This window comes from Pleuronectes platessa, chromosome 2 (genome assembly GCF_947347685.1).
Source record: "Pleuronectes platessa chromosome 2, fPlePla1.1, whole genome shotgun sequence".
Taxonomy (NCBI): Eukaryota; Metazoa; Chordata; class Actinopteri; order Pleuronectiformes; family Pleuronectidae; genus Pleuronectes; species Pleuronectes platessa.
The window spans coordinates 26,882,847-27,004,754 of record NC_070627.1 but is presented as its reverse complement, the minus strand read 5'-3'; the positions used below and the strand labels follow the sequence as shown (position 1 = coordinate 27,004,754).

The following is a 121,908-nucleotide window of genomic DNA, read 5'->3' as shown; positions in this document are numbered from 1 at the left end:
ACAGGGGGTGTCTCACATTACCTGATGGCCAACATTACCCCGCTACTATGGAATGTATTAATTTATGATATACTTTATAAGTTCCCTGTAACCGATGCAGAGATGTGATGCGCAGGTACAGTTTAGCCTGAATGACATTCACACTATTTGATTCATTTTCATAATACAGCCGACATGTTTTGTTTGTAATGATTCATCACAATCAGCATTATACCATAATACTCTGAAGGTATATAGATTTATTCATTTATGTTTATTTAAGCTACAGGAATTGGGACTCTGGAGGTGGTAGGCTGAATGAATAGATTATATTTCCTGAGAATAGTGTATATGATATATTGCACTGATAGACTAATAATCTGCAACAACTGACAATAATAAAAAATATAAAACAATAACTCATACACATTATTTATTGGGAACCGACTCTTCAAATACATTTTCAAAAGTAACCCCACGAAGAAAGCAAAAGCCTTTTACCAAACATCTACGAAGACAAATAAAGCGGAAGGAGAAATGTCTGTATGTGCAATAAACTTTGAGAGAGACCTGGATAATTTATGGGCCATGTGTTCAGTTTAGATGAACATCACATTCAGAAGCTAGTGGTGAAGACAAACAAGCTCACAGGTTGTATTCAGTCACAGCGGGAAACCACAGGTGTAAATAGTAAAATGAATGGTGGCTGGATTCCATTTAGCTGCTTCAGTTTCAGGGTCCTGGTATTTTCCATGCTGCCTCACGCTCACCGGGACACGTGTACTGAACAGAGCCATTGTTAGTGGCACCTGTGCTTTTCCATTTGCTTAAAAGTTCTGCTGTGAATGTTACATCAGGGACAAAGCAAGTTGCGTAATGTGTGAAAAGGCATTTTACTCCTTCATACACACTCTTGGGTAAAACGTCCAGAGACACAAAGCTGCAAAGCCTATTAGGCTCTTGGGCATCAGGTCAAACCCCAGTGAATGACAACAGTTTGTACACCTGGTTGTAGTTATACTCAGGCAGCAAGGGGCCGTTACATGGTGTGTGTGTGTGTGTGTTACTGACTCAGTGGGACCCCTGCTTTTGGATTTTGGGGGCAGTGCAACATTCAAATGTGCTTTAACACACGCCTCCTCCGTTCAGCCCCAGCAGTGTGCAGACTGGGAGCTGCAGCAGAGAGGAGTAGGACGCACACTCGGGATGCCCTGACAACTGACGCTCCTGGAGGTTTGTGGAAATATGATGTTGCCCGGTGGAAATGATGGATGCAACAGACTCCAGTGACCCGTACAGCCGCCCGGCGCGCAGGACGCAATGGATAGTCAGCACCCTGGCTTACCATTACGGACTGGACCGGGGAGTGGAGAACGAGATCATAGTGCTGGCCACCGGCCTGGATCAGTACCTGCAGGAGATCTTCCATCATATGGACTATCAGGGGGGAGGCAGGATCCCCGTGGAGGACTTCAACATCCTGTGTGAGCTCCTGGGACTGAACAAAGACTCGGAGGACTCGGAGTGCGCCGGAGTTTTGAACAGTTTACCCAACGAGCTCACCTTCAGGCACTTCCACGCCAAACTGTGCGGACACTTCAGCACCAAGGCGGGGTGTCACTACGAGAACGGCCGGCTGCTGGTCGGGAAGGACAGCGAGCATATCGAGACTCAGATCCGCCTCAGGAGCCCCCTGAAGCGGCAAAAGAAGCTGCTGTGTGTGGGTGCGAGCGGCGGCTCCTGTCCCTCCGAGGAGGGGCGGCACGCCTCCGGCTGCAGGGTCGGCTCCTGCACCAAGGAGTGCTACGAGGAGATAGTAGCTCTGGAGGAGGCCGAGGACCGGATTAGCAAACTGGAGGATGAGAATGCAAGTTTGAGGGAGCTGATCGAGGACATGAGAGCTGCACTTCAGAGCAGTGATGCCCGCTGCTTGGCCCTGCAGGTGAGACAGTGCTGCAGCAGGGGGCGAAAAGGGGAATAAGAAGTTTACTCTGTATCCATATCTAAGAAGAGGAGGGTTAAAATCACAAAAACCTATTTAAATGTTCTCCTCTTAATTTGGGTCATACAAGCCACCTACAAAACGTTAGTCTACATCATTAAGCGTAATAGTAGTCCTTATATCTGGCAACATGGCTCCCTATGGCCAACCTACTCTGATAGGCATACTCTGGCCTTGGGTCCCACGACAACCTGTCACCAACTGCCTGAGAGTGTTATTAAAGGGTTATAACTAAGCTATAAAGCGTAAGTGAATGATTTACAACTATTAACATAGTAATTAGTTACCAGTTATAAACCCTTTGTAACTGGTGCCTCATTAATAAGATGTAGCTACCAAGGTTTCTCAGTGTCTAACAAGGCCAAGAGTAAAACGACTTTCGTGATTGTAAACGCTCATCACTCAATTATGGAATCTCAATAAAAAAGTGAATCTGGTAATAAGATAAATTGTTGTTTGTCTGGATGCCCTGCTGCCCTTGACAGGAGCCTAAGTGGCCCAATGGTCCATTTGAAGAGCCCACTAAATGAAAGGAAAAGTCATTCAATAGAATCTTGATATGGAACCTTTCATTTTTGTACTTAATTGTGACTAAGATTGATAGATAGCAGGACATTTTACCATGTACAGATCAACTTGTCAGTGCTCTGTTGGGGACAAACTGCTGTCTTTAATAGAGACACCTTTTCATAAATGAACCCGTAACTAGCTGGTATTTCTGTATTGGCCGGTCATTCAGTCAATATGATTCTGGAGGAAGGTAAACACCAGCTACATGGATTTGAGCAACTTACCAACCCATGGCTTCTAACTCATCAAGGGATGTATTAATCTTTAACTAAAGCCTGGGATAGAAGCATTTGTTGCCACTCATAAACCCTGCAAGAGGGGTGAGAAACCTGCTGGCCTTTATTAATAACTCAATACATTTTCTGATTAAGACCTGATTCATTAGAGAGTGAGAATCTCATGATCTGTTATTGACTAACCAGCAAAGCCATTTTTAGAAGCTATATTATACACATAGCTCAAGTTAGGACATCAATTAAATTATTCATTAACCATTATTAAATCATCTGTTACAACAAGTACTTCCAAAAACAATTTGATAATATTACATTTGATAATTATACATATAACATATTACAGCTGCAGAATCAATGGTCTAGGAGAAAGTGAGACACATGCAATACAATATATTCGACAACAATAGATATTTAGCACTTGGCTTGTCAAGCATGCATTAATTAAGCCTTTTTTTTACAATTTATAAAACTTTAACAGTGGAGGTGCCACTGTTGCTACAGCTTAGTCATATTTGATTAATTTCAGGAAATATTTTGATCTAGTTTCTTCAGGTCACCTGTTCCTCTTCTCCTCAGGTAGGACTATGGAAGAGTCACTCCAAACACAAACCAGAGGACGGCTGTTTTGTGGCCAGCCAGAAACAAGTTTCCCTTGCGAGCAACGGCAACCTGAAAAGTAGCACCTACAGCAACCTTAAGAGCCTGCAGAACATCATCCACGAGATCGAACTGCTGCAGAACTCCAGAGACCGACAGGCTGAGGAAGCCCTGTTGTGCAATGACAGACTGGAGCAGGAGCTGTGGAGCTCCAAAGAGACTGTAGCCGCTCTGGAGGACTGCAACCGATCTCTGAAGAGGGAGCAGGTGGGCATGAGGCGGAAGGTCGAGGAGGCCAGGCAGGCGCTTCTCAGTGGACTGGGTAAAGTGAAGGAACTGGAGGCCAAGGCCAATCACGTGCCAGTGCTGCAGAGACACATCCTCCAGCTGGAGTCAGAGCTCCTCTACTACAGGTAAAAACTGTGGAAACTCTGTATCATGTAGTATTTACTTCCAACAAAACACTATAAGCTACTGCATACATTGATTAGCCACAGCATTAACTGGTTTCAGATGACACAATACCAGACCAATCTGAATCCCTTAACAAGTCAGAGATCTGGTTTTGGATTCAGATCCGAAAACCAGATTAATGCTTTAGCCACAGCATAACCATGAAGCATTAGGTTGACCTCAAAGAAAGCATTTTTGGCTGTGTGTGACATATTATCTTTTTAACTTCGAGAAACATACACTATACAGGGACTGGCCAAGTGTTTGGATGTGTGAAATTGAGAAATGTTTCACCACCAATGTTTCTTTTAAATTTTTCTCACTGATCCTTTCATCACTTCTAGTGTGTAGGAGTTCAGCTCCAGTAACAGCACCAGTTTCTTATAGTCCAAATGTCTGCTCTGCTATTTCCATTTCTTCTCTTATTCAATTCAAGACAACAGAGAAATAAAATTCTTGTGGTTTGATCAAGGAAGCAGTTTGTTCTGGGAGTGTTCCTTTCAAAGTAGAATTAACACTTTTGCATTTGTTTTGCATTTGCATTAGTTTTGTGAAACATACTGAAGTCTTAACTGGAGGACTGTAAGATCACATCCTCTGTATATGATCTGGGTATTATAGGACATCATTGTAGAGATAACACATAGCAATTGATCAGGAATTTTAAAATCCAAACAACAAGAAAACGTTTTGACATATCTAGTGTTTGCGGTCATCTTTGCAAATATAGAAGTAATCTCAGATGCTTAACTTATTTCAAAGGCTTGGTAGCGTACTTGGAAGTTGTATCCAAGGTAAATGGTCACATTTCACTGTTCCAGTGTTAGTAATGCAGCAAACTATCTCCACAGTGTAAAATGTCATTGTCTGAGAATAACTATTTCATCAGATATTAGAAATTTTAGTGTTATTGGATGTATTCTAAAGATAATGATAATAGCATTAGAATACTGATTTAGATGCTGATAAGCATGGCACTGGTAGAAGCTTCGAGGCATAATATTATCTTGGCAACATGTTGATGCATCAAAAGAAATACTGGCCCAAGGGTCACACACAGAGGGCATAGACGAGACGTAGACTTTTTTCCAAAGCTCTCCATTAGGTCCAGTCCGCTGTCTAAACTCTGAGCTAAACAATGTCTGGCTGTTCATTATGTCATGAAGAAGAAGGACTTGCTTTGGCAGGTTACTGCATGAGGGAGGCCTTTGTGGCCAGATGAACCATAATGAATTATAATTCTTCCTAGAATAAAATGGCTCTGTTTACCTCTGGCTTCATGCCTGGAAAACTCTGCTATGCTTTTTATGATGCCTTGATGTGGTGTACTATTCCAATTTTCAACCTTGTTGTGTTTTAGTTTATTTAACAGGCATCGTGTGTGGCAGGTCGGTGCTGCCTGAGCACCGCTACCGTTGGGAACTATTCATTTTGGTGGAAGTAGGGTGTAATTGGACTTTTAAATGTTTAATGTTTATCTCTGTGTCTGTTGTCCCTGTTCCAACCGTATAATCACTGTCTGCAGGTCTGGTTTTCTTAGATAGCAGATGTCTTTAAATGGTGAACATAATGCTCAGACACAGTCACATGCAACCGGACCTACATGATTAAAGTCCCCAGTAGTACCTGCTTTTAGGTGGTTCAAAATAAGAAATCTAGCAGCCACAATACCCCCTCCTTTTACCCTAAACTCCACTAATCTATGCAGACTGCGTACCAAAGTCTTTTCACTGCCCTTCCATTGATGCCCTAATGGTAAATAATTCCACACTAGAAAGGCTCGGACGTGTCAAGAGAGAGCTCCATTGAGTGAGAAGCTCAACAGACTGGCCATTCCCATCAATCTCCGCTCACTTCTTTCACTCCGCACCCCAATGAACAATACCACATAGGCACCCCCGTCCTATGGATCTTAGCAACTGAGCTCCATGTATATAAAGCCTCAATGCTTGCTCAGTCACAACTCACTCTGTGGCACAGGAGAGAGAGAGAGGTGCCGGTTTAACCCTTTTTGAGGAGATTAATTTCTGTCTTCTTTTCATATTTTACTTCTCGCTCCTCATATGTTGAATTATCATTACCTTTTTCTTGCTGTCTCTATGTCAGATGTCTCATATCATTCGTGGCGAGTTTAGAGATGCAGCACTCTGTCTGGGGGACTGTTGAAATGAGTGGCCGTAACATTATCTCTTTGGCTTATTCTTAAACTGCTGTGTAATGAGTAATAAAGTAATGAGATTAGCTCTCTGTGGTAGAGAATTACAGGGCCGGGGGGGTTGATATGTGGCACTGCTTCTGTTCTGTGGATTCCACATGAGATCAAAATAATGGAGAAAGGTCAGTGCTGATGCATCCATATGATGTCAAAAGCACAAAAAGTTCTTGAACAGAAACAATAGGTTGTCTCCCCCTACTGAAAAAGATGTGTGGCCGAGTTTCGTCCCCATGGTTACAATAATAGGCAAGCAGAGTAAACCAGTGGCTGTGTACCAGTAGCCGCATACCAGTCAGTGGTGGTGTACCGGACCATCGTCATCATGGTAATGATAATAAAAACATGGTTTTCAATTATGGAATTCTTACAGTTTGGTTGGGTTTCAGCAAAAAAACTACTTGGTTAGGTTTCAGGAAAGGTCAGGGTTTGGGTTAGAGTAAATACTTCTCTGAAGTTAAGGGAGGTTGTCATGGTTATAATAATAAATAACTCATCCAGGTATGGTCATGGTCATGAAAAAAACAGACGACACTGACTCGACCTCTTCACTACCTGGACTTTGTCGCTCAATATAAAATGTCACCTGACATTCTCCTTTCCTCACGTCATAATTAGTATGGCCACTAGAGGTCACATAACAAAAAACTTAAATTTGTAATCTCTTGACGCACTAAAATTGAGCCCTAACAACATTTGCCAACCATGGCATTGGCTGATTATAACGGTATGTGTAATAAAAAAAAAATATTTATATGGAACCTTTAATTTTTGTTCTTAATTGTGACTAAGATTGATAGATAGCTGGACCTTCTACCATATACAGATCAACTTGTCAGTGCTCTCTTGGAGACAAACTGCCGTGTATAATAGGGACACCTTTTCTGAATTAACCCATAAAAGTTTAGTATTTCTGTAATGCCATTTCTTACTTATCACCTTGAAATACACCAATTCCAATACCCTCACAAAGCTAATAATGGTTAATAGCCTGATTGATGTCTTGGATAAAAGTTATTAGCTGTCTCCTATTAGCTTATTTTAAGACTGGACATAATGCCTGGCTCGTTCCAAAAGTAGCAAAATCCATCTCTTGCACATTTACAGCTCTCAAATAAAGGCTGTATGTCTTGTTTTTTAAATATGAAGTGCTGATTAATAAGTTGAAGAGATAGTGTTTTGCAGATTTAGTTAGTTTTGCACATAGGCAGGCTAAGAGTGTCCAATACAGTCTCTGTGATATACTAAGGTAACAATTTTATATAGATCTATGCTGAGCTATTAGATGGGCTCTCATCTCAAGTAGAATAATACAAAAAATACATTTTTTCCCCTGAAATGTGGAACTGTTCCTATAACATGTCATTTGCATCTTAATTTCGTTTCCTTCCCTTCCCTCTGTATTTTTTTGTGGAAGTTCATTGCTCTCATCTAGAAAATCCCCTTTCCACTTTCCATCAACATCCCAGCAGACGCTTAAAAAATGTGGTCATCAGTATGAAACTTAAGATGTGTGGGTGTTGTTGCATAACGTCTGTGATTTCTTTGGATTGCATGAGAACCGAGTGCAAGCTCAAGCTCCGATGGGAGCTGTACCTTGTAGTGGAGTTGATTGGCACAGAAAGTTTGTCTCAAGTGTGATCTTCTTAAAGTGTCATTTGTAGCTCTGGTGTTTTCAAGTTCCAGAAGGTAAAAGGGAGTAGAAATGGTTTCCGGTAACCTTCAGAGCTCGGTGATGGCCAGAGGGATTAGACAATAGGAAACACTGCATGAGGAACAAAAAGAAAAGAGGGGGAGGACAGCATACCATCTGGAGGAAGAAGCAAACACTCAACTGTTTGTTCATGAAATGACATCCATGCTTCACATGGACCACAAGAAATGAATGGCTTCATTCAGTTTTCTATCTTTTTTTTTGCCCCCAAAAAAACATATAGAGTAGAGATACAGAATCTCCCACTGAAATGAAGTTTAGTCATCTTTCATCCAAACTTTCTTCAGTTTGATGATCCTCTTGAGTCCTGGTGTCTCAGTGTATAGTCCAAGAATTTCTAGAGAGCGTACCTAAGCACATGTGTCCACAGTGTGCAATTTTAAAGCTCACTTTTTTGTTTTAGTGTTACGCCTGCAGACTTCTTCTCTGTATGCCTCTAACCCCTGGCCCTCTGAAGACAGGCCCCAGGGGAGGCATAATCTCCCAGCCTTTTCATGCTCTCTGCATGGCGCCTGAGAGTGAAGGCAAGAGGAGGGTCTAGCAGATCATTTATCTGCCTCTGCACAAGGGCTGCGGCATTGTGTGGAGCAGGTGCTGCATCGGCATTCCTGCCCATTAAATAATGTGGAAAGGACACACTCTTGGGATGTGTGGGACCCGTGGCGTTGTGCTGCTGCCGCCTTACTGTTGTTCTTGAATGGCCTTCAAAAACTCCAACTGCCAAGTGGATTCATTTTCACATTGGACCACTGCCCCACTCTCCCTCCCTCTGGTTAAGAGGTTTGCTGACATCAGCAGAAATACATCACACACAAAATATCTTATAAACTTATACCACCCACCTTTGTTGGACTTTTCTCCGTTTATTTCCCTCTACCTTTAATACCCTCATGTGTTTGACTTTGGGGGGGATCTTTGCACTGCATTGCTTGCTTAGGGAAAGCTTTACCACCCTCTGTAAATGTTACAGGCATTGGTTTCTGGCTCAAGTCTAATGCTAAACCGTAATCACATCCCTGAAGCTGCTTTATTTGTATCCCAGAAACCAGCTCATTGTACGAGTGCGACTACAGAAGACTTGATTAATAACCATCAGCTATGTAAACACAACCCCTCACCCATCTCCGTCATGCTGCAGGGCACCAACAAGCGCTGCACTTTAAGTTCAACCTCAAGTTCACAGCAGCCCCTCGTTTTTAACCTCTGCAGAGAAAGGAGACTGTCAGTGACCGATGACACCTGAAGAGGAAACTGCTCTTCGGGGATCGGAGGTGGGGGGAGCACTGACGGGGGGTATGTTGATGGAAAGTTCACTTCAGTGTTGCACTGAGATAAACACAGGGAGGACTCTGGGTGTCCTGGCTGTAACAACAAACAGCTGGAGTAAGCCCCCTCCCCCCTCCCCAACCGGCCAAAAGAACATCTTTAGACTTTTGCTAATAGGGTAGAAAACAGGATCCTATTAATTAGCAATGCCCTGACGTAGCACAATAGAGCTTTTCATGTACACTTCTCCTCCTACTGTGTGCCTTTAGGGAGGTTGTAAAAATTAGGCCTCCATTATATCGACTACAAAATGCATCCACATATTTAACTATGCCACTAGTGCACTTTCTTTGCCAAGAGCTTAAATCTCAAGCTTGTTATGTACGTAGCTAATTATTAGATGTTTCTTTCCGTCATTGCAAAGAATATTGTAATATGCAGTCACAGTAACAGTGAGATATATGCTATAATAGAATTTCCCTGTATAGTGTTAGGATTTGCTTCAGACTTTTTATGTTATTCTGAGCTGGTTCCATGTCCCAATTCAATTTTGGCCAAGGATAAGTCAAGAGGTGCCTTTGATACATGTGATATGAAGAAACCAGAGGGGAAAGCCATATATTCTGTTCAGGAAATGTTAAATTGATTAACTGTCTGATCCACTTGTTCAGTACTTACTCGAAAGCTATAAGGTCTGTTTCAAGTTTCCAGCAAGATTTGTGTGGCCAAAGTCTGCCTTCATTCTATTACTGCTTTCAAGTACACCTTAGACTATAACTTTACTGTTCTCTATTCTATAAATGGGACGAAGGGCAAACAGCCAAATGTTCCGAATTTTTTTTTTTTTGGGGCCAATTCAGGCCAGAAGATCTACATCAAGTTTGTATGGCTCATGTGTGAGTAATTGATCACCCACCAATCCAATATACACAGAGTAACATTGTAATTCTGTTGAAGTTATCCACCTACGGTATATATAAGTGCAGTTATAACTTTTTCTTTGGCTTTAGGTCCAAAAGAACGGCTGAGAAAAATATTGTAGCTGCCAACTTTCTTCTTAAACTAGTCTCTAACTTATAGTTAACTCTGTTGACTGGGGGGTGCCTTTTATCATGATTTTCACTCTCTGAAAAGATCTGCTTCTCTGCTGCAACAAATACATTTTGAGGCTGTGACCTAACCATAGTCCTTTAAACATGCTTTAAAACCCAAACAATGATCTAAAATAGGCGAAACAACTCATGGTAGAATTCACCTAGATTAATTTGTTGTTTCCACTCTCCTTTTCGATTCGTTTTGGTCTTTGTCAACTCTTCAGAATAAATGTTTTGCTGCTAAATGCTACATTAGCTAGTTGCTAAATATATCTAGCTGTAATTTGATGCTCGCCCGAGACTTTACATTATTTTTATCAGAGCTTTTTGAGTGGAAACACCTGACTTCAGGTTCATAATATTACTTCCTGTTTGACTATTTCTCCACAAAGTAAAAGCGCAATGTGATTTTTTTTGCAGCAATGCTTTACAGCAAGCTACATTACAGAGCTTTTATTTTGAAAAGTGGTGAACATCTGAAGTCTGAACATTGTGTCATTTGATTAACAGAACTCTGAACTAGCCGACACGAATATATGAAAAGTTACAGCATTTCAGTAAATCATTCAAACTTAATATAAGTCACACACATGAACAGTAATAGTGACTGTAAAAGCTTCATTCCAGATGAACCAGGTAGGATGAACACAAAGTTTTCTAACTTCACTCTGCACCATTGACTGTTTATAAAAAGCTCTGCACACAACGTCCAGCTTACAAACATTAAAAAGTGTGTTCAGTATATATTTGAAGAGAACTCATTATTGACAACTTGGGAATAATGAAGTAGCTGTGGAGCATTAACACCGGACAAGAGAGCAACCCATTCTTAAGAGGCAGCTTTAAAACGGACAATACAATAGTTAGATCACATTTTAATAAAAAAAAACATTTGTTGATCTCAGCCATCTAATACAACTAGCTACTAGTTGTTAAAAGGTTAACCATTTTAACTGGTGCATAGACTATACAAACAAAATTTAACATAATAGTTTATTCTGGCACAAAATCTGACATGACTCCCTAATTGTTACCCACTGAAATGCAGAAGCATCTATGTTTACACTCATATGACACTGTGAAGTCTGCAGTCTAGAATACTTTCTCTCTGCCTCAGCAAAATAAGCAAATTAATCAATATTTTTATTTTGGCAGGTCAAACTCATCCCATGCTGTTTTGTCATTTACTGCATTGGCAAGAACTATGGTCCCTGTCTAATGAAAAGCTGATCAAATTGTGTCTATGCCTGCTGCATCCCACAATCCAACCACTACCCAGGATGTCTGGCTGGACTTCTTTCAGTAGTCTCTGCTCATCCAGTCACAATTCCCATACTCAGCACCACCGCCCAACACTCCAGTGTAGCTCATCACTGTCAAACCATGTAATTGGAAACCCACTTTAAACAGTTTAAATCTCGACCACAGTCAAATACTAAGTCGAACAAATTTTTGGGTGATAGCTAGTAGGTCATTCGTTTGACTCTGACAAACCGCCTCAAAAGTGAGACGGTTTGTCGGAGTCTTTTCTTTTTGTTTTTAAAGACACAAAGTTGTTTTTACATGTCAAAAGCCTGAGCGAGAAGCTGCAGCCTTGCTACAGTATTCGCCGGACACAGGCTGCAGCCTCCCTGCAGCCACTGTCAATTAAAGTGCAATTAGTCACACAAAAAGCCTGCGTTTGAAAAAGCCCTCAACCAGTTCATTCCAGAGTCTGAGCGTTTCCTCAGCAACCAGCAAAGTTGTGTGTGTTCATGCCCATACATTAGTTTCATGTTGGCCCAACTGCAGCTGCTGGCCGACATGAACTAACTCTGTCTCTCCTCCACCCCGGCCCCCACTAATTTAAACATGACTCTCTCTGATTGATTGCCTGAAATCATGCGGCAATTATTGACCGTCAGTGTGGTCAGTCGTTTCTCCCCACACAGTAAAGTAGTACACAGACGCACCGTATATAATGTTGTCTTACGGCGTAGTCTGCCTCGTGCCAACAGGATATAAGCATGAGCGCTCCTCGACTTTTTTTTCTCTTTTTCAGCGAGTCAGGCTGTTGAAAACCTTTTCAAGATTTTCTCTCTCTTTTTTTTTTCTTCGGCAAGACATCATCATCTGGAAACACTTAGTCTGTGATTTACCAAGGCCCCCTATCGGATTTCCCCGCAACACAAAGGAGCAGACAGCAGGAGAAACCTAGAAAATCCAAACCATTGCAGAACGATTGATCCGAACAAACTATAGTCTCTGACTTGTTTTAGGCACAAATAAGACACATGACATTTAGATACATGGTACACATCTTTTCATCTGCAGATTAAAACAGTTGCAACAGAGCTTAGAAAACTGTTCATGCATAAAAAAATAGTTTCACTCTAACTTTTGTTCCATCCAGTGTTTTAACCTCACATCTTTTGCTCTAACTCCTGCACATTGAGAGCGCCTTTCTACCACTGACCCACTTTACTGTAAAATGCCTCAAAGATACAATGTCTGGCTTCAATTACCCCACCCAGATTTGGCATACAACATCAGAGGCCTCTATAAAATTATCATGGTGGTTGTAGATGTGGCTTAATACATGCTGCCTTGTGTTACTTGATATGTTCTCTCTGATGTTGGAAATTGGTTTGGACTGAACTTTTCTCATCTGTGCAAATTTGAAGAGCAGTTTTAGCCCCTTGGTCAGTGCCAGTTTATTTAGCAGAGGGATTTGCAGAAGCCCAGGCGGGGTCATGTATTTACAGAGAACCTGCAGCAAACAGCCATGTTGAACAGACACTGCTCCCTTTCAGGTCAGAGGTGTCAAAACTACAACTCCCAGGCTGCACCATGGCAGAGCAGCAGCTGACCGTTGGCAGCAGCAGGCCGGGCCAGAGATGCTGCCCGGATTCGCAACACGACCGCTGTTCCCCGACAGGGCGCGCTGTGACCACGCCTGACAAAAGTAAGATGTCTTTTTGCTAAAGACATAGCAGTGACGCTGATGTCCCTTTAGATTAATGCATATGGAAGATTATTAGAAAGTCCATGATAAGCATCCTTGCACTTTACCAGCTAATCCCATTCACTCAAACTCCTGATAACTTTCCCAGCTTTCAGAGCAACAGGCCTACAGGTGTGGCTATGGGGGTTAAGTGCATTACATTATGAAGCAGAAAGTTAATTTCCCTCCATTTTGTAACCATTCTTAGATCTGTATGAATAAACGTATAGTCACTTGTCCTTCGGATCCAGTGCTACTATAATGGTGATTATTTTCTTGATGGTGTCTAGTGGAGGAGCAGCTGTTTCGATCGGTGGAGGGCCAGGCCGCCTCTGACGAGGAAGAGGACAAGTGGAGCAGGGATCAGCAGAAGCAGGTGGACGAGGTGAAGCGGATCTTGACCAGGCTGTCCTGCTGTGGAGACAGGTACAACACATCTGTCTCCTCACTCTACCTTAAAGCATGGCACCAGCTCACTGCAACCTTCTATGGTCTATAGACAGCTGGCACACTATCATTTCAAGATGACATTTTGTAATTAAATTGTGAAAAAACATAAAAGATATTTTTAAAGCTACGTTAGTCTTGAAGGCAGAGGAAAACGAGCTAATGTTGCTATAGCCAAGATGCTATGGCTGTTTTGTTTCCAAAACAATTGACTCACGGCAGGAGATCCACTAATATTGAACACATGTAGGAGTAAAGTTACAGCAGCAAAGGATAGAGCCATAGAGCAAAACTTGTAGAAAGTTCTGGTTCAGAAAGTAAGTTTCCCATTTATTTTCTCCATTGATGTTTCAGAAAATCCTTATAAAAAGAGTTTTAAGTCTGGAGAGCGAGATGGATCGTGAGAGGTACAAGACTGTATATACAATACTTTGAGAATGAAGGAACTACGGATCCCATAAACCATTGCAAATGATGCCTGTTGCTGCAGCAGATTTGAAAGGGAAACATTTTTGCTCTGTGGTAAATGTAACGCTGATTAGCGGTCATTATTTTGTATGTTTTGGTAAACATTTCCACGGTAACATGGAGCTCCACAAATCAAACGTTAGACCTGAGGATCATGGGTAGTGTAATACTTTGACTCTATGCTACTCCCCGTCAGCTTTTGGTGATGAAACAGAGTCCAAATCACACTTAACCCTAACCCAGCCATCTGTTGTCAGTCTACTGGACCCGCAATTGAAGAACCGCCCCTCCCTACGTAATCCTTAATTCTCCCTCACACCCTTCCTTGACCTCGTGTTGTTTTTCATGGAGGTCAAGAAAAAGTGTTTAGGAAGGTTTCATCATCTTATTTCAAGTAAAGCTGAAACCACGCCTCTGTCCCTCTGGATTAACTTTATTTATACATAGATTTACTTATCCAGCAGACGTTCAGCAACACTAGTGTTCACTGGGTGACCCTGTCTCTGGCTAATTGACAGATGTAAATCTATTCATTATTGGTCGTTAACGACTCCTGGAATATCATACAATAGATGTTAGACTCCTTTCAGCCGCCAGTTAAACACAGCAATAAGTTATCCCAGGGCACATTTTATATAGAAGAAGTCTATACAGTCCTCTTTGTAATGGTTGAAACAACACAGTGGTTTTGTCAGACATTTCTTTGTGAAAGTGAAAAAGAACAGTTACCCTCTGCTGCTGAAAACAAGGCTGATGAAAGCGAACCACATAGTAAATGTTCCATAAAACCAAAGCAGTACAGTAAAAAGCTCCAGAGGACTGCAGCAGAGGGTGATAAATCTCTGTCTCTTTAAGCATTCACCTTCATGTTGCACACATTTATTAGATTTATTGTTGATAATAAGGACCATTGAGCTTTATCAAATTTATGCAGGCTCCTGTGTGCCAACATGTATTTAAATGTTGTCTGTCACCAGTCATGGAAAACAGCAATACACTGATGAAATAAATTTACCAAATAACAATGACAGAAAGTGTTTACCCATTAAAATGCTTTCTATAACTGTATATGCCATGTTGTTAGGTGACGAGGGGTTGAAGCCTATTAAAATTCTATCATAGGTTAGCACATATAGACAATCAACCACATTCACACTCAGATTCACTCCCACAATAAAATAAAGTATCAGATATTGTGTTTTTATGTGAAAGTCCGAAGCATTAACATCCAAAGCCAGGACTTGTGTTGATGTTTCATCCACAACACGTAAAACATTTCACAGTAAAGCAAGAGACAAACAGCCATTTCAATAAGAACTAAATCCACCATAAAACGCTGGCATTATTTTGTTGCTCAGACATTTGTCCAGTCGAGCCTGATGGTCTGTCTGTCTTCTGTCACGTGATGTCAAGTAGGTGCGACGACAAGGCATTCAAGAAGCTGCTGTCCAACTTCGGGAGGTCGAGGAGCGAGGAGAGCTGCAGTGCTGTGCTGGAGCTGCTGGAGAGAGTGACCAGGCTGCACAAGCAGCTGGAGCAGAAGGAGAGCCAGGCAGAGATAGACATGGACCAGGTACAGACCACCGCTGACCCCCATCTCACCAGGGTGGGCCACTGCTGCACGCTCTGCCCTGTTTTGCTGGATCTGAACTGTTCTGTGTTTTGCCTTGCTCTGCATCATAAGGCGTTCTGCGGCTGTGTGTATGGTGTTAAACTAGATTAGAGACGACTGGGGGCGGTTGTTATGAAAGTGGAGGCTTCAAAAGCTAAACCACAGCTCGTGGCTTGATCTTGCAGCTTCCACCTAACCAAACCACCAGCAGTGACTACAGAGCCTCCCTCTGTGTGTGTGTGTGTGTGTGTGTGTGTGTGTGTGTGTGAGTGAGTTAGCAGCTGTGTCTCACTGGAGCTGACCACGGGAACACCCTTGCCCCCTCCTTGTCCTCCATGACACTGAAGAACATCATAAATTCAAGCTCTCTTGTTACAGTCGAGTAGAATTTCACAACACAGGAAGACAGGCGGAGGTTGACGTGATGTGTTTCCAGGACGTCTCAACAATCAGAGAGGAAAAGTTGAAACTAAACAAAGTCGTGACTGTGAGGCTTTGTTTATGTGCAGGAAGTGTGGGGTGAGACATTTGTCCTTCAATGTGCTATGACGTAAAGGTGCACCGCGGGAATTTCCATCATCTACATTGGATGTATTTACATCGTATTGAGATGTTTAGCAGACCTGCAAGGCAAAGAGGCTACATTTCCAAGAGTGACATATCCACCTGCTCTTAATCTGCATTTAGTCTGAAAGGATACATTTGAAGATTTTAACTTTTTACAACAAATCCCCTAAAAATACAAAACCATCACTTTACACTGTCTTTCATTATTGGATGTGTGTATCTTATGCCTCTGTGCCATTGAATGCAAATTGAGCCACACCATTGCACTGTGTGGTACCTTGCTTCAATACTCTGATTACACTCTCTGTAGATGATTTTGACTCAATACAAATGTGTATTAATCTGCCAATGAAAAAAGTCCTAAACAGTATATATACACATGTATGTACACACACCACACACACATACATACAGTTGTGTTGTCTCGATGACATGAGAAGATATTACATTGACTTAAATTGATTCCATACTTGCCTAACTGTAACCCTTACGCTAACATAAACCTAAAGTTAACCTAACCTTAAAAGATGTTGTCATTTTAAATTGTAATGAAATGACTTTTGACAAACATGAGTAATATCTGGCACACACACACACACACACACACACACACACACACACACACACAATACATATTATTTTAAACATACCTGTAACAATTTATTATAAAGACTATTATTCCAATCCCATTCAAATTAGTTTTTTAACTAATGCACTCATACATGGAGTTTTCGTTGTTACTGAACTATGGAAATGTTTCAAATGAATCTTTCAAGCTTGTAGTTAACATTTCAGTTAACAATGATACACTATCAATTTAAATGGTCAATTCCTTCAATCAATCAAATTATATTTGTATCGCCCATATTTACAAATCACTTTTTATCTCATAGGGCTTTAAAAAGGTGTGACATTCTCTGCCCTTAATCCTCAACAAGAGTAAGGAAAAACTACAACAACAAAAAACTTTAACATGGTAAAAATAACGTAGAAACCTGAGAGAGAGCCACATGTGAGGGATCCCTCTCCCAGGAGGGACAGAAGTGCAATAGATGCTACATGTAATAGAGAACATCAGAAAGATAAGGGTATTAACAGCATTGATCAGAATAAACAATTTGTAAGATAATGGAAGGTCTAGGATTATTGTTAGTAATGTTCGAGTATCTGAGTAGACATATTGTACATCAAGCAGTCTTGTTGTAATCATAGTCCATGGTCAGCAGCCAGCAAGGTCCGGATCCATCCTCACGATCGGATGCCACCATAGTCCACAGTCATTGTCCACTGCTGCCATCAGGATCCATCATCAGCTGCCAGCTCGATCCTGGTCCACCACCATTATCAGATGCCAAAACGATACAGGATCCCCTATTACTGTCACGCTCAGCCAGCTACAGTGCCTTGCATAAGTATTCACCCCCCTTGGACTTTTTCCCATTATGTACTGTTACTAACTGGAATTCAGATAGACTTAAATAAACTTTTTCCCGTTTGATCAACAAAACATGCATAGTACTTTGGAGGTGCAAAATAAATTTTATTGTGACACAAACAATAATGAGAACAAAAAAGTTGACATCTGTTGGGCGCATAAGTATTCACCCCCCTGTGTCAATACTTGGTAGAACCCCCTTTCGCTGCAATTACAGCTGCAAGTCTTTTGGGGTATGTCTCTACCAGCTTTGCACATCTAGAGATGGAAAGGTTTGTCCATTCTTCTTGGCAAAAAAGATGAAGCTCAGTCAGATTGGATGGAGACCGTCTGTGAACCGCAATCTTCAAGTCTTGCCATAGATTCTCTATTGGATTGAGGTCTGGGCTTTGACTGGGCCATTTTAAGACATTAACATTCTTTAATCCAAACCATTCCTTTGTAGCTCTGGCTGTATGTTTAGGGTCATTGTCCTGCTGGAAGATGAACCTCCGCCCCAGTCTCAAGTCTTTTGCAGACTGCATCAGATTTTCTTCAAGGATTTCCCTGTATTTGGCTCCATCCATCTTTCCCTCTATTCTGACCAGTTTCCCTGTACCTGCTGAAGAGAAGCATCCCCACAGCATGATGCTACCACCACCATGTTTCACTGTTGGGATGGTGTGCTCAGGGTGATGGGCAGTGTTGGGTTTTCGCCACACATAGCGTTTTGCATTGAGGCCAAAAAGTTCAATTTTGGTCTCATCTGACCAGAGCACCTTCTTCCACATGTTTGCTATGTCTCCCACATGGCTTCTGGCAAACTCCAAACGGGATTTTTTATGGATCCCTTTCAACAATGGCTTTCTTCTTGCCACTCTTCCATAAAGGCCAGATTTATGGAGTAGACGACTAATAGTTGTCCTGTGGACAGATTCTCCCACCTCAGCTGTGGATCTCTGCAACTCCTCCAGAGTAACCATGGGCCTCCTGGTTGCTTCTCTGATTAATTTTCTCCTTGTCCGACTCTTCAGTTTGGGTGGACGGCCTCCTCTTGGTAGGTTTGCGGTTGTGCCATATTCTTTCCATTTTCTTATGATGGATTTTATGGTGCTCAGAGAGATGTTCAAAGCTCTGGATATTTTTTTATAACCTGACCCTGCTTCATATTTCTCCACAACTTTATCCCTGACCTGTTTGGTGAGCTCCTTGGTCTTCATGATGCTGTTTGTTCAGTAATGATCTCCAACCAACTCTGAGTCCGTCACAGAACAGGTGTATTAATACTGAGATTAAATTGCAGACAGGTGGACCCTATTTACTAATTATGTGACTTGCAAATGTGACTTGTGAATGCAATTGGTCGCACCAGATCTTTGTTAGGGGTTTCACAGTAAAGGGGGTGAATACATATGCACTCAACACTTTTCAGATTTTTATTTGTAAATAATTGTGAAATCCATGTAATATTTCCCCCCACTTCCACATGATGCACTATTTTGTGTTGGTCCATTACATAAACTCACGATGAAATAAATTTTAATCTGTGGTTATACCATGACAAAATGTAGAAAAGTCCAAAGGGGGTGAATACTTATGCAAGACACTGTAGATACAGGATCCGCCATTACTATCCCTCTGATGTTGTCTTGTCAGATAAACCATAGTATGATACCTCCCCTTAATCCATGCAGAAGGATTTTATGTTCCCTGTGTTAGACGTGCTTGTGTTGTGTGTTTCAGATGAAGGATTCTTTGGTCCAGGAGCTCCAGCAGAAGGCCGAGGAGACCGAGCTGCTTCAGATGGAGCTGCAAATGTTGGAGACAGAGAGGGTTCGTCTGTCACTGGTGGAGGAGAAACTCGTGGACATTCTGCAGCTCCTCCAGCAGCTCAGAGACCTGGTTAGTCTGAGTAAATGAGTTCTTACAAATTGATTCTGAAATTATTGTTGAGCTGAAACCAAGGCTTTGTAATCTTCTGTACGTTTGGACCATACTAAGGTCTAAACATATTGTTTAGATTGTTAGCACAATGAAAAGTCTTGTTAACAGGAGGGAGAACATGATGTGAACTAAATCTCCTCGCTGAAACTCACAGTAATGAAAATCATTTTGCAGAGTTGGTAGCTGAGGGAATCCACCCACAATGCACTGGAGTTATTTTTCTGGTCAGTCAGATTGAAAGTATTCACCAGAACTGTTAAGATCCTTCTTTTAAGTGGACCCAAAAAGAGTGCAGACCAGGAACACGGCAGATTGAAGGCAGAAAAAAGGTTTATTTGGGAAGTCCAAAAAGTTAGGCAGGCAGGAAGGCAGGTAAACAGGCAGGCAGGCAGAACTCAGTGGTAGGAGACAAACCAGGAAGGTGAGAACGGACGATCTGGCAAAGACAGGGTGAATGAGCTGAGGCTTTATGGAGTGGAGGTGGAATTGATGAGATGAGTGTCAGCTGTGAAGGTCTCCCATAGGAGGCCCCTCCCAGCTCCAGCCTGAGCCATCTGTGGGAGGAGCACAGTGGGGGAAGGGAAGACAAGAGGTGGAGAGCCTGGTCCTGACAGTACCCCCCCCTTAACGGACGCCTCCAGGCGACCCCCCCCGGTTTGTCAGGATGGGCACGATGGAAGGCCCTGATCATTGGGGGGTCCAGAATGAATGACCGGGGCACCCAGGAGCGCTCTTCGGGACAATGACCCTCCCAGTCGACCGCAACGGACGTCCAGAAGGCGGCGCACGGAGAAAGCTGGGTGATCGTCAATTAGCTTCAATCTGACCGCAGAGGGATTGATTACCCTTTCAATTACAAAAGGTCCTAAGAAACGAGGGGCTAACTTCTTTGATACTGACTTTAATGGAATGTTTCTGGAAGAAAGCCACACGGACTGACCTGGTTTATAAGCTGGAGCAGGAATCCTGTGTTTGTCAGCGATGCGTTTGTTGGTCTCCACAGAGCGAAGGAGCGCTGAGCGAGTGTCGTTCCAGACCTTCCTACAGCGACGAAGGTGATGCTGAACGGAGGGGCCTGCCAAATCGCTCTCCTGGGAGGGAAACAGAGGGGACATACCTGTGGCCGCGTTGGTTAATGAGTTATGGGCATATTCGATCCAGGTTGAATGATTGAGTTCAGAGATGCAGCGCAGGGCAGAGCCCAGGTCCTGATTAGCCCTTTCTGCTTGTCCATTGGTCTGTGGGTGGAATCCAGACGATAGGCTGACCTTGGCGCCAAGTGCTTGGCAAAAAGCCTTCCACACATGAGAGGTGAACTGGGGGCCCCTGTCAGAAACGATGTCAACTGGTATGCCGTGTAGCCGGAAAACATGGTCAGTTAATAGTTTCGCAGTCTCCTGAGCAGATGGTAACTTGGGTAGGGCAAGAAAATGAACAGTCTTTGAAAATCTATCCACAATGGTGAGAATAACTGTGTTACCTTGTGAGGGCGGCAACCCAGTAACGAAGTCCAAGGCAATGTGTGACCAGGGACGGTTAGGAACAGAAAGTGGATGCAGAAGGCCGGCTGGAGGATGATGGGACGCCTTGCTCCTCGCACACACAGAACAGGCATCAACATAAGAGTGTGTATCAGCATCCATTGTGGACCACCAGAAGTGTCTCTTCAGGAGAGAGAGAGTGCGGCTAATTCCAGGGTGGCATGCAAACCTCGAGGTGTGAGCCCACTGTAGGACCTGGGAACGAACAGAATCTGGAACGAAAAGACGGTTAGGTGGGCCTGTACCTGGATCAGGATGGTTCTGTTGTGCCCATCTTATCTCCTCTTCAATCTCCCATGTGACTGCTGCCACAACGCAGGAGGGAGGCAAGATGGTTTCAGAACTTGTATCGGACATCTCACCCATATGCTGCCGGGAGAGGGCATCCGGCTTGATGTTACGCTTACCTGGGCGGTAAGTTAATACAAAATTGAAACGACAGAAAAACAAAGCCCACCGTGCTTGTCTGGAATTTAGCCTTTTAGCTGACTGAATGTTCTTGTGATCAGTCCAGACTACGAAAGGTTGCTCCGCCCCCTCCAACCAATGTCTCCACTCTTCTAAAGCTAACTTAACCGCTAATAACTCCCTGTTCCCAACATCGTAATTCCTCTCAGCAGGTGACAAGCGACGTGAATAATAAGCACATGGGTGAAGCTTTTGATCTGGACCAGAACATTGAGATAGGACTGCTCCTACACCAGTATCCGAGGCATCCACCTCTACTACAAACTGCAGAGAGGGATCTGGTTGAATTAACACCGGAGCTGAGATGAAGAGATTCTTGAGCTTGCAAAATGCTGCCTCTGCCTCCGGTGTCCAGAAAAACTGAATAGAGGAAGAGGTAAGTTTACAGAGGGGAGCTGCCACTTGACTGAAGCCTTTGATGAAATGGCGATAGAAGTTAGCAAAACCAAGAAAACTCTGCAATCTCTTGCGAGTAGTGGGTGTGGGCCATTCCGATACAGCTTTAATCTTTTCAGGGTCCGTCTTCACCTGCCCACCCTCGATGATGTACCCCAGGAAACTGACAGAGCTGGTGTGAAACTCGCACTTCTCCGCTTTGACAAAAAGCTTATTCTCTAGTAGTCTCTGGAGAACTAGCCGGACATGGGACACATGTTCACTGAGGTCCTTGGAAAAAAATCAGGATGTCATCTAAGTAAACAAAAACAAAACGGTTAAGGAAGTCACGAAGGACATCATTCACCAGTCCCTGAAAAACTGCTGGAGCGTTGGTCAACCCAAAAGGCATAACGAGATATTCAAAATGACCTAGGGGTGTGTTAAAAGCCGTCTTCCATTCATCCCCATCCCGAATCCGCCCAAGATGGTAGGCATTGCGGAGGTCCAGTTTGGAGAAGACAGAGGCTCCCTGAAGAGGTTCAAAAGCAGAGCTGATTAGCGGAAGGGGGTATCTGTTCTTGATAGTGATGTTATTTAGACCACGGTAGTCAATACAGGGTCGGAGAGTCTTATCCTTCTTCCCAACAAAGAAAAACCCAGCACCAAGAGGGGAAGAGGATGGGCGGATTATCCCAGCAGCTAAGGATTCTTTAATATAATTCTCCATGGACTCTCGTTCAGGGCGGGAGATATTATATAACCGGCTTGCAGGCATTGTTGAACCAAAGAGCAGGTCAATAGCACAATCATAGGGTCTATGGGGGGGTAGTGAAAGTGCTCGTTCCTTGCTAAAAACCTCTCCTAAATCATGGTACTCCTGAGGAATGGCTGACAAGTCTGGTGGTTTAGGCTGAGGGCCACCTGATGCGTCGGCTCCATCTGCTGGGGACAAAGCTGACTGCAGGCATGTAGAGTGACAAAAACTGCTCCAACCTACGATTCTCCCCCCTGCCCAATCTATGTGGGGGTTGTGTCTACTCAACCGAGGGTGACCAAGAACCAGAGGTGAATTTGGAGATGACATTATTTTGAGGCAAATGGTCTCACGGTGGTTCCCAGAGAGGACGAGGGTGAGGGGAGTAGTCTGATGGGTGATCTTGGCTAAAAACCTCCCATCCAGAGCGTTAGCATTCAAGGGAGTCTTTAAAGGCTCGAGGACTAAAGCTAGCTGTTTAGCTACATTGTAGTCAAGGAAATTATCCTCTGCACCCGAGTCGAAAAGAGCTAGGAGGGGCAGAGACAACTGATTGGAGCAAATCGTAGCTGAAACTTGTAACTGGGATCTAGGTGGGGGAATGTGGTTGGCTTGGCTCATCAGTACCCCCACCTTTACGGACGAGCCCGGTCTTTTGGTAGAATAGGACAAGTCACAAGGAAATGACCCACTTGTCCACAATATATGCACTCACCGGCCCGGATGCAACGTAGACGCTCCGCCGGAGATAGTCGGGCCCTGCCAAGTTGCATGGGTTCGTCCTCAGGAGAAGCAGTGGCCAAGCTGGGCGGAAGAGTGTGGGTTAGTTGTGGAACAACTGTGGTGAGAGTCTTGGGGACAAAGGGAGGGCTGGTGACTGACTGCGAACGAGAAGACTTCTCCAGGCGGCGCTCACGCAGGCGATTGTCCAAACTGATAGTTAGAGAAATCAGGGAGTTGAGACTCTCAGGTTCATCCCTGGAAGCAAGTTCGTCTTTAAGCAGTTAATTTAATCCCTTTACAAAAACCCCTCTTAAGGCACGCTCATCCCATTGAGCATCGGCTGCCAAGGTCAAGAATTCGACAGCGTAGTCTGCTGCGCTCCTAAATCCCTGACAGAGACTTAATAAACGTCTAGATGCAGAGCCATGACAATCCGGATGGTCAAAAATTCTTCTAAAATTAGAAACAAAATCCTCATAGGTCACAGTATTAAGAGAAAAAGGTGTATAAACTGCTTCGGCCCATGCCAACGCTCTCCCTCTCAGCAATCCCAAAACGTAATAAATCTTAGCTTGGTCAGATGGAAAAAATGAAGAACGTTGTTGAAACACCATACCACATTGGAGCAGGAAACCCCGACATGTCTTCAGATCTCCATTAAAGGGCTCTGGGTTGGTAGCCAGGGAATCTAGATTAGCCGTGGGAGCAGGTGGTATTGGGGCTGGGGGAGCAGGATTAGGTGGAGAAGCAGCAGCTGGAGATGAGGCCCAACGAGAGGTAAGCAATGAGACTTGTCCAGTTAATTCAGAAACTTGATTTACCAGAGAGCGGTTATTGTCTGCGAGGGCCTGGAGAAGTTGTTCATGCTGTCCAAGAAGAGATCCTTGACTGGTTAGAGCATGAAGTAATTGGCTGGAATCCGGTGTTGTGTCTGCTGGGTCCATGTTGGCCAGATCGTTCTGTTAAGATCCTTCTTTTAAGTGGACCCAAAAAGAGTGCAGACCAGGAACACGGCAGATTGAAGGCAGAAAAAAGGTTTATTTGGGAAGTCCAAAAAGTTAGGCAGGCAGGAAGGCAAGTAAACAGGCAGGCAGGCAGAACTCAGTGGTAGGAGACAAACCAGGAAGGTGTGCAGCATAATCACACTGGTGAACGGACGATCTGGCAAAGACAGGGTGAATGAGCTGAGGCTTTATGGAGTGGAGGTGGAATTGATGAGATGAGTCTCAGCTGTGAAGGTCTCCCACAGGAGGCCCCTCCCAGCTCCAGGTTGAGCCATCTGTGGGAGGAGCACAGTGGGGGAAGGGAAGACAAGAGGTGGAGAGCCTGGTCCTGACAAGAACAAACCTCCGTACAGACATGAGTCTCTCCACATTGACCATGTTTGAGTTAAGGAACACACGTCTTAGACATCACAATGGGGGATTTAACCATGTTTCTGTGATCTAACACTAACAGTGGGACATTGATTATAGATGTGAGAGTAGTTCTGTTGTTGTAAGCGTCAGACTATCTGTTAATTGTCTGACAACCGTCTGAGAGTAGCTCTCTCTCGTTTCAGAACGTCTCGCGAAGGTCCCTCGGGAAAATCTTGCTCAGCACTTTGGAGTCTTGCAGCGACCCACAACACGGTTAGTTGAGCCCACATGCCTAATAAAATCAATGTGAAATGTGATAATGAAAACTTACAGTGACTCGGGGCAGGGAATTAAATTATGTTCTCGTCTGTAACATGATTTTACACAGCGGTCACCATCTGCTGTTTTTATTGCACAGGGAAAGCCCACATTCTGGAGGTGCTCAACGCTCTCTACCATGAACTTGCTGCCTGTGAGATTCTGTCCACTGGTGGACCTCTGCAGCGAACACAGAGTCAGCAGTCCCTGAACGCTCTCATCGTCTCCTGCTAGACAACACCGCCTCCTGCTGGGCCAGTCTGCTGCCAACAGCTTTCCTTCAGGATACCAGAAGCTTAATCAGTGGTCAAAAAACAGGCTGATTGATGTGTACAGTGTATTATTAGTGTATTATATTGTAGCTTATACTCCTGTCATCTATAAAGGGAAATTAGTCTAGAGAGGGCTTTATTACTGTTAAAGTAAATTTTTGCTTTTATTTCTTTCCTAATCCATAAAGATGTCTTTATTTTTCCACAAATAGTTTTGAATGTGAAAATGTTGAAATAAGCTAAACATTAAATAGGCATGAAGTTGTATCAACCACCTGGAATGATAACATGTCAGATAACTTAAGGAAGCTGCAGCTCAATGTATGTGCTTCATTCATCTGCATATTAAGATTAAATATATCACAACACCTTTAAAATGCTTTGTCATAACAAAAACACAATGACAAAACATACCGAGTCATGCAGCCTATGTCTGGCCAAATTTTGAAAAACTATTGGTTTCAACCACTGGGAAGCCTCAGCGTTGTTTGATACTACATGTACATGAGTGATGTTGGGAATTACGTCTCCAGGATACTTTGTACATGCACAGCACATATGATATAATAAAACAGCTTTAGCTTGAAATCTTTCTGAAACATGAATCTTATGAGTTGGATCAGTTACATTGTCATTGCTGTCATGCCTTGCAAACAAAACCACTCACTGATGTCACTGACTCATGTCATTAAAGCCTTTCAGTTCTGCAGAACTTTTAGTCATTTATTGATGTCTTTGAAGATGAATTGTGGAAGAGAAGAGGTGGTTGGAAAAGAGGGATGAGAGAGTGAGAAGCTACAATTTGTGTAACTGTCATGGATGTAATGGAAATAATAAGATAAATGTAATGATGTTGTTAATGATAGCAGCGCCAGTTAATAATAATAATTAATTTTTTAGAGAGAGATTAAAGTTAGTGACATGTAGTAGAATAAAATGTTTTATTATTATACAGCAGTTATGTCAGTTATTTATACATAGATGATGATAATAGATAATATATTGATAGACTTATAGTTTGTAAGTAGTATCGCTCTCAAATGAAGAGTCAAATCTTAGTATAAGTGATGATATTTGATAATACTCACTCGGGCAATAACTACAGACCTTCAGTAAATACATTTAATATTTAATAGCAACCAGAGGATCCTGGTCATTAGTTAGAGATCAGCCACATCGATGATCGATGAAGAGTTGCGTCGCTAGGTAACCCCTGAAGTCCCGCGAGACTGAGCGGTGAGTAAGTAACAGGCATCACGAATCAGCAGGTACAAATAGTTATTAGTTACTTTGAGATAGAACCTGTGGTGTAAATATAGAAGAAATGAAATCGGCATATTATGCAAACAGGTAGAGAAGAAACTTCAAACGAGTTATCCAGCTCTCGCGAGATTTCTTGGGTTGCCTAGCGACGTGACGCTTTAGTGGCACCAGCATACCTGTGTTTACTTTGTGACTTTAACTCTAAACTTGTGTGTTGGTGAAGAAGCCTTCAGAGCGTCTGTAGTTTTCTAATTCGTCTTCGAGAAGAAAAGCTGACACATGTCCGCTGTGGTTGCTCAGTCCCACTTCATCTTCGGTCTGCGGAGAGGGGTGGACAACAATGTGTGTTTCTTCGACGAGCAGACCGTGGTGTTCCCCTGTGGAAACAACTGTGTGTGCTACAACACGGTCCACAGGCACCAGAGGTTCATTCCAGGTAGGCTCACCGATGCTAAGCTAATGTGGTCTCCTGTTAACAGCACTGAAAAAGACTGTGCACGTGTAAACCTCCTGAATGGACTGAGTCTGGTTCAGGTAGTTCAGATAAAAGATCTCCTCGCCTGTGTGCACATTTTAACACATGGATCCCACATCCAATAGGTGGATAGATGGAGGAATAGATGATTGGATGGATTTTCTGGATTATAAACATAACACAAATTAACTAAATAACACTGGTACCATTACTAAAAATAATAATGAAATGAATCAAATATATATTAAGTTTTTTTTTCATAAATCCTGTCATGCATCCATTGACCATAAGAGCATCTGGAATCTTCATCAGGAACACACATTTCTCTCATATCACCACCAGACGTAAGGGGATATTAGGAACTAACATCAGAAGCATAAAGTGAGTAAGGGTGTATAATAGATGGACATGATACAAAGGATAGAAAATACATTCTCTAAAATATAATCCAACGTACTGGTGCATGGTCTCAAATAAAGGGATTTGACTGGATTCACCCAGACCTTAAAGGTTCAGTGTGTAGAATTTAGTGACATCTAGTTTTGAAGTTGCATGTTGCAGCTGAATACCCCTCACTTCACCCTCTCCTTCCAAACATGAAAGAGAACCTGTGGTAGCCTTCAGTTGTCATAAAAACTCAAAAGGTGTTTAGTTTGTCCAGCCTGGACTACTGTAAGAAACATGGCGGCCTCGAAAGAGATGACCCGCTCCTGTTGTAAATATAACATATCTAAATATAACATATCTTAATATAAAGGGCTCATTCTAGGGTAAAGAAAACAACAATTAGTACAATTTAGATGAAAACATCACTAGGATTATTTTATATAAAATGTTTGCCAATAGATCCCTTTCCCCTTAATCTTTAAACACTGAACCTTAAAATAAACTCCCCCTTAAATCTCATCCACTTTCACAGAATGGATTTCATAAAATGGGTCTTGATTCTGGCTTGACATTCTTTAAAAATCATGCAGCATTAGAGACTACTTGTATTTCACTCCTATTGGTGTTTCCGTGTGTCTCTACAGGCTCAGAGAAAAGCCAGGGTATGCGTGCTTTGGCCATCAGCTCCAACCGGCGTTACCTGGCAGTGTCGGAGTGTGGCGAGAAGGCCACCATCACAGTGTTCGACCTGCAGCATGAGCAGGGCAGAAAGAGGAAGGTTCTGACTGCAGGGGATGTGCCTGTTCAAGAGTTTGTGTGCATGGCGTTTTCCCCTGATTCCAAGTATCTCATTGGCCAGACAGGCGGTCCGGAGTGGATGTTGATCTTCTGGCTTTGGGAAAAGCAGAAAGTTCTGGCTTCCGTGAAGACCAGCAACGCAAATAACCCGATCACCCAGGTGAGTCATTCCCACTGTAGCAGAGCAGCCTCCATCTGATACTAACACAATATCAAACCATATTATTGTGGCGTTTCCCTCAGGTCAGCTTCAACCCTTACAACAACATGCAGCTGTGTGTGAGTGGGACTGGTGTGTTCAAGCTGTTCCGCTACTCAGAGGGAGCCCTGAAGCAGAGCAGCTTCCCAAAGGTGGAGAGCATCAACTTTCTGTGTCACACGTGGATGACAGCGGAGCGGGTGATCGCTGGGACGGACACGGGCAGGCTGCTGGTGTTTGAGTCTGGTGACCTGCGAAGAGAGATCAACACATCATCCAAGGGTGTGCAGGAGCAGCCTGACAGGTCACGAGCTGGTCCACTTTAACACAGTGTCAACATCTGGTCATCCACACATTATTTTATCATTGGTCACATACACTGCAGGGTTATTTGTGTTAAGGTTTCCAGAGTCCGAATTTGTTGTTATGTAACTGATGTAACCATGAGCAAATGAAATGATCCTTCTACCAACCAATGGTATAATAGAGTCATGATTCTGATGATATACAACCCAACATTAGTAACTCATTGCCAACTCAGGAGATACAGAAGGCCGTCGACTCACCAACAGGTTGGTGGTTTGACCCCCGGCTCCTCCATTCCATGTGCAGCAGTGTCCTTGAGCAAGACGCTGAACCCGAAATTTCCCCCTAACAACTACAGTGTGTGAGTGATGTGTGATGGAGAAAGTTCTCCACACAGAATGCATGTATCACTGTGTTTGTGAACGGGTGAATGACAAATCTGAAGTGCAAAGTGCCTTCAGTGGCAGTCAAGACTAGAAAAGAGCAATATAAACACAGACTATCTACTATTCTCATGGACTCTAGCTTTCTGACCTGGAATGATTCATCAATTCTGAAGTTTAGACGATATGTAACAAATCTATTCATACATTATATTTACATTTACGTTATAATTGTATTTTAAATCAATCTGACACCAGCCAATCACTGTGGTGCTGCTTACCATTGGACAGGAATCTGCTGTGTCTGTGTAGATGATGATTACTTTTGAGAAAAATTTACTTCAAATTGCTAATAATAACTTTCAGATTCCCTCTTATTCCACTTCTGCCAACAAGTTATCTTATTTCTCATTGTTAGCTATAAGCACAATGAGCTTCTGTGTTGGACTGGCTGCCATGTCTCTTCATTTCCATTATCACACATGTAGTTAATCTCGACTCAATCCCACCAACACCGCCCTGCTGCTGTAAATACTCACCAGAGCACAAAATTAGTGTTAATGCCCAGCTGCAAATTGTCCCCAGCATCGTGAGGTTAGAGCACCAGAAAATAAATCCACCAATAATTTCACTTGCAATATTCCTTGCAACAAAGTGTTTGTTTAAATCTGCAGAGACCAGCTGTTAAGGGAAATGTAGAAGCTGCCTCTGATACATTTTATTCAAATTGTGCAGGCAAGTGGGGACAAGGATGATCAGAGATACTGACGTAGATGAAACCTCGACGGTTTCTCGCATCACAGCCATCTTGTCCTATTCCAAGGGCTTTGTGTGCTCCATGGGTCCAGGCACTGTTTGTCTCTTTGAAAAGACAGACGACGACAGCTACAGGAAGAGCAGGGGGATAAAGGTAAGGGTTTATTCTCAGAGGCCCCAGTGACTCTGTAAGCTTAGTGTATGTCTCTAAGCTATAGTGTTTGTGTTGGCTTTTCTTCAGATTCTGCCAGACCCACACAGCAATGAGATGACCCAGGCTGACTGTCAGGAGATTGACACCATGTGCATCAGCCCAGCAGAGGAGACCCTGGCCATCAGCACAGACCAAGGACAGCTGTACAGCGTCAGCCTGTCCTCTGTGGACATCCACAAGGTAGCACTGTCACCTCCACCAGCTTCACCGCTGACTCTAGCGCTGCATTGATAAAAATGGCAATTGGATCTTCTTTACATGGTGCTTCTCTATTCATATCGACTTCCAGCAACATTTACACAATCACAACGTCCTACTCTTACCTCCTCTACCCACATTATCAGCCAATCACTAAAGTATTTTTTAACTCCGGTGGTTTCAGTTGTTTTTTACACTTCCTGTAGTTTTTCTTAAAAACTTTTAGTAAACTCACTTGTGTCCTAATATCAGTGTGTTTCTTCATCCCTTTCCATTTATTCTACTGTCGACTCCAGCTGACTTTCTTTGCCAACATTCCGTTCATTTGTTAATAGGAGAGACCCTGAGATGTTAACTCTATCTAACTTTGTCCTTTTAGGATGAAAGGGTGCATTTTGAGTTCCTGTCTCAGTCCTTCCACTCAAAGTCCATCACTGGTTTATCCGTCTGCCTGCGGAAGCCCCTCGCAGCCACCAGCTCTCTGGACCGCTCTGTCCGCATCTGGAACTACGAGACAAAGTAAAGAGACAAAATCACATCCAAGCACTTTGTTATTGTGTCTGTGTCAATAGTTTATCTAATTTCTCCATTGTGGGTTACTGTATTTTGCATCGATGTGTGGATGAGTCCAAACAATCAAACACTGCTGATGGAAAAAGTCAAGTCCTGTGTTCAGTGAAATTGATCCTGGTTTTTGCAGCGTTCGCCAAATTATATTCAAGACCTTCTAGGCCCTTCTAAATACAATTCAATTCCTTTATTCAAAGGGGTACTGTTCAAAGAATTGTTGTTATTAATTACATGTACCTATATTTCTATCTTATATGGTCAGTACATCATATAAGGCAGCAGACAAGTAATGGACAGCTTAACCATTAAAGTAAATAATAAAGAAGAATAAAGAAAAAATAATTTGTTCATTTTTAGTTTTTGCTAAAATCGACAGTCTCCTGACAGTCCAGTTATGGTTGGGTCCGAAAAATATTCACGTCAAGATCTTTTGAATTAAATTAAACTGTAGATGACTGAATTTCAGTACACAGAACCCATGTGATAGCAGACTCCGCTCCTCAGTATGACGGAGTTGAGACATGCTTCACTGCTGCTGTCTGTGAATTGTCTGTAGAGCGTTGGAGCTGTACAAGGAGTTCCAGGAGGAGGCGTACAGCGTGGCTCTGCACCCCACTGGCCTCTTCATCCTGGTGGGCTTCTCAGACAAACTCAGGCTCATGAACCTGGTTATCGATGACATCCGCACCTTCAAGGAGTTCACTGTGCGCAGCTGCAGAGAGGTGGGGTGTGTGTGTGTGTGTATGTGTGTTTGTGCAGGGTGAATCTGAAGTATCTTTTGGTGCAGCTACACAATGCCCTCTGAAGCTCTGACTGTCCCTCTCCCCTCCTCCCTCCACTCCTCAGTGCGCTTTCAGCCATGGTGGCCACATGTTTGCAGCGGTCAATGGAAATGTCATTCACATCTACTCCGTCACCTCTTTTGAGAATATCCTAAATCTGAAGGGTCACAATGGGAAGGTGAGTCAGGCGTGAGGATGTATTCCACAGCGGACTCATGGTCATATTTCAAATGGACATCTTTTGATTTTCTTTTGACATCTTTAGATCCGTGGCATTGAATGGAGCCTGGACGACAGCCGGCTGGTGTCATGTGGGATTGATGGTGCGGTGTATGAGTGGAACACACAAAGTGGCAAGCGCGAATCCGAGAGCGTCCTCAAGTCCTGCAGCTACACAGATGTGGCCTTCTCCTCAGACTGTAAGAGCATTCTGGCTGTGGGAAGCGACCTCATGCTGAAGGAGATCCAAGATTGTCAAGTAGGAACAGCACACCAATCTGTCTCACACTGAGTTTCCATAAATGATAGTGAGTGGAATAGTGCAGTTAGTGGAATACATTGTTCATTTACTTGGCCAGTGCCTGTTCGAAACCTACCAGTTTGGAATGGGCTATTTTCTTGTCAGATGAGAGCAGTGAGAAATAACTAAATTATTCAAGTTGTGGCCTGAGGGCTAAACATTGACCTGAAAGTTTATGGTCATTTTCTATAGATTTTGTCATTACACATAATCATCAGCCATAAAAAAAATATACTCTGTATGCCTGTGTGTGTCTGTAATGCCACAACATCACATATTAAATGCAGATATCACAATCCAAATGATTCAGGTCATATGACGCAGGAAGGAACAAGGATTATATTTCATTACTCCTTCAGTTAATTCAAATGGTTTCAAACATTTAAAGGGCATTGGGCTTCTTCTTGAAATAGCATATCCAACCAACAAGATGATTATTTTCAAATTCTCTGCACTAAATATGAAATATGAAATCAAGAAAAGTTGTGTGACAGTGAAGCTTTTATTATAAATGTGCAGGATGATAATCTCTTGGCTCCACAGGTGCTGAGGGAGGTTCCTGCTGATGAGGTGGCTCACACGGCCATCGCAGTCTCTCACTCTGGTCGGGTGGTCTTCACCGGAGCCGCCAGTGGAACCATCAGGGCCATTAAATACCCATTACCCATCCAGAAGGACTGGATCATGTACCAGGCTCACTGTGGTCCAGTTACCAAGGTGGGTCTAAATGCTTGGCGTGCACATACGATACCGACAAAATCCATCACCACTGAACCTGATTTGAACAATGGGATGTTTTCAGAGACGGAAATGTCAATGTCTCTGTCATGTCAACACCACATAACTCAGAAAGACAGTCCACTCACCTTGTGCGTCCTCAGATGGTGATCACCTACGATGATCAGTTCCTGCTGACAGCGTCTGAAGACGGCTGTCTGTCGATGTGGAAGATCATTGATAAGGAGGGCCGAGGACTGAAGAGCAACAGGCAGATCGTCCACACCGAAGAGATTCTTGTCACCAAGTCAGACCTGGAGGAAAAGGTCTGTGTGTGTGATGGCATCTGGTCATTTTGCCAGGACTGCATCCTCCTTTACTTCCTAATACTAGCTGCAGTGTCTGGAAGTGTTATTATGTCAGTAGGATAATATGCTGGTTTAGTATTTTAAACAAAACATTTTAATTTATTTTCCCAGATTTGTGTCAACATCCTAAAAATGATCTTGTGTGTGTTTTATAAATATATACTGTAATGTACAGGATAATGTTTTTTTTTAAACAGCTCAATGTATGACTGAGAAACAGATAATATTCATATGTGATAATACTGTACAGTGACAATGACACAATCATCCACTTCTGTGTTGGCATCTGTCCGTGTTGCAGACGCAGAATATGCTGGAGCTGAAGATGCGTCTGGAGGAGCTGCAGATGGAGAACGAGTACCAGCTCCGCCTGAAGGACATGAACTACAACGAGAAGATGAAGGAGATTTCAGACAAGTTTACGCAGCAAATAAAATCTCTGCAAACTGCACAACAGGTCTGCTGGACATGTACCGCACAGATCCATATCATACGTTACCCAGTCTGCGTGAATCTTTCTTTATACGTCACAATTCAAGGTCAAAATGACACTCAACAACCATTCCTTGTATGTAATTACTAATGACTTATTTAGATGCCTATTTAAGCACCTTTGTTTATAGAATGACTTCAGGCCTTTATTATCTTGTCATTATATACTGTCCCTATAGACCATGAAGACAGAGATGGAAAAAAATGATTGTGAGCACCAGGAGAGCTCTGCAGAGGTCAGAGTGAAACATTCCAGAGAACTCAAGGATCTGGGTAAGAATCAGTGATCAGTGTCAGTGTCAGTGATCAGTGATCAGTGTCAGCACGATCCAGTCATAGCGTTTCCTTCTTTTTACAAGGTTCACTTTGTCTGTCTGTCTTTGATACACAGAGACATCCTACAGCCAGAAGCTGATTGTGGAGCATGAGAAGCACCAGGATCTTCAGCATCAGTATCAGAGAATGAAGGAGGACTTTGAGATACAGCGGAAGTCTGCAGAGGAGCATAACATCCAAGCCCTGGAGGAGCTGACACAGTCATACGAGGCCAAGCTGCAGGAGAAGACTCAGCAACTGGCTCAGGTCAGGAGGAGAAGGAAGAAGTGGCAGAGCGTTGGTGGAGTCAGAACTTGTCCAGGGCTCTTTGATCTTGTCATTCTTTTATGTTTCTGCAGTATCAGGAGGAGGCAGAGCAGGAGATCTGTGGGTTTAAAGAGATCATAAAGCAGGTAGAGGAGGACGAGGAGAGGAAGATCCACGACATCCAAATCAAGTATGAGAAGAAGCTGCACACAGTAAAAGAGACCAACACAAATCTGAAGGGAGAAACTGGCATCATGGCTCAAAAGGTGACTAAATGTCTTTTGATCATCATGGTTTTGCTTTTCAATTAGTACGTTTTTTTGAGCACATATTTGTGCTCATCTGTTGCTGTGTGTTTGCCTCTCGCTCAGTCTCACAGTCTCCAGAGGCAGATTGAGGACAGGGGCACTGACATTAACAAGTTGAAGCAGGAGCGTCAGCGACTGCTTGGTTTGATCCGCTCTCTGGAGAGTGACATCGAGGACCTGAAGAGACAGATCGCTGGACACGAAAAGACCAACCAGGACAAGGTGTTTTTTTTCTAACTTACACAGACTTATATCTTGCTGTACTCTAAACTTTCCATTCATACTTCCCTAGTTTAAACCCTGATTGTGAATGTACAGGTTTATTACAACTAACAACAAGACTAGAGTGGCACTCGAATGTATCAACTCACATTTGATACCTGCAAGTCACAGGGCGGCTGTGGCTGAGGGGTAGAGTGGTTGTCCTCCAACCTGAAGGTTGGCAGTTCGATCACCAGTTCGATCACCAGTCTTCTCCATCTGAATGCCTGTCCTTGGGAAAGATGCTGAACCCCGAATTTCCCCTCATAGAACAATAAAGTGCTCTTAATAGATCACTGTATGAATGTTTGTGTGAATGTAAATCTGTACTGTTAAGAGCTTTGAGTGGTCATCAAGACTAGTAAAGCGCTATATAAATACAAAACCATTTAAACTCCCTAGATCCGGATTTTTGTTTCGATCCGCATAAAATTTCAGACGCACTTAATATCAGCCCCCATAATAGGCCTGGTATTTTTCATCAAGATCACAGAGTTATTCTCCATGAAATCAAGAAAATGGTGAAAAATCCTACCAATATTTAGTTGATTCTTTCCTGATCCATACAATATCCTTCCACCAAATTTCATGTTAATCTGTCCAGGGATTATTGTTTAATCTTTTTTACAAACAATCAAATAAATGGACAGGGGTGTAAACACAACCCCTCGGCGGAGTTTATAAGTTTAAGGAAGAAACATATCAGTTAGATGTGTGGTTATTTAGGTGTCTCCTAATAAGATATAATTGAATTGAAAGATGATGTAATATTGCACTTGCACATTACAACACATTTTATTATGATTGGCATGACACAGATAAAAAACTTAGACAAATTCTAAGAAGCAGGAGCAGAAAAACCAAAGAATGAACCATGTCGTTCTTCAGAACCCCTGGAAACTACACTTCCCACAATTCAACTTGGCTTCATCAATTTCTAGTCTAGACCAAGCTAATTATCAGGGTTATTCTCTCAGACTTGACAAAGCCAAGTCATTAGACATGTTACAGCCAATTTCATTGGCTCTGTAGTGCTTAATGCAGAAAGTGTTCCCCTCAAAGTTGTAGGGATTATTCTACTAAAAATAGAGAAAAGGAGAAAGGAAAGAAGTATATTCACAACTGAGAGTGTGTACTTCAACATTCATAGTATAAAATATCAGGTCTTGTTTAAACTCTCCTGAGGACGACATGTTTTCATCCACTGACATTTGCGTCAGATAAAAAAATAGCTACTTGTGTTTAAAACCCTCCACACATTCATGTTCACGCAGGATAAGACGATCTCCGGCTTGAAGAAGAAGAACCAGGAACTGGAGAAGTTGAGGTTTGTTCTCGATTTCCAGTTGAGCGAGTTGAAGAAGCAGACCGAGCCTCAACAAGACGAGATCAGTGAGAAGCAGGAGAGGATCCGTCAGGTGTGTGCGTCTGTCTCTGTGTGTGTGCATCTGTCTGTGTGTGTGTGTGTCTGAAAGAAGGCCGAGCCCTCTAGACTAGAGAAATACCATGTTGAATGAAACAGGAAAGAGAGCAGCTGTAACTGTGATAGTTTCAAGCTGTAGAAGCAGGTAAATGTATTAACTGTCTCTGCAGTGTTGACTGTGGTGTGTTGGTTCTGCTCTCTCACAGCTGCAGGAGGAGCTGCTACAAACTGACCAGAGCAACACTCAGCTGAAACTCACCGTCTCCGACCTGAGGCTCAAACTGAGGACCAGAGACAAGGAGATGCACAAGGAGATGCAGAAAGTCAGGACACACACTTCACACTCTGGCCTTACACTGCAGCAACGTTTCAGTTTTATTATTTGTTTTTAATCGACCAGGAAGTTATTGATGGGGCAGTGATTGTCTCCTTTCCGAAAAGCAGACGTGAGGCGGATGTTCATGTTGAAACTCTGAAAACTTTCTTTCTTAAAAACCACAATGGCAGTAGAGTGCATACTTCCGTCAACAGTGGCCTTGATTTCAATCAAGCTGCACCAAATTACATATTCATAGATTTCAGTTTCCCAAAAAGTGAAACTGCTTCATGGAAATCTGTTGTTTGGATAGGGTGAAAACATAACCACCTATGTGGAGGTATGAACAATTCAGCTATGATCATTGAAAGGATCATTTACGGCTTTAATATTTCTTCCTGTTCAGAATTTTTATTAAAGAACGAAATTCCCTTTTTTTGGGCTTCCACTGTCACTGTAACAAATGAAGAGGACATTGTAGGCAACAGACTGTAACTGTAGAGGAACTCTACCACACTCCTTAATCACACTTCTGAGGCCTTATACCAGCTTTACTTCTTGTTGGAATTAATTAATGTACAAATCAAGGAGTCTAAATTTTGTTTAAATGCCTGTATGGCAAGACAGACTTAAAAAAAATAAAACATTGTATTCAACAATATCTTGTTTTTTAGAATGAAACAGTTTAACATCTGATTTGTGTCCAGCTGAAAGATCTGGAGATACACCTGCAGCGGCTCATGTCAGACCTCCATAACTGTGTTGGCTTCATCCAAGACCCGAGGAAACTGAAGGAGAGCGTGCAGATGATCTACACTCGCTACGTACCGCAGACTGAAGGGGTGGGTACTTCATGCCGCAGCTCTCCTCTAGGGCTGGATGCAGGAATTTATTCTAGTAGAAACAATTCTTCTTCTACTCGTCGGCTCTACAGTCTCACATTCACTGTACGAATGGCAGGGAATAAGCAAACCATGTGCATTGTTTCCAAGGTGGAGAAAAGCGGCGTAGACCAAGATGTTCAGAGGGCGTTCGGTCGCCAGCGCGATCACCAGGAGAGGACCGTTAATAGTCTCAAGATGAGGGCTGCTAAATCTGCTGAGGAACATGAGGAAACCTACTTCAGGATCATGAAGGTGAGTAATGACACTGATGGTAGAATGTATTCACTGCAAAGATGATCCCTCTAGTTGCTTATTAAGGTTTTAAAAATCTTCTATCTACAGCATGGTGAAAGTAAAGGATCTAATCATGATGGTGCAGTGTTTTGTTGGATGAATGATTTTCTAACAGTAATTGTCGTCCCTGCAGGAGAATGTTTCTCTGATTACTGAAATCAATGATCTGCGTAAGGAGTTGTGTTTGGTGAGAACTCAGGTTGGAGATTACAAAGCTCAGCTGACCTCGTACAAGAGGTCCCACCAGTTACGTCCCAACTCAGGGGAAGGACCCAAAAAGGAGCCCACACATGAGGACGTCAGTTAACTGATCTTCCTCAACCACCTCCTCAATCTGCAGGAACCTCCACAGAGATGAATACTGAGGATTTCTGGAAGGATTTGAAAAGGGCTACAAGCTTGTTTTTTTTAAACATTAGTAATGAAGATATTTGTATTACAATTATGGTTGAACATTTCATATAAATTGAACATGTGCAGTCTCTAGTTCGAGATCAAATAAAATGTATTGTGTTTGTGGATCGTGCTGTGGATTCATTACATTTATCCAGATTCACTTTCATTACTACTCAACAGATCATTTGTGCTACAGACCACTGTCATGGATTTATAGCTATGGTTGATTTGTTTCAATGGGTATAACAATGTAAAGATATTTCGGTAAATGAAAAATATTTGACATTTACATTTTAACAGTAATTAAGACTTGTGAAAACTCTTCATCTTCCTTAAACATATACTGTATATTTAAAATTAGAATATGCGTTAGCTCTTTGATACTGGAATTTCCCCATGGGATGAATAAAGTATCTATTTATCTAATAATTTATTTAATTTGTGAATACAATTTTTATAAATTAATATAAATTAACACTCAATTGTATCAATATTTTTCTTCCATCAACCACTTTAGAAACAGTAGATTTTGCTTACACATTGAACACAAGAACCAGCAACTTTGGATTTGGGGTCTTTATTCTTTTGTTTTTTATGTGAAACATTTTAAATGTTACATCGTTTCACCTTAAAAGAAAGTTGGTTATGAGTGATAATATGTACAACACTTCAGATGAACAAACCCAAGACCACACTAGTGCAACAACGTCAACACAGGTCAAGTGTCTTGCAAATCTTCAATATAATACGTTTTAGGTTATATCTGGAATTCATTAGCTAATAAAAAGAAAAGATGACCGGGATTATATTATAACATTTAAATAATAACAGTCAAAAAGGCAACACAAAGTGGGCACAGAAAAAACCTGACATAGAAGAAGTAACACAGTAATAGAAATAATGAAAATGAAAAAGGAATCATCTAAAAGTTAGTAGAATTCTTGATGAAATCTTGTTTCAGGTCCACGATCTGCGTCTCGATTCTTTTGTGTAAATCATCCATTGACGCTGACAAGGCGTCATACAGAGCCTGGACAGAGAGAAAGGGAACATGTTAGCCTGACGCCATGACAGGAAGAAAGATGCACAGTGAAGCAAACTGTCGTCCTGAGTTTACCTGAGCTTTCTCCGTCTCTTTGCTGCACACGTCTCTCAGACTCTGGATCTTGGTCTTCAGCTGTAGCGTCTCTCTGCTGATCTCATGGATTTTGTCGGCCATATCCTCGCGCTTCTGATGGATTTGGTTACATTGCCTGGTGAACAGGTAGGTTTAGGTCATTTAATACTTTATTTAACAGAGCAGGGTTCTCAAATTGTTTTGATTTACTATCGTGTCAAAATTGTGTTACCCCAGAATGTCTTCAACGTGATTCTCCTTCATCTCTTTCTTCATCTGTCTCCGGATGTTCTGCTTGGACTCTTTGTCCAGCTTCATGCCCTGAGCTCTCTTCAACTGGGCCTCCTCCGCACACAGGTTCTTTATCTCCTTCTGCTTCTTCTCATACTGAGCAGTCAGCTCCTGGTACTGCACAAGCACACAGATGCAAGACAGAATCATGTCAACTGGAAACATGCATTCACACTGGATGAATTACACGGACAAATGCTTTAGATAAAGTTAACTCGTCAATGGAGTGGGGTGTGGTGAGTGAGCTGATACAGTAGCTAAGAAGCTGAAACTTCATCCAAAAGGAGAATTGGTGAAAGAGCCTTATTGCTGATGTGGAGCTGATGGAACAAAAAATGTCAAATTGTTGGTCTTGAAGATCCGCCATAGAGCAGATTGCAGATTACTGATACAAGAAATATTTAAACAAATAACTGAAGGAACCAGCAAAACAGTTTTTCTTACAGTCTTTACAAGCCATGGAACGGCCAAAAGTAAAGATCTGTTAGAGCAAGCTGTTGGCTAAAACCAGCTGTAAGTAGCATCATAATAATCATCATCATCATCATCACCACTACCATCAGATGACTTACCAAAGCAGCACTCTAAATGGCGTCATTTATTTCATATTTTTTGCCTAAATGTCCTCTACAGGAAGTAGCGATGCTACTGTGCGTACCCTTGAGCGACAGCTTGATGTGTCTGTTTGCGATGCGAGTCCTACTCTAGAGGAGGCCCGCAGGACGTTCAGGCTAGAAACTTGTAAATGACCTTGTTTCTAGTCCAATATGAATGTCGGGGCTTGCGGACCCTTGGATGACACCACGTATGGAGTCATGTGTTTTTTTCTGTCGTTTTCTTTACATTTGAAGAAGTGGTAACCATTTATTTCAATTGTATTGGATTTGGCTACAACACAGTTCAACCCTAAAACTCCAAAAGTGTTTTGAGGACTCAAACACTGAATAAATTAAACAGGACTGTTCCCCCAGTGAAGACCCGCCCCATTGCTGCTGTGACTCAGCATAGATAAGTGAATTTTCATTTTTCAGTGAACTATCCCTTTAATATTGGTGATATACTGCTAATACACAAACCTTACCTCTACAACATACATCTAATGGTCTGCCCAGAGGCTGGGGATTTTTTAACACCAAGAATCTCATTTAGAAGAATTTAATTCAGACCCTGTTGTTTTGTTTTTAACAAAGGTAAAAGTTCCTGAGTTTTTGCAGTAGATACAGGCACAATGTTGCTCTGAACTTTATCCAGAACATTGTGTTTGAATAGACTTATATATTTATTTCGATGCTGCAACAGGATACAAGTGACATTTTCTCCTCTATGATGTATTTGCTGATGGTGAAAGTTACTCATCCAGTGTTTTTTTGCAAAATTGGATATAAATACAGAACTCTTGTACACATACCATCTCCTGCCTCTGCTTGGCGTTGTTCATGCTGCTCTCCAGGTCCTGCAGCAGGTTGTACATCTGCTGGATCTCAGCCTCAGTGTGAGTCACATTCTGCACCATGTTCTGCAGCTCCACCGCTCGCTCATCCGCTTCCGTCTGAAATCATAACATCACACACTCATCACTCCCGGTTACACATGTCAGTCTGACCTCCTTTCAACACTGATCTCCCTGGTTTCTCTCTCACTTACGATGGAGTTCTTGATGCTCTTGACATTCTCCCTCATCCTCTCCATCTGAGTCCTCAGCTCCTCAGGAGACTCCACGATCTGAGACTTGAGTTTGCCGATGTCTTCTTTCAGGTTGCTGACGTCCACTTTCATATGGGCCTGTCTCACACACAGACACACACCTCTTTAATAGAAGGCCTGTGCTCTTACTGTATATCGGTAGATTTTTAGCTATCTCTCTGAGGATGTTTTGGGAAACCACCCCAAATTCATATTGGGAATTGTTTCATATTTAAGTCACAGTCACATACCAGTTTCTGAGACTTCTCTGCGATATTGGTTTTCCACTCAGCGATGCAGTCGTTTTTTACATTCTGAAAGAAAATTAGGTGATTTCACAACTCACACAGCAAAGGGCTATACTACTGAATATATATATATACACACACACACAACAGCTTTATTTATGTTACTTCAATTATGTATTTTTATGACTGTTTCATCATCACCTACCACTTCCTGGCATTCATGCATGGTGGTGGCCTGAAGTTCAGACACAGCGGCCGCCAGCTCGTCTGCCTCGGCCTGCTGCTCCGGCGGGATGGTGCTGAACAAGGAAAAAGTATTTCTTTACAAATCTCACTGCAAAATGAAATACGACTTTCATCCTTCATGTCGGTGTAGAAGACGTTCTCATATTAATAAATTATTGGGATAATGTTACCATATTTATCAATAAATAATCAGCAAGACTTAATCTGTAAAATAGTTTTTTCAAAATAAATAAAAAAATCACTTTGATTTGAATGTTTGACTAACAATCTTTTTTTCATGCTAAATGTCAAACATTTCCATGTTGCAGCTTCTCAGAGGTCAGAATTAGCTGTTTCTGTTTGTGCTCTCTGATGAATGAGTCGTTAAGTTGCCTTTAATTCAGGACATTGTAATAGACATTTTACACATTTTAGAGGAAATGTTTCATTAAGAAAATAATGAATAATAAATCTATAATAGAACTCACTTTCGGCAACATGTGTAATTATTTTCATTGTTACAAAATATCAACAAAAAAATCTACACTCTGCATGTTTAATCTATGAGTAAAACATGTCCAATGAGAGTTCAGGCTGGTGTCTAGAAATGTGCTTCTTTTATCCAGCCACTTTCAAAGTTCCCAAAACATCACATTGAAGGAAAATGTGAAACTGAACTGAACTGGAGCATCACATGCCAGTTAATGTTGAATTTTCTTAATTTTTCTTAATTAAGATTAATTGATTATCATCTGTAAAATAACAGTAGATTTTTGGAGTCATCAATAAATAAATAAAAATTAAAACATGATCAGAAGATAACAAATCCTCAACTATGTCCTATTGTCCTCCCTCTCTGAAGCTTATTGAGACCTTTTTGGCAACATCTTAACAAAGATAGTTTTATAGTCATATAGAAACTAAAGAACTAGGACTTACGTCAGCATCTCGATCTTTTTCTCTGCTTCTCGATTGCTTCTGATGCAAGTCTGCAGTCTGTCCATGTCTGCCCTCTGACAACAGAGAAATGAACTGTTACAACATGTGAAACTCTAGACACAAAGCAGGGTAATGGTTACTAACTTGTCAGTAGCAAAATAAAGAAGATTGTTGTCGAAAAAATGTCCTTATCAAGTTATATGGTGACTGAAGTGCCCATTAATTAAAAAAGATCAAGATTAAAACATGATTGCAGTCAACAGATCTATCTATTATATAGTCCTAACTCTGTATTAATCATTAATCACATCAGAACTATTTGCCAGGGTATTATCAATTAATGGAGTTTGATTTAATCTTGGTAAGTTACCCCAAACTGCTGATCAGTGGAATAGGGTGAGACTATTTACAAAACTGTGTTTTGCTTCAACAGTGTATATGTGTGGGAATCTTTAAACAGTTTACTCTTGAGATACTATTTCACTGGTGGTGGGTGTTAGCACTAGGCTAAAAGCTAGCCTTTGTTCCTGTTCTGACCAGTGTAACATACAAATTTGGCCTGCTTCTCCAAGACAAAGTCCATCCTCTGCTTCCTGAAGTGAAGGAAGTTCATGATTGCACTAAGAACTGTCAGAGTCTTCTGTTTCTCTGGAAAGGAACGGAAAGCCCATTGTCAGAGGACTGGTTACAAGTACATGTTCAGTAGCCAGTGTCATATGTGGGGATTTTGTTGGAATAAACTTCAGAAAGATGAAATTAGAAACATGTTCTTACTTGGGGCTAGAAGGTCATTCAAAGAAAAATCATACACCAGGCACATGGGCAGAAACTGCCTCCTAAAAAAGATTTACAGATTAAATTACAACACACTTTTAAAAACAGTGACACTGTATAATATGTGAAAGAATTTTTTGATTAGAAAAGGAGAGCTCAGATTTTTCTGAGTGGTTGTATTAATTGATGAATAATCAGCCATATAGAAAAGTAAGTAATTTAGCATATTGAGGACATGATCAATTGAGATTCATCGAGCATCAAATCGTTAACAGGTGAATAACAACCCACTACAAGCTGGTGCACACTGTTGACCTGTATATGCAGGAGATATGGTAAGAAAACTCACATGCGCAGGTAGACGCTCATGATAGCAGTTGCTCCCTCATGATAAACTGGATACTGAATGTTCTCCAGAAGTGGAACCTGTTGGGAAACAAAGACAAATCAAATGAAAAGCAAATGCAGATGTATGAGGTGATGAGACTGTGACATTCACTACATCATATCTTATACAAAGTGGTGAAAGTGACATTTATAATATGGGATTAGACGAGACTGCCACATGATCAATAAGGAGCGGCTCTTACCATGGAGTGACACTCGGGTCTGAAACGATACAGGAGATGCAGCACTCTCATGTACAGTGTTTGAACTGCCTCTGGCTGTAAGAGAGAATAGCAAATGTTATATTAATGGTCTAGAGATTATATGATCATATAAGACTGGTAACTGCAAACCAAACAGCATCTTCAACACAACAACCTTTAAGTGCAGCCACATAAATGTTCACAGTTGGTTAGACACCCAGTCTCAAAGGTGTGAACATAATGAAAGGACGTTTTTGGATCTTTTCCTCACATTTAATTTGAAACACATTGTTTTGAATAGTAGTTCCTGCTGTTTACACTGGTTGAGTAATGATCCCGTTTTAGCAAGATCCCAGTGTAAGGTATGAGGGACAAAATCCTGAGTTATTATTCTGTGGAAAAGCATTACTCTGAATTTAGGGGGCAGCTACCTAATATTTTCTTTTATCAGTTCATCTGCAGATTGCTCTCTCACTCTCAATTACATGTTTTGTTGATAAAATGTTGGACAGCCTGAGCCGATACGTCTAAAAGTAGAGAATTAGTATGCAGCTAGTTAAATAATATAATTCTTGTTTTTCATGCATTACAGTTTTATTGCTGTGTTCAGGTAGTATTGAGTTGGGTACATGTATGGTGAACTAAGAGTCACAAGCGTTGTGATTTACTGTAATACAGTGGCTCATATTATCCATGTTCACAGTTAATTTTTTAAAGTTTGAGATATATATATATATATATATATATATATATATACATATTCACAATTTGATGAAGCACAGTTAACTTTTTGAATCATAAATCATACATTTTCACTCCAAAATGGGATCTATTGCATTTTTTGTTTAAAATTGCATAATAAATAAACTAAAAACCTTTGTTCGTACATGCTATTCTTGCTATTCCTTACAGGCATTTAAACCTACAACACACAGTGTGGATAGTGAGTGATGTGAACCGTTCAGTTGTTTACTGCTGATGGCTCCTGGAGTGACAGCAGGAACACAAACCAGCGGCCGGACGTTACCTTGGGAGCAGGAGTCAGGTCGGCCTTCGTGAAGTGTTTCGCTTCTTGACCGGTGAGAACCTCTGTTCTGTAAAAATTCACTATCGCATCCGCCGTGTAGACGGGGAACGTGTTTTCAGCCATGTCCGCACCGTCGAACCCAAAAAATCAAAACACCCCGAAACTCTTTCGACCTCAACAGTCAAACAAAATTGGCGCCTTTAAAAGACTTCCTTGTTGATTGACGGCGCGTCTGATTGGTACATTTTTTCTTCTTCGTTTTTGAGTGACATACATTACTCGCCAGTGCCCCCTGTCGTGCGAGCACTGCAAGCGATAGTACTTCCCCAAATGAGAGAAAATGTATAATCAGAGTATTAACATTTATAATCCTAAAAACTACTTCGGGTGACTTTGGCCGAGGGGTAGAGCGGTCCACCTCCAAACTGTAGGTCGGCAGCTCGATCCCCAGTCTGACCCATCTATCTGCATGCCGAAGTGTGCAAGATGCTTAACCCTGAATGGCCCCCCATAGAATAACACATTTCTGCGAATAGATGCACTGTATGAATGTGTGTGGGTGAATGTAAAACTGTACTGTAAAGCACTTTGAGTGGTCATAAAGACTAGAAAAGCGCTATATAAATACAAAAACATTTACCAAACCATTTACTTTATGTATATGTAGGTAAGAACGAGCAAAATACATATATACAGAATACAAATACATATATGCATGAACGAAATGCAAATGCATATCTATTTTGGTCTTTTATCTCTAAAAGTATTTTTATCTTAACTATTCAACTACTTCCTTCTGTATTGCAACCATTTGTTTTCTCGTTTTGCATTCGTTTGTACTTTATGTTGAAAAGGGCTCTATGGATAAAGTTATTATTACACCCATTTTATTTATTTGTACATAGGATGAAATCAGTCAAGTAAAGTTCCTCCTGGTCAATTTTGTTAAAAAATTATTATTAAACACATTTCCCTTTTTTTTTTAAATAATAGAGTTTATGGATGTTACAGAAACAGACAGATGCTTCAAATAAAAACCTCTCCCCTGCAGTTCCACAGGTTTTCATATTATTTAATGCATATCTGATTTTGTGAAATTAAACATTATTTAGTCGGAGGTGTCAACCTCCCCTGTATATTATTATAAACCAAAAAACTAGTCTGCAGTTCCCACTCCAGAGCAGTAGAAGGCGCTAATTTGTCACCGCCGGTCCTAATTATGCACGTGACACGACACGTACTGGAGGCGAAGCCCATCGCCTTGGACGCTTGATGTTTGTGGCAAGAAATATGTGTTTCACTTTAAAGTAAACAGAAAACCGGGTGTGCGATGACTTAGTGGCGAGCTGAAGCTTCTGCATCTGAGTGATAATGGCGGTGAACTGGGCCGACAGGGTCTCCGCTTTCTCCCGCAGCCCCTCTCACTTCCTCTCGGGGACAACAGCTGAAGCTTTCCTGGCTGAGCTGCTCCGAGAGCTCCGAGATGACAGAGCAGGTTATAATGTGAAGGTAAAATACATTTTAATACAATTCACAACTCTGGAGAACCATGATTCACATTAAATGTCTTGTTTTATTCTACGACACAAGCCAATACTGCCAGAAGTTTGGCCCATTACGTTCTAAACACAATCATGAGCAAATGGTGTTGTTTAGTCATTTAAAATGAATAAATGTCAATAATCCGCAGGTTCCAGCTTCTCATGTGTTTGGATTGTTTGCCTCGTCGTCTTCATTTATAGTAAAATGAACCTCTTTGGGTTTAGTCCATTGAAGTTGTCAGCTTCATGGGCTTTGGGGAAGTAAAGGGACATTTTCAGATGCCTCTCTCAGGACGGACAGAAGTGCAGTATATGTCAGTATAAGCAGCAACCACAATTGAAATGACAGTGGTGTTGCCAGTAATGGTATCATATATGAGTTGGCAAATTGTCTATCTCAGCAATGTCTTAATCATAATGCACAATCTCCAATTATGGTTCAGCCCCGATCCCGGATCTGCCAACGATAAAGCACATGGACTCTGGGGAAGAAGTCAAGTCAGTCACATGTATAGATGAGACATTAATGTGATGAGAAGACAAGCTCATTGTGTCATGTGTCCCCTGACATTCTAGTGTCTACTTGTTTCACTCTTTAATTCTCATCTTTGACCTCCTCCTCAGGTCCTCCTGTTGTCTCCACTATGTGAGCACCCGACTCTGCTGTGTCCCTCAGACTCTGTGGGTGAGGAGACAGCCTTGGAGCTCATGTCGGTGTTCGCCCAGTGCCCCCCCAAATCCGTCCAGTTCCGTTGTCATCTCCTGCTGGCCCTCACCTCTGTGCTCGTGTGCACCTCCTGTGTGAGCAGCCGTTCCCCTGTATCTCAAGATTTCCTGGACCTGCTCCTCCAGTTGTCCCAGGACCCCGGTGACCTACATGGCGACGGCGCTCTTCATTCCCTCCGAGCCACAGCTTGCGACTGTTTGCGGGAGCTAGAGGCTTGTTCTCCCGGTTATCTCTCCCAGCACATTGAGCTCCTGGGCGGGCTCAGGCAGAGAGAAACCTCCAGGTTCCACCAGGCTTACACAGGACTTCACACTCTGGTCCTGAGGAATGCTGTGTATCAGCTCACTCAGGAAACTGGAGCTGGTGCTGAGCAACTCAAAGTTCTTCTGGGAGGGAACACATCAGTTGCATGGGAAGCGGATCAGGACTCAGGCCGGACAAATAACACAGACTCCGGCGTACTGTTCTCTCTCATCCTGGGGCCCATGGGTTCAGTGCCCACCCTCCAGACTGGGCTTGACTGCAAGGAGTTGCGTTCAATCCTGTCTTCCCTCCTGGAGGAGTCCTACCTCCTCACCCCTTTGTGTCAGGCTGCGCTGCTTCATAGACTGACAGAGCTGGTTGCCATGGTCCCTGGGGTCCCTCCAGCCATATTCAGGGCTCAGCTGCTGCGACTGCTGGGCACGAGCAAGGTTTGTGTCAATGGAATGAAATGACAAAGACTTCACAGTTTTGTTTCTATTTAAATCTTGGTGTATTAAGTAAATTAAGCTGTTTTTGGACATGAACTCCAGAGGATGTCCTCACAATTGGGTCTGGACTTTCTCCAGAGTTTCCCTTTCACACATGAACAACACAGCAGGAGATTCTCCATTCAGGGCGAACACAACATCAGAAATCTCTGGAGCGTTCAGATGAGGGGTGGCACAGCAGGCAGAGGCTGGATGTAACGTATTAATTCCCCTGCAGAGATCACATGTTTTTGTTTACAGCACATCAACACTGACGTCAGCTATCTTGCTATCTTTGAGTCTTCTATGTGTGCAGCTCTGCATTTTCATCCTGAGGCCTGGACTACGAAACAAGATTTGTGGTTATCAGGGAAACTTCAGATTTACTTGAGGGTCTTCAGTCCTAGGAAGATTTTAAATATTTTATCGTAGTAGGTTTATCCTATAAAAACACAAATGTATTTGGAATGGAGGATGGATAGTTTACAGATTTACCTTGTGACAGCTGCCATGCCTCCCTCCTCCCTCTCTCTCTCTCTCACTCACAAGAGTGAGTGACTGTGGGAAGTTCACCAGGATATCCAAAAGATGTCCTGGGTATGTTCAAATCAATTCGTAGTACAGGCCCCTGGTGCATCTGTATTGTTATAGTTTTTTTTCAGCTTTGCGTCTGTGGTGTGTTAGAAACGTCATCAACATGCCCACTCGCCCTCAGTGAATCCTCCAGAGGATATCTTGCTCACAGCTGTCAGCTCACTCAGACATTTTGCAGAGTTTTTACTCAGGGGCTTGCAGGAGAAACTCTGCATCCAGTCCTTCTGGAGAATTGAGTTCAGTGCATGTATGAAAGCAGCTATATGAAAATTAAAAAACATTCAAAATGTGCCAGTAAATGTTTTGGAAATCTAAGTCCAGACCAGTTCTGAACTGTTAATTTCTAACTGTTGAGTTATTGTTTTATGGCCCTTTGGAGTGAGAACTTTGCTGTACTGACGACTCAAAGTAAATCTTTGCTCTTCCAGGTTTGTCTCCTCCACACCACCCTGCTGATGAAGTGTGCGTTCACAGACAGCCTGTTCAGCGCCGAGGACGAAGCGTTCATCCTCAAGCGGCTGGTCGTGCTCTCCCAGCACCCACTGCTTAGTACGCCTGAGAAGCTCTTCTACATGGACTGCATCCTGCACTTTCCTGAGAACCGTCCAATCAGCTGCAGCGACAGAGACGAGACGCTACCTGTGCTGCTGACTCCCCGGCTGGCCTCGGCTCTCATGCCCACTGTGTTCAACGACAGTGCAACCATGCTGGCCCGCCTCAACCTGCTGTCCCTGGTCTACCTGGAGGAGGGAGAGGAAGGGGAGGGCGGAGAGGGCAGGGGGGTGGCCAACCTCTACGACCACCTCATGTCACTGCTACACATTGTGGACAGCGGAGGCAGCAGAGAGATTGTAGTCACCTTCTTCAGGGCCGCCTTCCTCTTCCTTTTGTACTTCTACCACATGGAGCGCTACTCGAGCAGCCTGGTTGAGAAGCTGTGTGAGCTCTACCTCCGCCACACCCAGCTCGCCCCGCACCTCATCAGCCTGGCCGACCACACACAGGACAGTCTGTCTGAGTCGGACTGGGCTGAGGAGCTCTTGAAAGCACTGCAGCGAGTCATCACTGAGGCCCCGCTGGCCAAGCTCAACTTACAGGACCTCCGCTGTCACCTCAAGATGCTTGCACGAGTGGCGGAAGAAGGAAAAATCCCCCAGTGCAGCACCCTCAGGTTTCTGTCCAGCATCATCGCTCCATTGCCCTCCTCGCTGTGCGTAAGTGGCGACTGGCGTCTGGGGACCAGCGTGCTGGGAGTTTGCCGCCGGCTGCTCGTCCACCCGAGCCTGGACTCGCTGCTCGTCCCTCTGGCCGACATCCTGCAGGATCTCACCTGCTGCTATGGAGACACAGACATTCAGGACCATGCCCGTCTTTACTATGCCCTCCTCACCACGCTGTCCCGGGAGAAGCTGACAGGGGTGTTGGCGCAGGGTGCGACCGAGGGAGGGCGGCAGATCAAGAAGCGATCAATGTCGAGCATCGTGGCTGAGAGCGAGGGGCTGAGAAGCGCGCTTACCATTCACCAGACGAAGAAAGTAATATTCAGTGTGGTTGAGGTGAATTCTGAGACACGACAAGAAACACAAACAGAGAAAGAAGGTGACTTAAGCCATGGTGAGACAGACGAATGCCCAGGTGAGGGAAAGGCAGCACTGGAAGCCTACAGACGTCAGTTCACTGACCCTGACTTTGCCTCAGAAATAACCTTGAGCTACCAACTGGCTCACACTCTGCCTTATGACCCTCGCTTTGATCAGGTCTTCAGCATTCGCCTGCACTTCAACCTCACAGATGAGCACTATGAAGAACTGAGCGACATCAGTGTCCCTTGCCTCTTCAGAGAGAGGTCGTCACCAATGGTGAAGCTGAGGCTGAAGCCTCTGCACCCCTACCCCACCACCCTTCAAGCCAGCGCCATCTTTACCACACAGGACGGGCTCTCGTGGCACACCATCCTGCCTGACATCCATGTGGCGTTCCAGCAGGTCTTCACGCCCCTGCCTGCTCCCTCTGCCTGGGGTCGTGGCGGCAAACTTGACCTGTTTGAGGGATTATGGGATGAGTTGTGCTCCGAGGGCGGGGACTGTGCTACCAGTCTGTTCTGCTGTCAGCTAAAGGAGGGAGCTCTGATGTCCTTGGTGGAGAAACACTTCCTCCACTACCTTATTTCTGACTGGTCCCATAAAGAAGAGTGTAAAGTGCTTTTCTTCCTCCCCCCACAGTCTCATGTGTTGCTGAAAATCACCACAGAGGAAGACGCCGTGCACTTCGACATAGCCACAGATAACTGGCAGCTTCTGCCACACATAACTTCTTATCTACTGACAATCACATCCTCACAGGACGACACTCACAGCTGACTGTGATGCGTCTTTTAATTCAAAACTTAATGAGCTTTTAACAAAATCCTTTAGTGTTTGTCAGCACTTTAATAATTTCAATTGTACTAACCGAAGACAGATGATTTCAAATAAAGTTATTGCACTTTTGTTTTCTTGACCTAAGATGATTTTATTCACTGAATGAAGTCCCAACTGTTGACATCTTATTGGCAACATCTACAAAATGAATAATTTATTTTGAGTTGCACATGGTAATAATGAGAAATGGATCAACAAAGATGAACCCCACCCCTATGAGATAAGGCTCTGAAATGTATGATGCCGGTTTTATAAGTAAAAAAAAAAAAAGGAAGGTGTGGATCCACATTTACATAGAATCCATTTACACACTCACATGTACACGTTTTATTTTGGTGAGGAGCAGAGTGTAAGCTCAACTTTGTTTCCAAAAAAGAGCCCATGCACAGCTTTGCCATCACAGCCCTGTATGATACTGAGGTTGTGGCTGTATACAAACAAAACGTGTAGTAGTGCATATCCGTGTTCACTTAAGGCAGTCCATGAAAGTCACTGAAACACTGTCCAACTTTTTGATATCATTGATTCCAGTCCACACCTGGATTTATAAGATTTAAAAGTAGAATAAGTCTCAAGTGTGTGTTCTTGATCAGTCCCTTGTTCAGTCCAGCTTCAGCAGTGCTTTACTCAGAAAGGCCTTTGAAGTTGGGTTCTGTGCATGGTGGTAGAGCGGTCTGCTGGCTGATGAGCTTGTTCATGATGGCAATCTCTGCATCCCTCTTCTCCACTTGGTCCACAGGGGTCCAGGACATGTCATGTTGGAGTTTGAACGCACTGACAAATGAGTGAGGGCAACTCGGGCCCCATTCCTTCAGAGGAGCAAACAAAGGAGGTGATATTAGGATGAGATTTGACATTTCCACTACTGTCACCATTCCTTCAATAAATCCTGTCATTACCAGTTTAAACACCCGGGGGCTTCCACAAAGTCTTAAGTCTCTTTCTGACCTACGCTGTTACATGTTCATGACATAAGTTCTATCTATCTATGCACACAAATAAAATAAAAATAAAAAATCCCCCACAGAAGCAGTAACACCCTTTCTCTGTTATGTACCTCTATGACATAATCTCTCCCTCCCCCATATCAGTTACAACCGTCCACATTCAATTCAGTGTAGCTGTTCTGTAACTGGCCAAATTCAACCCAAGCAGCCTGTGTCTTGGCCGCCTGCTCACTATCAGCTGCCTCCCGTGTTAAATGACCTTTGAACACCAAACCCCCCAAACATGTATTAGGTGACAGGGTCTGTGCTGACATTTTGTAACTCCGGTCCACACAGGGTGACACAACATCTAAGAAGGGTTAACAACCTGGTATTAGTATGTATCTTTACAATGCAGACCTTAGGGGAGATGATGGAGAAGTACTTCTGTCCAGATGGCCGCTCATAGAGGTAGTACATGGTGCCCGGCTTCTTCACTATGTTACAGGCAGCGTGGTGGAGGTCAGCATCTCTTTTAGCCTCTTCCAAGACCTAGAAATAAAAAGAAAAACATATCTGCTTTTATAATAGCTGTCACACTTAAAAAATAATACTACCACTTTGTTCAAATGTGCTGTAACTACATAGATCTGAGTAAATTTCCCTCATTATGGTCACATGAGCTCATGTGGGATCTGGTGTTCTTTGACTGATCAGATCTACAAAAATCTATATAAAAATCATTGAATTTTAACCAGTGTGTGCATTTTGACATGATCAGCTGCAAAATATCTAATGTAGAATTTCAAAAAACAAGACTGAAAGCAGGATTTGTCCACTGTTCTAACGCACTTACCTTTCTCGCCTGCTCCTGTAGGTATCTGATCTGGTCAGCGATGACTGTCAGCTTATTGGAGGCGTTGGCTTTAATGAAATCGTCTCCCTAACAAACACAGTTAAATATTGTCACAATATATATGCACATTCATAGTCTGGATCCAAATTCAACCTAAAAACCTCAGTCCTCACCCTTTGTACTTGTGTTGCCAGGGCCACCAGGTCCATGGGGTCTCCCACTCTGTTGGTCTGGTAGGAGCTGACCAGTTCCAGGCCGCCGGGGGCGCTGCTGCTCTCAACCAGAGCCACTGCAAAAACACACACAGTTACATCACACTAACATGTAACTAGAAGGAGCATGCTAACTGCTGATACCAATGTATCTGATATAATATAATACAATCTAATCTCTCTCTGCCACTGGTGCTAACACTTATTTTACATTCTGCAGTATAACAACAGCTTCAGTCTCCATGTTTCATTTATGACACAGTAGTACAACACATGTTTTTACATTCTTGTACACATTAAGCTCTTCACTAGAATTAGACGAGCTCTCGCCTCCGTGGAAATGAATTGATTTCATGTCAAAAGCATCAGTTGTTCAGTTTATTCTGTTTCCTAATTCTTAGACCACATTGGACTCCAGTGTTCAGGTCTGTCACACACACACAGCTGCTGCTTTCAATTCGGTACCTGCGGGAGTGCTGTTGGGAGTTTTGAGGCTGACCGTCCTGTCCATGGTTTCTTCTCCCACTTCTTCTTCTCAATTGGTTTCTGAGCTGTTGTTCACTCTGGCCACAGCAGCTGCTTTTGTAACCAGCTAATGTTTGACCATACCGGAGGATGCACGGGGTCCGAAATCTCCCCCATTTAGCCACACGGGCAGTGGCGCTAGTGCCTGTGTAAAGACTTTTAATTAAACTACGTTTTTACTGATTATATGAGCTAACCATTTTTTTTGACCTTTTTTTTTTTTTTTTTTGTTAAAGTAACTTATGTAAAATTGTAGACGTTCTGATGATGAATTTTATCATTACGACAACTTGGGATTTATTTCAGGCACGCCACGCGAAGCCCCGTCCTGCCTCAGAACATTTACACAGACAAGATGTGCCACTGCTGAGAAAACCGCTCCCCAACGAACATATTTTACCCATGATCCTTTGCAGGTGTATTTACATCACACGTGTGGTTTATTATATAATATGAATTACACATATTTAGTTTGAAAGAGTAGTATAAAGTGGTTTCCTTATCACTTATCACAAGTATTTCTGAAAATATTTGTAGTAACATTTATTATTTATATTTTCTCACCGCGAAGAAACGTATACAACATGCCAACGTATTAAAGGTGCAGTGTGTACGATTTAGGTGAAAGGGGTCTGTTAGCAGAAATTGATTATAAGACAATCCTAGTGTGTTTTATCAAAATTGCAAAAAAAATGTTTACCCTAGAATTGACCCTTTGCATATTTAAATACTTAATGTTTACAGCAGGAGTGGGTCCTATCTAGGAAAAGGGGCATTTCTTCTTAGATCAGTGGTTTTAAATAGACAAAGATTACTAAAATAGTAGACATAAGAGAAATTCAAAGTGACTTACTATCTTTTTTTTTTTTTTTAGAATTAGAGTGGGTAGAGTCAAAGGGGTGCTCCAACATTAAAATTGCATATCAATATGTGGAAATTATTTGACTTCATAGAATGATGAAGGCCAATGTATGCTTCTGCGTTTTGACGGACACGGACAGATAGGACCGCCCTCTCCAACGTGGAACGCCCTCTCCGTGCCTCTCCGGGGCTCCTCGGAGAGCTTTTCGTGCCGCGCTCATTTTTCTATACGTCGAAATGACGGACAGCCCACGGATAGCACTTGGCTGTGATTGGTCCGCTAACGCCAGCATTTCGGAATGGAAACTTCCTGTTCCATTCCCTACATCACAATAAACCAAAATCACAACTACGACTCTATGATTAATGTGACAAGTGTGTTAAGCCAGCGGCATTGTCCGGCTGACGGTGGCTGGTTAGAGCACTTACGGCATGTGTGTACGGTCACATGAGGTTATAACGAACTTTGATAACGGGGGTAGCGGGCTAGCCACCATGCTAACTGCGGTGGGAACAGCGCAAAAACCCGCTGACTTTAATCCCACGGCTCTCATGACAATGTTTCTCAAACACCGTCAGGTTAGAAGCAAACACTTGGTAGTAGCTAGTATCGGGTGTCCGTGCTGACTGTGTGTGGAAGCTGGGGGGAGCTAGCTGCCTCCGTGTAGCTTCAAGCTGTTGCAGCTGTTGAATTAGCAACGCAGTTTGGAAACAAGACCGGGGAACCGCTGCGCTAAGACACGATAACATAAGCATTTTGACCCGCTGGGTGTCACTTTATTCAGCAAAAACTGTCGCGTCATCAACATCCTTTTTCTGTTAGTTGCCATCTTTCACTGTGTGTGAGGAGCCGGGAGGACGTAAATAAACCAGCGTGGACTTCTTCTATATACCTCATGAGGTAGGCTTGTCTAAGCTCGACTTCCGTTTCGCCATCTACTGTTCTGGCGGTGAATTGTTTTCACAACAAAAAGGCTCGTAGAACTATAAATCAAAAAGGGTCCGTCCGATCCGTCCGTCCGTCATTCCGAAACGGACTCGGAGAAGCATACTGAGGCCTTAGAAAGGATTGTTGTTATATCTTTTTTAATTTCTTCTATTATAAGATACATTTGTGTTTCAACAAGATGTTGGTTTGTTGTAAAACTGAGTTGAAATAATAATACAAGCATGAGCAGAATGTGCTCTCACATTTTCCCCTGTTGTGTTTATAGACTTTGAGCATTTGAAAGCACAAACAGATTGTGCCTGTGTTATTTTGCAAACTATGTCTATTGCAAGGGAAAGCCATGGCAATTATAGTGGGCAGGTTCTAACAGGTCCGTGTCTCTTCCATGTTAAACCCATGCAAGGTAGTTTGAGCTGCCCTGAGGTTGATATGTGTGGTGAACAAACTGCGTGAATAGTTCAGAGAAAAACTGTTCAAAGCTGGTGTCATCATCGGCTCTGTCGACTAAAATGACCAGACAACCCTGTCACAATTTATTTATTACAATCTAGTTTTATCATCAATTACCTTATTTCATCTACAGCTTTCTTGTATCTGGGAGTCCGTATGTACAGAAAGTGATGATAAAGGTGATGGCACTGATCTAGATGATTTCCCTACATGAGGAGATTTGTTTTTTAATTTGATTTAATTTAAAATGTCATCATTACATGTAGATGATTAAGGTCAGTCCTCACTTTGCCTTTCTTGTACAAACCTTTTGTACCAACTTGAACATAAACATTTCATGTGCTTGACACAGAATATAACCATCTTACGTGACAGTATAAACAGACACATAGATAATAGATGCTACAAAAAATAAAGCAGTACATACATACCGCATGTAAAAATAAGATAAATAGCGTCAATGTAAGGAAAGAAAAGAAAAGAAAGAGTGGGAAACAGTTTCTAATTGTTCATTGAAAATGTCATTATGTATTCGGACAGTTGTGTTACTTTTTGAAGGTGTCTATTAGTTTTAGAGTCTGGATATAGTCTTATAGAAATCCTGTGAAATTAGGGTTACTGTTTGTCATACATTTAGGAATGTGGGATTTACCAGACGGAATTATTCGTTTTACAGTTAAAGCATTGCTATAATTCTCACCTTTAAAATGTTTCACATCATTTTGACAGTCAAATGTCACACTTAGTTTACAAAATATAAACTCCTGACTGTTTCCTTTGGCAGTGTCATACTGTGTGGGGGGCTGAGGGGGTGTTCCTTGAGATCAAACCCCACCTCCAGACCACTTCCAGCCGGAGGAAGCAGTGAGTCTGTCCCCCTCTCTGCACCGGGCTGTGGTTCCTGTCTGTCCGCTGCTGAGCTGAGACTATTCAGCATCATGGAGCTCCGTTACTCCCTCATGTTTCTGAGCTTTATTCTGCCTCTGTGCACACCGGACAACAACCCGGGCAGCCCCTGGGTTCTGGAGCCGTATGATATCCTCTTCGACACGGCCGTGGACGCCTACAACAAGCAGGACTGGCTGACGGTCATCCTGAACATGGAGAGGGCGATCAGGAACAAGGCTACGGTCCGCAATGTGAAGGTTCAGTGCCGCCTCAGCTGCGCCAACAACACCGCGTTCGGCGACCCTGTGGCCGGCCTGGATGTCTCCGTGCCCGGGGCCGGCTCTGTGGCCGACCTGGGCTTCTTCCAGAAGATCCTAAAGCGGGCGGACTGTGTGAACTCCTGCGAGACGGAGAAGCTCGGCTCACGAACTTTTCACCTCGTCAGTGAAGAAGTGAAGCTGGAGTTTAGGAAGAGGACTCCCTACAATTACCTCCAAGTCGCTTATTTCAAGGTACACAGCGAAATGCACGGAGAGCTAAAGTAGGATTGGGTCTCACTCTGCAAAGGGACCTGGTTTGTTTGGTGCATCTGTACAGTAAAGATGCAGGGAATCAGAAACTCAGCACATTGTAGGTCTCATTCAAACTTTGAGTCGGAGCTGGATACTGTAAGCACCCCAACCCCCCAGCACCCAGACTGCCGTGCCACGTCTCAAGGTGGAGTCTCCTTCTGAGCAGTCTGACGTGGGGACGTAGACTGTGGAGATCCAGCGGTTTAAAGGCCTAAACTGCTGCTTTCAAATGCTCCGTGTAAACTCACAGCAGTACTGCTTTGTTGGCACCAAAGAGTGACTGTAAAGTAGTGGTTCACTTTGACTTCTGAGATACAAATTATCATAAGATTGAACTTTAACTTCTCCCTGCAGCTCTCATAATCACAGTTTTCTTGGATTATTATATCTACACTGGGAAATACAGACTCTCAGACAGAACTTGAAAGCAGCAAAATTATTGAAAAAAGCTGCTGCAGAGTCTAATGTGTTTAATATCTGATAAAGCCTTTGTTTATTTCTTAGAGCTAGGAGATAAAACAATAACAGTTATGGAGATTTAATGTTCTTAAGTAGCAATATAACAACAGTTCATCCATATTGTATGTATAAATAGTATAATAAATGTGAAAAATATAAATACATTATATTAAATAAAATGTGTCATGATGCTTATTCATAAGCACTGTCAGACTTATTGTTGTTTTCTCAGATGTGTCTATCTATCTAATATCGGTCTGGATTCACCGACATTCACTCAGGAGAAAATAAATTCTGTCTTTAAACCCAAAGTAAAAAAGTATTTGACATTTATTGTGATAATAATCAATGTCGACTGATAGGAAAATCTGTCGTGGTCACAAATAGGGTCATAGCCATAGTGTTTCTATAATAACTGCCCTCAGCAGTTGGTTTGAGAGGCACATAGAAGTGAACACTTTAGAAATAATTCTGCACTGCTGTGTAACAGATTATTAGATACTGTAGGTTTCTTTTCCAGCTGTTTTCACAAAGTTGCAGTCAGAGAGGATTTGATGAACACCTGTGTGGGTTTTTTTTCAGATCAATAAGCTGGACAAGGCAGTAGCAGCAGCCCACACCTTCTTCCTGGCCAACCCGGACCACATGGAGATGAGGCAGAACCTGGAGTACTACAGGATGATGGCAGGGGTACAGCAGGAGGACTTCAAAGATCTGGAGGCCAGACCATACATGGTGAGAGAAAACTCCTTCGTTATTGACTCCTATGGCTGCTTTGGCCTCTCAACCTCCTGCACAGGGTGGGCTTCTTGTCTGACACTTTTCTTTTTATATATTTGTTGACATGTTATGATTTATCTTTTTTTTTTTTTTTACATACACCTGTGGTTGCTGCAACTACAGAGAACTGTCAGATAGTTTCATGGAGCTTTGGGGAATAATGGCTGTAAAGAAATAGAGAATTTAGTTCATGCTCTTTCTCTTTTATCAAAACAAAACGCCTTCAGAGTGAATCACATGTCAAAGAGAACTCGATCAGAGAAGTGCACCTTTCTCTGAGTAACCTGATACAAATGAACCCTGTCAAATTCTGACTGTTAAAAAAAACTTTTAAAAGTTCTCGTAACAAACGTTTTCTCCTCAGGCCAAGTTCCTGGATGGGAAGAGTTACTACAGCCACGACTCTTTCGGTCTGGCGGCTGAAAACTTCGAAGGGGGCCTAGACGAGTACTTCACAGCCGATAAGGAGTGCAGAGCTCTGTGCGAAGGAGCCTACGACTACGACGGATACAACTACATGGAGTACAGTGCCGACCTGTTCCAGACCATGACGGGTGAGTACATCTTTAATGCATCTTTGTGCAGAAATCATTTGGTATGAAAGCTGATCCTTTGGCGACTCATTTGTCTTTGTGTTAATGTGAATGTGTGTGTGTGTGTCAGACCACTACATGCAGGTACTGAGCTGTAAGCAGCACTGCTCTGTGGAGCTGGCCTCTACAGCCGGCAGGGACAAGCCCTTTGAGGACTTCCTCGCCTCTCAATACAACTACCTGCAGTTCTCCTACTATAACAGTGAGTGTCACACCTTCCTCCTCCTCAGGCTTCAGCTAGTGACATTGAATGTGATGTGAAGTGGAAATCTTCAGCAGAGATGGCGTGTATTTGCATATTTGTTTTATGACCACCTGGCCTTTTAACATGGGAAGAAAAAGCAGGAATTTGCAACTGCTTTCACTGGCTGAGTAATACTAATGTGGTGAGTAAACTCATCTTGACATGTGAAATCAGCGGAGTGCCCCTTTACACAGCTCAGTGCTTCCTTGATTTGCAAACCCAATATTTGTTCTATTGTAATATCTTTTTCTTCAATTAATCAAAAATCCTATGGCACTTCTATGGAATAACTCTTGCTCCTGTCTCCAGGTGAGAAGTATGAGAAGGCCATAGAGTGTGCCAGGACCTTCCTATTGTTCCATCCCAACGATGTGGTGATGAACCAGAACCTGGCGTATTACTCTGTGGTGGTGGGCGAGGACAAGGCAGCAACCATAACAGCCAGACAGGTACGGTAGCTCTAATGTAACATTATACTGAGCAGAGGCTTTCCTTTGCAGCAGCGTGCTATGAGTGTGTGTTATATTAGTCCATACTGATCAGCAGCAAATTAGCCCTGCACAACATGTACAGGAAGAATAATGGCCTCCATTAGCTCTCAAATGTACTCAAGGGCACTGAAGAGACATTAAAAAGGACTGATGGGAATCTAAAGCACATAAACGTTTGCTTCTCCTTTTTAAGTAGCAATAACTAAGATTTCTTACAACCTACAGGCACTAAATGTCCATGTTTTACAGTATTTATATTAGCTTAATAGGACTGCTGATTAAATACTAATGACTTAGTGATCATTTCTGAGGCTGCTGAGATTCTGGCTTTTACTGCCTCACTCCCAGGTTTGGAACAGAGACACTCGGAGGGTGTCAATGACAAATGATGTGCAGGTTGAACCTAAACCCCCAAACAACCAGACTGAAAACAAATTCTAATATGACTGAGAATAATTGTATACCCCAGCAGTGACATAGAGTGTAGTTATATACAAGTTCAATGCTATGTTTGTATGCATCATAAGTGATAGAATTACTCTCTGAAGTTCCTTGTGTGTTGTGATCTCATCGATATTGCCCTCTGACCATGGTTAAGTTTTAATTTTTTTACTTCAACCCCTGAAAATGTTTAGGTTAAGACAATTTTTCAACTTGTTTTCATTGTCAAAATATTTGAGCATATATCCAAGGCATTTGGTAATTCCCTCTTTACATTTTCTTAATTCAAATGAGACAAATGCTATTAGTGAGTATGGGCTAAACAAATCAAATTTGATTGGTTGATTTGATTGATACCCTCAGAAGATATTTTGACATGTCACACAGGTGTAATCATAGAGGAAAGACAGCTAACTCCATTTGGTTATCTCAGTGTCAAAGTCTTGGCTCTGTGCATGCTGGCTTACTGTCACATTTTGATGGCTACTGGGACAAACAATAACTGTATAACGATTGCAGCATGACAGCTCCCAAAAGTAAAGCCAAATAATCTTGATCGCCCCCTAGTGTCTGTTTAGGTACATCCTATCACATCAATGTATGCTCAAGGGTAAATGTTTCTGATAAGTTTGTTTTTAATTTGTTATTAATGATATACAAACAGGCTGATCCATCACGACTGTAAGCTGACAGAGACTAATGATTAGTTGAGTGTGTGTATCGGCAGGACTTCTATACTGCAGCTCTCCACCACGATCACTACTGCGCACACTCTGGCTCCAAATGACATCACTACAACAAGATGGCAGCTTGCGTATAAAAATATTTTGGTTTCACTTTTGTACAATGCCGGGGAAAGAGGCATCATCTATCTTTACATATAGTCACTGGGGACACCCTAAGAGAAATGATCCATTGTTTATAATATGAGTAAGACCAGTGCTTTTCCTCCTTTTGCACGTCCCTAGTTAGAGATTAACATCTCTAGACCATGTTTGCGTCTGGTTAAGTTTCTTCTTCACCATGTGATTCTCCCTCTCTCTGTCTTCTTGATTCTTCCCATCTCTCCTTTGCTTTTCCTAAAGCTTATTCATCTGAGAACATGATAACCTTAGTCAACCCACTCAGCATTCATCATTTATCATTAATAAACCATACAGTGGTGTTTTGTGGTAGTTTTCAACAGATGTTTTCATAGTCCAATTTATTTTTTCCTCAGGTGGTGAAAGAGTACATTCAGAATTCCTTACTGGAGAAAGAGCTGCTCTACTTTGGATATGAAGCATTTGGAATCACCTTTGTAGATCCAGTGAGTGAGTTCATCAATATCAATAATTTCATGCTGTGCTGAACTGTGATATTGGACATTATACCATTCCTTGTTGTCCCTCTGTGTTCAGGACTCATGGACACCTGAAGAAGTCATGCCTAAGAAACTGAGAGACAAGCAAAAGTAAGATTTAAGACACAAACACATGGATGTGGGTCAGCTGTCATTTTGCAGTCAGTGTGATGTCATGGCTGTTCTCTCCCCTTGTGTGTCGCAGGGCTGACAAGGAGACAGCGGCGAGGATCACAGAGGAAATAGGAAACCTGATGAAGGAGATTGAGACTATGGTGGAGGAGAAGAAGAAGGATTCTTCAGATTTGAGCAAGATCATTGTGCCGGAAGAAGGTCAACCAACAAATTATATCTGAATTTTTAACTACTCCCCTGCAGCCAGAAGTTTCTACCATGCATAACTTGTGATGTGTGTTTGACCCCTTGCCTGTGACCTACCTCCTCTAGATGGCGCTCTGTTGTCCGATGGCATCAAGATAACCATGACGTCCAACCAGCTGAACGGCACACAGCGGGTGCTTCTGGATGGAGTGATCAGTGACGTCGAGTGCATGGAGCTGCAGCGCCTTTCCAACGTGAGTTATCGTTAGAATGAAGTCGCTCACGTCTCACTGAGCTGAGGTGACCTTACAGCCGATCACAACCGTAAATACAGAAATACACGAAATACTAGTTTGTAATGAGCACTGTTACTCCTGGTGTGTGTTGCATTATTTTGAAGCATCAAGGTAAAAATATTCCATTGTGTGTGTCAACCCATCATGCCATGAGTGTTGAATATTGAATATTTTCCAGGCAGCTGCTCTGAAAGGTGATGGCAACAGGGGGAGCACCTCCCCCCACTCCCCCAGTGAGATGTTTCAGGGAGTCACCGTCCTGAACGCTGTCAAGGTCGGTAGCTCTGCTGCTGCTGAAGCATTAAACACAACCTGACGTTATTAAAAAACAGCCACCCAGACACACTTTCTGCACGTCAGTGAGTGCAGCTTTTCATTAACGCAGGTAAATTAAAAAGCGTTGGTGTCCTCTTTGCTTCCCACAGCTCGGACAGGAGGGCAAGGTTCCCCTGAAGAGTGCTCGTCTCTTCTTCGATCTCAGTGAGAGGGTGAGGAAGGTGTTGGAGTCGTACTTCCAACTTGACAGTCCGCTCTACTTCGCCTATTCCCACTTGGTCTGTCGCTCTGCCATTGACGGTGAGTGAGAAAGTCATAACACTGTATGCTACTGCTGTGTGTGTGTGTGTGTGTGTGTGTGTGTGTGTGTGTGTGTGTGTGTGTGTGTGTGTGTGTGTGTGTGTGTGTGTGTGTGTGTGTGTGTGTGTGTGTGTGTGTGTGTGTGTGTGTGTGTGTGTGTTGGTTTATTCTTAAAAGATGAGTCATTTGTGTTAGATCTTTCCTCACAACATGAGAAATGCCCTAGTTCTCTTCAGCCCTGCACCACCCACCAAAATAAATTTACCTAAAAGCAGGACATGGGTAAAACTAGTAAAAGTTATAAGAAGAACTATAAAATATAGGCAATGGTGTTAAAAACAACCCAGAAACAACAGAAAGCTGCTTCCCCAAACCTTTTGTAGTTCATTTTTGGGATATTGAGCAAGCCTGCGGTAGAAGACCTGAGGGAACGGTTTGGAACAAAATACATGTGACTATTGACTCAGAGAACAGCAGGTCTGTGGTGGTAGTACATCCTTGCTGCAAACCAGGTTGTATGATTTTCACTTTGCTGCCAAAACAGATGCTTATCTGGTATTGTAAGCATCTGTATTGTATCTCATTGTATTGTAAAGTTAATTTACAATATATGAGTTCAAAATACATATTTATGTTTCTAATGTATATCTCATTTGACAAAGCAAAAAAAAAGTGGTATTATACACGATGCATCCACCTCAGCTCTGGGATGGTGCTAAAAATCTCAAACTCTAAAAAGTTAAATCGTTATTAATTGATTTAGAGCCTCTAGGGGGCAGCACAACACTGAACACAGACGTGTTATCGTCTAATGAAGATGCCGTGGTGAAGGTTGTTGTCAAACAAACAGTGGGCCATTTACACATTCAACAGACACTGAACATGAGCAATTAAGCGTTTACACTAGGGGCGACTATGGCTCAGGAGGCAGAACGGGTCAGCCAGGTCACTGGTTCCAACCCCTGCTCCTGTAGCTCCCTATCTGCGTTCTGACGTGTCCCTGGGCAAGATACTGAGCCCTGTAAGGATGTGGGTTTGAATAGGTGAATGTGGCATGTAGTCCAAAGTGGTCGATAAAACTAGATGAATATAAGTTTTTTTTCTGGAGCTTTTATCTGTTTTTGTCCACGGTGATTGCAAACTCTTTTTGTAATTTGGATAATATACTTTAGTAATTTGCAAATTTCATAGTGCGAATTGTAAAAGTAGAAAATACGAATTAGTACAGCTTTAGGAAATAAAATCCACGTTGACTAAAGGGGGTCCAGGTTTGCTCCTGGCAGACAGAGGACGCTGTGTGATTATGACCTGAAATGTCTCACTTCTTTTTTCTGTGCTATTGTTATTCAGAGAAGCAGGGGGAGCGTGAGGACCTGAGTCACGCTGTTCATGTGGACAACTGTCTGCTGGTGTCTGAGATCAACGAGTGTATAAAGGAGCCTCCTGCATACACACACAGAGACTACAGGTGAGCACATGCACCCAAACACAATGTGACAGCCCCGATGATGAGCACCCACATAACATCCCTCTGTCCCCCCTCGCAGCGCCATTCTTTATTTAAACCATGACTTTGAAGGAGGAGACTTCATTTTCACTGAGCTGGATGCCAAAACTGTCACGGTAAATATTCACCTTTTATTTCCACCTGTTATTTACAATATAAGATTGTAATACTTGACAATATGTGTGAATTAAGGCTATAAATGTCAAGTTTGATTGGTTTTTATGTCACATGCTCATTGTTGTCGTACTCCCCCAGGCTGAGGTGCGCCCGCAGTGTGGACGTGTGGTTGGTTTCGGTGCAGGGAAAGAAAATCCCCACGGAGTCAAAGCTGTGACGCAGGGTCAGAGGTGTGCTGTAGCGCTGTGGTTCACCCTGGATCCTGCTCACGAGGATAAGGTACGTTCTCTGCAGACGAACATCATGATAATAACAGTTCAATTTGCAGTTAAATTCTTTACCAACAGCATATACAATATTTCTGTCCATCTATACTTGTAGAGTAAGACAATTGGGATCTATTTGTTTGTTATTTTTCAGTGAACTCTGATTCAAATTTACCAGTGATGTAAAAATATATCATAATAGTAAGAGAAATGCACAAACTGAAATCTGAGACTTGTCACATCAGAAATTGTTTGTGCAATTTGGTTGATCATTAACAACTAAAAGCGGCAAAACATGCAGATGTGCCCTTGTTAAACCTTTTACATCTTAATGGAACAATCCTTTTCACATTATTTGCCGATAAGCAGATGAGATGTGGAATTAGCAAAATCTAAAAGGTCAAATATAATGAGCTTACAGGCCCGGTTCACATTAGGTCAAATGATGCAACATCTTTATTTGTAGGACACCAGATAACTGTCCGCCATAATCAAATAACCACATGTTACATGGCTGGACTGCAGCCATGTACGAATAGTTTTGTTGCACAAAAGAGAAATGTTACAATACACTCCACCCCTCTGACCCACTGCTAACCCCAAAATGTCCATACATTCCCTAAGTAATTTATTTTGTAAGTAGCCTCTGTGTTTAAACTAAAAGCCCATTTACACTGTGTGATTTGAGGCTGGAGGTTGACAGTCATGAGAGAAAGGCTGTACAATTATTGTCACTCCTCAACAGTGATCTGTGGCTTGGTCTAGAACTTTGTGACCAAAGACAGACTGCATGTGTCAGAAGTTTAGGATAAAATTCTGAGAGCGTGACTGTTGACACAAACCCACATCTATGAACCAGTAATCAGAATAAAGTGTTGCAGGATACAATTGACAATTTTGTGCAGTTTTTTTTTTTTTTTTTACTTATTTTTTATTTGGTTTTCAACAAAACAATATGCATATCAAGACAGTTACTTTCTTTGTCCATTTTTCAACTGTATACAATACTGTTATACATGGTATTCAAGTATAGCGTGCAATGCATAGAAAAAACAACAAACATCAAACAGTGCTCACTCCAAGAGATAAAAAGGGGGGATAAGAATAGATGATTGATTACATACATTATATATTAAATTAAACAACGAAAGAGAAAAAAAAAAAAAAAGTAAATGAAAATAAAACCAGGGATAAAGTAATAGTTATTGTCCACTCCAGAATTTAGTATCATAGGTGCTATTTATGCTTTTCCGAGAGGATGGTTTATGATGTACATAAGTAGGCAAAGGTGACAGATAGCCGCACGATCGGAGGCCTAGAGCGATATTAATTTGTAACCCTCATTGTATTAATAACGCAGAGACAGGACCCCATCGTTTAGTAAAGATAGACTTTTGGAGCCTTAATGAATATGTGATTTGCTCCATTTGGTAGATGTCCCATACTTTTTGGGTCCATATATTATATGTAGGTGGGTCTGGTTTTAATTTTGTGCAGTTTAAAAAGAAAATATGGGTCGATTTCAAAACCGACCCATTTTTCCGTAGTTGCAACGAGGTCAACTCACTCCTCTCTTGTCTCTTCTCGAGACGTGCCGACCTTTTGGGAAAGCATCCTCCTTGCTTTGCTGCATTTTCAAAAGGATGTGGCGGCTGATGAATGATATGTTGATGTTAAATTCTAAAACCAGCATTTATCCCTCACAATGTAACTCATGTAAACTAAATCAGTCTTTTGCATTTGCACAGTTTGAAGGTACCTTAAATCTTGAATTGTACTTAACAAACACAATGAGTCATGGTATCTGCAATGAAATGGTGTGGCTCATAAAATAAACAATTTCTGGAAATATTTTTTGAATATCAGCAGAAGGTTAAAGGAAAGCAGCAGGAGAAATAGTCTATTCTTTTGTGTTTGCCTCTTCTTCTGGTATTTTGATTAATAACTGGGTTGTTGTTTGTTCTGCTTCTCCTCAAATGGTTCTGTAGGAGAGAATCCAAGCTCAGGATTTGCTAAAGATGTTTTCCACACCTCTGAATACCGAGTTCAGCAAGAAGGAAGCGGCGGAGAGCTCAGAGCCCCAACAAGCGACACCAGAGCCTCCTCCTGCACAGGCTGCCCAGGAGACAGCAGATGGAAAACAAGATGACAAAGCAGCTGAGCAGAAGGTGGAGGCGCAGGCCGACAAACCAGCCGAGCAGAAGGTGGAGGTGCAGGCCGACAACCCAACCGAGCAGAAGGTGGAGGTGCAGACCGACAAACCAGCCGACACGCTGAAGGACAAATCAGAGACGAAACCAGTCAGCAAAACGACAACAGGCACTAAAGCTAAAGCTGCTCCGAAAGCAAAGGCCAAAGCTGGAGAGCAGGTGAAGGACAAGAAGACAGTTAAAGGCAAAACTGCAGCCAAGACAGATGGAAAACAGACGGTTAAAACACAAACCAAGCAGTCCGACAAAAAAGACACAAAACCAGCTGTGAAAAAGACGGTAAAAGTTGTCGCCAAGAAGGACTCCAAAAAAGCTAATGCTCCCAGCACATCAGCCTCGGCCTCTCAGGATGGCAGGGTAGAGCTGTGATGTAAGAGCACCTGTGACTGTTAATGTGATGTTGTTTTTAAGGTGTTCTCTGTGGGTTTTAATAAAATGTTACTTGCCTTTAAATTAACTTTTTCGGTGCCGTTCCACTGCAGATGTCACTCGAATTATTACTAGAGTATTTTTTACATTCGGGTTTTCATCTCAGTTTTCTACCTGAATTCTCTTTATTTTCTTTTATTTGTGACGTCATGTTGTGGAACTAACCACAGCTGTGTTAAACAGGGAGAGGTTAATATGAGCAGCGCTGTTCTGCTGAGGAAACCCAAATCAACTGTGTGAGTCAAACTAAATAAAAGTGATGTTTCTAAATTGCGGCGAGTTTTAATGCTGAAGTACAAATATCCTGTGATGCCCTGAACTTGACACTGGGTGGCAGCGTCGAAGCACCAGTCTGTCATTTGCCATAAACTCACTGCTCAGTTAACAAACAAGCACATGTTCACTTCTCAGAGGAATCCTCAGGGTGTGAAGATTTGGGAAATCCTGCTGCTGTGATTTGTTTTAAACTGAAGTACTCATAGTTTCTCACATCCCTCTAGTTGAATGTCAGCACATTTCACTGCTGTCTTTTTATGAATCTTGGTGCCAGCAGGGAAAACCTGTTGTGTTGGTGTGCAGTCCTACACAACTTACCTGCTTTCTCTTTAAACAATGCTGTTGAATGATAATTATTTACAAATAATTATTTACTTTACAATTCTGAATGTCCCCTGACCCTCAGATAATAATAGATAGATAGATACTGTATGGATGGATGGATTATTACTCTGTGTGTGTGTGTGTGTTAATATATTCACACACACACACACAAATACGTATGTACATGGGTTTATTTATATGGAACTTCTGTCTTGTTGAAGAGAGAGTTTTAACAATTTTGGAAGCATTTCTTTTAAGATAGGTCAGAAGATAGAAGGTAGACAGCACTCAGTATGTCCATAGTGAAAGCTCCTCCTTCCAGTCTTTGTGCTAAGCTAAGCTAATGTTTGTTGGTTTTAGCTTCATATTTAGTGTTGAGACATGAGCGTGGCTTTGATCTTATCTTCAAACTCTCCGAGACAGCAAATGAGCAGATATACCAAAATCGAAAAACTATTCCTTTTTTGTGGGGTGAGGGTTAAGGACAGAGGATGTCACACCCTGTTAAAGCCCTATGAGATGAATTGTAATTTGTGAATATGGGCTATACAAATAAAATTTGATTGATTGATTGATTGATTGGGGGAAAAGGATGTTATATTATAAACAGTAGATCAGTTGACTCCAACTATATTTGTGTTTAAGTCGCTTTTTATTTGAAATTGGTCAACTCATTCACAGGTGGAGGGAAAGTATTATATTCAAACTGTAATGACCGATTTCATAATATACATTCTAGAAGTGATGGTCTGATGCAGTTTGCCTCATGTTAAGTAAATAACGTTAATGAAATGGAGGAGGCTTCCAATCAAAGTCGTCCTGAGCAGACAATCAAGACTACACTGTAGACAGCAAAGCAGCAAACACAAGTAAGGCTGTTTGTTGACTTTGTACAATGCAATCTGTGGGTTCACCTGTTATGGACATTCATTTAAATATGGAGCAGTAATAGTAAAGAAATCAATTTATCTTCTGGCCCCTTGACAGTCGCAGCCCTCAGCTGAGAACCAATGGCCAAAATGGAAAGTGCTAAAAGCTTCAATCATCATTTCAATTTCTTTAGTAATTGAAAGAACAACTACATATGACCTGTTTGGTGTAATCTATCAGACTATAATTTTCACGTACAGGAACCACATGCTAATCTTTCTGTTTACTTGTGGCGATACAGTGCATGGTCCCTCTGTGGATATCAGTTCTATCTGCTGAGCTTCTGTGGTGCGCAGTGTGTAGGCAGCTCTGACTCTGGGATATGTGATGTGATGTCTGTGTAGGTTTAGCATGTGGATGAAGTCATGCCAGCACAGAGAGGCCATCTGGACACACACACACATTCTTCTACTTCTGTCTTAATGAGGACAATAATATGAGGCTCATTGGCATAATATATGTGCCAGCCCCTCACCCTAACCTTAACCATCACAACTAAATGCCTAACACTGACTTTACCCTGACCCTAACATAAACCTAATTATAATCCCAATCACAAGCCTTTCAAAAAGTGGGGACCAGTGAAAATGTCCTAACGCCCCAAAATCTCCTCACTCCCTAAGGTCCAGGCTCAAGATGGTCCTCACGTACATATAAGTGCAAGTACACACGCACGCACGCACGCACACATATACAGACACAGACAGACACATAGAGTCAGGATTAGGGTAGCCCAAGTTATAAATGCACAATTCTGACGTCTGACTCATTCAGAGAGCAGGATAGAGGAGATGTGTGACTGCTCCACTGCTTCCTATCATATGAAGCCTATGCACTGTGTGTGTGTGAGTCAAATGTTATGTGAAACATTCCTTCAACTCTGTTCAAACACTGCAGTCAAAGTTGACCCACAACCCTTGCCTCTGAAACGTGTGCAATTCAAATCTACGCCCGACACCCACCCATCCACCAACACAAGTCAGCACACATTTTTTTAGTATGTGAATACATACACACACATTAATTTTAATTGTGACTGAGCTTGTGTGATTAATGTGAAGGGGAGATTCAAAATTTTAATGCATAAATCAAAATCATGACCTCCTACAATACAGAATGCACAAACAGGACCTCTCTGCTTTGCTGCAGTGTGTGTGTGTGTGTGTGTGTGTGCGTGTGTGTGTTCGGAGTACTGTCAGTGCTTTCTTTGTATCCTTCTTACGCTTGTTCAATGGAGAGAGGGAGAGACACACACAGGCCACATTGTTTTTCTGTGCATGTGTGGCCTATGGATTTGACCATTGTTTCTCCAGAAGAGAGTGGGAGAAGAAAGAGAGAGAGGGGGGGGGGGGGGTGCAGAATTAGAGAGTACAGTAGACAACGGGGGTCCAGTCAGTGATTGGTACAGCCGTCACTGACTGTTTTGTCAATGCAGACACAAAACATTTTCACTACACGTCAGAAGGTTTTTCTTTTTTAAAACACCCAAATCGCCGTGTGTGTATCTACGTGTATTCCACATGGCTGGTCCTTGTTGCCATGGGGATATGGCTGGCATGGAGACGGAGGTGGCAGGTTGGGGTCGGGCACAGTGGGGGGGATGGCTGAGATTAACTGTGGCTGCGACTCTGGAGAGAGGAGAATAAAACAGCGGGCGATGGAGGACTGACATGACCCCGGTCTCTCCACTCCTCTGCCCACTGGCGGCACATCCAAAGGAAAAATCTCATTGTCCAACACTTTGGCTGCAAGTATCAAAATCAGACTTTCACTTATCTCTGCAAACCCTTGCTCAGCGCTCTGAAACACGTGTATGTGTGTGATATTTTCAGAGAAACTGGGGTTTCTCTTTGCAGAAATCTGGGTTTATTGATTCAGAACAACACAGTTTCAGTCGGTTTGTTAAACGTGTCTGTGGAGACACTCATCACTCTCACTTTAGGTGTATGTGGTGTGTGTTACAGTACACAACGAGGTAAAACTGTATCTGTCAGTTCCATAGCTGCTGCCGGTCCATCTCAGTGCTCTCCGGACTCTTGTCCAAAACCAACCTTGTGTTAGCAGGACAGTGGGGTCTATTGTTTTGGTGGCTGTTCTGACGGATGCTTGTCCGATGACTTCAGCTCCACCATGAACTATCTCCTTATTCTCCTATAGGACTGGGATCACAGCCGTGCCGGCCTGGGCATGGAACCACAGCTGAGAGGTTAGCAGAGGAGGGTCCAGTGAGATGCTGGGCATGTATAGCTGTGGAGGAAACCAGATCTGCAGTATACTGGATATATGTTTAAAAAAAATGTCGCACCCCACACATGGGATATGGGGTGGTATGTTTTTCTCAAGCTCGGGTCCTCTACCAGAGGCCTAGAAGTTTGAAGGTTCTTGGCAGTATTTTAGCTGTTCCTAGGACTGCGCCTTTTAGAACAGAGGCTTCAGATGTTGAACCTAGGGTCAGCTGGAGCCACTCTCCCAGTTTGGGGGTTACAGCCCCTAATGTTCCTACTACCGCAGGGATCACAATGCATTTCACCTTCCACATCTCTTCTAGCTGTTCTTTCAGCCCTTGGTACTTCTCAATCTTCTCATGCTCCTTTTTCCTGATGTGACTGTCTGCTGGGATTGGAAAAATATCACTAATACCATTTTTTGTTCTTTTTCCATCACTAGTATGTCCGGTTGGTTTGCCAGCAGCTGTTTGTCAGACTGGAATCTGAAGTTCTCTACCACCTTTGGAGGTTTGTCTCATCAGGACTTGGGCACCTCTAATCCATCCTCAGCACATTACTCCTGCACACTATCCCAGCCACTTGGTTAGGCCTCTCAGTGTGCGCTGTCACGGCCTGCATCTTACACCCTGCTACTCTGTGCTGGACTGGCTCCGGGGCATATTTGAAAAGCCTGCACCTTAGGTCTTGTCTGGTGTGGTAGACCCTAGCCTCTATGGATCCTGTGCTTAGGGCCTATTGTGCTGCCATGACTTTTGTCTCTGTGTTGTCTGTTAGACCAGCCTTTTCCAACCACTGGTAGGATCTCCTGATATCAGCCACTTCCCCTATTTGTCAGTGGTAGATGCTGTGCAGGGGCTTGTCCTTCCATGATGGTTGCTCTTCCTCCTTCTCCTCCTCCTCCTCCTTATCATCACCAGGTTTCTTTTGTCTGAGGAATTCACTTAGCAGCCCGTCACTTGGAGCAATCTTTCTGATGTAGTCCTGGATTTTCATTGCCTCATCCTGGATAGTGGCTTTGACGCTCACTGGTCCTTGGCCTCCCTCCTCACTCCAGGGTGCTGGACTTTGGGTGAAACCCTCAATGCATAATGAGGAGCTTCCTTGTCTTGATATCAGTGGTCTCTATCTCCTCCTTTGGCCAGGTTATTACACCAGCTGATGACTGGCAGGGCATATGTATTGATGGCTCGAACATTATTCTTTCCAATTAGCTGACTTTTCAGGACTTTCCTTACTATGCGTAGGGTATTTGACTGTGGCTGATTTCCTTGTGGCCTCCTCATGGTTTCCATTTGCCTGTTGGATCCCACGGTATTCGTAGCTGTCGAGATCATCTGTTATTTTGCCTTCTGGTAGGTCAAACCCTTCAGTTCTGATCATCTTGCCTCTTTTTGATACATTCCAATGTTGTTGCTATAGATTCTGCTGGTATGGACCAGTGAGTCGATGTCTTGCTCATTCTTAGCATACAGCTTGATGTCATCCATGTAGAGGTGGCTGGTCTTTGCTCCGCTTCAAAATCTGTATCCGTAGCCAATCTTTTTGATGATCTGGCTCCGGGGGTTCCGGCCTATGCAGCTGAGAAGAGGGGATAGAGCATCTCCTTGGTATATGCCACACTTGATGGTTTAATATATAATTATACAATATATATATTTATGCTGTATATATATGGTGTCTGTTTGGGGCTGGAGGAAAATAAATAATTGTATTCTTCTGTCTGTCTAAGACTGGACTGTCAGTTCTGTCAGTGTTTGAAGATTTATTATAGTATTCTCATACATTACTGTCAACCATTTTCTAAAGCACGACAAAGCTTTTCAGAATCACCACCTGTCAGCAACCTGCTTTTTTACTCGTAGCAACAACTATCCCGGTAGTTGACACTTTTACCCTACATGTGAACTACTTCACATTACAATGACAGTATAAAAACGGAATGAAACTATATGACTGACAAGTGAGACTGACTCATGTTTGGTCGAGTGTGTGTTAATGCGCAATCTGGATACCACAGCTGCATTACCTTATCGCTACTGTGCATAGTCTGGGTCCAAATGCGCAAGATGGCAGCATTTGTATACAGGATATTTTGTCCTTATTTCTGGATACTGGGAGGAAGTGGAGACGCGCCGTCCATCTTTAGTTATGGTGTATGTTGGGGTTTAGTCTGACATTTTGTGTAGCATTGTATGGAGGAGCTAATGGGCCTGAGCACACTACAGCGCTAACAACCCAATCACATTTAATCGGGCCTCATTAAACAGGATGTAAAAATAATGATTCTTTATGAATCAAATGAACTCCACATAATTTCATTGAGGTTCACTGTGATTGAAAGCAGAGGTCCTGCAATCAGTATGTGTGGAGGGTTCATATGCTAAGTAGCAGTATAGGAAGTGTTTGCATTAGCTGCTCTTTTACAATGCTAAGGGGGTTAAACACCACATTGATATATACACTCCTGATCAAAATCTTAAGACCAGTTTAAAAATTGCATGAATTTGCATTTTGCACTGTTGGATCTTAGGAAGGTTCTAAGTAGAGCTTCAAAATGCAAAAAGAAGAAATGGGAACAAGAGCCCAAAAGTTGTGAGCAGGCAATTTATTGAAAACAACAATTTAACTCAAATAGGCTGTTCATCAGCTGATCAAAAGTTTAAGACCACAGCCTTTAAAAGCCAAAATCTGTGCAAAAATTTGGATTCCATGTCATTTCCTGTCAAATAATCACACTGTGAAGATCTCTTGATGGCAAAGGCAAAAAAGCTCACCGTCTTTGAACGTGGTAGGATTGTTGAACTGCATAAAAAGGCCTCTCACAACGTGCCATCGCTGCTGAGGTTGGACGCAGTAAGACAGTCATTTTGCATTTCTTAAAAGATCCTCAGGGTTATGGAACAAAAAAATCAAGTGGTAGACCCAAAAAAATCTCACCGGCGCTGAGCCGGAGGATCCGAATGGCTGTCCGTCAAGACACGGGACGATCCTCGTCCCAAATTAAGGCCATTACTGGTGCTGACTGCAGCCCAATAACCATCAGACGGCATCTGCGAAGGAAGGGCTTCAAAAACAAGAAACGTCTTCAAAGGCCACGTCTCCTTCAACGCCACAAAATTGCCCGTTTAGACTTTGCAAGGGAGCACCAAACATGGGACATTCAAAGGTGGAAGAAAGTTTTATTCTCTGACGAGAAAAAATGTAACCTTGATGGTCCTGATGGCTTCCAACGTTACTGGCATGACAAGGAGATGCCACCTGAGATGTTTTCTACGCGGCACAGTGGAGGGAGCGCCATCATGATCTGGGGTGCTTTTTCCTTCAATGGAACAATGGAGCTCCAGGTTGTGCAGGGGCGTCTAACAGCAGCTGGCTATGTGGAGATGTTGCAGCGGGCATCCCTCATGACTGAGGGCCCTCGTCTGTGTGGTAACGACTGGGTTTTTCAGCAGGACAACGCTCCAATTCACAATGCCCGTCTGACCAAGACTTTTTTCCAGGAGAATAACATCACTCTTTTGGACCATCCTGCGTGTTCCCCTGATCTTAATCCAATTGAGAACATTTGGGGATGGATGGCAAGGGAAGTTTACAAAAATGGACTTCAGTTCCAGACAGTGGATGCCCTTCGTGAAGCCATCTTCACCACTTGGCGCAACATTCGCACTAGCCTTTTGGAAACACTTGCATCATGCATGCCAAAACGAATTTTTGAAGTGATCAACAATAATTGTGGAGCTACTCATTACTGAGTCAGTTTTTGACACTTTAATTTCTGTTTTAGGAGTTTTTTTTTTTTTTTTTAGCTGTGGTCTTAAACTTTTGATCAGCTGATGAACAGGCTACTTCAGTTAAATTGTTGTTTTCAATAAATTGCCTGCTCACAACTTTTGGGCTCTTGTTCCCATTTCTTCTTTTTGCATTTTGAAACTCTACTTAGAACCTTCCTAAGATTCAACAGTCCAAAATGCAAATTCATGCAATTTTTTAACTGGTCTTAAGATTTTGATCAGGAGTGTATATATATTACTTCCAGGAACCTCCACCTTTCTTTTCTTCCTACCTATACCCTTATCTCCGTAGGCAGATGGCCAGCAAGCACAAGCTCCTGGGGGAACAGCAGTGATTCTCGGAGGCCCTTTTGTCCCATCAAATGAAGACCTCTCCACTGGTTGTTATGGTGAGGGCAGGCCTACCGATGTTTGGCTCAGTGCCATCTACTTACCGAGAGACAGATGGGAGAATCGACTTGGCGGGAGTGAAAGGAAAGGAGAGGATCCGGAGAGATGAAAATAACACAGGGACAGATAGACAGACACTACGCAGCACTAGAGCAGGAGATATTTTTTACATGTGAAAAAGGTGAATGAGAAGAATCGATAAGGGGAAGTGTCAGAGACGGAGAGTCGGAGTTCCTCCTTCACAAGACAGCAGGTACATGACACATTTTTGGAATAGCATCCAATAAAAAGGTGTCAGAGAGTGTGAGAAAGGTTTTGTTGACACTGGTAGCTAAATAGTAACAACTTGTCACTCACAGGAGATGCCTCACATTTACGCAAAAGTAGAGTTTCTTTCAAGTAAGCTGTTTTAATTAGATTTTTTTAGTAGTTCTTCATTTTTATCTGGTAAAATGTATTTACCTTATTCTTCCCAGTACATTTCTTTCTTTCTTTGCAAAGGGCATTTTGACCATCCTGCAGGGTTAATTAGTTGTAAAAGCCAGATACCAAATTTAATGCACTGGTTGCATTTTTTCTTACCCTATTCGGTCTCCAAATCAATAGGAGCTATTAACTCACTTTTCCTTGTTTCATCTCCTTAAACTCCTCATTACTCAATGTAATCCTCTCTGGCAGTATTTGCCATCTAACAAACAAGATATGGAACTATATTACATTATTGCCAGGTTAAATGTGAGAAGGTTTCACTCTGCAACTGATATTTGTACTGTGTCCCGGTTGTGGCCATCCCACTCAACTGTTAACCCTTGACAGTTTATATTCATCTGATCACATAGAGCCCCTGAACAATAGTTGGATGAGGAAAAAAAGGTATTAGACCAACGTCAATTTTGTTTTTCTTTGAATACTTCTATTATATATTTTGTATATCAACCAAGGTGATTTGTTACACATACCCAAGCTTGAATGTATTTCTATATTGTGCTACACTCTGCAAGTACTTTTACTTTGAATACTTAGAGCACATTTAAATGCAAGTCCTCACTTACTTTTACTCAGTTTGATCTATTTAATGGTACCTAAGTAAAATGTTTGAGTACTTCCCCCACCACTGGTAACAATACAGTGCTTGGAGCAGAGCTTTGGAGTGTGGTCTGAAGAGGAGGAAGCTGAGGATCGTTAGGTGAAGATGGAGAGTGTATGACGGTGGTAGAGGTTAAAGGAACGAAGGGGCAGGAGAGTTGAGGGGCTGTTCAGTGTTTGGTTAAGGCCAGATGGCAGGAGAATGGCGCTTGTAGGCCCTGGTCGGTGTGCTGCGTAGCAGGAGCTGGGAGGAATGCTCGTCTTTTCTCAACTCTCTCTCAGTGAGTGGAGACTCGGACGACTGCGATATAACAGTGGATTAAGACCCACATTCCCTCTGTAATCTCTCTATAGTCGCCCTCAGCTGTTCACCCTCAGGCCTCTGCTCCTCTACATCCTAGCCTCCCTGTCTGTTGATGTAGGGCAGACACACACACACACACACACACACACACACACACACACACACACACACACACACACACACACACACACACACACACACACACACACACACACACACACACACACACACACACACACACACACACACACACACACACACACACACACACACCATCACTCAGGTGAAACTCTCATCTCAATAAAACATGCCTTTCTTGGTTATGGCTGGATGTTACTGCTCAGCTCATGGCCAGGTAGCTAAATGGAAAATCGCCATCAGTTGAGTGCATACCGCTGTCAACAGTTTCCTTAACTACAATCAGGCTGCACCAAATTTCACACACTCACAAATATTAGTCCTGCAAATATGCCATATTTTTTCATCAAAATCCATAAATTAGGAAACTGGTGAAAACATTTAAGGAAGTGAAATGAAGTTACTTGCTCTGCTCCTTCATCAAATCTGCTCCCAAAGGTGCAGGTAGGATTGGTTAGTTGTTTCTCAATCAATCAATCAATGCTTATTTGTAAAGCCCATATCCACAAACCACAATTTGTCTCATAGGGCTTAACAAGGTGTGACATCCTCTGCCCTTATCCCTCAACAACATAGAAACCTCAAAGAAAGCCACATGTGAGGGATTCCTCTCCCAGGACAGACAGGGTGGCAAGTGCAGTATATGCCACGTCAAACTGTGTACATCAGCAAATTAACAGTATTTACTCCAAGAGAGTTGTCTGTCTGCTCTCACTGCACATGACCGCAGTCTTCACAAGCTGGATACGACAGTCAGGAGGAAGCGTGCGGTAGGCTTCTGGCATTTGTCAGGCAGTGCATGGTCATTTGGACGTATCTTTGACGAGAGCGCCAATCAGAGGGGGTAGGATGTTTCGTTTTCATTTCTTTTAACAGTTAGCTTCCTTGGCCCATACCCCACACTTCACACAGCAATGAACATTGGTGGAGGTAGTAATGGGATGTGTAGCGACTGTGATAGTGTATTATGATTGGAGCAACTAATGTCACTCAGCTAAAGCAATAGCAGCACTGAGCTCTGCACTAAGGCTATGTTTAATTTGTGTGCTTAGTCGTTTAAGTTTAAATCATCTGGTTTAAATGAAGTTTGTTTATCTGGTTGCGTGTGTTTCATTAATAAGTAGTGTTGAACTCAATAAAACAGATGTATGAACTGATATTCAGATCAACCAAGTGATGACTGAGCCTGTTTAATAATTTAATGTATCAAACCATTTCTTTATGTAACAGATTCAATATTTTCACCTCAGGTGGACAGTAAATAGTGCTACAAAGAGTACTCAGAGGCAATATCCGTTAACAGTTTTTCTGATTTGATACGTGGCATTAAACTTCACCCATGAGAATGAAATCCAGCATATACCCAGGTTGACCTGTTCCATGCAAGAGCTGTTGTAGAGAAAGAGGGTTCTCAGGAGGCCCCACTCCAGAACAGAAAGGCTTTTTCTGGGGCCCCCAGTGAAAAACAGTTACTGTCCAGAGCCCTGGCTAAACCCTGTGGTACAATGAAGCTCTTTCCGGCTCCAGATAAATGCACACCCATAAGAGGAGTCCTCCACACTGCCACCATCTCTGGAGCACCACTAAAAGGATTTCCTGCCCTCCTCTCCATCCCCCCCCCCGCCCCGTGATTTTCTTCAAGGGTCAGAGCAACACAGTGCTTTCAGGAATTCAGGGAACTGGATCGAGCCTGGTTATGCAGGTGCAGGAGATTTGGTTCCAGCGAGTGTATGGTACAGTGGGTGAGTAACAAGGCTCCAAGAGGCAAAGGGCAGGCAGGGAATGACGGGAGAAGACAAAGACTTGAGGAACCTTTCATTTGTATTTCGGCAAAAGGGCAGCAGAGAACAAGAGAGAATGGGCAAAGATTGGATAAAGATGATGAACTAACATTTATCATTGAAACACAAACCTGATCAACAATCCTCACTCGCCACAACATGGAAGTAAACAGTTTTTTAAAAGAGCAGTATGTTCTTTATTTTGAATCTCACCTCAAGCTCCTGGCAATTCAGTCAAGACAACACTGCTGATCTAAATCGGTCTCTCTGTCTGTATGTGGGCAGTGTTCCTGCAGTCTGCGTGCTAAGTTGAGAATGTCTTCCTCTTTGTTCTCGGATAAACAACAGCAGCATCAAATTGGACTGACACAGACCTTGTTCTCCCTCATGAAACAACATTCATAAAATGACTTCCTGTTTGGCAATTTGTCCTTGATTGATTTACAGACCTCTGAAATGGCCGACATACAATGTATAAAAAATACAATTATTAACAGCAGTTAAGTAAATCCTTCAAACTTATTTATAAACCACATGTGAACAGTAATAGTTCACTCACACTCCCGCTCTCCTCCACTCCCTTCACTGGTTACCAGTGGCTGCCCGCATCTGCTTCAAAACACTCATACTTGGGTACCTTGCTGCGAAAGGATCGGGCCCAGCCTACATCCAGGACATTGTCAAACCTTTCAGCCTGTCCACTCAGCTCTGCATCCACCAATCAGCTTGCTGCTCCCTCACTCCTTCCCCCTAACCCTGTCCTGGCTCCTAAAACACATCTCTTCCGACTATACCTTGGATAAAAAAGAACAAAAAGAAAAAGAAAAAAAACATTCAGTTTAGTTGCACTTATGTGGCACTACATGTAACACTTGTAGTTTGGCTTTCTTGAGGAAAATTGTCCTTGCTTGATTCTTTTTGTTCTGGGTTTGTACCCTCATGGTGGAATACACTTATTGTAAGTCTCTGGATAAAAGCGTCAGGTGAAGGAAATGTAATTTAATGTAATAAAGCTAATTCGTTTTCTGAAAATCATTGACTTTTAACTAATCACTGCAGATATACCAGGTAGGATGAACCCAAAGTTGTTTTACTTCACTCTGCACACAATGCCCAGCAAACAAACAATATAAAGGTCAGTATATTGTAGAACTGTTTAAGGGTGCCTCACTAATGATTAGGAATCATTCTGAAGTAGCTCCAGAGCTTTAACACAGGACAAGCAAACAGTCCATTCCAAACAGTCAGGTTTAGAATGGGCACTGCACAAGTATCCTTAGTGTTGTGACTTGTCTTTCTCTTTGCTCTTTACCTCAAGGTTGACAGAATGATGATGTTCTCTTTCCTTTAAGTCAAACAAATATATTTATTTATTTAATTAAAAAACTCAAACAGGTATCATGGTGACAGATTGTATTTAAATATCATGCAAATATATGACATAAAACTAATTCAACAAGAGGGAATGAATTGGCCAATATTCAGCAGGATAAGCTACTTACTGAGACTAGTCAACTAATCCAATAATAACTAATTACTTACTTACTTCATCTAACTTATTGTAAGGAAGTTGTGAATGACAGAAGATAGCAAACAGCGCTACCTTAAACACTCACAATTAATGTGATGGGTATTGTTTTTATACTGCTCCCGAGCAAAGAGAACTATAACACCCTAGTTCACTGACAACAAATCAGAAACTTAATAAGGATTAACAAATCTCATAGACACACTGAAAGTGCGGATCATCATTTTGTGTGGTTTAATTCCTACTGGGAGTATCCAGTGGTCTGTAGCAAGCCTACAGTTAGCACTGTAAAATACATATGAAGGAAAAAAGAGAAAAAAGGTCGTGGAGGACAAAAGAAGAAAGGGTGAACAAAGGAAGGAGGAAGAGGGAAAACCTGCTAAGGCTAATTAGAGCAATAAGAAGAGTGCCAGAGCATGTAGGGGCAGATGGAAAGGGCTGATGTGACAAGGAGAGTGGTAGATGGAAAAGAAGGAGGGGATGGTTGGGGTGGGAGAGAAGAGAGTGGTGGGAAAAAAGACCTGAGCCTTTCCTACACATCGGGGATGCTGGGTAACTGGAGGGTTTCGCTCTGTGTAGACTTAAAATTGGCAAAATAATCCCATGCTCCTGAGATCGGCCGCCACAAGAAAACATTATGTTTTCTCAGGAAAACAGATAACCATCTGTGTACATCTATCAGCCGGCTGCTCATGCAGTCATACAGACAGTTTGTATAAATCTGCTTCCGTCCGTCCACGTCCATTCTAGTTACAGTAGGTCTGTGACGATGGAAACCACTGGGAGGTCCTGTGTCGTTGGGAACTCTCGCCTCTTGTTAGCCACTACATGGCTACGGTCTTTGATCAGCTCAGCTGACTCTTAAGCTCAGCTTAGTGCGGAAGGGGTCTGGAAAATATGGGGAGAGGGAGAGAGGTGAGAGGTAGGGAGAGTCGATGGAGAGAGGGAGTAACTGATGGCACCCAATGAACCATGCATCCTCTGGTGAGAGGCTGTAAGGAAGACAAGGAATGAAAAGATGGATAGGTAGTGGGGGATAAACAGGTTGCAGGGTTGCTGGGTGGAGAGGAAGGAGAAGGAAAGGGCCTCCTCCCACCCCTCCCAAGGCAATTGCACGCTTCACGACCACCATCACCAGAAGGCGCTGACCCAACAGCTGAACTGAAGTCGGGCATGAAAGCAATTCCGACCACAGTGAGTTTAGCAAACAGCGGATAAGAAGAATTCGTAGAATGTGCTGCGTCTGTGTGTAATTAAATATTCACCACTTAGGAACATTTGTGAAAACTTCTCACAGTAGTTTTGGGACTGAAGTGTCCAAAATGACATAATCAAAGCAATTAGGACATCGGTCAACAACAATAGCCTTGCCAAACATTTAACTCTCAAACTGTTTTCTCCTCCACACTGTTGTTTTTTCTATGTCACGGCACTTGATACTTCTGTCTACTCTGGGGAAAAGACGTCCTGTTCAGCTCCATAATGAGCAGAGCCAACAGTCTCTTCAGAGCCACTTGAGCTGGACCAGAGGAGCTCTCTTCAGCCCGCAGCCATACATTATTCATTCCTGTGCTTAGTTAGCATTCATTCAGACAGCACCTTCTCATGTGGAAAACATTAACAGGAAAGGCTTAACCTACTGTAAGTATAGTTTGCTGGAGAGCACCAGGTCTCTTGGAATAGTGCTAACTTCCATCCCGAGTCAAATCAATTATACAGTATCTTCCAGATGTATGACTATTTACAAATGTGCTTCATGTGACATCAAAGTGAGGCAGCTTCACTGAATAATCCCAATGTTCCTTCAAAAAGACTAATCCACAACCTGCCTGTTGTGTTACATAATTCCCCCCAATACTGTTTACATGTCCACATGTGTCTCACAGTAACCCTGACAACACTGGCTAATCTGATAGGCCCCTGATGCCTTAATTGTGCGTGCATGGGTATGAGGCTGGTTTCCTGTCAGGGGAGCGTTGCATCAGAGAGATAAGGGCAGTGAAAAGATGGATCCACATAGGTAATGGTGGTGGAGCCCACACTGACAATGCAGGGGGTCAGAGTCAGACAACATGATTGACTATTTGAATTGTAATGTTTACACCAACATCAATCTTAGTTCACTTCTAGTAAGTTGTTCCTAAAGAATTATAGTCAAAGCAACTTGTCAGTCATCTGAATAAGTAAAGTCAAAGCAACATAATGATGCAGAGAACTGTTTCACTGAGAGTTGAGTTTTAGTATCAACTAAAAAGGGAATGGTTTACCCAAATCCTAACAAAACCTACTTACTATAGTTCCTATAATATAAACATATTCGTATGTATGTATGAATATTCAGAATATGCAGGGAAGGGGCAAGACTCTGGGGCCAGAAGCCTTCTGGTTACCATTTCTCAGTCGACCAATCACGTTTGAGCATGCTTTGGTTACCCACAGGTAAACATTTTGTGTGAAGAGCAAAAGAGACAGAACCCATTGACTAAAATGCATTGGCTGTTGGCTTTTTAATTTATTAGCATTCATATGCATTTAACTGTAAATAAAAATTAGCCAAAATGTTGTCTGGACCTAAAACACCTACAAAAAGAACCATTGTAAACGTAGTCTCTCGACTCCACGTTGCTGGTTGCACTGTAAACATTGTACGGCAGACACAGACTATAGTCTTGACCGGGATATCTACCGTCTACACTGGAAGCCTCAAAATATTTGCTTTGCCAGAGGTTTATTTGTCATCAGACGATAGCAGATGAGCTCCAAGATTACTACCTATGCAAACTGTTAACAATGACAGTCTGGATTACCCAGAGTGACAGTCACACACCAGATTTACTCTTGAATTTTAGAATTGTAAAATGTTAACAATTTGAGCACGGCAACAAAATATCTCATGAAACAAGACATAGAAATAGCAACCTGCGTCATATATAAAGTATGAAAACAAACAGCCACACCAAAATCCATCTTATTCAAACTATCAGGTTTAAGTTTAAGTTAAAATTGTGTCTAGAAGAGCCAAGGGAAGTCAGAAAGACTCTACACTTCAGATACATGGCGGACAGTGTTCAGTGTAGGCATCAAGTGAGCAACTTATGAGGCACCACCATTAAACACATTGGCCAGTTCTCCTTAATATAGCACATTGTCAGCACTGTCAACATGACTTACTCTCTCAATGGCAGAGATTCCATTGGAAGGAAGTTTGAATTCCTGTTGTTGCCAGGAAATGTTCATACAGTCCTCATCTGAAATTTCTCTGTTGACTGTTAAATTGGATAAAGAAATTGTATTCAGTTGAAAACAAATATGTTGTCTCTGAGAAGCAAAGGCAGAAGCAATCTGATGTAACCTTTACACATGATGGACTGTGACTCACATCCTGTCCCAAAGCTGGTGATGCGGCAAAGCCAGGCTCGTCAAGCTGTGATGTCGAGAGAAGAACTGGGGCTTCTTCTATATGACTTTTTTGCCGATGGGTTACCCAGTTTGAGCAGCCAGGTCGCAGCTTGACAGACTGTTCTGTGTGAGCATTCACTGTAAATCATGGCTTTACCTTTTAGACTATTTGTAGACTCATACAGTGTAAGTTACATTTCTAAACTTGTTTGCCCAGTTTGACCGTTTTCTTTTATTTTAACTTTACCAAAGTTCTTAACATTATGAATTATTGTAATCACCTAAACTTAAACATACTGTATAGATCTGAAAATATAAATGAATGAATGATTTTTTTAGCAACAATCGCAATATCAAATACCCCACCTGGAAAATTTTAAGGCAATAACTAAACCATGTGTTGCTGTAAGGCCCATGGGCAGTGAATCTTTGACACTCATAATGTTGTTCATTGAGTTTTTTCACTCGAACTTGTGCTGCTTTAAACCCACCAATGGCAGATTGTTGTTATGATTCAAAATCAGAAAGAAACTCCATAAGCCATGTTGAAGCCCCCACCCCAGTCCTCCGTCCACCAGACTGGACCGGAGCACTTGTTTTCTCTCTCTTTCATCTCCTCTCGCCTCCCGCGCTCAGCTGACCTCCACGATCAGACCACAACTCACCCCATACGTGAAGCCCCTCATTAGACACTGCAAAGCTCAATGCATAACAGCTATGCTCACCGAGCACACCCTTAATATTCAAACCTATGAGAGGAGTGAGGCTGAGAATAAAAATAGTTTGAACCATGATTAGACCACTATGTACCATGTCTATATGTGTGTGTGTGTGTGTGTGTGTGTGTGTGTGTGTGTGTGTGTGTGTGTGTGTAGCTTGGTACTGGATTAGTGAGGTCACATGTATGTTCACATGGTGTTTTCCTGATATTGTTGGAGATCAAGTTGAAGTTGTTCAGGTTCAAGCTTGAATCGGTAAGAGGAAAAAAAAGGAAAACAAATGAGGAAAAAACACGGAAGTGGAAAGAAACAGATGGTAGTGAAGGCAGAACAGTTCAGAAAACCACCAACAACGCACTGAGTCTGCCAAGGACAGCCGCAAGACTAAGGGCAAGAACATGATTGCAATGTAGACAGGCCGTGTGTGTGTGAGTGTGTGTGTGTAAGGTGTGGGTGAGACATGTCTCTTACAGATGTGATAAAACGGCAGCGTCTCTGGCAGTGTGCGCGTCGACGGTGTAAATGGCAGAATAGAACTATTGAGTTAGTCGGCTGTGAATCAAAGGTAATTTAATGAGCTGAGTCGAAGGAGCACCGATAGAGTGCGCAACTATGGGAAAACCGGTCTCTGCCCTGTCCACAGACTCCAAAGACATGGAGTGTGTCTGCGTTTACAGCTGGTGAGGATGTACAGACGGCTGAACTCTCGCTGGCTCTCTCGTTCTCCCTCTTCATTTGCCTGGGGTTGCCATGGAAATGGGGGAGGCTTGCCTGGGCGGCCCATAACTTCTGGAGGGCCTGTCTGGATGTGACACTTCCCTTTCAGACGGCATTGTTTGGACACTGATTTACGTGTGTTTGTTGCACTTTACCACCATCTCGTCCACACCTCCAGTGGAGAGGCCAGCTTTTAAAGGATCAATGCATCCAATACCTGACAAAACATGGCGCTGAAGTTTTTTTAATGTGTTTGATAGAATGATGAAGAAAGTCCTCATTTAGACCAGAGCAATCTTTTGGTATTTATCATTGTGTTTATGTTTGTTTCTTTCCTTCCCTGTTTGAAACAGTGCTCATTTTCCCAACCAGGCCATCCCTCTTCCCTCCTAGTGGGCGGTCCCACAACTCAGAGGAGTCCAATCAGTGGCCAGCATTTTCCCTATCTCTCTATGGTCAGCCTGTTAAGGACTTTTTGTTTTCACTTTTAACTTTTTTTCCTGCTACCCCTGATTGAGCCACTTGAGCCTGGAGCAGATGGAAAGACTGTAGTGGGGGGAAAGTAAGCGAGTAGCAGAGAGAGAGAGAGAGAGAGAGAGAGAGAGAGAGAGAGAGAGAATTGGTAGAAGCCATGCAGTCAGTGAGGCAGACCAGCGACAATGCTTGACAAACTTAACCAGTGATCATCATAAAGCCTTTCTTTCACTTTGACTGAGCTCCTGAGGGTACAAGAAATCTGACAGGACAGCCCAGAGGGGAAACATCGACTCATCGATAAAGCAGAGACGGGCTAAACGATCCCAGGACGTGGGGATAGAAAGAAAGAAAGAGTTAGAAACAAAGAGAGGGAGTTCTACAGATGAGAGCTGAAGCAGAGGGGTAGAAGGAGATGCTCAGTGGGAAAGGACAGTGAAGAGAAGAGTGAAACAAGTAACAGGATTACTGCAAGTGGGTCCATCTAAGCCAAAGCTACTGCAAGTAAAGCAGAGACAGACATCGATCAGACAGAGTTAGAAAGACAGAACTAGACAAGGATGGCCAACTCAGGTCTCCAGTTGTTGGGTTATTTCCTGGCGCTGGGCGGCTGGATCGGCATCATCTCCACCACCGCCTTACCCCAGTGGAAGCAATCGTCATACGCTGGCGACGCCATCATCACGGCCGTGGGTCTGTACGAGGGGCTGTGGATGAGCTGCGCCTCGCAGAGTACAGGACAGGTGCAGTGCAAGATCTTTGACTCCATGCTCTCGTTGGACAGTGAGTACAATGTTTGATTCTGGGTCTCTCCAACTTGTTGTGCCTTGTTCTCTCTCCTCTCTCACTGATCCCCCCCTTTGCCTGAATTAATCTATTTTAAGTGTTTTAAAAGGATTATATGCTCGTTATCAGAATTTTATAAATTGTTCATTATTATCACATTTGAAACTAAGAAGATGTGCAGGGTTGAATACCTAACGGGGAATTCGTGCAGTAATTGTAACAGTTATATTCACATGATAATTTGTCAGATGATGAATAGCACAATTAAAATTCAAGCCAATAATCCTCTCCTAATGAAAGGTTCCTCTAATCACTCTTTTTTCCACTCAGTATCTCTGATTCTCAAAATGCTTTATCTTTTTTGGTTGCCCTCATTTTATTTTCTTTTACAGTCTCTTTTTGGTGAGGCAGTTTTTTCATTAGCCAAATATTCTCCTTTGCCGTCACTCTGTCTTCCCAAGTTTCGCCCATAAGTATATGTGGCGCTGTGTTACAAATCACATTTATTGTATCCAGCCCATTCATTTGGCCATACGTATTAATCAGCAGCAAAAACAGAAGGAAAACAAATCCCCAGGCCCCCCCTTTCTGGGACGCATTACATTCACAGGCTGTAAATCTCACTTAGAGTGTTGCTGTTCACATCTTTAATAGAGCTCAGCTCTGTCTTAAAACTTCAGAACATCATGAAACGTAATGTGTGAAGAGTGGGAGGGGGTCAGGAATGTGGTGTTCGGACATAAATTAGCTCCGAATATGAGCCTCTTGTCATCTCCAATCTGTAAGTGGGAGCCAGTGACTCATAATTAATGGTACCCAGATTAAATGAATCCATCCATCTCCTGCCTGCTTCAATCATCCTTTTATTCGTTCATTAGAGATTCTAATGAGAGGCTACGCGGGGGGGTGGGCTCGGTCAGAAGCCGTTTTCACTGAGCAACTGAATGCGCTGAACGAGTTTGCCTGTTTTTCCTCTGGGGTTTGGGACTGATTCTTGCTGCGGCACACTTTCCCTGGGAAAACAAATGAGGCTCTTAGTGAGTCATTATATCAAAACATTTTCTCTGGCGTTCTGTGTGCCGAACTGATCTCCCATCTCCCTTTGGTTCACGGCAGCAGCAATAAGAACAGCGTATTGTCCTGGCTGGATGAATAGGGGCTGTTAGGAGAAGAAAAGGCCAGTGTTGAGCCAAACACCAGAGATATTCCCAGAATGTGCTCTGTCTTCCCCACACGCGCACATTGTTCCATTTGTCCATTAACACGCCCAGTGATTACAAGATACACTGCAGACAAACACTGAAGAAAAACCTTTCCGAAGAGTTAAACTACATGTTGCTAGGAATAACCATCCAACTGAAAAGTTGTGACCAGGCATTCTTGATCAATCACCGGTTTATTCAGGCGTCTCCTGAAGACAGACACATTATGAAACGGAGCAGATCAGCATTCAGTCATGTGTCTGCAGGGTTCGAAGAAAGCGCTGCACCTCTGAATCCTGATTGAAAACCCCTGTTGTGTTATTTTTGATCCGGCGGTAACTCTTGATTTGAGTTCTGAAGGAAGTCTCCTCCCTGGCTACATTCACAGCAGGAGCAGCATGTGATAATGGGTGTAATTGTTCACCAGACTGTGCTGAACTCGCCTGATGCAGCCAGGGCAACTGTAGTGGAAGGAGCTGCCCCATGTTCGTTTGAAAAAAGAGGAATAATGATCAGTACATATAAAGTTGAGGAGGATGGCTGTTATTGTGGATGGTAGTTCTGAAGGACTGTTCTTTAAAACCACAAACAAGTAATAACAAAGACACATTGACCTGCCTCACCTGACAGTCTGCCCTGCCACATTAAATAATCACTTTACATTCCCTTTAATGTTGAAGCCATAGGTTATCATCAAGTCAAATCATACCACATTTATATAGCATATGAATACACTGTAATATGTGTAATTATGCTAGCTGAATGCAGCTTTACATTCACTAAATAAGGAAACTGTTACAGTTAATAAATGTTTTGGTTTATGCTCCTTGAAGATAATCCAACAGTGCAGATACCGTGAATCAGTTGTCTAAAAGGACAAATCCATTCAATCAATGGACGAAGAACCATCACATCAACAATTCTATTCCCATAAAATGTCCAAAATCAACAATTTATTAGTACGATTCACAATACTTCCCTATATCCAGTCTTTGGGTTCGGTTTCTAACGGGTCCATCCATCCATTATCTATAACGCTAATTCTCTTGAGGGTCACGGGGGGAGCTGTAGCCAAACCCAGCTGACATTGGGCCTGACGGAGCGTACACCCTGGACAGGTCGTCACCGCTTCGCAGGGCCAGAAAACAAACAACAATACTCGCTCACATTCACACCTGAAATCAATGTAGCGTCTCCAATCAACCTTACCCCAGTCTGCATGTCTTTGGAATGTGGGAGGAAGCTTGTGCACCCAGAGAAAACCCACACAGACATGAGGAGAGCAGAACCTTCTTGCTGTGAGGGTACAGTCCAAACCGCTCAGTCTCTAAAAGTATCAAACTTAAAATATCACAATTTCTTTGTAAACAAGATGGACACTGTCGTTAAAGTAGATTACTAAAAGATGAGTAAAAAGTAATGTGTGTGAGCATTTTAGTAAAAATGGTCATGTTCAATATGAGTTTTTAATAGTTTGTGGAAGACAACTAATCTCTACCCACACAGAGGAAAATGTATTTATATTGACACTTGTTAAGACAAATTGATTATTGATTTCATGAGCTTTGTGGATAATGATATATAGATAATCAACATACTTGTCCTTTAAGACTGGATACTTAATATGATGGGGCTCAGTTTCAGTCATGATAGATAGACCTGAACCAAAATGGCAAATATAAAGTGGAGTCCCTGTCTTTCTATCTAAAGAGAAAATGGGCTGTGATGTGCGTACGTCAACACAGTGAGCAACAACAGCATCTCCTCCGGTCTCAGTGGAGACATGCTTTCTCTCAGCTCACACTAAAACCCAACTCACTAAAAAGGGAAATTGGTTGGGGCAGATTTAATTTCAACTAAATAAAGGGTGGTACAACAGAGAACATCATACTTGGGTTTCTCTGCTTTGAGTTTTTGGTAAAACTCAATTGGAGCTGTTAAATAACAATGTTGGAGATGTAGTTTTATGGTTGAAGTAGTGAGTGGGCTAACATTATGTGCAAAAGAGTCACCAGTGACCTCACAATGGGACCGTACAACTCCCACACACACAAACACACACACACACACACACACTAGCAAGGGTGCACACACTCAATGAAAGCTTGTGGCTGGCACTGCCAACCTTGGCACTGGGAAGAGATAGAGCCCAGTGGGTGAGCCAGTCCATCTCCCTCCTCCATCCTTCCTTTTAATCTCTGCTTCACCCCTTGTAGTTGGTCAGGGACTGAAACTGCTCCGAGTAGTGTCATTTAACAAGGTCCTAAACCCCTACACGCCCTCAGAAGAAAGGAAGAATGCCCAGAATGGATGAAAGAAAAAGGAAGAAATCAAACCAGTCTCTGTGTAAGACCATTCAGATTCTCCATCAAAAGGAGCTCTGGAGCAATAAATCACACTTCAAAGATTGTTCCGTCCTCTTGCCCCATCATAAGTTCCCTCAGGTCAGCCTCTGAACTGCTACATCACTGCTGGGCCTTGTGTGTATTTCTGTCACAATGACAAATGATGACTTCAGGTTCCTGCTCAAACTGTTCCACAACAGGAAGTGAATTTTCTGTTCTTTTCAGTTTTTGAAAACGAAAAACACCTAAATGAAAAAAACAAAATAAGTCATGTTTTTTCCAGGGCTCTGAGGACTATGAGGTTGGCCTGAAATCTGCAAGAAAACCAAATTGATTCTGTCCTGCGATATTACATTTTTCTAGAACTACAAGATATGTTTCACAGGTCCACAAAAAATAAAGCTCTTGAGTGAACATAAATATTTTTGGGGCAAATCATTTTGCTTTATTTTAGTCTGGCAATAGTTTGATCAAACTCAGCGCCTATAATGTGAAATGCAGTTAAAAGCTCCAGAAACAGAGCAAGTATTAGTGAACCTGGGAGTAACAATATGTAAGATTTTTTCTGTTATTCCATTCTAGTTAAACTATTGACAATTTGAACGTAATAGCTCAATCTAATCCTTGAAAACCACAATATATGGTTGAAAACTCACTGCTCTGTTCTAGACTAGACCATTTTAGCGTAAAAGTAAATTCTTGACTTCTTAAACCATGATTAAAAGTAGACTTTTTTTACTACTCTATTCTAGCTCCTCTCCTCTGATGTGTAAACAGTGTTACACTTAAGTCATGGTTATTTGAAGCTAATATCTGTGTCCCTGGCTGTTAAACTAGGATGAAACCCTGTTACATTTACTTTAATCACCGTGTTTGTCAGCTCTGTTAGTTATCTGAATCATGATGTTGGAATTTGCATGTTTTCTCCCCGCTGCTGGGATTTCTTCAATCCCCCTGGCTTGTTGTAAATAAGACACACTCTATCAGTATTTTTGACAGTTTCATTAAGTGCTTAGCGTTGCTTTCGCGCCGACACGTTTGTGTGTTGCAGCGTTTGAGGCAGCGGCGTCTGATCGCTGTGGCGACAGCCCCATGAAAACAATCTTGCTTTGTAACTAAACAGCCACACTAATCCCACTGTGTGAAACATGTAAAGCAGGCCCTCCTACAGCTGCTGTGTGTGAGAGAGCGCTGTGTGTTTCAACCGTGTCTATCCCACCAGTAATGGTGCGGGTGCACATACTCTGATGTGATGAGTGCGTGTAAGTATGTGTAAATACGTTCTTCCCACTATGTTATGTGTTCCGAGGCCTATGTGGGCAGTGCATTCGGTTTTTGAGAAGACAAAACCACAGTGGAATGATGGGGAGAAGATTTGGAGGATCAGTTAAGGTCCCGGGCCTCGGCCAAGCCCGTCACCTCTGGATAATAAACAGATGGATTCACCCTGCTCTGGAAAATAGGACAGTGGTGGACTTTAACTAATGAGCTTTCTGTCAAAAATGCATGTGGTTTTCTACCAATGCTGCATAGCGTGTGTAGCTTCTTCTCACTATAATTATCACTGCTATGTCCAGCAATGCTTTATTCTAATTGATGGAGTAGAAACTATTTGTTTTCTCTTCTCCTCGTCATTTTCCTCATTCTTTCTTGCCCTTCTTTCTTATCTTATTATTGTATCACTCTCATTCACCTCTTTGTGCCCCCTCTCCGTGCTCCCTGCCTCCACCTTTTCCTCTTCTTTATCTAGTCCACATCCAGACATGTCGGGCCCTCATGGTGGTGTCAGTGCTGCTGGGCTTTATCGGCATCATCGTCAGTGTGGTGGGCATGAAGTGCACCAAGGTGGGAGATAACAACCCAGCCACCAAGACTCGCATCGCAGTGACCGGAGGCGCCCTCTTCCTGCTCGCAGGTGGGATTCCTGCTGTGTTATGTTCTAGTTGTTTTTTTTCACTTGAGTTTCCAACCTAAGATATGCTGCAAAACGTCCTGCAATTACTGCATTTAGCCAGAATGGTTAGGTATTTTTCTGGCCTGAATCTATCACGGGGAGTCTTCTGGGTAATTAGAGTCCCTGCTGTAAACAGGAAGTGGTCGTTTTAGAGGCATTAGCCGCTGATCTCAGAGATAAACCATAAGCCCAGGGGAGACAATCAACTGAACAAGGATTCTCCACTTCATTTTTGTGTCGTTGTTATGTGCAGCACTGAACGTTTGCTTGCTTATTTGACACACATATTCAGTTGTATTAAACCTTGCTCCCTCCACAGGTCTATGTACTCTGGTGTCTGTGTCCTGGTATGCCACTCAGGTGTCCTATCTGTTCTTCAACCCAAATACACCGCCCAACGCCAGGTATGTGGCTCATCTCGTGCCAAACTCTGTTCTCCATCAGCTGTATCTCTTAATCACAACAGATAAGAGGTTATATTTATAATCTTTACTTTTTCCTGACACCAAACTATTGTTTTTTTTCTTAAAATTATGTCAGCAATAAAGTTATTAAGTTATATTTTTAAATGAAAACCCAATTTTCTTCTGGCATGGACATCAGTATTCTGTGCATCTGTCATCAATATTAGCAATAACATTAAACATACATCAAATCCATAGCTGGAGGTTTTGTCATTAAACAAACTGAAAAGATACTTTTGTAGAGTTCTAATTAGCGAAACATACTCTTTCATCCATTATGCCATTAAAACGTTCCACAGAGACTATAAACACATCACAAACACAATGTTGCAACTGCTAAAATAGTGGCCACTGTGGCTCAAAAGATAGAGTGAGTCGATCGCCATCTCCTTCAGCCTTCATGCTGAGGAGTTCTGAAGAATAGTGTGAAGTGCTTTAAAGGGTAGATGTGACTAGATAAATGCACATCCATTAAAAAATAAACCCTGTATCAGGCATTTTAAATACAAATACAGAGTTCTGCTTCATTAGAGTTGCATGTGAGAGGACAACAAAGAGTCTTGTGACTGTGTGATATCATTGTTAAAGAAGACGCGTGGAGGTGGGAATTGGACACGGACAGCAAAAGGCAAAGACACCAGTCATCAAATCAATGATGATGTCAGTTTTTACATAACACCAGGGAAACAGTTAAGAATGTACTGCAGAAGCTTTCTTCAAGTTCCTTTCACTCTCTACTACTTTCGCTTTGACTGTTCAAGTCTTTGCATCTTGTCCATCAAAATATTTAACAACTGCAGCCTGTTCTCAGATGCTGGATGTGCACCATTTATTGTACATAAACAGAAATTACCATCACTCACTTGGATGTTTATAGAGACAGCCAGTCATAGCTCAGGGTCTAACTGAATAAAGCTTTTTCTACAGTTCAACAGTTATTGATGGTCAGTACCACAGACTGCACATCAAAGCCACTTTAGGGTGATTAAGTTAACATTAAGGTCAGAAGCCTGGCAGACTAATAGTTAACATGGATCATTTTAACCTCAAACTGCTTAGGAGCAAGGCTAATGTTTGTACCACCACTTGTTGAGAAATGACGAGGACCAGTACCTAACAAAGAGAGATAAAAAAAAAAATAAAATAAAATAAATAAAAGGCAGTCGTGGCATTGTATTAGTTTATAACTGTTGTTGCTTTTGAGTTTGACCTTATAATAAATTAGCAAGGAAGGTACCAACAGCATTGCCTGAACATGTCGATTTCCTTTTTGTTTCCTGCACAGGTATGAGTTCGGCTCAGCCCTGTTTGTGGGCTGGGCGGCGGCCAGTCTGACGGCACTGGGCGGCTCCTTGCTGTGCTGCTCCTGCTCCAAAGACATGCGAGGACAGCAATATTACCGCCAATCACAGCCCTCCACAGCCAGGGAGTACGTGTAAACCCCACCCACTTCCAGTAGCCACCCAAACAGAGAGCAGAGGACAAACTTGCAACAGCCCCCTTTTAATCAGATTGTGCGGCCAAAACCAAACCAAAAGACTATCATGCATTCATGGCTGCGATCATTTACTACTCACACACTGGGATTCATTAACAGAAACAGGCACTTCTACTTACAACATACAGTATTACACACAAGCACATTGCCTCAATGTATTCTTCTGACTTAGAAAACGTATCCAGTTAACATATTGTGAATAATGATCAGCTTGTTTCATGAACAGAAACTTTGTTTGCTTTCATGTCATTACTCGAGCTGATTAAATCTGACCCCCCACAAAATAGAAAAAAATTTACTGACTCAAAATGTTTTATCTTGATACAGGAAAGCTACATTTAAAGGTCCCATATTTTACATGTATAGCCATAAGAAGATATTGGTATATTTATTTAAACCACATCGAAATATTTTTTTATTATCTCTCTCATATTTCTCAAGCGGTTTAGCGAGACCAGGGGCCAAAGGCAAACCACAGGGAACAGACTGTAGCCTCCTGCTGACGCTTGGCCAGTCTGACTAAATGCAAATAGCGATAGTCAGTTAGTGCTGAAATGAGCCGAAGATAGCAACAGGTCAAATTCTGACAAAAAATGTCAGGAGAGTAAAACAGTAGCTACTGGTCTCTAATAATATGGTCCTTCGGAAGGCTGTGCTATGATATACTGGATTATTCACATCCGATGATTGTGCAGCATTTCCTCCTCATTTGGCTGATTTGTATCAGCTAGCTCAATGACAGATTGACTACTTGTGTTGTTAACAACAACAAAAGTTTGACGTTTGCTAAGGGCAGTGACTGTTTAAAATTAATTAAATTAAAGAAGTCCTAACGGCTCATTTTAAGGCAGTTTCTGAATACAGGCTGTGTACATTTTTCTGCAGATTTAATGTCATGATACTTTCACACTATTTATAAGGCATCTAGAGCTGCTCAATTATAAGAAAATATATGAAAATCTCACTTTCTACTATATGGGACCTTTAAAGTGAATCCAAAAGTTATCTAAAAGCTGTATCACATCAGACATACCTAGAGGGAATGGACACGGAGAAATAGAAGTACTGTAAAACACTCTGAACCTTTATCAGCATGTCCGATGCTTCCTGGTTGGAGCTGCATCTGTGTTTGCCTGCATATAGCTTTGCTTGTTAACACTCCACTGTTGCAGGTAGGTTGTGTTAGGAGCGTCAAATCACTGAGCAGAAACTTAGAAAAGATACTGTGCAGCTCCTCTGTTGGGAGAAAAATAACAGAGGTTACCTTGTTTCATCGCAGCTGGAAAAACAGGACAGTTCCCACCATGATGAAGAAAGTTTACACTAGACTACGTGTGATAAACCAAAAATAAGCGTCAATAAATAATGTGTGCATTGTCCTACATTATGTAGTTAAGGCCTCAGGCAGCCATTTCATATAGCAGCTGAGCAACTTAATTAATTGAAAGGTAGTTTTTTTTGTCAGGCACAAAAGGCACTTGGTGTGAGCTACAGGAGACACAATCTGAACTGCAGCAGTGGTGATTGTTAGTGAAAAGGCGTCTGCTTAGAGCGTACCAAGTATGAATGTTGTTAATATTATTTCAACATTTTACAACACTAAATCATTGACACATATCATCCAGCTCCATGAACTAACAGTATTATTCCAGATCAACACACTCCTTTATTTTATAATCTCATGTATAACCAAATTTACCATCTAAGCTGTTTCATAGACTTCTCATTTTACCAGGGATCATAAGCTAAAGCCCTAGTATAGTATAACACATTACTTTACAGTACACCATAAGCTAATGTGACACTGAAAACACAGTAAATAAATATCATGTCATATTTAACTTACAAACCACTGACTGCTCCATGGGAATAAATTACAATCGATAACTGCAGCAATTTTTAAATCTGCCTCACATAAAAGCCTGTAAAACTTAACAACAGTCTAAAATGGCCCTTGAGCTCCCCATTGATGCTCCCACATCACATTGCCCCCATTTGTGTTTCTAAAAGAGCTGCTACATCACTGTTCCAGATAATAAAGCCAATTACTTTTCTTAGAACAGGTCCCAGTCCCCCCGTTTCCCATTCATATGGCCTCTCTTCTTGGTAGACACTTGTTTGTCGAGTGCTCTATTATGGTCAGATTGGCGGGGGGTGGGTAGGTCTATAGGAAATTCCTTTTGCCCTTTAAATAAAAGGGGATGCCAGGGGTCACTGTTCTGTCAGGAGCAGCTGTGTTTGAATGGGGATTGCTCAAAAACAAGTCTGATTGAACTTCCTCTAATGATGTGTCCATAGACAAAAAAAACTATAAGTTACATCTAAAAGAATATTTTGACATTTTGGGAATGCACTTATTCAAATTATTGAAGACAGGTACATGAATAGTTGGATATTACGACAGAGTACTAGGGTCATGTTGAAAACAAAATAAATTATGAGATGTTGAGAATTAAGTCGTAATACTACAAGAACAAAATCGTAGTATTACAATAATAAAATCATAATTTTGTGAGACTAAGTGTTCATTTATGAGAAAAAAAGAAAAAAAAAATTCAGGAAATAAGCAGCAACAACTTTATTCACTTAAAATTATGACTTTTTATTGTAAAATTACAACACCTTTCTTGTAAAATTGCAACTTTATTCTCATAATAGGTTAAAGGTAAAATACAAGCAAGATATAAATTGTTATTTATAACTAAATAAATTAGTATCCTGAAGTGTTGTTAGTATGTAGATTTTGTTACTTTGTAACCAAACTAATTTCACACTGCTACAACATTTATGCTAAGCTAAGCTTAACTCAACTCGCAGTAAGAGGTAGAGTGTGACAAACTGTATTTTTCCCAAAAATGTTAACTCTTGCTAAAAATAAATGATGAGCTAGCAGCTAACTTAAGTTCACCCATTGAAAAGTGGGTTGATGTGTTCTGTTTACCTTCATCAGTCCATCAGTGAACATTGAACCATTTGGTAGCCTACATGTAGCGCGTCTCTTAACGAATAGATGCAAGCCAGCTGATATGTAGCATCACCTCCCATGCTCCTCCTCATTGACTTGCCCTCCTTTTGCCAACATCTTTATTGTCATCAAGCATCTCACTTTCGTCTTTCTAACACTTCATACCTTTTGTGAGAATCTGAGAGATCTTGATGTGTCTCCTATTCCCCTCCTGTCCTCTAATCCTGTTCTTCTCCTACTGTCTTCTTCTCTCCTCTAATTCAGGGCAGACTTGTTGAGTGAAACTAGTTTCCCTGACTGATCAGCCCCCGCCTTTTTATCCAGGACTGTCCGACTGTACAAGCACTGTCTTCCCTTTTTTATCCCGTTACCTCTTAGACCCAATTTGGACCTCTTGTAGAAGAATATTTCCCTTTCCTCTGTGCTATAATCAGTTTGAATGGGAACTCAGATGAACTGCCTTCTCCCGTTTTCTCTTACCTTCTGAGCCTTTTCTGTAAATATGGACTCTCATCTGATCAGATCTTTTCTTTAAGAAATGTGTTGGCCTCCTCCTTCATCTCAGCTTATAAACGCCTCCCCCGCCCCCCTCTGCCCCTTTATCAGCTGAAAGTTAACAATGAGGGTTTGAATGATGATCGCTGATGGATGATTTCGCTGATATCCTATGACCTCTGGGTGTTTTTGTAAATGTGTTAGGGTTGATTTTGTTTTCTCTGTGACTGTACTTTGACTGAAATGTGTCTTTTTTTTCCCTTTTGAATTGCAGACCAAATGTTAAAAGTACCCCACCAGAGAAAAGGGAGCAGTACTTGTAGTTTGGGAGAGTCTTCTGGCATTTCCATGGTTTAGATACTGTCAACAGACAAAGCCCTCTCACTGAGGTATTCAAAACAGACAACACTCAAGTATATTCAAGTATATTGTGGCAACATTAACTTTAGTCTTTGTTCAAGTAAAATAAATTGTTTTTGAGAGGTTTAAATGAAATAGTCATTTCAGAGGGAATAAAAAAGATGATATCCTTGTTTTGTCTGTTTTGCTGACTTTGGGAGAGAGAGCATTCAGGGTATGTTTTCTATAATATGTTAAAATGCCCAGGTGTATATACCACCTATTCTATTCTTCCTTTTTTTTTTTTTTACTACATATATAATGTTTACTACAGTGCCTTATAACACATGTTTGTGCACTTGTATGTTTGGATTCTTCCTAGTCTCCCATCCCATCTGAGGGATGTGTATCCATAGCTCCTCTGCCAACAGATCTGTACACTTTTTTTTCTGTTGTTGGATTTCTGAAAATGAATGTGAAGCTACCATAAAATACCACTGATGAAACAACAATGACATACATTGCTATAGATAAGGCCGTGTGCACTGTTTGTAAGAAGCTTTGTGCCTGTTTCCAAGTAGCCTGGATTGAGGATATATCAAGCACATTCATTTTGTTTTGTTAAGTGCCAATATGATTTTGTGTGACTGGCGGAGTCGTTGTATTATTGTCTCAAGAGGATATACTGTACTGTGTGCTGTCTCCTGTACTAAGGAACGCCAGTTTGCTGAGTGTTCAAATACCCTTCTGATGCCTGCATTTATTTACCATGCCATTCCTGTCTCTAATATTTACCTCCTCTATGTTGTGTATTATCTCATTTACAGTATTCCCCTGTCTGTTTCTTTTAGAATAAAGCAAACAGCGATTAAAAAAAAGGGATTTGGCTGAGTCAGTGCTTCGTCAGTTGTTTCCTAGCTTTTCACACATGCCTTACTTTTTAGCCCGCTCGTTCCTCCTTCCCAGCTCAAATGCTTGTTTTGCACCCCGTTGTTCAATAATTACAGACGTGGAATTCCACATCTGCTCCACTGGACTCTGGCCCATTCTTAGAGGTGAACTCACAAAGTTAACTTGTACCATTGCTACAACTGACATCAACACTTGAATTTTCTTCTTGTTTTTTTTTTTCTTTTGTTTTGACGATTCTTAACTAATGACCTTGTAATTCAGGGTTAACTATTATCTGTATGAACACAGCGTTGTGAGTTTAAAAGATTCCCTCAAGTACAAAGTCTAACTAAAATAAATAACCCTTTGAGTGTTGTCTGGTGCAAAGTTCAGCACACATCTAGTCTGTAAATCACTTGTCCTGTGCTCCCCTTTGAAAAAAATAATCTAAATCAAAATGAAAACTATTCATTCCATTACCACATGATTTCATGATGGTGTCCTGTGGCTTCTAAGTCGAAACAATACTGTTAGGTATGTGTAGATGTCGATCGAGACCTCATTTCACAAGCCCTAATGTCACACAGCCAGTCACTGTATCAGGAAATCCATAAATTTGCTTGACCACTCACAGGAGAGCTTTAGATGCTGACGTCGGGCGAGAGGTTTGGCCCACCCTGAACAGGTCAAAAATATGGATACAGGCGAGCCTTCTGTCCGTACTCTGCATTAATTTGGTACATATTTTGAGAGACGACCTAAACGGTGCAGTACCACTGAAAATTGTTGGGTTGCCAATAGTTGAAGTTAGAGACACAACTGGATGTCTGTAGACACATAGAAGAACCTTTAAAAATGGCAGACATTTTTGAAGTGAGATTATATGAGTTGGTACGTAAGTTTAAACATCTACAGAATGTCACTTCACCTGGGCACAGGGACAAACAAAAGGTTCACAACGGTTGGGAGGATATCGGATGGGAGTTAGTAACGAGTTGGACGGTGAAGAAGGAGAAGTGCAAGGCTGTGCAAGACTGCTGCGTTCAGGCGCACAACAAGGCTGTCAGCAAGTGGAGTGGGGATGGTGCTGAGGAAGTGGATCCACAAATCCTTCGGCATCTGGGGTGGCTCAACGTGTACATTAATCATAGACCAAATGCGACCAACAACAATGACATGGTTAGTATCTAACTCAACACAGTTTATCTACCCTCACCTTCACTTGACTTTTGGCGCACCATAAATTAGCCTTCAGTTGTCAAGATGATTTGATCTCAAGGTTCAAAGTGTTTTATTTGTCATATCTACAGTCCTGTACAATGACATTTAGGGGTGCAACGATTAATCGACGTCGTCGATAAAAATCGATGACAAAAACAGTCGACGCCGAATTTACTCTTCGATGATTCGTTGGTTACGTCATAGCGCGTGTTTTTCGTGCCGCGCAGCTGAACTAAACGTCTGTTGCGATAGAATCGCAACGGACGTCGCCATTTTTTTGTTTTATTAGCACTTTGCCTGTCCTTGGTTTTAAATGGACAAAAACTAGATTTTTCTTTGCTTTTGTGTCAACAGTTCCCTTATATGCAGCAAAGTTTATAAAAAAAATTTTTTGGATGAAGTATCGATCTTTATTGTCTTTATTTTCAGTCATCACATGCCTCGAACAACCTCTAGCTAAATTTAAAAGCTGTTGGCTAAATAAGAGCAATTGAGAATTTGTGTCATTCATAATCAGATTAGTCGATTAATTGTTTCAATAATCGATGACTAATTGACTATCAGAATAGTCGTTAGTTGCAGCCCTAATGAAATTCGTACTTTGCCTTCTGCTACAAATAACGTGTGTTGATAAATAAATAAGAATATAATAATAACAAAAAATCAGACTAACCTCACCCCGATGTCCAACAAATCAAATTAAAATGTTTTCGTAACCTTCCAGTAAAACCTGGCTGGCATGTAAAACAGTAGCACCAGGGGGAAAACACAACCGATTTTTGTTGGCAGATATGATTGCATTTGTTACATTTGAAACTTTATCTAAATAAAGTTACTTTCATGCTCCCACACTTTTTGTGTCATGAAACCGTTGCACATTTACTGCACTTAACTCAGAGTACAACAGTAGCATACAAGCTAACAAGCTAACACAACATGCAAGTAGCTAACGCAGTTATCCTGTCTGAACATAATGTGTATCAAATCATATCGATATTATCTGGCTTACTTGCTAAACCTATCGACATTTGTTTACCTGGCTTCTGATGATAATCCAGCAAGTCTTTCAAGCAGAAAAGCAAAAGACATGACCAAGCTTATGTTATGACTGTCCAATAACAACAAAGCCAGGTCGGCTACCCTCTGTATCCTTTGGCCTCTTTAACCTTTCGCTAAAGAGTGAGATATGCTGCGATATTCACTTCTGTTCAGTTTCTAATTTGGTCACTTTTTCATTTCTTCTTTGTTTCTTCTGACAATGTTCAGTTTCTTTGGTGGCTCTGCTATAATGTCCACCCGGAGAATGGTGAATTAGTTGTCTCTTATTGCTGCTGGCTCTGACTCTGGTTGTTGGATGCATAGAGTTACATAGTGCTATTCCAGGCATCCAGGGTGCACTGTGGCCATGACAGACATGCCATTCACCATCATTATTAATTTTGTGCACAATCCCAATGATTTTGAAGCTGCTATTTTAAGGTATAAAAAAGACTTAAGAGTTGCTCTACGAAAAACTGCATACACAAATTCATTAAATAACTTTCAAAGGTTTTTACCATGTGGACGATATGAGTTACAATACTCGTCACATTAATTCAAATCAGCTCAAGCAGATCCTCAGTTTACTGAAACCTTCTTTCAGCAGAAATGAACTGTCAGTCTCAAAGCTGCTGTAGTAGAAGATGTTTTTAGAAGAGAGACAGTCTGTCCATGAGTTTGCAAACACAGTAAAAATGAGACAGAAATGCAAACTGAAGACACCAGTGGTGGGAACAGAGCACAGACGTGAAGTCTCACATACACCTGACATGTGCACATGCACCTACACAGCATGTCTATATGGTCTATTCCACCAGCTGTAAATACTAAGACTGTCATGTTAAAAAAACATCACCCACAGGGAAATTAGCCCCAACTGTTTATATGTACATAAACAGAGGCCCTGCACAAACAACTCTGATTGATAGCACAATGATAAAGCTCTCATCCAAATCAAACACATTTATCAGTGTCTGTCAGTTGAGTTTTCCTGATCATCAAAAGCCATGTAAGAGATCTTTCTGTGCTTTCTATCAAAAGAAAATGAATGTGACATTTTCAGTCACTCACATAAGTGAGCATGCTTTTATGAAGTGACAAAACTAATCATTCACAATCAAAATAAGACACACAATACATAACATAACCACTACAATGCATCCCACCAACACCAAATTGAATACTCTCATACACATTATAGAAGTACGTCAAACTGAGACAATAAATCTCACTAATAAACATGTCTTCAAGGACATTAAGTATTTTTTGCGTAAACAACTACAATTTGAACTTTATACTTTCTGATCTGAGCCTTGATTCCATGACTTCATTGCTCCATATTTACTAGTTATCTGTATTAATGTAGTTGTATAAGGCAACAATGATAGATTGCTGTGAAGGTTTTAAGCATAGTCAGAAATAAAGATGGCCGACATGTCTCCACTTCCTCCAACTGTTCCAAAATGAAGCTAAAATATCCTGGAAATGAATACTGTCATCTTGCAGACTGGTGATTGCAGACACACGTGTCTGACCAATTGCAAGTCAGTCTTATCTATGAATCATCATGCTTCTAGCTGTCATGTCACTTTTGTATATAGTCTGTCTATAGATAAACGATGGCACCGGGTTTAAAATGTTTAAAAAACAAGAAGAAAATAGTACAAAAACCTTGAATGGGATTTGAAACAGCGAGCCGAAGCACTATTAGCTTCTGGCCTGATGACGATCTCATTACTCCACCGAGCCGATGAGATGTTCATCATAAATGTCTTGTTCTTTGCTTTGTCAGCTGTATAACACCAGATGTGCTTTGAGGTAACACCCATGTAATCTGGTGATAGTCCGAACACAGAATAAACGCATGTATACTTAATACCAGGCTTCACAATCTGATGCTCCTCTTCATGGGAGACACAGGGAGTTATGAAGAATACACACGCGTGACCAGCTCCACTCAAAGTGCTTTTGTTTGACGCTGGTGATCATTACAATGTGCACACACCCAACATGTGGCACATGAAAACATCCCTCACATCAACAAGGCGGAAGCTCGAGCTGTGTTTTTATGAGTAAAGTTGGTGAACATGCTTCTAATGGACGTGTGGAGCTTCATGTGTCCCCCTGTCGCTGCTGGTTAAAGTCAGCGGACGTGATTTTAAAAGATGTTCTTGATGATCAGGTTCATTCATCGGAGAATGAAAACAACCCAAACACTCATCAGAAAATGGGTGTGTTGGTTTTTCGTAGTTTCTTTCATGCAAGTGTTGTTTATCTGTGTGAAATCAACAGATGATCTGTCCGAAGTTTGTCGAGTGTGTTGTCAACATGACACGTGTGTCTAGGCAAATCTGGAAAACTAACATAACATCTCCATTGTCGAACAACGTGTTGTGTATTTCTTCTCTCCTGTCAGATTGCTGCGTGCTTTGCTGGAGCTGTGTCAGTCGAAGGAGCAAATAAGGTTCCCTGTGTAACTAGGACAACTCTGGCAAATTATAATAGTGATGAATAATAATAATAAAACTATTTATATATTTTTTTATTTTCACAAACAATGTGGTGTGGTGATACAGGCAAATGTGGACACTTCAGAAAACATCATTAAAAATAAGGTGCCATCTGTGTCAGGATCATCTTCAGACTAAATATAAAAGTGAAAGAAATCCAACCACAGGAATCGATGCGCTGCGGTCCACATAAAAATAAACGTAGTGACAATGGCACTGACCACTACGCCACAGATCGGAGTGGTTATTAGAGTCACTTCTATCTTGCGCTGACTGTGAAGCCTGTGCACATCTTACCATTTGTTATTGTTTCAGGGAACACGCCCAGGTTAACTTGTGACAGTCACAATTTAACCGTAAACTCAGAGTTATCGGTCACACGTTACACATTTGAACACCGCTGCACCCGTACACTGACCACACGCACGACATCATGAAAAACTGCTATATCCTGCGCTCAAACAAAGCAGAAGCCACAAAAGAGTTTGCGTGCTTACTATTAGTCTGCGTATCGTGTGCTCGTTGATATCATGGTTGGTATGAAGCAAGTATACAAAGACGAGTAATGAGAGGCTCGTAAGAGCTTGTAGTCGTAAAAAAAATAATAGTATCATGGTTTGGTGTAAGGTCTTTTATTTAGTGTCTAAATGCAACACATATGCACATCTGCGCACTCATCTTCACGAAGTTCAATCTACCATGGCACTTCAAAAGTCACTGTAGAGACCCATGTATGTCCAGATAACCTTTATGGTTCACCAATAGCCACACCTTTGAAGATTTGTTTGGGTCATCTGTTTGTTATCTCCGACTCCTCATCAGACACAGGTGGAAATTCCAACACAATACAAATACTATATAATTAAATTGTAACTAAGGCATACATGGCCCAGAGGTTTTTAAAGGCTCCCCAGTTTATGTTCACCAATTAAAATATTAGCACATCACAAACATTTTAATTTATTACAATTGCTCAAGTATCTCATGTCCATGTAAAAACCACTCACAATGATGTGCAAATAAAGGACAAATTATATGGTAACCTGTTGGTCCACATCCACTAACATGGTTGGTTTGGGGCTGTTTTTCCTTTTTAAACATCACAGTAAGGAAACTAAATATGTCTACAAATACTTTGATACTAATTTGACCCATGTGTGAAACGTTTGGCTAATTTTAAATATCAAAGCATTGGCAAAATAATTAGGAATGTAATTTCAAGGTCGCTCAATCACAGTCACCTGTTGGTGGCAAGGCCTACATATATGGATTTTTCAGCTCACATGATTTGTAGGAGTAAGGGGATTCAGAGAGTGACAGCGAGAGAAAGAAAGAGAGAGAAATATTAATAGCAAAAGAGAATTGAGAAAGGAGATTGTTGAGGTAAGGTTAATTCAGGTGACAAAGTATTTAGAGTATTTAGCGCAGGGATAGTATAGAAAAAATATTGTAGATATAGGATTGATTATTGTAGATATTAGATATAGGATAGATTTGAGTAGCAATAGGCATAAATTAGCACAGGGTATTATTCAGATTAGTAACAGTTTAGTCAGGGACACATAGTTAGATAGTTAGAATGGACCGTAAAATGGTCAGGGAAATTAAAGACTTCCTGAGGCATAATGCCTATCCTTTAGGTTTATCCTCAAAAGAGCGATATACAATTAAAGAACAGTGCTTATGATAAGTCGCAAACCAGGAAGAAATTTGAGGTGTGTTGTTTGAGGGCCGGTGCTAAACCATAAGTAAGCTGTGCCTTGGAAACACGCAACCTGTGACATGTTAGAGGTTGTATATCTTTGGTAGTTCAGTCATTTGCACTGGAAATAGATTTTAATGATCCACACAAACACATTGTGAGGTGGTAGAGGAGGCTGTAATACACATCACTCCTTTCAAAATACACTTATTTGCTCTGAATGGCAATAATGATGTTCTATAAAAACGCATTGAGAATAAAAAGGCTGCAGAGAAGCATGCACTGAAGCGGATGTGCACAGTAAACATACATTGTAAATAAATGATATAAATTGATCGTATATAAACAGAGTTTCTACAATAAAATAATACAATATAATAATAACAATAACAAGAAGGCGCCTGACTGAATATTAGGGATGTATGATTTTTGTGAAGGCTTGCGTTAATGACGTATGTGGTGACGTTCAAAGCCTCGCGAGCCGGCCGAATCACGTGACTGAGTCAGGAAATGGTTCGCTGGTTTGGTGTGCAATTCGAAATATAAGGGGCAGCGAAACGCAATGGATTTATTCAATTCAAAGCTTCACACACCAAAGCCATGGTGCGATTATAATCACTGCCTGTTTTTCATTTATTGTCTACTTGATGGCGCAGTAGAGCAAAAGAAGCACCATGAAGCTTCGGCCCATTAGTGAACCAATTGCAGGGACAGCGTCAATGCTTCATGAAGCTTCATCTCGCTGTCACTATTGAATATACGTCATGTGTTTGTCAAATGTCGCGCCTACAGGGTCTGTTCCTGTCGTCAGCCTTTTCACGTGACTCCCACCTTTCTCCTATTGGTTCATTTTACTTAACCTCAGCCAATCTTAAACAATGTTAGTGCAATGGTTTCACACGAAACTATGAGATCAGCCAATCTGAGTCAAAAGTTTATTGTATTATCATATTTTCGAATGTTGAACAATCAACCCGAAACCAGAGAACCTGGAGAAAACACATTAACTTCTATGCAATGTGCCTTTTAAAAAATTTAAAGACCTTAACAATCATAGAACAACACACAACTACCAAGCACTTTGGGTCCTCCAGGCAGAAAAAAAGTAAATGTGGGCCATTTGCATTGACATTTCAAAAACGCAGTGGCAAAGAAAGGGGAAAAAGTAAGAGGAACTTGGCGGCACAAGCTGATCTTTGAAGGAAGATACAATATATTCTTCCAGTGCTGGGTCTTCCATTTCCAATCCCAAAAGCACACTTATACCACCGCTCCACTTTTTGCACATTTTTTTGAAAATGACTTTGTCTAGGCATTTCATCTTTTTTTATGGTGATCTCAATTTTTTTATCCTTGATTGAGAACCATATTTTCTCGACCAGACGCTTGATGATGGCATTTGGTGACCTGAGAGTGTTCAACACCTTTGCTTTATCAAAGATCCTCGAAACCAGCTTCATAACAATTATCCTGAGGCGTAATTTTCTTCTGTCCTCTGTTGGCTCTTTCTCTTCGCTGTATTCTTCCTTGAATTCAGGAGTGGTCATCTCGCTTTCTGAGCCAGACTCTTGACGAGCTGCTGAAGGCAGACTGGCCCCACCGATCGGGCCCTCTGACACAGCTTTTTCTAAAGTTTGTGTTATCACCCTGGAAGCGAGAGTTTCTGACTGTGTGTGAAGCCACCACCTCATTACTCCAAGGAAACACCACACCATGGCAAGGATTTCAGCTGATATGATATCACGTGGCGGTAAAACCATTATGCTTATGCGCCGTGGTTGTGAGGCTTTTGGTTGTGAGGGGATCTTAGGTCTCATCCTATCAATGTGATTGTTGAGGATATTTTTCAGCTCATTGGTTAACTTGAGGTTTTCACCACTGAAAATATCATCAATCCATTGAGACACATTCTGCCCCTGCTGTATCTCACCAACTACTGTTGGAAGCAGAGCGTCAATATCACTCATCACAGACTCCATTGACTGGCTACTTAAAACCTTGTCAAAGGCTGGGTTGTCAGAGCTGCCAAAGTACTTCTTATTCAGTCTCTCCACAATATGACAAATGGACGCTTGGGCAAACTGCTTTGCAGCGTATGTCTAAATCCTTCCACACACTTTCTTCAGAGAGGGTGTGCTTTGGGCTGCTTCTAGCTCAACTTGGTTTTGCGACATGATTTCATCCACAATCACCTCAGCAACGTCATCTGCAACATTCTTAATCTCCAGAGTGGAGCCAGATTCCAACTGCTCATGATCATATTCGGAAATTTCCTCAGAAGAAGATTCAGTGAATTGAGAGACCTCATCCTTAATGATCTCCTGGACACTTCTGGATGTTGCAGAGAGAAGACTTTCTCTGTCTTCTGAGATTGTCTTCCGGGATGAGGATGATGACTGACTGTCTTCTTTATTGACCAGTTGTTGGTTTTTCAGATTCCTCATGAGTCCTTGGATCATTTTGCCGGCCTGTTGAATCAGACATTGTATTCTTTTTGGAGGTGTGACACGAGAAATAGTTTCCTTCACACTGTCCACGCTCATGGAAAGGACAGAGTTGACACACTCTGCAATCTCTTTAGCAATCAAATGTGTCAACTTCTCTGAGCTGGCCAGATTGATCTCATCTGGAACGTCAAGAACCTGAGCAAAAATCTGAGGAAGTGTGTTGCCCAAAGAGCATATCACACTATTCAGAGACACAGGCCCAGCGGTGCTCACATGACCCCATTAGGGTGGATTGTGTCACTAAAAAGACAATTTCCAGCAGTTTTTCTCCCAGTATGGTTATTGTGGCCACATCAGGTTTGCCTGCTTTCGAAAGATTCCATTGTTCTGATGTTATGCCTTGGAAATAGGACGTCACAATGGGTAAAATGCTGTCGATGTCCATATTCATGTTTCTGATATTGTTTTTCTATACTTCAATACTGTTATTTTTAAAAATCAGGTTGAAAATCCTTCTGTTCCTGGTTATAGTAAGTGCTCTCTCTGTTTGCCCTAGACTACTTCGAACATTCACCTATCAACTAGAGCAGGGGTCTTCAACGTTTTTCAGGCCAAGATCCCCCAAACTGATGGCGAGATGGAGCAGGGACCCCCTACTAAATAAATTGCATAAAATAGTGTTTATATTATTCATGGCCTAGTGCCATGTATAAACATAGCTACCCTGTTATTGTGCATTCAATACTACTAGAGATGAGCCGGATACTCGGCTGAAACGAGTATCCGGTACGGATAAAGCACTTTTGCCGAGCACGAGTATTATACGAGTAATACGAGTCAATATCTGTGCTCGGACTGAATGAAAATCCTCACACAGCGTCACAGCGCTCCTCCCCTTCACACACCGCTCTGCTCACTCACTCACAGAACAGCTCTCTGTCTCTCAGTCACTCAGGTTCACGGGTCTTTTCCGTTAACGTTTAGGGTTTCTTCAGCTTGAAGTTTGTTTTTATTTCAGTTTGTACTTACTTATTAACCAGTAGAGTTCTGTTAAACGTGGGTTCGTTCAGACGTGGTGCTGGTAGAAAGCGACTCGCGTTGCGTCTCTGCCTGTCGGAGATTTATTATTATTTTTTTTTAAACAGTTTTTTTTTTTTTAGTTCACGCATTGAGTGTCTGTCTACCAGAGGTGTGGACTCGAGTCACATGACTTGGACTCGAGTCAGACTCGAGTCATGAATTTGATGACTTTAGACTCGACTTGACAAAATATAAAGAGACTTGCAACTCGACTTGGACTTCAACCTCAATGACTCGTGACTTCACTTGGACTTGAGCCGTTTGACTTGATAAGACTTGCTCCTTTACCCAAAACACAACACAACACATTTTGAGTTCCATATACTGTTGGAAAGAGGTTCATAGCTTTCTAAAGACACCACAATATAGTCTTTGTACTCCAAATAGCAAGCAAGATACATCATATTTTAACGATTGTCAGTGAAAATTTTGAGAAAAAAGGCCTCCAAAGAAAGTGTCCCAGTTCAATGCTAGTTGGTGCCTTTACATGCCAGCATTTCTAGTCTGATTTTTTTCTGTTCAGTGAGAGAAATCTAGTCTCTGTTGGGCTTTCACAAGTGCATCAAAGTCAGGTTGAATGTCTGAGGTGGACATGCGAAGCACAGCTGCCAGATGATCATCAGTGAGAGAGGATCTATACTTGGATTTTGCAAACTTCATCACTGAGAATGTTTGTTCACATATGTAGATGGAGCCAAAGAGAACCAACATCTTCTGAGCATGTCTCCTTATGTTTGGAAAGTTCTCCTCCTTGAGCGAAGAGTAAAAATCTAGCAGTGATCCTGATTTAAAATGCTCTGCCAGTACCGCATCAGACTGCAGGTCAATGAGTTCCAGCTGAACATCACTGGGTGCATTATCCACACTACAGGTAAAGGGAGAGGAAATCATCTGCATTTCATCCTCGATCATTCTGAGATCTTCAAATCGCCTTGAAAACTCACCATGCAGTGCTCCTAGCATGGATGAGTACCTGCAAAGATGATCAGCTGATGGTGGGGCTTCTTTCAGTGTTGGCATGTGAGTGAGATTGTTGCTCTCCAGTTGGCTTGAAATAAACTGCATCTTTCTCATGAAAGCCTTCACCAGGCTGTGCATTTGATGAACAAATAGGCCCTTGCCTTGCAGTTTGGTGTTCAGTTCATTCATCAGTGAAGTCACATCAACAGCATATGCAAAATCTGCCATCCAGTCCTCATCTGAGAGCTCTGGGATGCCCTTGCCTTTTTTTCTGTAGAACTCTTAAATCACTGCTTTTAGCTCCCATACTCTTTTTAGCATTTTACCCAGGCTGAGCCATCTGACAGCTGTGTGGTAGCCTATGTCACCATGTTCAGTCTCATGCTCCTCCAAAAGTGAAACAAACTCTCTATGATTTAATGCTCGTGCCCTAATGAAGTTAACTATTTTAGTTACAACATCAATAACATGGTTCATCTTTAGCACTGACTTGCACAACACATGCTGATGTATTATACAATGTATAAATACCAATTTCTGATCTGGGTCGATTTCAGTCACTTTATCTTGAACACGTTTCAAAAGTCCGACATTTTTCCCGGTAAGACTTGGACAGCCTGTCAGGGGCTGGCAGAAGTGGCAGGCGTGGACCCAAATGCACGACACAGAAGCAGACTTGGATTAAGCAAAGTTCTTGGTTTATTACGAAGCAGAGGTCAGGATCCAGGCAGAAAGTCCGAAGCAAACAAAACCAATAGGGAGTAGACGAAAGCGGAATCCAGAAACCAGAGCCGAGGTCAGGAGCCAGGTGGTCAGTCCAAAGCAAACAATGTCCGACAGGGAGTAGGCGAGAGGAAGGTCCAGAGAACAGGCAGGCAAATCACAAGGAGGTCAGGCAGGTAAATCAGTCAGGAGGGTAACGCTGGAAGGTAAGGTACTAAACACAAACGATCTGGCAGAGGGCAAAGGAAACTAGCAGGCAGATATACAGGGGAGAACTAATGAGTAGATAGAAGGCAGGTGTGTATGTGGGTGGAGCCGATGCAGAAGTGCAGAGCAGGAAGGGAGTGGCCGAACTCTGAAATGACACAATAATTAGTAATAGAAAATATGACCAGAGAAAACATTAATAGGAGGGTGAATTTGTGACACAGCTGTCCGTTGTGACACCTGCCAGTCTGTCCCATTTCAGACCCAGCGTGTTCATGCATGCATCTAACTCCGTGAATAGATCGCTCCCTGTTGTGGTCCCTTTCATTGGCCGCAGTGCTGCCAGCTCCTCCGTAATCTTGAAGTCCTTTATCCCACGTACGAATACGAGTAGCTGGGCTGTGTCACGGACATCGCAGCTCTCGTCCAAAGCCAAGGAGAAAAAGTCAAAACTTGCCACTTCACGTTGCAGCTTAAGTTCCAGATTCCCCGCAATGTCCTCGATTCTTCTCGTCACGGTTCGCCTGGATAGCGGGACTTGCTCAAATGCTTCTTTTTTTTCCGGGCATATTAGTGCTGCAGACTCCACCAAGCACTCTTTGATAAACTCCCCCTCCGAGAATGGCTTGCTGTTTTTAGCTATTTTGTGAGATATCACAAAGCTGGTCTTGGTTGCTGCATCCCTGGATGTGTGAAGCTTGGTAAAGAAGCCTTGCTGCTTTTGTAGCTTAGCTAGTAAAGCTTCCGATGTCCCGGCCTTTTCATCATCAGTCGAGCCTTTGTATTTCTCCGCGTGCTTCTCGTAATGCCGTCTCAAGTTGAAATCCTTCAACACGGCGATCTGCTCTCCGCAACCAAACACACGGCTTTACCTGCGACTTCAGTAAATAAATACTTAGAAGTCAAATTTTTGTTGAAAACCCTGCATTCGGTGTCTACCTTTCTCTTTTTAGCGTGGGCAGACATTTTCGCGGGCTAGACTCGTCTTGTGAGTTGTAACTGCTCGTAACTTGATTCAATGATGCACAGGTATTGGATCTACGTCCTGCGTCATTACCGGAATAAAACACTTCAAAATAAAAGCAATGCAGCTTAAGTCCATGCGTGAGGTAAAATTAGAAAAAAAAGTTTATTTTGTAATTTACAATCAACCTCGCGCGGGCCGGACATGGACAGCCAACGGGCCGGATGTGGCCCGGGGGCCGTACAATGCCCAGCTCTGCACTAAAGGGAGAACACACTCACCAAAAACAACAGAGGCAAATCATTGTTTTTTTTTGTCCTTTAGATGTATTTTGCTGACTTGTTTTTTTGGAAGTATAAACTACAACATAAATTAAACATTAAAGGCGGCTTCCTCAGTTGCCACACTGTTCATAGACGGCTGCCTCTGTTGCCACACTGAAGGGGAATACAAACTATGGGATGCATATTTGATAATTTATATCATAGAAAATATGTCGTCAATATCGTTTAAAATTATTTTTCAGTGTGTTTCCTGGCGGAAAAAATAGACTCGGCGCCGAAACGATCGCTTCACGGCGCGAGGCACCCTTTGCGCGGCACTTCAGCGTCCGGGGTGATGGCACAAAGGTTTAACAGGGGGGTGGATGGGAGGGGCGTGGCTTTCCTATCGCTTCCGTCTGGTGTGAACCCGGCGTTAGATTCAATCAAGCCGCATCAAATTTCACACACTCAGATTCATCAAGATCCATGAATTCCAGGATTCCCTGGAAAATGATTTAAATGTTAAAAAATCTAATTTTGTTCAAAAAAGTGAGCGAGAATTTGTGGGTCCGCTGCCTTGTCGGGTCCACACCAAAATCCTGATTCTTGCTGCATCCTTCCACTAAGTTTCATGTCGTTCAGTTACTTTGTATAATCTTTCTCAAAAACATACTTGTCACCAACCGATAAACGGATTTAAAAGTAGTCTCTTTGGCGGAGGAAATAAAACAAACTATAGGGAATGATGCAACCGGCTTGTTATACTTAATCAAGGCAAGCAATTATTTATTGTATCTACTCTTGTTCAATAAGGGCATGAAGAGTAATGTGTGCGGCTTTATTCTGAGCAACCTGAAGCCTGTTGAAATTATTCATTTGATGCAGAGGCCAGAGGTTACTTACATAATGAACCTGTTTAGCCGAAGCCTGCAGCAGAAACCAAATCAAATTATAGTAAACCCAGGAATCTGTTTCCCCACTTTTAGCACCCAGAGTGATGAATGAGCTGTTAACATGTGTTTGACTTGAACTTCTCCACTGTGGTGATTAAGGAATGTGAGACTGGAAATTCTCCACTGTGGTGATTAAGGAATGTGAGACTGGAAACTATCTCCCTCATTACTTAACTGTAAACATCATTATAACAATAAAACTTGATAGTGAATCATTCTTATGTGAATGCAGACCCATACTTTATGGAACAGCAGCAGTGTGTTCAATAACTATTTCTATGACAAGAAATAAGTAAAACATAACTTTGTATCTCCATCTTGTTGTGATGACACTCGTCTCAATTTGAAGTTGATCTGATGAAAGCCCTGGTACAAGTACCTCAAAGTAAAAATGTGGAATATGGCCAAAATGGCCACTAAATGCAAAATAGCAGGCTTCCTGTTGCGTTATTCCAATTGCACCTAATACTTTTCTGTTTGTCTGGTCATAATACACCTGTGTTTCAATTTTTGTGAAGATCGGTCAATGTGAACACGTTCCAGGGGTCTCGGGGGGCACCGTTGAGCCATTTTGCGACGCCCATTGAAAATTCTCCAGAATACGTAAATTTTCACCACTTTCTAACTTTCTGCAAATTTTGGTACGAATTTGAGCATGTTAAAGCCCTAAAAAGGCCAATTAATTTGCCTGAATAATAATAATTGTTGAGAGTGAATAAGTGTATGAATGCATGCAACTGTATTTGTTCTGAAGGAGGCGCTGTTGCGCCTCATATGACATGGAGCCACCTGTGACTGAGGACATCACTACCTTATAAGGGGGATGTTACCACCCTCTTTCTCTCTGTTACCTGACTCTCACGGAGAGCAGTACATTATGATCACCTCTTCAATAAACAACTCCACTAGATAGATGGCTAAAGAAACGCACGTCTGTTCATCAGTTAGAATTATTATTCCGCTGTGCAGGTAGGCAGAAGATATAAGCTTACCTGTTAACAGGTTATGGGCCCAGCTAACTGTGAATGATTCTAAAGCGGTCTTCAACAGGGGGTCCGCGACCCCTAGGGGGTCCGCGGGGGTACATTTTTGGTTGATAAGACAATTTTATTTGATTTGTATTTATTTTTTTCCCCCCAAAAATTTCCACAAAATTCACCTCTTCAGAACCAGAATTGTATATATTGTCTTTGGATACACATTGACATGAATCCAACATATTGTAGCAAACGGATAAATTGAGGCAGAAGACGTTATCTTTCAGTCAGCAATGCACACATTCAGCTACACAAAGTAGCTCTCTCAAGCTGGGCACCGGTTCACAGCCCCTTTCATGCAAATACGACAGCACAGGCACTAGCCAATCAGATCGCGTTTATGCTCACGTCTAAAGAGTGCGAAGCTCAAAAATAAAAGATGTCGGACCAAACTCTGTAAATGGTCGTATTTGTACCTAAAGGTTGTTTGTTTGACTTTTTTTTGCTTAGATTTTTAAAAATTTACAGAGAAATAGACACTGTACAATGTAAAAAAAAACATTACTGTAACTGAAAAATAAGTCTGAGAGGATTTGCGAGGTGTCTGAGCCACATTTCTAATGTTAGCATGCTACTACCCACAAGGGTAGTATTGAATGCACAATAACAGGGTAGCTATGTTTATACATGGCACTAGGCCCAGAATAATATAAACACTATTTTATTCAATTTATATAGTAGGGGGTCCCTGCTCCATCTCGCCATCAGTTTGGGGGACCTTGGCCTGAAAAACGTTGATGACCCCTGTTCTAAAGTTTGACGGACACGTGAGTTGATAGCTAGCAACTGCGCTAGCATACAGAAGACGGATTATACAAAAGTGCTAGTTTAGCATCGGGAGTACCGGGAAGCTAAAGTTAGGCTAAAAAGAAGCTAAACTGAGCTACGAACACAAAAAGCCATGGCGAACAGAAGCAAGAGCAAGTGGCCCACATTTGACGGGAGAGCAGAGGAGTACGAGCTCTGGGAAGAGAGGATGCTGTGCTGCATGCACGGAGTGGGGCTGAAGCAGACGATCCTCACAGAGCCCGCTGGACCACTGTCGGCACGAGAAAAGGCTAACGATGACAAGCTGAATGCGGACGCCTATTGTGCATTGCCGCCGCTACTCGACAATACGAGCTTAGGACTGATATTCAGAGACACGAAGGACAAGGGACGAGAGAGTCTCAAAGTGTTAAAAGAACACTACATCGGAAAAGGTAGACCCCGGATTGTTTCCCTGTACATAACAATGACTGCGAATATGTTATCCGAGCTGAGCAGATAATTACGGCACTCAGGGGTGCAGGTGAAGCACCGAGTGAGGGACTGATGATGGCGATGGTCATGAGGGGGTTGCCGGAGAAGTACAAGCCGCTCACACTGATGGTGACGCATGGTTCAGCGGACATGACGCTCGGAGAGTTAAAGGCAAAGTTGAGAAATTTCGAGGCTTCAGAAGACTAGACTGGAAACAGACCAGGCCAGTGTAGATGGTGTGTTGGCCATGCGGAGAAAAGGGCCACAGAAGGGATGACTGCGCAGAGAAAATTTTGTGTAGTTTTTTCAAAAGCAGGGGACACACAGACAAGGCATGCACAAAGAAGGTGCGAGAACGAAGCGCCGGTGTGCGTGTGTCCAAGATGGCGGCGGCGACGGCAGTGAACGTAAAGCAGGTTGTGAACCAGATGGCGCCCGGAGAGCCGCGGGAGGAGAAGACTACACCTTCAGGACACAAACACAAGATGCCAGCCTCTCAGAGCAACGGCTGCAGATCCAGAGAAAGGGACTAATCATGGACACGGGCGCGTCATCCCACATCATCAACGACAGGAGGAAGTTCAAGAGCTTCGACAGCGCTTTCAAGCAGGAGAGACACAGCTGGCAGACGGGAAGCGTACCGTACCGTCGGGGTGGCAAAAGGCAGGGGAGACGCACAGGTATGCCTCATAAACAGCGAGGGGCGCCGGTGTGAAGTGACTTTAAAGAACGCTCTCTACATCCCCTCCTACCCCCAAGAACTCTTCACAGTGAAGTCTGCTACCGCTCAAGGTGCCAAAGTGCTCTTCGAAGAAGGTAAAGATGCCATAGTGTTGCCGGATGGAACAAGGTTTAATATTTATGTATGTAAGAGGATGTACTACTTGTAAACCGAGTGTGATGTAGATGATGTGTGTCATGTCAGCTATGATGTCCAGACATGGCATGAGATAATGGGTCACTGCAATTACGAGGATATCTTGAAGCCGCAGGATGTTAAAGAAGGCATGCACATTAAAGGTGCAAAGCGTAGGCCTGATAAAGAATGTGCAGTGTGCATAGCGGGAAAGTTCACTCAAACGAGAAACAGGGATCCGACTGAAAAAGTAAAGACACCACTTGAGCTGGTGAACACAGACCTAGCTGGTCCAGTAAACAATGAGTCCATAGATGGTTTCAAGAACGTGCAATCTTTCACAGATGTGTGTACGGGGGCAGTGTTTGTTTACTTCCTGAAAGCAAAAAGTGATGCAGTTCAGGCCACTGAGAAGTATCTGGCAGATGTAGCGCCTTATGGCACTGTGAGATGCATTAGATCAGATAACGGGACCGAGTTCACTAACAGAGAGTTTCAGACACTACTGAAAAAGAACAAAATCAGGCACGAGACTTCCTGTCCTTACTCCCCGCACCAGAACGGGACAGCTGAAAGGGAAGGGCGAACTCTTTTCGAGATGGCCAGATGTAAGCTTATTGACAGTGACCTACCTAAGAGTCTTTGGCACTATGCCATCCAGGAGGCTGCCTACACTAGGAACCGGTGCTTTAACAAGCACACAGGCACTACCCCATACACAGCACTGACAGGTAAAAAAGTGTGATCTAGCCAGGATGCATAAATTCAGGTCAGTGTGCCATGTCTACCAGCAGGACAGGGGAAAACTAGATTCTAGGTGTGGGAGAGGACTCTTTGTAGGGCATGACAAGGACTGTCCCCCATATCTTGTTTACTACCCCGATAAAGGAAAAGTGCAGAAGCACAGACTAGTAGAGTTGGTCACAAAGTCAAAATTTTTCATTTTAAACAAAGTGAAAAACTTCCTGCCCCTTTGTCCGTTTCTGCACCAAACTCATTGGGATCTTGGTTCCATCCCCCTGCCAAGTTTTGTGGATATTGGTTGAGTAGTTTTTGTGTAATCATGCTTATAAACCAACAAACACAACAATGGACATGGGTGAGAACATGAACTCCTGGTGGAGGTAGTGACGGCTTTCATGGAGATCAGAAGATAATATATCACTTTATTGAGTCTTTTCCGGATCCGCCCTCTGACTCTAGATGCTCTGCATGAAGACTGCTGCTTAAAATGCAGACTTTTAAAGAGCATGTATCTATGATGTCCTAAATGCTAATGATCACCTTCAATCACACAGTGTGAAGAAGAACATAACAAGAACCATGTGCAGCAGTAGTTTTAATTTATCACATTCACTTTTACCCAAACTACAAATAGAACTGTAATTAAATGTAAAAAGCCTTTTGATGCCTGGAGACCGTATGATGAAATTCTGACTCCTGCTTAGTCACAGCAGAACCTTGTTTGAAGAAGTTGAGGTGACGCTGAGTCACAATCAGATAATGAAATGAGGCTCCACTTCATCCTCAATGCACGAACACCTGATCATATCTTTCTACAGCAACAAACTACTTCCAGGAGAGCATTGTATACGCCATTCAAATATGCCTCTATAAGTAAAAATTCACATCAGTAGATGACACGGAAATAAAAACAGGATTTCTGGTGGTTTCTGTTTGGTAAAAAGTAAAAAGTCTGTCGGAAAACATATCAACACCATTTGAACAAGCTTCACACTGAAAGGCTTCAACATGTTTTATAGACAGATGGAAAAATATGTCAAAGTTAAACCTGTTGTTTGTTTTATTATATTCAAGTAAATGTTTTTCCATGAAATAGAATTTAATTTAGGAATATTAAAATTGATTTAATGAATGGCCTTAACGTTTATGGCTGCCAAATTTCTCATCAGTTCTTTCTGACATTGTCCTTTATTGAGTCATTGGTGAATAATAATAAAGACATATATATATATACGTACGAATCGAAAACATCATAGGTTGCATTCAAACTTTTGTTGCATGACTGCGGCTAAAATATACAGAATAAGCTTTTTTTAGGGGCCAAGTAAAACAATATTTCATAAAGAAACAAAGATAAATTGAAAGAAAACACAACTATGACAGAATATATAGAACTTGAATTATGACAAATAAAATATCGAATGTAAACGTAAAAAAGTTTCAATGTAAAATATAATCATAATGCACATTGTTTATCCTGTAAAATAAATCTTTTCATATCGGCGCATATCTTAAAAGGCCCATATCAGCCAATTGAGATATTGAACGTAAACACAAAAGCAAATATCACAGCATTTCTTTTTTCATTTATACTGAAATTCAATCCAGATCATGTCGTTCTTTCCAATGAGCTGTTACCAAACTGGTGAGTCTAACATGTGAAGGTGTTTAAGGATGAATGTTTTCTGAAGGATGCACCATTCATAGTGGTCCTGAAACAAAGTGACAATCACTATAAATTTCTAAAGTACACACTTGATACTTCAACCCTACAACATGATCAAGGCCGTTCATAGTTTTACACAAAGGATTTGAAATTTGAGACACCAATTGAACTGCATACTTATCCTACAAGAACTATTTAATAATGATATGATGGCGTTTCAGTTGAAGTTTATTTCAAATGCACATGAGCCCGTAGCTGAACAGCCAGTTGTCAATATTTGTACTTGAAGCTGAATGTGGATTTTCATTAACGTAGTCAGATGTCTCCTCTGGATCACCTCAGGTTCCTGTAAAGATCAGACAGAAAACGACTTGAGAAGGTGGAGAACCACAGTCTTATTCACTTATTTGATCTCGTTGCCACTCTAATATCTCTATCACAACCAGCATCACCAGCTTCGGGTGCTTCACACGTGTTGCAATGCAAATGAACATTATATGTGCGCAGCAAAACCGATCCCTGGTTCAGTTTGATCCGGGCCTGACTACATTCTGGTGCATTGGTCTGGAGCCGGGTCTGAGGCATCTTTCCACCTGTAACTCTGCTTCAGACTCAACTGAAAAGTCAGAATGTCTGTCTTTGGACCATGTGACTAAAATTAGATGTTGGAAAACCACGCGTGTTTATTGATGTTATGACATCATGTTGGACATTTCTGTACTCATCTGCCCGTCCACCTGTATCAGAGGGTTTTTCATTTAGGACATCTCTGCAGGAGGCACATTTTATACTGTACCTTCCTCCGTGTCTCCTCTGATTGATTCATTGATGTAATCATCACCTACGAGTCAATACAAAATCAAATCAACATGAAATGTGATTGGAAACTTTGTGAATAGATTCTTCTGAAAAGCAACAACTTAGAAATAGCTGTGAAGGCATTCAGTAGGAGAAGGAAGGCTGACCGTGGAGAAGAGACGAGTACACTTGCAGCTGGTTTTCATCGTGGTGGACAGTTGGGTCTGAGCTCTAATTGGTTCTCAGAGGCTGGCTGAGCCTGAAACAGTCAAACAATCAGAAGTGAATGAAACAGAAAAAGTAAAGTATTGCTGTTTTGTTGAAGATGAAACAAGAGAGAGTGGAACCAACCTGTCCCAACACAGATCTGTGAAAAAGACGATAATGATCACATTACATGATTTTATTTTTCAACCTCTGCTCCATGCCTATCGTGACGATCGTTTGGAATAAGTTTGATTTAAATGAAATGAACAAGAGCAGCTCTCACTCTTTGAAATCCTGCACCAACACAACAGCAGCAGCGAGAGGAAGAGAATCAGTGTGAGGCCACAAACCAGCCCAATGACCAGCGGCACAGGAGACGCAGAGGGAGGTGCTGCAGGATTAACGGGATCAGACGAGGAGCAGTGAGGAGCAAAGGCAGATCCATGACATGGAGAAACAAAGAACCAAAACCTCAGCAGACATTTTGACGTGAAACATTTTTGAACTTAAGAAATATTTTAATATGTGCCAAAAAGGTTTGTAATTGTAGAAATACTTTGTATTTAAAGCATTATTAAAACCCCCTGAGGAATTCTTCACCGATGGGCCACACTCACGTTTCTCCTCGTTGCTACACGTCACTGTTTCAGATGTGGAGCTCTCACTGTTGAAGATGGTGCAGGTGAACTTGGTATCTCCGTCCTGTGGCCTGATGTTGTACCACAGCCTGGGGCCGACCAGGGTCTGGTTCCTCACGCTCAAGCGGTAGTTGACGTTGCTGTCGGAGGTCGAAACGCACTCCAGCGAAACTGTGCAGGATTCGTTTGAAGGATGAAAGGTTGAGTTGAAGCTGATGTCGGGCGGAGTCAAGGGCTCTGATGTGCAGCAAGGAGAGAACGAGACATTACACCTGTAACCTTGTATGTGCAGGTGGAGGTTGTTGAGCTCTTGTCTGAACCTGAAGCTGAACTGAATCCCCAAAACACAGATGTTAAGTCCAATTTAATAACATTTAGCTGCTTTAGTTAAGTGTAGAGCCTTCTATGCTACGTGTGGTTTTTAGGTCAGTAACTACCAATGAATCGATGGAAATATTAAATGGACAGTTGTTCGGACAAAGAGTTACCAAAAGGCAAAGCCTCTTATCGTGAACTTGTAGACAGATGGTGACTGTGGGCATCTGCACATTAATTACCTCTGAGATAAAATGGAAAGCACCAGAATCTTGAAGTTTGTGAGGTTCATCTTTACTCCGCCTACAAACCTACTATCGTTCGTTACGTGTTTCATGTCTGCAACCACCAAATTATAAAATTTCCATTGTTCGAAGGTGACACTACCAGGTGGCAAAAAAAAACTCCACGGTGTCTCCAACTTGTTTATGGACGGTGCGTTCACAGCCGGAAGCCTCCACATCTGAAACACATCAGCAAATAACTGTGTAGAATCTGTCGGAAACGGACGATTCTCATGTCGAAGAGCAAATAGCTGAAACTGCGACGTAAAGAAAACTCCACACGACATCATGTGATATTCATAAAGTAATTTGTGCGTAATACGACATGAAACGAGAACCTCTCTCGGTGGTATCACATGATCACGACATCAGGATGATCCTTCATGAAGTGTGTAATCCTCCTGACAGACCAAACAACACACACCAATGAACAGGGGCGCAAACAAAACCTCCGCTGCAGCCCCTGAGCTGAAAGGGGGCCCCAGAGGATGGTGACAGTAACAACTACCCCCCCTCCCCAGTGTCTGCAAGCCCCTGTTCTGCTGAGCTATTTGGTTGATGACGATGTCTTCATGAGCAAATCTTTGGTTACCGCTTTTCATGAGAAGAAAAAACTGTGCGACCAGAAACACTGACCTCAGTGACGAACAGGAAAGATGGTTTTATCCACTGCTCATAGTTATCTGTCGCTGCTGCTGCAGCTGCTACTAATTAATGGTTTAACAGTTTCTGCCGTCATGCTGTTTGTTTAAGTTGAATGAGTATTGGCAATTCTCTTAACAGTGTGTACTTGCTTAATACAACGCACACAAAACCCTGCTGGCTTGTGCTTGTGCCGCAGTAAGTTTTGAAACTCATAAATGTACTTCAGCCGATTCTCTGCAAAGGCCCACACCCCACTTGTTCTTGTCTCAGCAGTTGCTCTTTGAACACTGCCTCGGTTATATTTCTTTAATTTGGACGCGGCTGTTCTCACATCAGTCTGTTTTTATTTATTTTTAAACGCGTTCGTCTTGCATGAGACCAAACAAATCTGAGACCTCTTCCATGAAAGACATGTCAAAGATGATCCAGCAACTTCTGCCCCATTTATGCTCTTATTACTCATTACAGTAAAACATAACTTACCATGTAAACAAACCCCAAGAAGCAGCACGTGAAAAAGCAGCTCGCTGTGTGTGAAGAAGCAGCTCAGGCAACGAAGGCGACCACCATCCATCTCTGTGGCGAGAAGAACATTGCTGGTTCCTCTTCTCGTCCATCAAATCGTGCTGTGACAAGTCAGCACAAAAAAAAGAGTGAGAGAGCGAGCGGGGGAGGTTTTTATTTATTAGGGAGAATGTGTGTTTTTCATTTTGTTTTTGTTTGTGTAATTTTTTTTTAACCTTATTTAGTGATCCCAGGGAAACACTATTTCATTATGGCTGCACCACTGTTCTATGTCTGGTAAAATGACAATTAGGTCAGATTTGATCATATTTATAGATGTGTAGACAAATCTGCACAAATTGAAAACGTGTACATATAGATATTAATGGGTGAAAAGTGT

At 42.2% G+C, this 121,908-nt stretch overlaps 7 protein-coding genes across 8 annotated transcripts; 5 read left to right on the top strand and 2 right to left on the bottom strand.

The window, feature by feature from the left end:
- The first annotated feature begins 1,148 nt into the window (after positions 1-1,148).
- Positions 1,149-26,082, top strand: efcc1 (EF-hand and coiled-coil domain containing 1). The gene is made up of 8 exons (XM_053411366.1): positions 1,149-1,921; positions 3,364-3,797; positions 12,916-13,067; positions 13,397-13,532; positions 15,438-15,594; positions 19,358-19,516; positions 24,984-25,053; positions 25,199-26,082. Exons 1-8 carry the CDS (start codon positions 1,244-1,246, stop codon positions 25,330-25,332), a joined length of 1,920 nt encoding a protein of 639 aa, XP_053267341.1. The 5' UTR covers positions 1,149-1,243; the 3' UTR covers positions 25,333-26,082.
- An 830-nt stretch (positions 26,083-26,912) lies between these two features.
- On the top strand, positions 26,913-38,173 carry cfap57 (cilia and flagella associated protein 57). The gene is made up of 21 exons (XM_053429567.1): positions 26,913-27,069; positions 28,140-28,453; positions 28,537-28,796; positions 29,917-30,091; positions 30,179-30,331; positions 30,729-30,868; positions 31,476-31,641; positions 31,766-31,879; positions 31,967-32,179; positions 32,765-32,938; positions 33,103-33,264; positions 33,608-33,763; positions 33,978-34,071; positions 34,190-34,380; positions 34,473-34,646; positions 34,752-34,910; positions 36,224-36,367; positions 36,579-36,695; positions 37,396-37,530; positions 37,681-37,824; positions 38,000-38,173. The coding sequence occupies exons 1-21, from the start codon at positions 26,913-26,915 to the stop codon at positions 38,171-38,173; spliced, it is 3,516 nt and encodes a 1,171-aa protein (XP_053285542.1).
- Positions 38,174-38,823: 650 nt separating this feature from the next.
- On the bottom strand, positions 38,824-45,378 carry nuf2 (UF2 component of NDC80 kinetochore complex). Its single transcript, XM_053438975.1, has 13 exons — positions 45,157-45,378; positions 44,130-44,204; positions 43,889-43,965; positions 43,540-43,601; positions 43,316-43,413; positions 42,766-42,839; positions 41,807-41,900; positions 41,605-41,667; positions 41,315-41,452; positions 41,079-41,219; positions 39,612-39,787; positions 39,380-39,515; positions 38,824-39,292 (listed from the first exon to the last, which is right to left on the bottom strand). The coding sequence occupies exons 1-13, from the start codon at positions 45,277-45,279 to the stop codon at positions 39,185-39,187; spliced, it is 1,365 nt and encodes a 454-aa protein (XP_053294950.1). The 5' UTR covers positions 45,280-45,378; the 3' UTR covers positions 38,824-39,184.
- Positions 45,379-46,386: 1,008 nt separating this feature from the next.
- Positions 46,387-51,238, top strand: ap5b1 (adaptor related protein complex 5 subunit beta 1). The gene is made up of 3 exons (XM_053443666.1): positions 46,387-46,665; positions 47,322-48,116; positions 49,178-51,238. Exons 1-3 carry the CDS (start codon positions 46,528-46,530, stop codon positions 51,107-51,109), a joined length of 2,865 nt encoding a protein of 954 aa, XP_053299641.1. The 5' UTR covers positions 46,387-46,527; the 3' UTR covers positions 51,110-51,238.
- Positions 51,239-51,472: 234 nt separating this feature from the next.
- Positions 51,473-53,821, bottom strand: c2h1orf50 (chromosome 2 C1orf50 homolog). 2 transcript variants are annotated; one of them, XR_008342049.1, is made up of 6 exons: positions 53,629-53,821; positions 53,125-53,240; positions 52,952-53,038; positions 52,516-52,647; positions 51,690-51,978; positions 51,473-51,537 (listed from the first exon to the last, which is right to left on the bottom strand). XR_008342049.1 is itself a non-coding variant. In XM_053443678.1 (5 exons), the coding sequence occupies exons 1-5, from the start codon at positions 53,672-53,674 to the stop codon at positions 51,793-51,795; spliced, it is 567 nt and encodes a 188-aa protein (XP_053299653.1). In that variant the 5' UTR covers positions 53,675-53,821; the 3' UTR covers positions 51,473-51,792. The 2 variants fall into 2 exon arrangements, 1 of the variants encoding a protein (XP_053299653.1); XM_053443678.1 differs by having other exon boundaries at positions 51,473-51,978.
- Positions 53,822-56,790: 2,969 nt separating this feature from the next.
- p3h1 (prolyl 3-hydroxylase 1) lies at positions 56,791-67,750 on the top strand. The gene is made up of 15 exons (XM_053443655.1): positions 56,791-57,348; positions 58,450-58,602; positions 59,012-59,201; positions 59,311-59,442; positions 59,794-59,933; positions 61,636-61,725; positions 61,817-61,869; positions 61,964-62,091; positions 62,206-62,333; positions 62,554-62,649; positions 62,801-62,951; positions 64,302-64,419; positions 64,499-64,574; positions 64,714-64,854; positions 66,830-67,750. The coding sequence occupies exons 1-15, from the start codon at positions 56,887-56,889 to the stop codon at positions 67,418-67,420; spliced, it is 2,649 nt and encodes an 882-aa protein (XP_053299630.1). The 5' UTR covers positions 56,791-56,886; the 3' UTR covers positions 67,421-67,750.
- A 17,817-nt stretch (positions 67,751-85,567) lies between these two features.
- Positions 85,568-98,504, top strand: cldn19 (claudin 19). The gene is made up of 5 exons (XM_053445787.1): positions 85,568-86,348; positions 91,649-91,813; positions 92,172-92,256; positions 93,602-93,745; positions 97,549-98,504. The coding sequence occupies exons 1-5, from the start codon at positions 86,126-86,128 to the stop codon at positions 97,595-97,597; spliced, it is 666 nt and encodes a 221-aa protein (XP_053301762.1). The 5' UTR covers positions 85,568-86,125; the 3' UTR covers positions 97,598-98,504.
- The last annotated feature ends 23,404 nt before the right edge of the window (positions 98,505-121,908 follow it).

Bases quoted from the DNA above. Each gene is read 5' to 3' on its own strand.
- c2h1orf50 (XM_053443678.1), bottom strand. From the start codon at position 53,674: ATGGACAGGACGGTCAGCCTCAAAACTCCCAACAGCACTCCCGCAG. The intron at 53,241-53,628 runs GTACCGAATTGA...GTGTTTTTGCAG, and splicing joins TCCCAACAGCACTCCCGCAG to TGGCTCTGGTTGAGAGCAGC. The intron at 51,979-52,515 runs GTCTGCATTGTA...GCTCCTCTGAAG, and splicing joins TCTCCATCATCTCCCCTAAG to GAATGGGGCCCGAGTTGCCC.
- nuf2 (XM_053438975.1), bottom strand. From the start codon at position 45,279: ATGGCTGAAAACACGTTCCCCGTCTACACGGCGGATGCGATAGTGAAT. The intron at 43,602-43,888 runs GTGAGTTTTCTT...AATCTTTTTTAG, and splicing joins ATGAGCGTCTACCTGCGCAT to GAGGCAGTTTCTGCCCATGT. The intron at 39,788-41,078 runs GTATGTGTACAA...GTGCTTGTGCAG, and splicing joins CCAAGCAGAGGCAGGAGATG to TACCAGGAGCTGACTGCTCA.
- cldn19 (XM_053445787.1), top strand. From the start codon at position 86,126: ATGGCCAACTCAGGTCTCCAGTTGTTGGGTTATTTCCTGGCGCTGGGC. The intron at 91,814-92,171 runs GTGGGATTCCTG...CTCCCTCCACAG, and splicing joins CGCCCTCTTCCTGCTCGCAG to GTCTATGTACTCTGGTGTCT. The intron at 93,746-97,548 runs GTACGTGTAAAC...TTTGAATTGCAG, and splicing joins CAGCCCTCCACAGCCAGGGA to ACCAAATGTTAAAAGTACCC.
- p3h1 (XM_053443655.1), top strand. From the start codon at position 56,887: ATGGAGCTCCGTTACTCCCTCATGTTTCTGAGCTTTATTCTGCCTCTG. The intron at 58,603-59,011 runs GTGAGAGAAAAC...TTTTCTCCTCAG, and splicing joins TGGAGGCCAGACCATACATG to GCCAAGTTCCTGGATGGGAA. The intron at 64,855-66,829 runs GTACGTTCTCTG...ATGGTTCTGTAG, and splicing joins ATCCTGCTCACGAGGATAAG to GAGAGAATCCAAGCTCAGGA.
- efcc1 (XM_053411366.1), top strand. From the start codon at position 1,244: ATGATGGATGCAACAGACTCCAGTGACCCGTACAGCCGCCCGGCGCGC. The intron at 1,922-3,363 runs GTGAGACAGTGC...TCTTCTCCTCAG, and splicing joins CCCGCTGCTTGGCCCTGCAG to GTAGGACTATGGAAGAGTCA. The intron at 13,068-13,396 runs GTAAGATGTCTT...GATGGTGTCTAG, and splicing joins TGTGACCACGCCTGACAAAA to TGGAGGAGCAGCTGTTTCGA.
- ap5b1 (XM_053443666.1), top strand. From the start codon at position 46,528: ATGGCGGTGAACTGGGCCGACAGGGTCTCCGCTTTCTCCCGCAGCCCC. The intron at 46,666-47,321 runs GTAAAATACATT...CCTCCTCCTCAG, and splicing joins GAGCAGGTTATAATGTGAAG to GTCCTCCTGTTGTCTCCACT. The intron at 48,117-49,177 runs GTTTGTGTCAAT...TTGCTCTTCCAG, and splicing joins GACTGCTGGGCACGAGCAAG to GTTTGTCTCCTCCACACCAC.
- cfap57 (XM_053429567.1), top strand. From the start codon at position 26,913: ATGTCCGCTGTGGTTGCTCAGTCCCACTTCATCTTCGGTCTGCGGAGA. The intron at 34,072-34,189 runs GTAAGAATCAGT...TTTGATACACAG, and splicing joins CAGAGAACTCAAGGATCTGG to AGACATCCTACAGCCAGAAG. The intron at 37,531-37,680 runs GTGGGTACTTCA...ATTGTTTCCAAG, and splicing joins ACGTACCGCAGACTGAAGGG to GTGGAGAAAAGCGGCGTAGA.